The sequence below is a fragment of the Sorex araneus genome, chromosome 1 (assembly GCF_027595985.1).
Source record: "Sorex araneus isolate mSorAra2 chromosome 1, mSorAra2.pri, whole genome shotgun sequence".
Classification (NCBI taxonomy): domain Eukaryota; kingdom Metazoa; phylum Chordata; class Mammalia; order Eulipotyphla; family Soricidae; genus Sorex; species Sorex araneus.
Window position 1 is genome coordinate 364402148 of NC_073302.1, and position 137569 is coordinate 364539716.

Sequence of the window (137569 nt, forward strand, 5' to 3'; positions counted from 1 at the left end):
GTCTGCCAGGAGCCATCCTATAGTGCAGAGCCAGGAGTGAGCCCTGAGCATTGCTGGATGAGGCCCCAAACCAAAAATAAATAAATAAAGATTTAGATCTAAAGACTACGGGTACTACCTGCTGTCCAAAGTCTTCCTGAGGGAATTGAATGGAGGTTTAAGAGAGCCCTAAGAAGCATTCAGCATCCAGCTGGACAAAGAGAAAAATAAGGAGCTCCATCCTATTCCTCTGCCTCTCTAAAATCCTTCAAGAGCCATTTCAAGAAAAGCTCTCCACTTTTTCACCCCAGAAATGTCAGCTCTACAATGGGTGGCTCTCTCCTAGGAGCACTTATGACCCTTGCAAGGCAAGACAAGCCCCCTTTCCACCATACCATCACTCCGGCTCCTGGCTATATTTCTGAAGGTCACAGCTGGAGTAAAGGTTAGTGGCATCGAGTGAAGAGATTAGGAGAGGCCAGAACCATACCTGCTTGCAAGTCCCCAGGCAGCACCCACAGGGAAGAATTGTCAGACAGGAATATCAGTCACATCAAGGTGAGAGCTCTTGGCTAAGCCAAACGCTCCTTAGTTCAGAATCCATCCTTCAGAATATCCCCCACCCTCCACACACACCATCTTCCTAGACAGACAGGAAATTGGAGCACCAGGAGAGTGCATGAGAATCCATTCTCAGGCCCAAACTAGGAAAAGAAGGGGACCAACAGGGCTTTCTCCTCTGCTCCCTCCAAAAACTAAAGCCCCGGCTTCTGAAGAGATTAAATGAAACTCATGCTTCTAGCCCCTGGCTGCATAACCCTGCCCTCCTATCCAATTCCTCCCCCATCCCCTCCCCCCTACACACACACACACACACACACACACACACACACACTCTTAGAGCCCAGTTGAAACTTGAAATTGCAACCTTTACTGTCTAGCTCTCAAAAGCTCAATCCACTTCCTCTGCAACGGACAGTCTCCTCAGACGCCTGCCTCCTTTTGGGATAAACACCCAACCCTGCATCTTCCACCAACTGTAAGTCTGTTTCACCTCCCTTCACCCGCCTTCCCTTTCTAATTAACCACATCCAGGGTGTTGGGAGGCAAGAAGAAAGGGGATATTCCAAGGACTTCCGGGCTGCAGGTTCTGGGGACCTCCAGCCTTGTGATTTTGTGGGTCTTTTCGTTTTGTTTTGGATTTTTTCTTGGTTTTTCTTTTTCTTTTTTTTTTTTTTTTTTTTGTGAGGTGCCAACCATGCTGTGATCATTAAATCCCACAGTGGTGGGGGGATTTTCTTGTTGCTAGTAACCTGGGACCCAGCTATGTCTTGTTTATCAGACTTTGTCTTAATTCAGCTTGGGCAGGTTCCAAGTGCTGAGGTGGAGATTAAAGGCAACTGAAGAACCCAATTAGCCGCCCAGTCTTCCTTAAGCCCGAAACTCAGGTTGCAAAGTAGATCAAAGTGAAATTATTTCTCGACAGCTCTGTTCATTAAGGGGAGGGGAGGAACTCACACCGCAAAGCCAGGCTCATTACTGGGATTGGCATTTTAAATATAGTATCTCCCCCAAAAGCCTCTGTCCTTTCTCAGAGAGCCCAGCAAGCTACCGAGAATATCCCACCCGCAAGGCAGAGCCTAGCAAGCTACTCGTGGCGTACTCAATATGCCAAAAACAGTAACAACAATGGTCCTCGTTCCCCTGATCCTGAAAGAGCCCCTAATATGCCATCGGGCTACATTAGCACGCGACAGGGATGAATGGAGATGTTACTGGCGCCCGCTCAAGCAAATCGATGAACAATGGAATGACAGTGATACAGTGATACAGTGATCTCCCCAAATTACATGTTTCAGAAGTCGGAGGGAGAAACCGAGATTATCTTACAGGAAGTCTGTGTGGCTAATAGAAAACAGAAAGTCAGAGAACAAGCATGTAACTTCTAGGGGAAAAGGTTGAGACAAGGTCCTGTATTTTGGGTCAGAAACCCAAATCTGGAAACTGGAATTGGCAACTACCCCTCACAGTCATGGAATTCCTCCTCCAAGGAATCTGGAGAGTGGAGAAACTTTGGTTTTCCAGACAGCCCAGTTCATCCCTTTTCCTGAGTCCACTGTTTTCCCTGGCCTGGCTCTGCTTTCCCCTCTCGGAGAGCCCGGCAAGCTATCGAGAGTATCGCGACCACCACACAGCAGAGCCTGGCAAGCTACCCGTGGTGTATTGGATATGCCAAAAACAGTAACAATAAGTCTCTCAATGAGAGATGTTACTGGTGCCTGCTCGAACAAATCAATGAGCAACGGGATGACAGTGACAGTGATGACAGTGGCTCTGCTTCAGAGGCCCAATGGCAGCCCCACCCAGCCTGCGCCGGCCCCAGGACTCAGCCAGTCTTTAAGGAGAAGCTACTCCCCATTTCTACCCCCTAGGCCCCAAGCAGAGTCATTTCCAGTAGTGAGAGTCCCCCCCACCCCCGACCCCCATGTCTTTGTGTGTTCTGAGGCTTTTCTGAGGAGGCTCAAGCATGGAGAAAGAGGAGGAGGAGAAGGAGGAGGAGGAAGGCTTTGGTCTGGGGAAGATCAGCCATTCAGCCATTGGCTTGCTGCGAGGGCTGGAGTGAGCTTTAGTTCTCTGACAGAGAGAGAGACAGACACAGGAAAGTTATACTTGCGAGAGCAGGCTAGGACACAGAGCAGCCCTCCACGCTAAGCTCTGATTCTGAACTGAGCCAGAATACACTAGAAACCTGTCTTGTCCGCCCATATCCCTTGTTTGCCTGCAAAAATGCTTTGCTCTGCAAGCGAATAGGAACCTCTTGGTTAGCAGGAGCCACATGCTTTTAGAGCACTGAATGTGATTACAGTTTGGGTTTTGGTGGGTTTTTTTCTTTCAGGTTTTTAGGTTGAGGCCACTCACTACTTGAGTCTCTGGAATCTAGTAGGCCCCTTTCTGAGCTTTCCAGTCTCTCCATCCCATCAGAGCGGACCTGGGGTTGGGTGTGGGGGACAAGGTCTCTAAGAGGTGGAAGCCTGGTGCTTTCACTCTGGGTAAGGGAAAGATGGAGAGAAAAGGTCTCAAGGGAGAGCGCTTTGGCCTACTCTGGCTGGGACTGGCTGTACCCCAAATCCCAGAGACTGTAGTCTAAGTTGCCATTATCATGCTCCTGGTCTAGTCTGGGAACCCTGAAACCTTATGATGCCCAGAGGTGGTCAAGGCTGGCATTTGTACTGCAGCCACAGACACCCAGTACCACGACCCAGCTTTTCCTCTCTCTTTAGCCTTCTGTAGCCAGTCTGGCACCCCCAAAGGCGGGTGGGGTGATGAAAGTTCACATCTCAGGAAACTGCCCTGGTTATTGATAGCCTGAGTAGCTACACACACACACACACACACACACACACACACACACACACACACACACACCTCTAGTAGCTCAAATGAATTCTCCTTGGATAATGGACTTGGAGAAAGAACTAGAGGTTTCTAGTGGGTTTTGTTTTTCTTCCCTGTGAGAGTTCTCTCCCTAATCTGGAAGATCTTCCAGATCTTTCTCCACCAGCCTATTCCCTGTGCCTTGGAGCTGGCCTCAGAAAATGCTCTCTGACTGGGTCCATATTTTCTTCTGTGCACCCCATCTGAAGGGAGTACCCCACATTCGTGTTCTGTTTACAGCAGAGGCCTGAGTCTCTAGCCTGTGCCTTGCTAAGGACAGAATCAGAGGGAGTAGGGGGGATGCTGAGCTTACCTAGACTCACAGTTTCCTCAGGGGCTGCTTTTGGGGATCTCCAGCAAAGAATCCCTTGCCTGTGGGCAATACAGAAAGGAATAGAGGGGTTCAGTCCTCACCCACCACTGTTTGGTATGGGGGCCACACCCGGCAATGCTCAGGGCTTACTCCTGGCTCTGTACGCAGGGATCACTCCTAGCAGGCTTTGGGGAACCATATGAAGTGCTCAGTGGTAAAGTGCCTTGCTTGCAGGAGACCTAGGTTCTATATCTGGTCCTGCAAAATAAAAAAAAATGAAATGAAATAGGGTCTAGAGAGGTATTACAGAGGGTAGGTACCTTGCCTTGCATGTAGCATACCTGGAGTTGATCCCTGGCACCCAATTTGGCCCCACAAAACCACCAGGAGTGATCCCTGAGCACAAATCCAGGAGTAAGCCATGAACACTGCAAGGCATGGCCCCCAAAACAATGATGATGATGATGATGATGATGATGATGATAAATAGTGGCAGTCCTTGAGGAGATTCCCTGCAGGATGCCAGAGATGAACAGTCTAGATGCTGGGTGGTGGACTTCGCAGGACTTAGCGGGCCTACTTTCTCTCCACCCCACCCCCACCCCGCAAAGCCTGAGCTATACTGAAAAACTGGGGAGATGAAGGCTGAAGACTGCTGGTCAACATAGATCATAGGTGCCTTTGTGTCTCCAGGGGTCGCCTCCCACCGCGCCCCCTCGTTCTAGAATGTGGTCCCTGTTGCGGTAACTCTCCACAGGGGCCTGAGGCGGCTGTCGGGGGTCGCAGTGTGGAAGGGATACTTCCCAGAGCCGCTGACTGCCTCCCTGACCCGATGGGGCGCCGGACCTGCCCTGGGGCGCCGATGCGTCGCCTGGAGAGAGAGGTATCCCCCTCTCCAGCTGTTCCCCGCAGCACCCGGGCTCCGAAATAGCAAATTCACCGGGCTCAGCTCAGCAAGGGCCGACCCAGAGTCCCGCGCCAGCCAGAGCTCGGCCCGCGCACTTGGAGAACAGCTCGCGGGCCGGGGGCCTCGACGGAAGGCGCGCAGCAGCCCGGTGCTATCTGGGGGCTCCGGGCGCGCCCTCTGCTCGGGAAAAGGACGCATCAGAACTGGGTGTCAGAGCCCGAGTGCGCTACCCTGCAGGGGCGGGGGCGACCCTACGGCCCCGCAGCCGGCCCAACCAGCCGCACTCTGGGCCCCGGGCTCCGGAGACCCTCGGCTTCCCTTTTGCGCTGCTCCGCGGTGTCTGGTTACTGGAGCGTCCCCAGGTTTGGCTCCGAAGTCGCCCGACAGACACTTCGAACAATCCGGGAGTTGGGGGTGTTGCTGGGGGAGAAGGAACCAATTCGCCCGGTAAGCCTGAGTCCTTCCAGCGCTCCTGACTTCTTGTAAAGGTGGCCAGGCCAGTTTACAGTAAGAGCGGAATAATGTTTGCAACTGTACGACCTAATTATCTCCAGACCTGCGCTCCCCGGTTCCCAGGGAGGATTTGCGCCAGCGAAAGCAGCTCATGCCTTTGCAAACGTTTCACATCTTGAACGCATAATTACAGGCTGCAGACAGGCCGGACAATAAACTATTTCGGCTCGATATTTTTGGAAGGTATAGGCGACAGTGCCTGGAATAAATAACAACCACTTCTATGTCCTGGACACACCGTTATTTGCGAACACTCCCAACATCCCTACACACACACACACACACACACACTCCCCCCCCCCCTCCGCCTATGCCTTAGGGAGAGGGCAAGACCCTGGTGCATGGTTGAAGGTTGAAAGGGGGTGGGGGTTGGGGGTAGGCGGGCGGGGACAATCTCATCTCAGGGATGCAAACTCTGCTGCGGGGTACTCCCAGGTTGGGGATGTGAAATAAAGACGAGAAAATGTGTTTCACACTCTGAAGGCCTCCTTTTTCTTGAAGGAGATGAAAGTGAGACTCTGTCGGTCTCAGAGTGGGGACCCCAAACTACAGCTGTCCTTGTTAGTATAGTGGTGAGTGTCCCGCCTGTCACCTGGGAGACTGGGGTTCCCAATGGGGAGGTGATGTAAATTTCTTTCTTTCTTTTTTTTTGGGGGGGGCCACACTTTGTGATGCACAGGGGTTACTCCTGGCTCATGCACTCAGGAATCACCCCTGGCGGCTCTCAGGGGACCATATGGGATGTTGTGAATCAAACCTGGGTCAGCAACATGCAAGGCAAACGCCCTGCCCACTGTGCTATTGCTCCAGCCCCAGTGACAATGACGTGAATTTCTTGGTGGTGGAGGGATGGGTTCTTGAACATTGTATGAGAGAAACACAAGCACGAAAATGTGTAAATCTGTAATTGTACCCTCATGGTGATTCACTAATTAAAAAATTAATATTTTTTTAAAAATTAAAAAATAAAGATTCCGATCCCCAGGCTTCCCCAGGCTTCGCAGTGACTCAGAAGAGCCTCTCCAAGTCCAGTTGTTTCCTGCTAGAGCTGAGAATGTTCCTGGGAAGAACTAGTGACCAGTCCAAGCCTCAGACTGGGAGCCGGCAGCTGGGCAGGGCTCATTTCTTTTCTTAAGGCTGGGGTCACTCAGCTCCCCGTAAGTCTTAGTCCTTTTGTAAAATAGATATGATTATAATAACTTTGAGACATATTACACAGGTTGTTATGAGGTGGCATTTAAAAATCCTTTTAGGGGCTGGAGCGATAGTACAGCAGGTAAGATGTTCACCCTGCAGGGGCCGATCCATGTTAGATTGTAATATCCCATATGGTCCCCCCCCCCCCCAGCACCTCAAAGAATTATTCCTGAGTGCAAAACCAGGAGTAACCCCTGTGCATTCCTGGGTGACCCAAAAAGCAGGAAAAAAAATCTTTTTAGAGGTAACAGAGGGCCGAGAGATAGAACAGCAGGTCAGCAGGTAGTACTTGCATGCAGCTTATCTGGGTTTAATTCCTAGAACCCCATATGGTCTCTGGGCCCTGCCAGGAGTGACCCCCGGCTCAGAACCAGGAATAAACCTTGAGCATCACTGGGTGTGGTTAAAAATATGTGTGTGTGTTTATGAGAGAGAGAGAAAGAGAGAGAGAGGGAAAGAGAGGGAAAGAGAGATGGAGAGAAGTCAGAGAGATAGTACAGGGCCCTAGATTTGATTCTCAGCAATGTATACCTGAGCACCACCAGGATTTATCCCTGAGCAGAGTCAGGAGTAAGCCCTGAGCTGCATGAATGTGCCCCCCTCTATATTTATATATATATATACATATATATTAATTTCCATAGAAGTTACATGTAACAAAACATAAAAATCTTAAGAACCCAGAATGTTACACTTTTTTTTTTTTTTTTTTTTTTGCTTTTTGGGTCACACCCAGCAATGCTCAGGGGTTACTACCAGGCACCAGAAGGCTTCAGGAATAAAACACTTTAAAACTAACTTCAGGTACTGTCCCCAGCTCAAGAAGTCAAACCATCAGTCAAGTATGTGGAGCTTTTTGACAACTGAGGCAAAGAATTGACAAAGCAAGATACACATGAAGATATTTTTTGTTTCCAATATGACTGGGGACTGAGGAAATCTCTAGTTCTTCTTGTTTGTTTATTTGTTTTTGTTTGGGGGCTATACCTAGCAGTACTCAGGGCTTACTCCTGGCTCTATGCTCAGGGAACATTCTTGGCAGTGCTCAGAAGACTACATCTAGCGCCAGGGATAGAACCTGTATTGGTCATGTGCAAAGCAAGTACCCACTGTACTATTACTCCTCCCCTCCCCCCTTTTTTTCTTTTTTTGGCTTTTTGGGTCACACCCGGAGTGCACAGGGGTTACTTCTGGCTCATACACTCAGGAATTACTCCTGCCGGTGCTGGGGGACCATATGGGACGCTGGGAATCGAACCCTGGTTGGCTGCTTGCAAAGCAAATGCCCTACCCGATGTGCTATATAGCTCCATCCCCAACCCCCCCTTTTAAAATCTCTATTTCTAATGAAGTGTATGAGGCCTGCCTACAAACCCTCATGCACACAGTATTCTATCGGAGGAGTTTCAAATAGTGCTTTGATTCATTTTTAATTCTTGGAAGTTTTGTTTTGGGTTTTGTTTTGTTGCTGGCCCAAGTTGTGTTTGGTGGCTACCCTCAGGGGAAGCCTATGGTGCTGAGGATTAAACCTGGGACTCCTGCATGCAAAACTCTGGCCCTTTGAGCAGTTTGCCCAGCTCTGATCCATTTTTTTTTTTTAGACAATAAAAAGACTGTGAAAGACAAAAACTGTATTCTGAACTGGCAAGTTTACATCCAGTTATGGTGAAACTAACTGAGAAAGGCCTGAGGGCACTCTAGGGAGATGGAAACTGAATCGGGTGCTTTTGAGCCTGAGATCTAAGCTTTAGTGTGCCTCATCTCTCTGAATCCAGGTATAGTTTGCTACAAAGGAAATTCTCCAGAGGGATGTTTGCTCACGAGGTAAATAGGACTCCTATTTTCTAAGGACTGTAACCCAAAGGCTAATACATGAAACTGGGGCACAATTACAAATAACACAAAAGAATTTTACAGCAAAAAAAAAAAGTGAATTCTCCACCCTAACCCTCTAACTTCAAGTTCTGCCTGAGGAAAATATTGTTGTTGATCATTTATGTAGCTTTCCTTCCAACCATTATGTATATAGCCCCCTTTTAAATTTTCATTGCTTTTTAAAATTTCTATTGTGGGTACCATAAAGTGCCAGGGATCAAACCCTAGGGCTTTGCAAGGTTTGTATTCCATTTGGCAGTGTCCATGGTTTACTCCTAGCTCTGTGCTCAAGGATCACTCCAGGGTGGCCTGGCAGGGTCAGGGCAGTTATGGGCTGGTTTGGTTCCTCACCTACCCCAAATGGCCTGGGAGCCTTCCAAACCACCAGCCAACCTGACAACACCATCAGTACCAGCCATCCCCACCTGTCTTCGGGCACCCAAAATCCCACAGGCGGGAATAATCGCGCTGCTACTGACCATGGCTTTCGAGCGACAACCGTTCTGCGAGGCAGGGGAAACGGGAAGTGCTCCTCCGAATTTTTAACTGCTCTGTCTAGTAGCGATAAAAGCTGTGCTAGGGTCATTAGCCCACCCTGCGTGTCTGCCTCCTATCCTATTTCCTCTTTAGAGCTCCCGGGCCCGAGTTCTGGCCCCTGTCCTGGCTCCTACCCACGCCTGGGTAGAGGCGGCGGAGGGCACAGTGGGGGCCCAAAGCCCAGACCTTGGATCCCGCAGTGTCGGCCAGGAGACGTCAGAGGAAACGCATTTACCACCTGGGCGACCTTGACTGCAGCCGATTAAAGTTTAATCCGAGGTGTGTACTCAGCCTTGCCATGTTATTTAAACACATCAAAGGTCATAAAAGGATTCCAATGGCGTGAGCGTCAGACGCGGCCGGCGGGGAGCCGGTGTTTGATTCTCGTGGATTTCCAGGAGCAGGCTTTGGGGCTCAGGGCGGACTCCATGAGAAAGAAAGGAAGAAAGAGGTTTGCTTTCTCGGCCCAACGCCCAACTTCAAAAGGCGGCGAGGGAAACCGAGTCTCGGGCGCCGGGAGCCGCCCGAGCGCCTCGTTTGCGATTAACTGGGAAGACATCTAGTGGCGAGAAGCCGCCACTGCAGCGGCGCCGCGCGCGCATCCTCCACCCGACAGTGGCCGCCACCGGAACGGGTGGGGATGGGAGGGCCGAAAAGAGAAGCCCCCCGCCCCTTCCAGGGCTGCCGCTCCGCCGCACGCGACTCTCTCCAAGATTCCAGGGCTGAGGTTGGGATTCTACACCGGACCTAAGCGCCGCTTCCACCGAGGACAAAAGAGATTGCACTTCTCCTTGGCTTTTCTCTCTCCACTCGAGGTCGCGGCCAGCCAGCTGAGGACGTGCGGGACCCAGGACCCCCGGTTCTCCTCTGACTCTGCCTGGAGCTCCTGAACCTGGAGAGGGGTGGCGTCCTGCAGCGCCTTATGTGGGTTCTCCTCGAGGGTCCACAGTTACTCTGGGGGCCTACAGATCCCTGCAGATTCCAGGTGAGGCTGGAGGCCCTCAGGCCAGCCCGCCAGCCCCTCGGCCTCGACCACCTGCGGGCTGGAGTGGGGTGCGGGCAGTGCGGAGCTGGAGGAGCCCAGCCCGCGAGTCGCGCGGGGCCGTCGGACCTTGTCCTGCCGTTCTGTCCCCACACCGGCAGGACTCAGCGTCTCTCACCAGCCCGCGGAAATGAGCCGCGCCCTGGGGAATGGCCTGTTCTCTTACCTTGGTTCGACAGGCGCCGCGGTGCCTCTGCTTAGCAGGAACCCCCGGGGACCGGGGACTGAGGGGCGGGGCGGGGCGGATCCCTGAGCCTCCTGGCGGCCGCAAACGTGCCAATTTCCGTTTCTCTACTGGAGGCTTCACCTGGTTTAGAGTCGAAGGTGGGAGTGAGGGGGCCCTCCTCAGGGGTCCTAGCAGACCACTTTAGCAAATACGTCCCTTGTTATTGTGGCTTTGTTTCCATCTGGAATCAGGAGGATGAACTGCCCCAGGTCGTTTTGGAAATGACAAGGAAGACCAAGTGGGCACGTATCCTGCGGGTTTCCATGTGTGAACCCCAAGATTTTGCGCCGCCAACTGGGGGCCCACGCTCCACTGGCAGCCTTGCTAGGCTCTCTGGAGTGGGTGCCGCAGGGGCGGCGGATGACTGCAAGCAATTGCCTTTATAGACGGGCACCCTCACTCCACCCCTACATGCCCGCTGGGTCAGTCTGAGGGAATTGTCTCCTCTCTCCCTTCTTCTCACTCATCAAGTTTTCTTCCCACCCCTACCACAGACCTGGACTAGAGGGGATCCTCAAACAGGGGCAAACCCTTTGTGTTATCTACTTACCCCACTTCAAAAATATATATAACAAGCTGAAGTTAACTGAAAACAATGAATGAGGTTATTCTCTGCAAATAGCTTGGAGCCCTTCCATTAGCCAATCTTGTCACAGACAAAAGTGATCCCCAAAGAATACAAGGGCAACGGTTCCTCTCTCTTCGTTCTTATCACCTTTCAGCTAGATGGCTCATTCCAGCAGTCATCGAAAAAAACCTACGATTTTCCTGAGTTTGTCACAGACCATTGGAGTCTTAGTCAATGTGGATGGGGGAGGGATTGCAGCTGGCTTCACCAGCTTAACTCCAGGGAAGGAAAAATCCAGATTCTGTAAGAGCAAATCAGTCTGAGAACCCATGGTTTGGAGCAAGCTGGCAAACACTGTGCTCAGTAGACCGCTGTTGGGGCTTGGAACAGAACTCACTCCGGGGACACACACCACCTGGGCATGGGGTGTCTAGAGATGGAAAGCCCCTTCCCAGCCCACCTGGCCAAGCCCACCCTGAACCAGTGGCTAAAAGCCAGCTGGAACCAGAACCATAGCCTGGGCCAGCCCCCATCTGCTTGGTTCTGCTCCCAGCCCAGGCCATGGGGACGTTTATCCTTCCTGACAAATGAGTCGGCTTGCTCTCGGTGACATCGAATTACTTTGCACCAGCCAAGGGTCCCATGACCCAACATAACCCCACATTAGGTCCGAGAAATGTAAAGAAATATGGTCTTTGTAAAAGCGGCTGAGAGCAGAGTAATTGCTAGCAGGCTCCAGGGTTATCCCAAGCCTGGCTCCTGAGCTGTGCTGAGGTAGATAATAGCAGTCAGAATCCCTTGCCTTGACTTCTAATGAGTGGGTCTGTTCTCTCGCGGACAGTTAACTCTGGGATCCGAATTCGTGTCTCACTGCCAAATTATTTTCCATGCATTTGAAGGAACCACAGGGAGGCTTGAAGCCTAAGTTGTCCCCATTTAACCAGCCAGGGGCTCCCCACCAGCCAGGTTTCTGCAGGGACCGGGTTTTTTCAGAGCATTAAAATCACAGGCCTGTCCTATGCAGCTGTGACTGGACTTTGGGTTGGAAATTGTGCTTTCCTTGTAGCTTCTTTCAGCCCTCCCATCTCTCCCTTCCTCTTGTCTCTAGCTTTTCTGTGGCTTTTTTCTTCCCAACTCGCTCTTTCTCTGAATCTGCTGAGTATTCTGCAGTATACTAATGGCGGAGTATTTCGTGATCTCCACCAATCTCTAATGCCAGAGATCCCCATCTTGAAATGAGGTCCCCAGTGGCCTTGGCCAAGTAGCTGTGCCCAAGCCAAAATGTCCATAGAGATCCATGAAGTTCATGCAGCTCGGGCTGCCCAGCGAGACACTCAGGCTGGTGGCTCCAAGGGCTTTTCTGCTGGGTAGAGTTGGAGTTGTTAGAAAGTTATAGAAAATCTGTGCAATAATTTCTCCTTTTATTTAATTTACACATCCCACATGAGTTAAGCCAAATAGCTTTTTAAAAATGTAACCCGCAGTTATATACTTAGCATAAAAGCAACCGGATGTTTAACAGCTCCTCAAAAAAATAAAAATAATAATTCAGGAAGCATAAACAATCCAAATGCAAACTAACAAAACTGCCATCAAAAGGATGATTAATATTCACCCAAACGAACAGGGTTACAGCTTATTAAGTCTTTGGCTGGTATAGGGCTTGCTGGTCAAATTCAATGGTTTGCTATTTTCTATTTTTACCCTTTTGCCTTCTATAGTTGCCAAGGGTTTTATTTAAATCATTCTCTAGCATTTGCTGTTGGGCATTGTACTTATTTTCAATTTTCAATTGAACCAAACCAAACAAACCACAATGGCACCATTAATTCTTTTCAGTAGTTTGCTGCTGAGATTTTTTTGTGCTCAGAATTATATCTCTCCTTGAAAATTTCAGTTTCAGTAATAATATGTGAATCCAGCACAAGATTTCCCCTTTGGCTTAATCATTAGAAATCTTTTTGTTTTCTACCGGGGAGTATGTTGGGAGGGGAAATGATCATTTGCCCAATAATTAAGGAATCCATGTTAATTTAGAACATCAAAAGGACCAAGAATTGATTTTCATCACCTGGCCAAACCCTTATTCAGCAATTTAAAAAAAACAAACTCCAAATAAAGAATAACACTCAGGGGAATTTTTTTGTTTTTTTTCTTATACTTTTTGTAGTTTCAATAAAGAAGAAATGTAAAAATTCAGAGAAGCTGCTTACTCAAAATCTCTCATTTAAAATTCATATTTCTCTTGCAAGAACCCTCAAGCTCATTCTGGCTTTCAAACAGAGCAACCCAAGTTCAAACGCACTAACCCCTGACCCTCTGAAATAGGATTCCTTTGAGTAAGCGATTTTTCTCAACCCTGAAACTCATCCTCAAAATCGTACATTGGGAATTGCGATATCTGGAGTGAAATTTCTAATACTCCAGCAATAAAGAGTGGTTGTGGATAACAAAATGTGAAACAAAGTGGAATCAGTGGTTAAATGTACTGGGTATATAGGTTTTTGTTATATGTTGTGTTTGGAAAATTCTATAATAAAAAGGTTGTGTTGTTTTTTTTTAAGTGTTCTGTTAGGCAAAAGCGTCTGAGCGGGGTAGGGAGTAAATTCCTATTCAGGGCTCAGATAAAAATGTAGTGTGTTGGGTTACACCTGAACCGTTAGTCTTCATTTTTCTAGAACGGAAAAAACCTCCTTCTTCAATTCTCCGGAATGAGCCGGCCATTCCCATGCTTTCTGCTTTCTTTCCGGCAAGCTTCTTTCCCCAACTCATAAACTGAGCATCCAAACCCAAGGTTAGGGGCTGAGTAGTGGAGCTTCCATATTCAACTCTGCTGAATAGAGTGTAAATACTCATAAAAACTAATATCAAAAGTTTTTATTGAGCTGCTCCGTTTCCCCAGTGTTGGGCCGAGAGGGGCTGACGCAGCGGGACAAAGAGCGGCGCTGCACCGAGAGCCCCATCACGGCTCCCAGCCTACTCGGCCGGGTCTGGCCGGCCACTGCACCGGGGAAGACTCACACACCAGGTAAATCGCGGTGAGGACTCGCCTTCCACTGGGGCTCGAGTGTCTCCCAAGCCGACGGATGGGAATGAGGATCCGTTGCACAAATCAGCAGAAGATACCAACCGCCCAGAAGCATGCGGCTTGGCAGGCCAGACAGAGTGAATGAAAGCTCCTTCATTAGCACTTGTGATGGCTGCATGCCCTCCCTAAGAGGCGGGATGCCAGCACTTACGGTGCTTACTGCAGAGTTGATCTGTAGATCTATGTGCGCCACAGTCACCCACATCTTCCTCACTACAGTGTCTGAAGGGCCCCTAAAAGTCAATCACCTTCCGGGTCTTCTCTGGGACTGAGTCCCGACTTCCCTCGTGCCTGCACTGGAAGATTTTCCTGCCCCACTTGCTTTGGTCAGAAGGAAGGAGAAAAATTGTGTGTGTTTGGGACGCTGGTGTTTTGAGGGTTCTGGGGAGAGATGGGTCCCTGCTGGCCAGGCCGCGTGGCAGCCTAGCTGCATTTCGCTCCCTGGGACCAGATTGCCCTCCAAGCCTCGTTTCCTTCCCACGCCGTCTGCTGTGTTTTCCGTGTATTTGTGCAAATCAGGAATTCACAGAGCGGGGTTGGCTTCCTGTTTTTGTTGCGTGAGCATAGAACTAGGATGGGGTTGGTGGGTGGAGACGGTGGTTGGCGGCCCCTCAGCAGTGGCTGGGAGGGAGCATGGGGACAGGGAGACCTCAGGCCCCTTCAGTGTGGCAATGTCCGAGCTGCGCGGGCGTGGCGGCGCCCAGCCAGCGCCCAGGCAGAGGCCCCTGACGCTCACTCGCTCACTCGCGGGTGGCCCATCGCCCCGCCGCGCCCTGGGGTCGTGCTCCTCCTCCCTTCCGCGAGCACATCGGCATCCACATCGAATGCGGCGCCCGGCCCACAGACCTAGGCTGCCTCTCCAGGTCCAGACAACGGTGGCGGCCGCCGCCCACGCCGGGAGCCCCGACCTCAGGGCTGCCGCGACATCAGAGACCGCTGCGCCTCCCAGTTTGTGCCAACCAGAGGAAGTGTGTGCCGGAGTCAAGGTGTTCCTCAAGGGATCTTGGAACTGGGTCTGGTTGTTCTCAAAAAAGGGGAGATGAAGAAGGCGCTTCCTGTTCTCTGCTCAGGCACTTTGGGGCGGAAAATCCGCCGGAACTGGAACTGGGTTCCTCTTTGGGCTCCCATTATTATAATTTTTTTTGAGGTGCCATGCACCGGTTGCCTGAAGAATATGATACCAGAACCTCAGAATCCGCCAACAGCCAGGCACTGTTCCTGCAAAAAAGGGAAAAAAAAACCCGCTCTGTTCCAAACCTATAAAGAAGGGCTCTGACAGGCAAGGTGGACCCTTGCGCTTTTCCCCACCTTGCATTTGCTCGTTTTCGCTGTTAACATCAAATTAGTTGCCAAGTGACTTGCCATAGTCCCACACTGTCTCCACAGTCTCAGGCCCTTTTCTGCCTTGTTAAATGTTTCAAGTCCACTGGAATCTGGAAGGATAGCCACCAAAGAGATAGTACAGGGGTTAAGACACTTGCCCTGCATAAGGCTGACCAGAGTTGGATCCCTGGTACCTTTTCACATATTCCCCAGTATTGCAAGGAGTGATTTCTGAGCACAGAGCCAGGAATAAGCCTTGCACACCTCCAGGTGTGGCCCAAAGAACTAACCGAAAAAAAAAATCTGGAAGGAAAGCTTCAACAAGCGTTTTCACACACACATACACACAGGAGCCATGTTTCTTGGAAGCTCCCCTACCCCATCTGAGTATGGCTTCTACGCTGGAAAAGGTGGGAAAACTCACAAAATCTGCCCGGAACCTGAACAAAGCGACACCCAGTCCTCTCTCTTCCAAACAGTGGGGTGGAATATGGGGTACATTTGAAGGTGCTGTCTCTCCTCTTCTCAACCTCTTCTCAATAGGTGTCTCCCCTTTCCCTTTCTCTTTGCCTCTTAGCCAGCCTGAGCTCCTCAGCCCTATTTTCCTTCCCGAGGGGATCTTTCTGCCTTTGCTTTATCTCTGTGCCCCCACCCCTCCTGAGGCGGGACAGAGAGGGTTAAGATGTTCTGCAAATGCGGCTCTGCTTGTAAAGCTGCTTGGATACATTAGAAACACATGAATATCCTGAAATACAAAGTGTCTTTAAAACCCAGAGAGGAATGTTTATCCTAATGCTGGCTGCATGCAGAAATAGTGCCAGGGAAGTGCTGACAGCCTCCTCTGACTTAAAGTGAGAGCAGGTAAATTTCATTTGCTAGTGAAAATCAAACTCGATTAAAACATGGTTTCCCTTTGTCCTCTTAGCTGCCAGCACGCTGGGAGCCCAGGGCCCTGTGACCCACGTTGATAGCAAGTCCAGAAAAACACAGCAAGTTTCTCTTTCTTCTGGGGAAGAAGAGTCCAGGATACCCAAGCCCTGCAGGGCATGCTGGCCGGCTCTAGAAGCGGAGAAGCTATTCCTGCCAACCGTTTGGCAGGAGAAATGGTCTGGCAGCTCCCCGAACAAAGGCCAAGCCATAGGGGCTGCCTCCTCCCATCTTGCCCATGTTGCTCCAGTCAGGGTTCCTCCCGGGGGAAATCAGAGAGCACCAAGTAGAGCCCACTTCCACCCCAGCCTCTGCTGGCAGTTGCCATGGGGATGGGGTGTGCAGTGGCTCCCCCAGCCTTGTCCACAAAGAATCTGACAATAAAATTGTGCTGCCAAGATTCAAGTTGATGGTATGGTACTTCCTTTAACTCTATAGGTATTCCTGAATTCAGTGGACAGCAAAGTAGTGGGAAGGTGCAAAGGGGTATGCCCCAATAGCTGGCCAGGTAGGTGAGGTATGTTTTGTTTGGTTTGGTTTGGTGGGGGAGAGCATACCCAGTGACATTCTAGGGTTATTCCTGGCTCTGAGCTCAGCGATCATTCCTGGCGGGCTCAGGGGGACTACATGGATCTGCCCAGTGCAAGGCAAGAGCCCTAACCACTCTCTGGCCCAGGAAGAGGAGCTTTTGACCTTACTATTAAGGAGAAAGTGCAGCCCCTTGCCTCCCAGATTGTATTCCAGCTCCTTCCTGCCCTTCGACTTGCCTTTTTCCAAACTCAGTGGGTTTGGTGACTGCCTGGTGGAATAAGAGACTTGGAAATCGTTACTGGTAGTCATGGAGGAAGCTCTTCAGTCCTTCAGCAAAGGATAAACTGGAAAAAATGATGTTTCCAAAGATATCTAGAGACAGGAGTCTAAAAAATTATTCATGTATCCCATTCAAATTCTAGGACCATTGTCACTGGTTGGTGACTACAACTCAGTAACTGAAGCATTTTCAAAACATTGCAGGCATGTCGACGCAGACTGGCCTGCTAGAAAAATCCTTTCTGCTCTAGCGGAGATGCAGAGACATGATATAAGAAGGGATGAGCGAGCAGGAGGCAGCCTCTGAAACCTGTTTCTGGATGGCTTTTGAAATAGGGAGCTCTGGGAATCTGAGAAAATATTCAGATAATTTACACCATCAAGCTTAAGAAATAATCTTGCCACCATGTTTGGGGAGCAAAGCCTAATTTGAGATGCAATGCAAAGTCTCCCCTCACCCCCTCCCTGCCATCTCCCCCAGACAAACCTGCTTAGAGCTCCTCAGCAGACAAGATAATCTTGTTGTAGCATTATGGTGAGAAGAGACCCAGTTTACTTGGGCAGCCGGTCGAGTTGAACCCTTCCTCCATCTGCATGCAGGCTCCTGCCAGTCTCCGTGAAGCAGAGAGAGGGCGGGAAGAATGTGGAGTTAGCCTTGGCCCACTGCATGCACCAGCAGCTGTGCCATGGCCAGAGGTGAGCTGGCACAAGCGCTGGCTGTTGGGGGCTCCCTGAGCTGTATTTTCGTTTTTCCGGGTCTGGCTGGAAAACAGAGGAGGCTCAAATCTCGGGCCAAGAGCAGGGCGGAGGCAGAGAAGAAGAGTCTGTAAACACCGCCCCAAAACTCCACGAAGGCAGCATAAAAAAAAAAAAAAGAAAAGAAAAAAAGCCGAGGAACCAAATGGGAGCCAGAAAAAAAAAAAAAAAAGAACTCCAAAGGTAAAAGGCATAGAGCGAGGTGGGCCTTGTACAGCACAGGGGGTCCTGAGTCTCCGGGCTTGCAGTTCGCACACTGGCTAGACTGCAGCTTTCAACTTGACCTTGGCCTCTAGCCGTGTCTGACCCGTATGTAAAACAGCACTCAAGTCCTCAGGAACAGGGGCCTCAAACCCTACCCACTCTCTTTGTCACTGCGAGTTTTACAATGGCTCTTGGAGGATGAAAGGGGGGGGAGAAGGGGCTGGAAAGTAACACAAAAATCAAGTCTCTTTGGAGGCCAGTTCCTTAGTCTGCAAATGGCCAGAGGAAGGAGGCAAACTGGGGGTAAATCAATATTTACCTGGATCTACTAAAACGACTGAAGGGAACAGACACAGACACACTGGGAATGTGTACCGTGTATGATGGGGGGGGGGGGAGCGTCATAGGAGGTTTTATTGGTTTGCACATACATTGGTAAGAGCAGAGCCCAGAACAGGGAGGATAAAAGCCGGAACCCAGCAGAGTCGGTCAAACACGGCAGGAAGACCAAGGGTCTTACTGCAAAGACTGGGCCAAAGGGAGAAGGGCAGGGTATTTTTGTGCCCTGTGCCCTGGGCTTAGAACTGAGTGTGCCAGCTGGGACCAAAGGGAAGTTCCAACCCTGGAAACTCCCCGCAGGTCCACCTCGGGTGGAAGAGATCCAGCACTAGCCTCATCCCGCACTGTTCCCACGGAATACACCCACTTTCACTTTGAACCCCTTGCTGCCCTTCTGGGCATCTGACCAGTACACAGCCTGCAATATTGGAAGTGCAAGTATGCGCCCCCAGAGGAGCAGGACCCCAAGGACCTCTCATCAAGATCTGGGGACTGCTGGACTTGCAGCACGAGGAATATTTTGGGACTCTCGGGAAAGGGCCACACTTCCCGGACAGAGAGGCGCAGCTTCTCCAAACGCGAGCTCTTAGACAGAGGGCCCGGCACCCTTTTGCAGGCTGGAGACAACACTCCCCTAATTCTCCGTGTGAGAAAGGCATAAAGTGACCCCAAAGAACCCCTCTCCGCAGTCTCCAAAAGGCAGTAAAGTAGAGAGCGCCCAAGTGTCTGGAGAATCAACGCTGGCCCATTCTGTATGGGCCCCAAGAACGGGAAGTGAAGGACGTTCACGTCCCAAGCGGCGCCCAGTCGGGGCATGTTTTTCTAAAACTTCCAGAACAGGTCCCACTCCAAGCCCCCTGAAGCTGCGGGAATCCGGGGGCGACAGGCCGGTGGATGGAACGTCCCCATCCCAGACTCCTTCAGGCTCTTCCTGGGGTCGTGAAGAACAGTGCATGGGGTGTGAGTGTGTAATCAAGATCCGTCTGCGTCCGTGTGTGTCGGGGTGGGTGTGGTGGGTCTCTCAGAGTCTGGTAGCCTAAGAGAGAGCGCGTGTACGGAGCACAGGATAGGGGCTCTCCAGGACAGCCCCCAGTTTTCCGGGGCCCACGACCCGGGCGCATCCGCACGAAGAGACGGCAGCAAATGCCGCAGCAAATGTCTCCCTGGGTCGATCGCGACGCGGCGGACGCCGAAAGCGCCGGGGTCTGTGCTGGGGTCGCGCTGATGCGGAAAGCTGAGCGGCATTCTGGAACGCAAACCGGGCCAGAATCTCTCTCCACCCGGCGCCCACCTCCCGCCAGCAGCACCCCGCTGTCCCGAAAATAGCCCAGCTCCTCAGGCCACGGCCGAATTACCTGACCCGTCCCTACTGTCCTCAAGTCGCAGCCCCAACGCACGCCCGGCCCCCTCCCCTCCTCGCGAAGCCGCGGCGGCCCCGCGGGGGTCGTCCCGAAGGCAGCGCGGCTCGCGCGCGCCCCACCCGCTGGGCCGTGCGCCCCCACCCGCCCGGAACCCGCCTCTCCCGGGGTGCCGGGTGCGCGGCCTCGCGGCGGGCGCCGGCGCTGGGGACCGCGAGCCGCCGGCCCGGGAGCCGCCCGCTTTGCATACGCCGGGGGCGGAGCGGGGGCCGGGCCGGGCCAATGGGCGGCCGCCTGGCGCGACCCCGCGGGGCGCGATCCGCCCCCCTCGCTCGGGCCCCGGCCCCGCGCCGCGCGCTCTTCACTTCTTGGGGGCTTTTTAAAACAGCGCCACTGGGGTCTTCTCCATGCGGCTCGGGCTATGACAGCCTCCGTGCTCCTCCACCCCCGCTGGATCGAGCCCACCGTCATGTTCCTCTACGACAACGGCGGCGGCCTGGTGGCCGACGAGCTCAACAAGAACATGGAAGGGGCGGCGGCGGCCGCGGCGGCGGCGGCGGCGGCGGCGGCGGCCGGGGCCGGGGGCGGGGGCTTCCCCCACCCGGCGGCCGCGGCCGCGGGGGGCAACTTCTCGGTGGCGGCCGCCGCCGCCGCCGCCGCCGCCGCCGCGGCCAACCAGTGCCGGAACCTGATGGCGCACCCCGCGCCCCTGGCGCCCGGCGCCGCCGCCGCCTACAGCAGCGCGCCCGGGGAGGCGCCCCCGTCGGCCGCCGCCGCCGCCGCCGCCGCTGCCGCCGCCGCCGCCGCCGCCGCCGCCGCGTCGTCCTCGGCCGGGCCCGGGCCCGCGGGCCCGGCGGGCGCCGAGGCCGCCAAGCAGTGCAGCCCCTGCTCGGCGGCGGCGCAGAGCTCGTCGGGGCCCGCCGCGCTGCCCTACGGCTACTTCGGCAGCGGCTACTACCCGTGCGCCCGCATGGGCCCGCACCCCAACGCCATCAAGTCGTGCGCGCAGCCCGCCTCGGCCGCCGCCGCCGCCTTCGCGGACAAGTACATGGACACCGCCGGGCCCGCGGCTGAGGAGTTCAGCTCGCGCGCCAAGGAGTTCGCCTTCTACCACCAGGGCTACGCTCCCGGGCCTTACCACCACCACCAGCCGGTGCCCGGCTACCTGGATATGCCAGTGGTGCCGGGCCTCGCGGGTCCCGGCGAGTCGCGCCACGAGCCCCTGGGTCTGCCCATGGAAAGCTACCAGCCCTGGGCGCTGCCCAACGGTTGGAACGGCCAAATGTACTGCCCCAAAGAGCAGACGCAGCCTCCCCACCTCTGGAAGTCCACTCTGCCCGGTAAATGGCTCCCCCGTCTCAGCCCCGGGCCTTCGGATCTGCTCTTGCGTCTGCGCCCGTCCCCGACTCACTCCGGTAGACCCCAGGCTCGGGAGCGCGCGCGGGCCTTGCCCCGAGAGGCACCGCATCCCCAGGGGCCCGACCCTGGCTGGCAGGCGCTGCCCGCACGGTAGCCAGGCAAGGGATGGCTGGGACGCAGAGTTTCTGGGGACCCCGACGGGCTTCCTTCTGCGCCCCGCCCTTCCCCATCTTCTTGACGTCGACTTATGGATGGGAAATTGACCTGGACACGCTTTACCAAATTGCCCCGCATTCGTCCTCTCCAAAGTGGTGTAGAAGAGGGGTTCCCCCAGACGGTCTGGGCCGTTGGGCCGGCCAGCTGAGCGAATTTGTGCCTGCAGGATGACTCGGCTGGGGTGGCCCCCGGAACCCTGGGCGAATTCATTGCAGAGCAGAGCGAACCGCCCTCCTTCCCCCATGGACCCTCTAGGTTTGGGCGGAAGGGCCCCGGCCAAGGGCAGTGGGGCGCTGGTAGGCGGGTGGTTCAGACCCGAACCATCGCGTGTCCTGGCCTGGGTGTGATCGCTGTGTAACTTGCCTTCTTCCCTATCTTCCAGACGTGGTCTCTCATCCCTCAGACGCCAGCTCCTACAGACGGGGCAGAAAGAAGCGCGTCCCTTACACCAAGGTGCAATTAAAAGAACTCGAGCGGGAATACGCTACAAACAAATTCATTACCAAGGACAAACGGAGGCGGATATCAGCCACCACTAACCTTTCCGAGCGGCAGGTTACAATCTGGTTCCAGAACCGAAGGGTCAAAGAGAAAAAAGTCATCAACAAACTGAAGACTACTAGTTAATGGATTAAAATGGGAGCAAGAGTGCAACTTGAAGAACCCCTTCAGAACTCGTTTCTTGGCCCAGATATTGATTGTAAGGCTTAATAATAAATGAAGAATGGGAAGGAGAAAGAGAGAGACTGTCATTTCACCCTCCTGAGGGGATCTTTCTCCTTAGTGGAATCTACAACTCTTTTTCAGAACTCTAAGAAATGGCAAAGATTGCCAATTCTCCTCCAAGCCCTTCCAGACCGTTAACTGACAAACTCTAGAGTCAGACGTCAAACCCCAAAGACGCAATTTCAGATAAATTGCAAATATACTGAAATCTTGTAAGTATTTATGTGACCATTATATGGGAGGACACCATGCTATGATGGCAATAGTTCAAAAGTTGGTCACAAAACAAGAGGCTGTTGCTAAAGACCTGCCTGTCCTTTGGATGGCCACCGCTCACCCCTTTGCATGTTAAGTGACTGCTCAGGTAAATCTCTGAAATTCCTACCATTGTATGTTCTGGAAAAACGTGTCATGCATAGATTTAGATGGAGGAAGAGAAAGAGGCACTGAAATAATGATCTTGGACTGTTTACTTTGAAGGGGGGAAGGGAGCAAGCCTTTTCCAGGAGGGTCATTTGTCTTGGAAGTAAATACAGCCAGCTGAGTCTTTGAGGCTAAAAGGGACCCCCCCCCAGCTTGGAAATAGCCTTTTGATCATAATTTCTAGTTGCCTAAAACTGTATTGTGTGTGGCTGGACTCTCTTCTGCCCAGTATAATTTACTTCCAAAAGATTTGAGATCTTTTTTAAAAAATACAGTAAAAGTATCAAAATGATTCCCAGGATTCCCTTTATGTCAGATACCCTGAGAAACCCTGATCAGGGTGAACATCGGTTTGACACAATTAGTTTTCAATTTAAGTTGGTAGTTTTCAATATTTACCAAAATTGTTGCTGGAGAAATTATTCCTTCTTTTTTTTTTAAGATTAGAAAAATTCACAGCTGCAATCCATTGCCCTGGAACATTTAGATGTTTACATTCTCTATTTGGATCTACTAAGGTATTAGTATTTTCTCCTTGTTCATTGTACTCTGAGACTTCATTAGGAAGTTTAGGGCTCCCCTTCTCACAGCACACTTTTAATCAGCAGTTATTTCAGTCCGTACATTCATTTTGTTCATAGTCACTATAAAATGCTATCTTGTAAATAAAAACAACTCAGCACACTGTGAAAATGTATTTGTGCACCTGCTTTTCAAATATTTCTACTAAAAGTAATAATAAAAACGTTAGATCTATAGATAGTAATATAGTGTATTAATTATCTTAATAAAACAGTCACTGCAATTAAAATCTGAAGAAAATAATTATTATTTTCCTATACTAAACCCTATACCAAAAGAAAAGGAGCAGGTTTGTCCTATGCAAACCAAAGGGACATTACTTTCTATTATTATTCAGTGCTTATTAAATTTTTTTTGCTACAAATTTTTAAGCAAATGGAGAAATCTCTCATAACTAAAATCTTAAAAATTAAAATAAGGGCTTGAAGAAGGTTAAAATATCAGGTATTCTGAAAGAGAGACTGAAAAAGAAAGGAGAAAAAGAGAGTATAATTCCCAGGCTTCCTCTGGAAAATGAAAACCAGTTGTCTAGTATCAGGGATGCCGAGGCTGTCGTATTTTAAATTCTGCCTTTGGGTCTGCATGTGTCTGAAATGGGAGGTTTTGATATTTGCCGAAATGACAGGAGTAGAAAAGGCCTTAAACCTTGACCTTGACCAAAAAAAAAAAAAAAAAGACAATTTGTGACCTTGACTTTTGACAGCTCATGAATTGGCCTCAGCTGGATTAGTAGATCAAGGGCGCCACCTCGCGTTGACAAGATTCCTTGTAATTCTTCAGCTTCAAGGGAATCAGGTTTTACCTCCTTGACTCCCTTGACTCCCTGTTTTAGAGATTTAGTACTCATTTCTTTGACTCCACATGGAGCAAATTTGAATATATGTAAGTTATACAAGTGCCTGTATATATGTTGATATATATCATATGTGTATACATGTATGCATTTGCATATCAGTGCTTGTGTGTGCTTGTATATGTATCTGTAGAATCTGTACAGATAGAATATCATTAATTACTGATAACCCAAGATTTTGTTATTTAAAGTGATTTTTAGAGGTGAGGTACAAAATGTACTTCACATATGAAGTCTTGCTTCTTTTCTTGAATGGCGGAAGTTCGATTTATCTTCACAATGCCTTGCTCTCTCCATCCGAGTTGTATAAATTTGCTTTAAAGCTACACATAGTTTTGGGGACCGTCTAAGAGGTGTTCTTAAATAACCACTCTTTCCCTGCTCTTACCCTCCAAGGTGGTCTGCCATCCTAATTAGAGCTATTGGGTAGTGTATACGGCAAATAAAACGTTTCAGATGCCTCGCTAAGTCTAGAGTTCTAGAATTACATTTCAGAAATTCAAAGGAACCCACCTCTTCAAAGGTCAGAGCAGAGAGCTTAAATATCTTGTATCAACAAAATGACCATCATAGGATAAAGAAAGAGTATTATCCTCAAGGATGAGAGCCATTTCTGTGTGGGTAACATTTTATAATGATGGTAACATTTTATAATGATGCTGGCAAACCCACCATCTGATTTGCAGAAGAAGTTGTTAACCTTTAACATTAGCAACCACCATCAGAATGGCAATGATTGTTATATCTCCTTATTATTAACCCCCCCCCAGTAACACATGTTTAGAATATTTAGAGATACAGACTGCTGCATGTGTATGTTACCTATTACATGTTTGCACAGTTACATGCTTGTTCAGGCCACGCTGTGCATCTATGCACTGAGATGTGGATCCAGGTGCATAATGAAGTAGAATTTTGAAGAAGGGAAAAAAAGATAAATTTCATCTTTACACTAAACCATGTGGCTGGAGGAAAGCAATTGTCAGTCAAAAAACCCTATTCCTCATTTTATGGAAAATAATATTGGTTGATCACAAACCCAGCAGATGGAAATCTCTCCAACCCAAAGATGGAAATCTCTCCAACCCAAAGACTTAAAACTGAGGGGTGGGGTGGAAAAGTGTGTGTGTTTGTGTGGTGTGTGTGTGTGTGTGTTGGGGAGTTTCTAAGGCTTTCTCCAAACCAGCATGGCCTTCAAACACATGGATGGCATGATTCTGTGGCATGCAATTCAGTGTTGCTACCCTGAGGATTTTTGCTCTACTTGTGGAAACAAATGAAAATGATGCTTCATATCAGCTGCCCCGCATCTATGCTGTACGTGCTCTAGTTCTGCAGGGACCACCATCGAGTCACAGTAGTAGCTTTCCCCCCAAAGGTTTAAAGTGGTGGAATGGCCCCTTCCCACAAATTTGGATAAGACTGTATGTTTACAAAGTGCTCCAAAAGGACTCTTCTGTTGGCAGGAATATTTTTCTTGAGAATGTAAGGAATATGCCCAGGCCTAGGAAGGAGGCCTAGCAGCCGCAGGAATTCTGGGTAAAGTAGCAGCTTTCCATTTCTCTTTCTCTCTCCAGCTTTTGAAGTTAATGATAGAAGATATTTCAAAGTCCAGGGGGCTGGAGTGATAGCACAGGGGGTGGGGGGTTTGCCTTGCACTCGACTGACCCGGGTTCGATTCCCAGCATCCCATATGGTCCCCTGAGCACCACCAGGAGTTATTCCTGAGTGTAGAGCCAGGAGTGACCCCTGTGCATCGCCGGGTGTGACCCAAAAAGCAAAAAAAAAAAAAAAAGATATTTCAGAGTCCATTTTCCCCGTTTCAAAATGATTGTTGAGAAGGTTGATCTGCCCAAATCCCCTTTAGAGTTAAAATTCCTCTGTATCTGCCATATAGTCCAAAGTATGCATGGATTAGTATGACTCCCTAAAGGCCAAACAACAGTTATTCTAAACCTTTAGGGGAAGAAAGGTGTGCAGTAGCACCCGAACCTCCATCTAGAAATAATCGAGTCAGACACAGAATAGGATTGTTAAAGAGCTGATTTCTTTTTATTCTTTATTTTCTAAAAGTGAAGTTCTTAATAAGAGATAGTAAATATGGAAGTAACTAGACTGGGCTGTTTTCAAGTAGCAAGGACTTGAATCTCATCACCGCCTCACATTGACATTTTCTTTTTAAAAATATTGTGAATATGGGACTGAAAAATAAACACCTCACTTTTCCCATTTTCTGTTAACGCTGTCAGGTTTACAAAGGTGTTTTAAGTGGATAATTGTAAAAAGTCACTGCTAATTATGCCTGACGCTGAGTGGAAGCCATCTATTTTTCTAATTTACTGGAACACAAGTAATCTTGCAGAAAGAGAGAAAGAAATTTAGTTGTATTTGAACAATTCAACTTCGATGACATTTCTTAAAAATTCAGGAGGCAGAGAAATTCGACTGAGGGTAAAAGATAAAGCTTGCGGGTACTGAAGACTCATTTCCGCCGTCTATCCTAAGGCTCAGGTCGCACCCTGCTGCGGGTTTGGAGGGCCTCTTGCATCTGCCATTTAGCTGACGACTGCCGAGTGGGGCAGAGTTGGGGAGCCGAGGAGGAGGCCGCGGGCGGCTGCTAAGCCCCAACTCACCCGGCGGGTGGAGAGGCGCCCTTCCGGATTTGCGGGCCTCCACCTAGGAACCGCTAGCGGGTTGTTGATTTATGCACATTCCTTTTAAGTTGATCGAATGCGTGTCAGCAGCCCAAAGACCTGGAGAATCAGAGAAACGTGCATTAAGTAACGCACATCCCAGTTTTCATAAGCAAACGTGGAGCGTTACTCAAGCGACGTGGGCAGATTTAGGCCCCGGTTTAAGGATAGGTTCACTAATTGAGTTTTCATCTGCTAGGCGTCGGGCGAATAACCACCTAACCTCCAGTTCGTGCGATATGGAAATAACCATTATTCACTCTCCACTCGACTGCTTAGTTCCGAGCGCCTCGAGGGCCGCCGGATGTCTGAAAGGTGCTGGCTTTTTTTTTATTATTATTATTTTTATTTTTATAAAACAGAAGACGCTAACAAAATTCCTCGGTGGTAGCAGCCCAGGCCTTGCCACCGCGAATTTAATTTCTGCCCGCTGAGTCGCTCTGCGGGAGAGCTGTATGGACAGGGCAAAGAGCGTTGTTTCCGCGGGTCTGAGATGCTCAACGCTTCGCGAGCCGCGGTGCGGCGCCGCGCGGGGCAGTGCGGGGTCGGTGGACCGCGGGCGGGTGCGACGCCGCCGCCGAGGTCGCGCCCACGCAAAAACCGAGGCCAGGCTCGAAACTCTCAACGCACAGCGAGGCCCAAAGCCTGCGAGGGTGACCTCACTCGAGGCCTGGTGGGCAGAAGGCAGAGCGCGGCCCGACGCTGGGACCCCGAGACCCGCGCCGGCCGGTCACTCCCGCAGCTGCAGACTGACGTCACCGCCGGTCGAACGCGCCCCGCGGCCTCTGCTGGCGTTACTTGATGCGGACGAGCCGAGCGGAACGAATGTCTGGTGCGGGTGCCCTCTTCTTCGCCCCGCCCCTCCCTCCCCAAGAGAATAATCGGGGTATTTAATCTCTCCCGGTCTTAATTCTTGGCAGCGTGGAAGGTGGTTTGCAACGGGAAATAAAACTTGACAGGAGCCCTTTCTCTAAAAGGGGCTCTGAGACCGGCTGAAAGGCAACCGTGGTTTTCTCTCCCAAATACTTCCGCTTGCCGAGTCCGTGGCTGTGGGCTGGGGTGAGCCCCGAAGCACTGGAGCAACGACCTGGACACGCAGGGTCCCGCGCTGTGAGCCTGAGCTGCCACTGCGGGCGCCGGGGCTAGTCCCAGGCTCCCGCGGGCCCGAAAGCTGTCGAACCTCAGTGCGCCCTGCGCGGCTCGGCTGCACTCTCCTTCCCTGGCAGCTGGTGACTCGGACCCGTGGCAGGGGACGATGGCACGGGCAGGATTCAGGTGCCCACTCCGAGCAGTAATCAGAAAAGCTGGGGTCACGCAAAGAAGAGAGGGATAGGGGAGAGGCTCGTAGCGCTGGCTTTGGCGGTGATCCCTTTGGCCTAGGAAAACTGGGTGCCAGAGCGCGCAGACCGAGTGGGGAGAGCCAGCCAGGATGGGGGCTTTGTTCGGACAGCGGGTCTCCAGGCAGTACACAAAACGAAGGGGGAGGGGTGTGGGGGTGAGCGGCGCGGCTGGCCGGGCCTGCCCGGCCTGCGATTGGGTGCGAGACGACGCCCGAGACTGCAGAGTCCCCCCCCCCCGCACTCCCGCCCCCCCCTGCTCCAGCAGCTCGGCCAGCGCCCTCCTCGCGCGGCTCAAAGGTCAAGTCCTCGGCGCCATGGCCGCCTCCACGGTCAGGGCCATGCTCGGCGGCCGCCACCGGCGCCGGGAGCGCACTGGTTCCCCGGCCTCAAGCGTGTGCGTGCAGCCTGGGCTCGTAGACTGGAAGCACCGGTTCTTCTGTTTAGTTTCCAGCCCCCTCGTTCCCCTCCCTATTGAAAAGAAGCCGGGCTGTGACACCCTGCACCCCAGGAGCCCTGGAAGAATTGGGGCGGGGGTGCCTGGCGACCTTGGAGCCTGGAGACCTGCGCGCCCCTGCGAGAAGAGGCAACCTGCAGCCGTCGCAGCGGTGGTGGCTGGATCCGAGTTCTTGGCTCCGGTAGGAATAACGGGCCGGCAGAGCCTTCCAGGCCAGAACTAGGACAGAAAGCTGGGCCGAAGGAGGGGGCCTGTCTAGAAGTCCCGAGGTGCAGGCAATGTCCAACTCTGAGGGAAGGCCTTTGATATTCTCTCAAATGAAATCTGGGTCATGGAGCGCAAATGATAAAACTGAAATTCCTAATCCTCAGGAAACTCCTTCCTGAGATCAGGAGTAGAGGGGAGGAGGTGGGGGGTTGAGGGTTGGGAGCCCTCTGCAGGCGCAGGCGCCAGCCAATCCCTTAAGTCCCACTGTCCCTGAGTTTATTGCTCCAGGTAACTCCAGGAGGCCCTGCAAATGATTTCACCTTCTTTTCACAGAAGACAGCAGAGCTGGGCTTGGCCCCTCTGTGACAGTGTAATGAGGCGGGGTGGACAATGGAAGGTGGGGGTGCTCTGGAAGCTTTGGGCATGCAGGGGAACTCGTGGGCTTGGGTTGGGCAGGAAGGGTGCTTGCTCTTCTCAAGCCTGGAGAGTGTCTTGGATCACCGCTGCTCTGCTGTGATCCAAACAGAGGGAGCTGGGATCGGCCCTCGGAGGCTGATGTCATTTGGGGCCAGTGCAGTGAGGATCATCACCCCCAGCACCAGGGCTAGCCTGCCTGCCCGGGTGGGTCGCTGTTGTTTATCGTCTTTATTTAAAACACCTTCCACGGGGGGAGGGGGGGAACCCGTTTGGGCCGAAGTTTCCAAGGAGATTGGAAGGCAGAGGCTAAGATCCGGAACTTTGCGTTTCCAACTTCCCTCCACCCGGTTTGTTCCTGCTCTGCAGGGAAAGAAAAATCTTCCCTCATGAGTCAGCACCAATAAAAATATAAATAGCTTTTTTTTTCTCAAAGGAAGTAACCCTCCTCCTTCCCATCAGTTCAGGGCCCAGTCAACTCAATCAAATCCCAATCGCTAAGGTGCTTTGACCCTCATCTGCACCCCTTAACAGCTAGAGAAAGGGGCGACTGAAGGACCTGACCTGTAGTGAGACTGTCCCCAACCATAAGGCCATATCCTGGGCTGTAAAGAAGAGCAGTGGAGCTTTCTGGCCGCACACCCCACCCAGGAGATTCATTTGCCAATACCTCCACCTTGGAGTGATGGCAGGACCCAATCTTTTATCTCAGCTGCAGTGAGGCCTCTGGGCAGCACCTGGAGAGGTCACGGGTTGGCCAAGAGACAGGGTTTCTGTCTCTGGGAAGGTCACCCCAGTCTTCCGGAAAGCTCTTTCCTTTGGCTAACCATGGAGAGCAGCTGTACCTGCAGGGAAATGCCTGCTGGAAAGGAGACAGCGCCCCATAGGGGTCTTCTGTCCAACTCCAGGAAGAGCTCAGTGATGGTTTCTACCCAGGACTGAAAGTATCTTCTGCGTTGTCTTCTAGAATCCAGTGTGACATGTAGGCACAGAGGAAGGTAGACGCTCAGACGAGCAATAAGAGGCAAAAACAAAAAAACCCAAAGGGTATTGTAAGCCCTCCACAGGTAAAGGATGGTAGCTCCTTGAGAATATGTCTGCTCCAGCAAAAGAGTCTGGGAGCGCCCAGGATGGCTGCTGCACCCCACTGCCCGGCCCAGGAAGGCAGGAGCTGGCTCCCAGTATGAGGATGCCCTGTTGATGAAAGAGGGAGGGAGGGAAGAGTGGACTCATAGGGCCTTGGAATGGAGAATTCAGGAGATAAGAGATCCGGAGTGTGGGGGGAAGGGAGGGAAGAGGGCATTGAATTAGGAGACACACAGAGACCTAACAGCTCGCCCTTCTCTGTACCTGAGTACTGGGTGCCCTCCAGTGGCACCTCAGCTCATGCTCAGCCTAGGAGATGCGTCCAAGGAGGCAGGAGGGGAGAGTAGGCTGGAGAGGGACAGGGCCTCGGCAGGCCAGCGAGAGCCTCAGGGAGATGCCCTGGGGAAGCTGGGGAGGCAATGTGCTCCAGGACAGCCTGGTACTAGCTTCACACTGAGCACTCTACAGTGGGTAAAGGAAGCCCTGGGGCCTCCAGGTGCTCGGATTTCAGGAGCAAAAATGTGCTGTGGACGGACACTCAAGCTAGCATCAAAGAGAAACAAAGGTAACCTAGTAGAGCGGGGATGGTCACCCCTCCAGCTCTATCTGCCCTTGGAACCAGCAAGGGGTTAAGGTGACTATGGAAGGACAGTCCTTTCTGCTCGAGACCCTCAAATGACAGTGCTGGCAACATCTCCAACTCATCCTGGATGAAAAAGACCTCAACAAGCCCCGTGTACACTGACTGCACCAAGACCACCTGCGAGCACTTCCCCTTGCTGCTGCTGCCGGCCAGGGACTGCAAGAAGAAGCGGAGGCTGCAGTGCTGGGCAGGCAATAGGGCACACTTTATTCTGAGATCCCATCGGAGAAGGCGCATGGAAGAGCGAGCAGAGGGCGCGCAGGAATTGTCCCACCCGGGGAGCGCTCTGCCAGCCGAGGATCAAGGGGGCGCCGCCTACCGCCCCAGTTGCCCCCACCCTTCTCCCAGCCACCACCTTTGGGGCTAAATCAAAGGAAGCTTCGGAAAGACTCGCTTGGGTTTGCTGAGCAAATCTCCGTGAGAACAGCTTCGCACACTACGGGGGCTCCTCCAAATTCTGCGCGGGGAGCCACGGCCGCCCCACCAGGGCTGCATAGACCCTGAAATTTGGGGAAACAACTGGAAGAGATGAAAAAAAAAGGCCCCCTCCCTTCTCCGCAGACACACACGCACCGCCAGGCCGCCGCCACTTCCTGCCTTTGTTTTTCTTCCTCCAAAACATTTTTTGGCCTCTTGCATTAGCGGCCCGAGGCCGCGGGGATGACGATGAAAGGAAACGCGCTGAAGACTGTTTTCTGGAGATGGCCCTTAGCTGTGGAACTCCCGAGAAAGAACAGCTCATGGGAAAGCCGCCTTCAGGCCAATGGCACAGGCTCGCCTGCCCAGCACAGCGTCCTGGAGAAATTTGGCCTTCCGGAGCACCCGGCTCCTGGGAGTCCTCCCGGGAGACTCAGTTCCGCTGTTGGGTCTCCTGCAAGAAGAGTCAGTTAAGCTCGGAGCAAAGTAAAATAAAACCCAGAACTCAGTGCTTTGCTTACCCTTCACGCACAAGATCTGGTGTGATCATCAGAGTTGAGCCCACCCCCTCCACCCCAGCACTCCAGTGCCAGCATCTTTCGGGCCAGTTAAGCAGGAGGAACACTACCTTGGCCCTGGGGATCTGAGCACCCCCTTCAATCCCTGCTGGGAAACTTACAGCTTCAGTGGCTCCGAGGAGCTTTCCCTTCTGACCTGAAAAGCTTTCCCGTCACCCATCTTGCCAGAAGCGCCCCCTTCCCAACACACACACACACACACCACCACCACCACCACCACCATCACCACCACCACCACACTCTTCCAAGCTGCAAGTCCCTTCCGCACCCTGCTTCAGCAGTACCTTCCAAATTGCCTACCATGCCATGCCATGTCCGCGAATTTCTCCGCCTCAGCTTCTCCAGGGAATGTTTCTGTCTCCGACTGTCACCCAAGGGATCCGGATCAGCCGGCACCCTCAGCACTCTTGGTATGGCGTTCAAGGAGGTGGCCGGCACTAGGTATGCAGAATAGCTTCTTCCCCCATTTCCACCTTTCAGCAGGGATCCCCCCCACAACTTCCCTGGCACCAATGGGGAAACCGATCTAATTAGGAGGGGAGCTGTGTGTGTGTGTGTGTGTGTGTGTGTGTGCAGCTGGGGGAGGCGGTCTGGTGTCCCCCCTGCTGGTGGGCCACCACGGCCAGTCGGTTCAGGCACAAGCTGAAGTTGATTGCCAAAACTGCTATAAAACCCCAGGTCTGTCTAGAACTGTTTTCGGTTCTCCTAGACGCCCCGGGTTCAATTATAGTCTTAAAAGCCCTAATACAAGTGCAAGAATTTGTTTGCTTTCACCCAGGGGCGGGGCGAGTCCCCGCTACGGTGGCGCCTTTGTTAGGGCCCAGCCACTGAAACCCCTCATGCATTCCTTTTGTTTGAAGGTTGGGTGGCGGGGACTGGGTGGGCTGCTGGGGACAGTGGGGGAGAGTTGGGGATAGCCAAAAATCACATGAGGAAAGCTCAAAGACTGCTGTTCGAAAACCCTCTCCTTCTCCCTTTTATTTTGTGCCTTTGAGAAAGACGCTGTGGAGAAATAAATATTTTGCCTTGTTGGTCACGGCTGGAATTGAAGTTTTTTCACGGCAGGGCAATTTTGTGCCTGTGATTCCCAGCTTTAGGAGGTCTCAAGCGCCTCTTCCCCGACCACCTCTTTCCCACCAGCCGTCTTTTATACTGCTGCCCTCTGCACAGAGCTCCGTGGATGAAATCCACGAAACTGAAGAGGCACAAATGCTTTCAAGTTCAGCTCTTGGAGATTCACAGGGTTGGAAGTTCTTGCAGCAAATCCGGAATAAAGAGTTCATTAAACCAATGTGTCGGAGTAGTTTGATTTGTGATAAGCAGCCTTCGTAAAAGAGGGGGGTCAGAACCACATAAACAGTAATGCTAATAAATTAGTTTACTCCACTGCAGAGTAATTACTTGATATTATTGATATTTACAGTGGGTATTCAAATGCAATGGAAGGTCATCATTTGGAGAAAATACATAACGAGAATATTTCTTTGCCAGGGCAATACATGATTAGATTTGTTATTGAGTCAGTTACAGTCAGCTCAGCAATAAATAAATAAATCGATGCTGACACTTAAATACCAAAGATCTTAGAGTTTATACTCTAAATCTCCCCAAGATATATAAATACCTTCGGCTAGTTCCTGGACGGGGAAAGGGAAAAGGTTATCCCTTTTTCAGCTTTTGACTTCCCTTCAGCAACAGCCAACTCCTTCCAAGAGGAAAGATTGGGGGGAGCGGCAGGCGGGCCCCTCCCCACCGCCTGGCTGAGCGAAACACTCTTCTTTCACTTCTGCCAGACAGGGTTCATTCAGTTCGGCAGGCGAGCAAGCATTTTTGCCATCTCTTTTTGGGGTGGTCATTTTTGTTCCTCTTCCTAAGAAAGACTGCACTAAGCCACTCCGGCCACCTCTGACTCTTTCTGGAGCTCAGACCTGGTCTTTTCACGGTGAGTCCAGGGTCCAGTACGGGGAGTTGGGATGCTGCCTCAGTGCTTTGGCCTTATGTTCCTTTTGTAGGGTGCGCAGCAAGAAAGGACAGAGACACAATTTCTGGCCGGAACATCCCAGCTTTCTCCGGGTGCAGAGGAAGGGGAGGAAACGAGTTCCTCTGCCTGAGTAGCTCCTTAGCCCTCAGCCCCTCCTTGCAGCCCCCCACCCCATTTTCTCTACAGCACTGCAGCGCCACTAGAAACCTAATCCCCCCCCCCACCACCACCAAGGTGCAGCATACCCAGGAGAAGGCTCCTCAGATGGCAGCGCCTTCAAAGCAGCCCAGGGTTCGCCTTTGCTGCTGCATTTCCCGAGTCCTCAGCTCCAAAAGACCCAGCCGGCAGACAGACAGACGGTCGCGCAGCGGCTCGGCCCCGCATGCGCCTCTGGCTCTGTGGAGGGACTCCAGGGGAACCCCCCAGCTGACAGACAGGAGGAGAGGGATGCTCCAAAGGGTAGGGGATGGGGTGAAGAGACTGCAGAGAGGATGAAGGGGCGTTGGATCCCGGGTAAGACGAAGGCCCTTCAGGGACCTGCGGATCCCTGACAAACCGCGGGGGGAAGCCGCCCGGGTTGTTGGCGGTTTAGGGACGGAAGGCACTAAAGCGCTTCGGAAGTGCCCGTGAATGCGAGCGTGTAATCAAGTCACCGTGCAAATCGGGAGAGCCACGAGGCAGGCACATCCACGCTGTGAACCCTGGCCCCGGAGGGGGTCCTGCCAGGGCCGGAGGCAGAAGTGGTTCCCAGAGCAAACCTGTGGGAGGGGGACCACGAAGAAGGAGGTGCGCACGGGAGCCTCCAGAATAGATTCCACCAGGGCCAAGCTCCGGGCCACGCAGCGACCACTTCCCCGCCTGGCCACCCCCCCCCCTGCCGGGGGCACCCTTCGCTGGGGGGGCACGGGGGTGGCGGGAGCCGGGCTCTCACGCCGCCCCGGGCGCACTCGAGGGTCAGGAGTGTGCAGCTGAGCACTGGCGAGTGGCACTGGGGGCGCACCCCAGCCTCGCGGCGCACCGGGAGGCCCCTCAGCCAACATGAGTTACACCAGCGATTACGTGCTTTCGGTGAGAACACCGAGTGACGATCTGTTGCTTCCCCTGAGGTGGCTACAAAGAAAGGAAGCCGGGGAGGGAGGGAATGGGAGAGGGGGAAGGAAAAAAAAAAAAAGGAAAGGAAAAAAAAAAAGCCGGGGACTAGCTCGCAGCTTGTCAATTTCAACATCGGGTCACATGACCAGCACCTCCCTGCTAAGGATGGGGATAGATTTCCACGTCAGCTTACGTCTCCAAATTTCTACTTCACGGATCCGCTTCAAAGAGGCAGCTGCAGTGGAGAATCATGTTAAGCTCGGCTACTGCGGAGAGCCCAAGGTAGCCCAATGATGGATTTTGATGAGCGTGGTCCCTGCTCCTCTAACATGTATTTGCCAAGTTGTACTTACTACGTCTCGGGTCCAGATTTCTCCAGCCTCCCTTCTTTTCTGCCCCAGACCCCGTCTTCGCGCCCAATGACATACTCCTACTCTTCCAACCTGCCCCAAGTCCAACCCGTGCGCGAAGTGACCTTCAGGGAGTACGCCATTGAGCCCGCCACTAAATGGCACCCCCGCGGCAATCTGGCCCACTGCTACTCCGCGGACGAGCTCGTGCACAGAGACTGCCTGCAGGCGCCCAGCGCGCCCGGCGTGCCTGGCGACGTGCTGGCCAAGAGCTCGGCCAACGTCTACCACCACCCCACCCCCGCCGTCTCCTCCAATTTCTATAGCACGGTCGGCAGGAACGGCGTCCTGCCCCAGGCTTTCGACCAGTTTTTCGAGACGGCCTACGGCACCCCGGAAAACCTCGCTTCCTCCGACTACCCCGGGGACAAGAGCGCCGAGAAGGGGCCCCCGGCGGCCGCGGCGACCTCCGCAGCATCAGCAGCGGCGGCGGCGGCGGCGGCGGCGGCAGCGGCCACGGGCGCGCCGGCAACTTCAAGTTCGGACGGCGGCGGCGGCGGCGGCGGCGGCTGCCGGGAGGCGGCGGCGGCCGAGGACAAGGAGCGGCGGCGGCGGCCCGAGAGCAGCAGCAGCCCCGAGTCGTCTTCCGGCCACACTGAGGACAAGGCCGGCGGCTCCAGTACGTATAAAGGCAGCGCCCCGCGCTTTATGAAAGGGGAGTTGGAAATCTAGCGCAGCACCGCTGTTAAATTTTTATATGCTGTTTTATAAGCATATAAGGTTTATGAAGGGCCTTTAGGTTTCCCCCAACAAAACTTTGTTATAAAAGGCGGGATCACGTGGCGAGTGCTGAAATTGGCCGTGAAATACCCACCGGCCAAGGCATGCCTGCAAAAAAAAAAAAAAAGCTTAAAAAAAAATACCTCCCCTTTTCTCTGTTTTCCCTTCTCAGCTCCCAAGCCCGGCAGCTCAGCCCCGCTTGGGGCCAGCTCTGGGCTGGAGAGCCGCCGGAGGTGGGCGCCTGTGAATTCCCCCTGCAAGGGCTCCAGGAGCCTTTGATAGCGAGGTAATCCGGAGATTTTTATAAAAGCCATGTGTTGCTCCGGGGCTTCAGTCCCGGCCGGGATTCAAAGGCATCGCTGTTTAACGATGGCGCTAGGAGCGTGTTGCACAGATAAAATAGCCCGCTTAGCTCCAGCAATATATTAAAAGGAACAAATTAACCCAAACTTGGCCTTTTTGTCCAAAGGAAGCCATTTTCCTCTGGCGCGGGGGCAATTACGTGCAGCCTTCTGTCCATCTGCATGTTATTCACAATTGTTATTTAATCTGTCGAAAGCAAAAAAAAAAAATTTTTTTTAATGTCTGGTGGGGGTTCATTAAAAAAAAAAAAACAGGAGAGAGGAGCATGTTGGACCTGACTGTAGCTTTGGGAAAACCTTTTCCTGCATTCTTTCTAAAATGGCACCACTGGGAACCAGGGTGATATACAGGCCTCCGTGCCAGAGAGGGCCCAGGGTAGGGGGTTTCTGTCGCCCCCTCCCTGGAGCCAGAAGACTGACCAGGGAGCAGGCACTGGTGGCTAGCACTTGGCTGACCAGGAACCAGCAGCAGCCCCAGATGTTCAGGAGGACCAGGTCACCACCGCCGCCTGGAAGGCTGGGGCCGGCGCTGCCTTTACTGCCTGGGAACCGGCCGCCCAGGTGCTGGAAGGTGAAATGTCCCTGGGCGGCAGTTTGTTTAGTCTGGCCAGGCGGGAGGCAGCCGGCAACCCCCATTAGGCAGCTTTGAAAGCAGCTTCTGCTTGGCAAACTGGCGGTGGCAGGAAGGAGCCCTCCTTCTCTGCTCCAGAGCCACTTCCCTGGGGGCCTATGGAAGTTGTTGCCTTTTATCTGGGGCTCAGCCTCCCGCCTGCAGGCCGGCCCCAGTCGCCTGCAGGAGTCTTAAGGCCAGGGCCTGGGAGGGCTTGGGTGGAACTTCTTCCGTAGGCTAGTCCTGGGGGGTTGGGTGGGGGGCTCTGGGATCCACTGCAGCTCCCCCACATGGGCTCACTCCCTGCCTCTCTTGCCTGCCACAGGTGGCCAACGCACCCGAAAAAAGCGTTGCCCCTATACCAAGTACCAGATCCGGGAGCTGGAGCGGGAGTTCTTCTTCAGCGTGTATATCAACAAAGAGAAGCGTCTGCAGCTGTCTCGAATGCTCAACCTCACCGACCGGCAAGTCAAAATCTGGTTTCAGAATCGAAGGATGAAGGAAAAAAAGATTAATAGAGACCGTTTACAGTACTACTCGGCCAACCCACTCCTCTAAGGCCCCCCCATCCGCTGCAACGGGGGTGGGGGTGGGGGCTTCTGACAATGCAGGGGACTGTATGCAGATTTTGCCCTCAACAAGGTCAAGGCAAAAGTTGACTTTGGAAGAAAAGGAGGCGTGCATGAGAGGGGGGCCTGCTGCCCTGAGATTGCCCTGCAGGAGGAAGCCCAGGACTCTGGGGCACCCCAGGCTAAGATCCCGACTAACAGTTGCATTGGGGGTTAGGCCTCATTACCGTGAATGGGCTGGGGCCCCTGGAGGTCCCAGAGCTTGAGTCTGGGGCTGAGGCCCTTGCCAGGCTCTCTGGAGAGGACCCTGAACCCCAGACCCTCCACATGGCTCTGCCATCTCCAAACCCGGTTTGGTTGGGGCAAGAGGAAAGGGGAAAGCTCCCCCCATGATCGGAATAGGCTGATTCCCCAGAGCAGGCTGGACAAAGTGGCGGAGCAAAAATGCGCCAGGCCACTGGTCCTTATGGGGAGACTGCAACCCCCGACCCCGTCACTGTCCCTTCTTCCTCGCCACTGACCGAACTGTCCCAGGACTAAGATGTTAGCAGCTGCTTCCTGCGGCCCACCTACTTCTCCCTATGGAGGAGGGTCTGCCTCCTGGCCTGCAATTCCTGCCTGAAGCCTGGCTGGAGAGGAGCCCAGTCCCAGGTGGAGGTGGAAGGTATCAAAAAGCCAAAGACTTCAGCCCGGGCTGCTGCGGGCTGCAGGGCCCAGTTCTCTGCAGGAAATGCCTGTGGAGCGAGTCTGCTTCGCCAAGACTCCACACACTTCACTGACGCTTGGATTTTCTCCCTGCAGAGCAACAGGCCTGGACAGTGCTCTCCCTTCGAGGCCCCCAAAGGATCTCCCTCCCCCACCCAAACACCAGGTTCAGACCCCACACTCGGCTCTATTCCATCCCAGAACTGAGCTGGGAGGCTTTCCGCGATCTTCCCAGAGATCCAAATGGGGAGGCATTTGGAATTATTTTAAAAGATAAATATTATATATATTATATTATATATTTCCCTGCAAGAACCAAAGCAAAATTTCAAAGATGCAATGTAGAGGTGGTGGGGGCGGGCAGGGAGATGATGAAGAAAATATTTAAAGGCTCTATCTGGTTAGTGTTCCACAGTTCAACTCACTCACTGCTAAGAATTTTTGAATGTATGCTTCATACAGGGATGGTGTTGGAAAGACTTGTAAATAAAGGAACCATAACCTATTTTGTTTGAATACTTCCTCTCTCCCTTCCCACTAACTGATTTCCTTTGAGGGCATTGTTGGGGGGGGGCAGGAAAATTGAAGGAGGGTCTTTTGAATTCCATACAATGTTCCAAAAGTGTTATGGTAAGGGTTATGTTCCTCCCTCCGTACTCTGAGGACTTGAGCAGAGAAAAACAGCACCTCCAGTAGAGTTGTCCCTTGTCAAGAATTGTGTGGGGTGGGAGGCTGTTTGTCATGGGAGCCTTTTTCTGGTCCTCTCCTCTCTCCCACCATGGACATTCCTGCATGGATACAAGGCAACAAGGCACAAGGAAAATAAAGATGATGGAACGTTGAGTTTTGGGTCCTGGTGTGACATTCCTCTCCTTACTAGTCTTTTACTGCCAAATGTCTGCCCCCCACCTCCAGGAAAAACAAATTTCCAGGCCCCTGCAGGGTTGGGGAGGTGACTGAATCAGAACTTCACTCTAGTAGAATCCAAGTTTAGAGGACCAAGGGCGATGGCCAGCTCCTTTCGGGGAAGTGGGGTCCCAGGAAGGGGACATCTCAGAGCTGGGAATGTGGAGGCTTCATCACACATTGAATCCAGCCCTGGAAGAAGGCCCTGGAGAGATAGTCCATGGCGCTCAGGCCAGGCTGGGGTGGTAGAGCGGTAGAACCACCCTAGAACCATCCTAGGCTAGGATCCCTGCAGCATGGGGAAGACCGATGATGTGGGTGCCTGGCATAGCTGCTTCTCAGGAGAGTCTCAGGGCCATTTCTCTGCAGCTCCCAGCTCCAGGCTGCCTTTTCCCTTTGGGGACAGAAAGATGCCGGTTCCCTCTTTGTATCCTGCCTTTGAACTTCTGCCTTAAATTTGGACATCACCCATAACCTTGAGGGGTAGGGCTGAAAGGCTAGAGCCTTTTGTTGGCCACCCCACCCCCATGCCACCCTCTCCTCAGCCACCCAGGCTGGGCCAGAAGGGCTGAGGGGATCACATCTGAGAGAGGCCCCATTCCCTCCCCCCAATACCGCTTTGTTTGTTTGCGTGTTTGTCTAACTGGCGCGACAGGGGGAAGCGGAGCTGAAAGAGGAATGGGACAGACAGTGGGATGAATGTCTAGGCTGATAGACACGCAGAGGTGAACAAGGACCGTCCTGGGGGGCGGGGTGGGGGTGCGCAGGGAAGTGGAGGGCAGGGGAGCCCAGGGTTTAGGGGAAGACTTCCTTTGGGACGGTTAATGATTAACCCAAGTCTAGCAAGTTGCTGGAGAGAGTCTAGCCAGAACTGCTCAGCGGCGGGCGGCGGGCGGTCCCGGGTTTGATTTCTGAGCCCTATAAAAGCCCATCCTCCGATGACTGTGACAATGTGGTCGTAAACCCGTCCGGAGCCGGCCAATTTGCATATTTGGAATGCGCCGCTATAAACCCGGCCGGGGTTTTGCAGCAATTTCTTAGATGTAAAAATGAGATCTCTGTAGCAGCGGGCTGGGCACATTCTCTTCCTGCGTCTGTGCCTGGAGCCGGCTTCGCCTCCTCTCTGGGTTTCGCGCTGGCGCTCGAGCTGCGCCGAGGCGCGCAGCCGCCACAAGATGGCGCACTTCCGATCAATGTCAAAGCCGCCGCCGGGGAGCCCGGAACCCCAGCGCGTTTCTTGGCCTTTGTTCGTTTCTGATACTACGAGCAGCACGTTATATTATTTGACTTGTCTCGCTCCCCCTCGTATCAAAAATAAATGGTGGGGGTTCATCTTCAAGGAGTGGATGGTGGTGGGACTTAAAGCCACGCGCCTTCTTAGGCCTCGCAGGACTCCGAGACGCAGAGAAGCAGCTGCCCCTTGGCCGTGATTTGGGAAATGTGTCAAGGTAAGAGGCCCCAAGTTGAGCAATTTCAGTTTGACTGGGGCGGGAGCCGGGAGGTAACCGGTGGCTCAGGAGGACTTGACGTGCCTGCATTTGTGAGGTCCAGGCTGAAACTATGGAGCTCAATTCCTAGTCCCCGCACACGACTACTTTCTCTTTAAGATTGGAACGCCAGCGAGGCCCGTAAGTGGGAAAGTAGATTTCTGCTCTCTGCCAAGGTTTCACCAAAGTGGTCTTTTGATTGTGTAGAAATAGTCAAATTGGGATGAGACAGGGATAGTGGGGCATCCCGAAGACAGGATTCCAGCTGTGCCGAAAATGGGGTGTTGGGATTGTAATTGTGTGTTGTGGGGGCACAGAAAGTTCCTATTGAAAACAATGAAGGGGTCAGTGGCTGCGGTGGCCGCTGGGGAGAGGGATGCAGGGTCAGGGTACTAACTAGGTGCCATGTCTAGATGGATTTTGGTGGGCCCAGCAACCAGGGGAAACCTTTGTTCCCCAAAAAGCCAAATCAGGAAAGTCGCCTTTGATTCTTGAAACCGTCTGAGAACTGTGTATTGCTCATCTGAAGCATCCAACTAAAAACCCGGCAGAGATTTCTTCACATCCTTCCTGGATGAGGGAGATTAGGGTGGGCGCAAGGATTGTGTGAATATGTAAAAATGACATCAGTAAATATGGAGATGTTTTCACATACTGACATTGAGATGCACTGACAATCCCTCCATCAGGGTTGTTGTGAAACTAATTTTAAATGGGCCAGATGTAAAGTCCTCTTTTTTCATATTTATATTTTAAAAAATCTGCTTTTATTAATTTCTGGAAATGGCCATTTGCTTCGCACCAGGATATTGGAGGGGGTGGGTCTTGGGGAGCAGATGCTGCTGTGTCCGTGCTCATCTACAGGGGACCTAGCAGGATTATTAGTCTTGGTTAGCACGGGCTCCCAAAATCTGCCCTGCTGAGACCAGCACAGGCAGCCCCCTCGGCCCTCAGCGTCCTTTCTACAGTAGGATCCTTCCTGAAACCTTCAGATCGAATCCTGTTAGATGAAAGGAGGCCAGAGGTTGCTTATTAAAGACAAAATTAAGAATATTGTAATTCTCCGGGCAAAGTAAAATACCCAAATACAGGCCACATCTGGAGAGAAAGGCCAGTTTAGGAGCTGGATTTAAAAATTTTTTTTTTCCACTGAGTTGCTGAAGGCTCCAGGCTTGATCACACCTGATTGATTCAAAGCAGACTCCTTAAGTAGCCCTGGAAATGTTAATCTTCTTCAGGATGAGCAGGGAGGAGAACAGTGCTTACAAGAGGCCTTTTTGGATTCTGCAGTAAATGTATGCATTAGAGACACCTATAATTTTTGTTAAAACCAGATACATAGAGGTTTTACACGGGCTTCCTTTCCCTCTGTGGGGCTGCAGCCTCTCGCCGCTGCTGAGCCGAAAGTCTTGGGCCCACCAGAGCATTGAGACAGACCACTACAAGGTACAAACTTGAGTGGCAATCTCAATTTTAGTACCTATTTTTTTAAAAAAAGAATTCATTTTTGGTGTTATTTCTCATTTGTCAGGGCCTGCTCAGGAGGAAAAATACAGTGTTAGTGACTTTCACCCCATAATTCTCACGAACGGGTTTATCCCCCAGCCTGGTTCTAAAATGAGCAGATACCATGGGGCAAAGGGGAATGTTATTACCCTACCCTACAAGAAGGAGTGATATTTACTCCCAAATAAAAGGTCGGTCCTGGGGGCTGTCACATATCTCTGGCAAAACCTGATTGAAGCAAACAGGCACTGAGGATTTTAGGTCAAAGGCATTTTCGATAGTGAGGAGGAAATGCCAAAGCCGGGACTAAAGGGGAAAGAGAGAAGAAAGAAGGCAAATGAGCAAAAAGAGAGCATGGCCAGACTGATCCTTGTAGCAATGGAATCGCTTTTCTTAATCTCTCCTAGTGAGAAACCTCAGGAAATCTGAAAAGGTGGATAGATGGCACATTCAATGAAGGACACTAACACCTCGGTGTGTTAAAATTTAAGAACTTAGGGTTTGGGGTGGATGGTCAGAGATGCTGAGAGGTCTGAGGTGGGCATTGGCTTTGAAGTGGAGCCTTTGTGGAGGGACTGGGTAGCCAGCAAAGGACCCGAGACGAGTGGACACACTTTTTATTTTTAAAGTACGAAAGAGCACAAACCCAACACCCAAGTTGGCATAATGTTAGGGTGAACAAGACGCTGAAGAAAAATATCTGTAGGTAAATCCCCAAGTGTCAATGCCATGTCTGCACGACCTAGGCGGGCCTCCTCGGAGTGCAGCTGGCTGGCGTAGGCTTCCTGTGGCAGCAAAGTCCGAGCTGGCTTCTGGGGGAGCTTTTCTGGTGCGTGCCCGGCCTTAGTTCCCATCCGGCAACCAAAGCCCATTTGGCTACTTTACAGGGACTGAGGTGCCTGCGGAGAGCACTGGGCAAGTTGGAGCCATCTGACTGAAGCTTCAGAGTCTCGAAACTCTCTGGAGGACCCCAAGAGGTTTGGTGACTGTTCACCTCCTTGGAAAAGATGGGAGCACACAGAGGTGCATTGCCACTGGACTGGGGTCAGAATGTGACTGTACAGTTTCCCAAAGAGACCCCCAGATAGGGTTCCAAAGGAAGTCCGAGGCTTTTCTCTTTATTTGATTGTCTCCACCACCACCGCCTTCTCTCCTTGTGAGAGAAGCCAGGGCAGGAGGCGCTCTCACTGGCCCTTTCCTTCCCGGAGCCTGCGAAGTTATTTTTTGCGTTGACTGCAGAGACAAAGAGTTTTGACTCCTGGCCTGCGGGATTCTTGCCTCTCAAGGAGCTACCTTCAGAGGGTTCTCTCTAGGCCTACTCTCCAACCCCGCAGACTTTGTCCAGGGCTATGGACAGTGTTGAGGGGCAAAGAACCTTTTTCTCCGGAGCAGGCACCGGCTTTCACCCTGTCCCCCCAGCACACAGTCCAGGCACACCCACCCTCCTTGAAAGCAGGGTATGGACCTGGCCGGTGCTGATTCTGGGGACAGGCGTCCTCCCTGCCTTCCTCGGAAGCTTTACTTCTGCAGGTTCTTTGACCTCTAGAGACTCGGGGCTTCAAATTTGCCTTGGCCTTGCGCGCGGGACATGGAGAGCGAAGGCCAGTTAATGATCTCTCGGCACAGACGACATTCATCTGTGCTGCTCCTTTAGCCTCAAGGTTGCTGTGGGCTGCAGAGCTGGGCCCAAGGCTCTCTCACGCCTTTGTCCGTCTCTCCTTTCTGTCCCTCTGTCCTCCCCTAGTGTCCCCCTCACTTTTTCTCTCTCCGTTCTTCTCCTCTCCACCCTGACGCCCAGTATGCAGAGCTCGTGGCCTCCGGGAGCAGAGGTGGACGTGGCCAGAGTGCCGTGCAGGCCTCCCGGCGCGCTGAGCTGAGCAAGCCGGGGCGGCAGACAGCGCTAGCGTTTGCATCTCCGATGTCCAGGCCGGGGCTCCGTGGCCTGCCCTCGTGGGCACTCTGCCTCCAGGCTCCTCTTCCTCCCCAACTGGGAACACAGTGCCAGGAGCAAGGCCAAGTGCTGGCAAATCTCCGGGGTGCCAGGCCCTTTCCTCTCGGTGCACACAGACCGGCGCGCGCTGTGTTTTCCGGTGGGACCGCGGCTCTCTGGGCGCGGGTCAGGGCGATTGCTCAGGTCGGTCAGGGCCGGCAGGGTGGGACAGTCAGGGAGAGCAGTCGCCTGAAGACCAGGGGCAGGCAGCGACCTCCTGGGCTCGGCTAGATCCGGCCGGAAAGGGTCGCATTTCCTAAGACCTGACTAAGGGCTATCCTTGGAGGCGGGCGCTGGGGCTGGCTAATTCCATTTGACCGAGAGCCTTCCCTACTTGTAGCCAGCTGAGCAGTCGATGCGGGCGGCTGCTCTGCGAAGGGCCTGGCCTCTGAACGCTCCTCTAACTGGGCCACAAGCCCAGGTCAGCCTCGCAGGGAACGGATTTCCTCACCGCGGGCCTCGTTAAAATGTGCGCAGCGGAATGAGGGCTGCCCCAAGTCCCGACTCCGCAGGGGAGGGGGAAAGGGGAGGGGAAGGAGAGGCAGAAGTGCAGTGACACTGGTTCTTGTCATAGCCTCTGCAAGCATGTGAATGCCAAGGGTAAAGGGACAGCGTCTTAAAAGTGCAGCAGCGGTGCGCTGAGCCACCTCCAAAGCTCCCTGGGTGCCACTTCAGGTAAGCCAAAAAAGCGATCTCTGGAGATCAAGGCTTCTTTAGCTCCAGGGTGCCGAGGATGTGGGGTGCATGGAGCTGGCTCTGGCCTGTGAGTAGGGGTGTCTTGCAGTCAAGGTTGCTTGTGTTCCCCACCTCCCCTGGAGGCCTGCTAGGCGTGTGGGAGCTGTGCAGAGGCGTGCCAGGTGAGGGCCAGGAGGCCAGGACTCCCAGAGCCTAATGGACGGAGTAGACCTATTGAGGGAAGAGTTGAGGGAACTGAATTTTGGAAGCAATTCTCTGCTGCGTGCAGTGGGGGAAACCAGGGGGCAGGGTGGGCAATATCGAGCTTCGAAACCGATCTGGATTTCTCGAGGGGCCCATTTGCCCTGAGTGCCAAGGCCACCCCTTTGGTGGGTTCAGTCTTCAGGTGCAGCTGAGTGGGCAGCGTCGATGACCCCCGACGTGGCTCTCTCCCGGCTAGGAGTGCAGCAGGGGCCACTGCCGGGGCTGATGCCCAAGTCGGGGCGAGGAGCACCCAGGAGGGCGGGGGTGCGCACCATAAACACCCCACTTGTTAATTGCGCGGGGCCCAAGGGCCCTCCAAACCGCCCTCGGGTGAGGACTCTAGCTCGGGGATCTGGGCGGGGCGAGCCCTGGGGCCCGGCCCCCCGCCGGCTCCGCTGAGGCCGCCCCCGCAGCTCCCGGCCTTTGAGCCGAGGTGCGGGTGTGCGTCTCTCTGCCCATCAATACAGATTACATATTTATATCAATCGCGGGCTCGGAGGGCGCCCTCGGCGAGCGGCCCCGCGCCTACGAAACCAAACTGGGAGTGGTCGCGCGGAATCCCGAGCTCGGGATTGGCTGCGGGCGCCCGCCGCGGTGCGGGGGGATTGCTAATCGTATTCAGCATGTTTTGCACAAGAAATGTCAGCCAGAAAGGGCTATCTGCTCCCTTCGCCAAATTATCCCACAACAATGTCATGCTCGGAGAGCCCCGCCGCGAACTCTTTTTTGGTCGACGCGCTCATCAGCTCCGGCAGAGGCGAGGCCGGCGGTGGCGGCGGCGGCGGCGGCGGCGGCGGTGGCGGCGCGGGGGGCGGCGGCGGCGGCTACTACGGGCACGGCGGGGTCTACCTGCCTCCGGCCGCCGACCTGCCCTACGGGCTGCAGAGCTGCGGGCTCTTCCCGGCGCTGGGCGGCAAGCGCAATGAGGCGGCGTCGCCGGGGGGCGCGGGCGGCGGCGGGGGCCTGGGCCCCGGGGCTCACGGCTACGCGCCCGCGCCCGTAGACCTGTGGCTGGACGCGCCCCGCTCGTGCCGCATGGAGCCGCCCGAAGGGCCGCCGCCGCCGCCGCCCCCGCCGCCGCAGCCCCCGCCGCCGGCCACCGCGTGCTCCTTCGCGCAGAACATCAAAGAGGAGAGCTCCTACTGCCTGTACGACTCGGCGGACAAATGCCCCAAAGCCTCGGCCGCCGCCGCCGCCGCCGAGCTGGCCCCCTTCCCGCGGGGCCCGCCGCCCGACGGCTGTGCCCTGGGCAGCTCCGGCGGGGTGCCCGTGCCCGGCTACTTCCGCCTCTCGCAGGCCTACGGCACGGCCAAGGGCTACGGCGGCGGCGGCGGTGGCGGTGGCAGCGGCGGCGGCGGTGGCGGCGCGCAGCAGCTCGGCGCCGGCCAGTTCCCCGCGCAGCCCCCGGGCCGCGGCTTCGACCCGCCGCCCGCGCTCGCCACCGGTTCGGCCGACGCCGCCCGCAAGGAGCGAGCCCTCGATTCGCCGCCGCCCCCCACGCTGCCGTGCGCCGGGGGCAGCGGCGGTTCCCAGGGCGACGAGGAGGCGCACGCGTCGTCCTCGGCGGCCGAGGAGCTGTCCCCGGCCCCTTCCGAGAGCAGCAAAGCCTCGCCCGAGAAGGACTCCCTGGGTAAGCCGGGCGCGCTCCAGGGCCGCAGGCGGGCAGCGGCCCCCCGAAGGGGCAAGCGTGCCGAACGGGCAGTGGCCACAGCCGCCCGCCGGCCTTGGCCCCGGCCGCAGGCAGCCTGACCTTGTGAACTTGCTTTATAATATTTGGGCGTGGGGGCGCAGTGAAAAAAAAATTCATGTCCGGCTTAGCGCCCTGCACACCACCAAGTCCTCACGATGGTCCCCGCTCACCCCGACTGGGGGGCGAGGACGCGCAAGGGGAGCCCCCCTTCTTGGACGCACCCCGCTCTGTACCCCCCGAACACCCCCAGCCGTGGCCTGGGCCCAGCCCGCGAGGCGCGGCGCGGCCCACGCGGGGGGAGGAGGAGGAGGAGGAGGGAGAGAAAGTGGCTCACCCCGCAGATAGCGCGGATGTTTGTAAGGCATCCAAAATAAGCAGCCGCCAGCACCAATAAATAAGCCCATTAACTGGCGAAGTTCGAGTTTACGATCCCCCTGCTTTTTCAAAGTTGCTGGAGGGGCGGGAATTCTCCCTGCGGGGAGAAATGGAAGGCAAAATCGGCCCTAATGCTCGGTGTCCCGGGCTGAGAGCGGGAGAGGGGCTTGTTCCCATCCCTGGAACTTGGAGTCCCCCTGAACGCTTGTCCCACAGCTCTTGTAGAGCCAGGATGACTGGTCCTTGACCCCCGAATCCATTTTCTTATGCCGCCTTCTGACGGGTCCCAAAGACTCCTTCTCCCCCTCTTCACCAAGGCCCTGCACAGCCAGAGGGCTGCAGTAAGAGTCAGCCATGCCCCCTTCCCCACTCCACCTCAAGTAAGCACCCCTTGCCCCCTGCAGGAAATGCTTGTCCTCCTTGGGGTGAGAAGCAAGGAGAGGCGTTAAGTTCAAGATATACAACCGGCCTTGCCAGGCCCTGCCTTCTGGCAGCGCCTGGAAGCTTTGTGCTAAAACAGGTGTCTGGGGGAAATGTGGAGAAAGGTGCTGGGTGGGTTTGGAGCAAACAAGATTGTTGAGCTCAGGCCCACTCCTTCATGCACCTACCAAAAGGGGGGCAAAAAGTGCTCCTTTTTGGCCAGGGAAAGGAGAACCTGAGTCTGCATATGTGACTGAGGGCTGACCCCTCTTATGGCAGAGACCTCCCTGGTCTCCCTGCACGTGCAGCCTGAAAGGCTTCACTTTAACCTTCCCCCTCTTTTTTTCTCTTCTATGCCAGGCAATTCCAAAGGCGAAAATGCAGCCAACTGGCTCACGGCAAAGAGTGGCCGGAAGAAGCGCTGCCCCTACACCAAGCACCAGACGCTAGAGCTGGAGAAGGAGTTTCTGTTCAACATGTACCTTACTCGCGAGCGGCGCCTAGAGATCAGCCGCAGCGTCCACCTCACGGACAGACAAGTGAAAATCTGGTTTCAGAATCGGAGGATGAAACTGAAGAAAATGAACCGAGAGAATCGGATCCGGGAGCTTACAGCCAACTTTAATTTTTCCTGATGAAGCTCCAGGCAATGCTGGGTGGTTCTGTTTGGTTGTGTTTTGGTTTTGTTTTTTATTTTCCTTCCCCATTTCCAGAGAGCCAGTTCCCCTCTCTCTGTCTCCCAGCGGCCTCTGCCCAGGAACTCCACCTGTGCCGGAGCCCGTCCCTCCTCCTATACCCACCATCTCGCTGGCCATTACATCTGTGCAGGGCTGGTTTGTTCTGACTTTTTTGTTTCTTTGTCTGTTTGCTCGGTGTTGGTTTATATGTTGTCTTCTGGGGGAAAAAGCCATATCATGCTGAAATTCTATAAAGATAGAGATTGTTCTAAGTGTCAATTGGTGGTTGAGATGGTGTACTGTCTCGGGGTTCCACGGCTGGAAATGGTCCCTGTCCTCCCCAGTGGAGCTGGTTTCCTGCAAGGGGGGGTGGGCTTGGGGGTGGGCCTGAGCAAACCTAGCCGGAAGGCTGAGGTTCCTTTGTAGGCGCTGAGGTGTCTGGCCTGAGGTCAATGGTGCAGGGAGCCGTGAGCAGGCTAGCTGCCTGGAGTGCTGGGCTGTGTTTAATCAGGGGATCCAGGCCCCTGGCTTTCTTTTTCCTTTCTTCCTTGGCAAAGAGAAGGGCTTATAGGCATGGTCATCCAGGTTGGCATAAGGGTTTGACTTGGCAGATTGAAAAATCAAGTGAGTCAGATTATTCTTCCCTTTCTCTAAAAGCTATCCCAGCTTTAAAAGAAAAAGAAAGAGAGAGAAAACGACCAGGAGAAGGAAGCTTCTCTTCCAGTTTGTGTAAGGTCTTGCATTTCGGAACTAAATTATTTCACTTACCTCTGAGTTTCCCTATCTTCCAACTATAAATAACCTAATGTCCTTTGGTTTGTACATGCGGATTGAGTGGAATTTTTTTTAATCATTAAATAATCGTTACCAGTGGTAACAGGCGACAAGCACACCACAGTTCTCCCAATCTTGTGGAGGTTTTATTTTCTTAACTTTATTCCTTTTTCTTTTCTTTTCCAATTTTTTTCCTTTCCAAAATTCATGGAAGCCTAGGAGGGCTGGGCAAGAGGAATAGACTAGAGAAGGAGGGAGACATTGTTTGGGTTTCCTTTATACTGTGAAGTTACATGCATAAAAGGGTGAAACCTGTAGGTGCAGAAAAAGAAAAAAAACTATAAATACAAATCTGTATAAATGTCTATTATTATGAAAAATTGCCAATCTTGTTTTATGCAAATGCATTCTATCGTTATTATAAATGTTAGTTCTAGTTCTATTTACTTCTAATCTTAAATCAGAATAAATTAATATTGTAATGCTGCTGTGCGTGGAAAAAAAGACGATGTTTATGTTCTTATAGAAGAATAAAAGCTGTGGAATGAAGCTTTTAAATTTTACCTCATTTTTTTGACTTCTTATCTTTACCTTCCACTTTATCCCGTCCACCACTTTTACAACAGGAGGACTACCCGCGCCCCCTGCAATTACTTTAGGCATCTATTTAAATATTACCTAGACGGTCGTAATTTGTCTGGGCCCTATAGCCCTGGTGCCTTAAGGTTTGTCGGCTTTTGTTCAGTTTTATGACTTGCTAGTATATCTGGATTGTGGCTGTCTTGGACCGGTGGTTTCAGTTGAGAGGGGAGCTGCATAGACAGAGGAAGCTAAACAGGATTTCTTTCGGGAGCCCCAAGAGGCTTGCAGAGGCCGATCATTTTGTGGGTCCCCTGGTCCTAGATCACCCCCCAGCCGAGGATCCCGGGGAGCAGGCTGGGCGCACAGCGAGCCCCTAGCGTCCGCAAGCGGCGGTTCGGTATAGACCTCGGCCTGGCTGCATGCACCCCACCCCCCACCCCCACCCCGTCTTCCCGGCACGGCCTCCCCCACCTGGTCGCCCTCCGCGGGGCCACGCGTTTCCTGCTCGCGGGGGGGAGGGGGCGCCGCCAGGGGGAGGGGGCGCTGGTGCGCGCGCCCCGGCTGGCTGGCGGGCGGGGAGGGAGAGAGGGGGAGAGCGAGCGGCGCGGCGCGAGCGCGGGAGGCCGCGGCCAGACTGGGAACCGGGCTGCGGACGCGGCGAGATTGGGGGCAGCCGCGTGCGCCGCGCTCGCCCGCGCTTCCAGCTTCTTCGTTCTCCTCCCCCTTCCCTCCCTCCTTCTCCCCGGTTTACCTTGCCGGGGCGGTGGCTGCGCCCGCCCGGTGGCCCGTGTGGCGGCGCGGGGCGCGCGGTGGCAGCGGCGGGCGCAGGTTGGCGAGGGGCCGGGCCGGGCGCGATCTGCGGGGTTCTCGCTCGGCGACGGCAGCGGTGGCGGCGCAGTGGCGGCGGCGGCGGGCGAGGCAACCCCGCGCGGGCAGCACCAGAACTGGTCGGTGATTTAGGTAGTTTCCTGTTGTTGGGATCCACCTTTCTCTCGACAGCACGACACTGCCTTCATTACTTCAGTTGAAATCGTCTGCAGGTACCCGTGCGCGCGAGGGAGCCGACCGGGAGGGACGTTCAGGCCCGAGGAATGCCAGGCCCGCGGTGGCAATCACGGCTTCCCCCCTACCCCCCAACCCAGGCGCAGGGGCCTGGGCGTTTCCCCTTTCTCAGCGCTTTGCCAGGCTGCTGGCCTCACCGTCCCACTCGCACCTGGCCCCTGAGCAGGTACGGTCAGGTTAGCTGCGCCTTAGCGGACCACGGGGGCGTGGTAGGAATTCTGGGCCCCAGGCCATTCAAGGTCAGGGGCGAGCTCGCTTGCGTCTTGGGCCTCCTCTGCTCCAGGCCTGCGCCCGGCTGGCTGGGACTCTGCCTTTCTCCTGCAGGACTGCAAGACCCACCAGCCCCCCATCCAGGAGTGGAAGGAGGTCAGAAAGGACCCTTTTACGGGTGGACATGCAAGCTAAACTAGGTGGACAGGGCAGACAGGGGCTGGGGTCCAGGCCCTGTCACTCACCTTTCTCCCTGGAAGTGCCTCTGCTGCCAGACATCGTCTGCCTCTGGCTCGTTTCTTCCTTCCTACTGGCCTTCCCTCCTTCCTTCCTTTTCCCAAAGCCCTTCTTTTCGGGATGCCTTTCTTCCCTTTTATTTATTTTCCTTCCATCTTCAGAGTCTCTGTGTGTCTTGTTTTCGTTTTATCACCACTGCCTTCTCTTCTCCCCAGCCTTCCCCTCCACTTCATTGGTCCCAGAGTTTCCTGGGAAGCGTTTTTTTTTTGGGGGGGGTCTCATTTGCCTTTGCCCACTGGATGAAGGGTTTTGCGAGGCCACTGTCAGGGTTTGTGGGCCCCCGGCCTGGTGCGCGACTGTGCAGACAAGGCCTCGGTTATGATCACGACCGGGTGGCGGCGGCCTTGCATTCTGGGCTTACCCGCTGGTCAGTAACAACCAAATGGAGCCAGTGAGAGGGCATGGGGGAGTGTCTGTGTGTGCCCTCTGGGAGGGCTGGGAACCCTTCTTCAGCCTCATTGGGGGCCTGAGGCTGGGGTCCAGGCTGAGGTCCAGCCTGGCTAGTGAGCCTGGTCGAGCAGGTAACTCAGTCAGGAACTTCCCTCTGCTCCACGGCTCGTGGGGCCCACCTAGGCTTTGACTGCGATAAGGGAGCCCCTATTAGGGCCCGGATTAGTGGCTGGAGGGCCAGTTGCTTCTGTGGGGGTTTACACAGAAATTCTTGTCTGGCTGAGTGCAGGGACAGAGGCCCGCTTCCCAGGGCTCAAGAGTTTCCCATAGTAGGGGACAGGAAATTCAGATGCCAGCACCACTGAAATACAAACTTGAGTCTTTGTTTCAAGTTAGGACTGTCTCCTTCCCAGGCATGAAAACAACCTCCAGCTCCCCGCTACCCACAACACACACTATCTAGGCTTTCAGCTCTGGCCCAGCCGGGCTGCGTTTCCTGGCTCCTGGGGTCTGCGGCCTGCGAGGTGGGAGCTGCTTCCATTGCTCAGACCGCTCAGACCGGCACAGGCACCTCTGCCATTTTCAGGACCCAGACCTGAATCTTGGATTTTTAGAACCTGAAGTGAGAAGGGAGGAGGGGCAGTTTGTAGTTCCACTGATTCATGATTTCTTGATTCACACGCAATCCCTTTTACTTCTGAAATAAAAGCAGATGCCAAAGCCTGAATATTCCCACCCCAGACCTGTGTACTGGAGCGAGATACTGTCCCAGTTTTGTGATCCCCCCCTTTTTTTCTATAAGGTTCTTGGTAATAACTGTTTAGCACTCAACGCCTGCTAATTGAATAGGAACCTTCTTATTTGGGATATGGGTTGGGGAATTTGAAATGAACTCTATTTGAAAGCAACAGACTTTTTTATTTAAAAATATACTACTAATAATTAGTGTCTTCTCTGGGTACACAAAGTGGGAAGGGAAGCCAGGCGTGTCCAGCCCATTTGTAGACAATCACAATTAGGAGCCAACGTCTACTCGGGCTTTATTTTTCTTAATGAAAATTTCAGAAGCTTCTGGAACTGCCCAGTATTTGGGACACCTTAGGCTGCAGTGGGGGTGGGGTTGAGGCGGAGGAATTTACCGGGAAAGGAAAAGATGGGAGGGGGGTAGAGCGGGGGGAGGGGGGAAGGCACCAGGGACTGGCCACGTCGGAGTTCATTGTGTCGGCCACTTTCCTCTTCCGCCTGCCCCGCCGGGCGAGCGAAGAGGCTCCTGGCTGGGCGCCTCGCCTCGCTCTGCAGCCTGGCTCTCAGGGAGTGACATTGGAGGGTCCTTACCCCGGGTGGGGGCATGAGGATGGGGGGAGGGGTGCTGGCACTGTTGGTAAAGATGAAGGCCAAAATGGCAATGGAAGCCCCCAGGCTGTCCGCCCGCGCCGCCAGGGTAGTGGGCTAATGAGAAACACTCTTGAAGGCACAGTGTCCCCACGTGAATTTAATTACCCCGTTTTTAGGACCAGCGCCTTTCTGGTGGGACAGGGAGTGGGGTTTTCCTTCCAATTAACAGACCTGCCGCAGCTTTTAATTTACTCTTGAAAGACGCTGAGGCGTGAGAAATAGCCTCTTCAATCCGGCCAAGCTAAGGGACGCGAGTCTAGTCAAAGCCCCGTGCCCCTCCCCGTGTTAATGTGTAGCCCTGGCCTTGAGCCGCGGTCTCGGCGCTCCGGCCCGGCACGCCTCGGCAGAGCACTCGGGCCGACTGGGCGACCGAGGCGGGGCCCAGGGTCCGGGACGGGCAGGGAGGTTGGCGCCCCGAAGGACTCGCCAACTGGGTGGCGACGGGCTGTCCGGCTGGTGCGGGCCTCTCTCTCTCCTCTAGCGGGGTCTCAGGCGGGGTAGCCGTTATCCACACGCCGACTTTCCTTTGCATCGGTGCGGCCTGGCGCTTCAAACGCAGCTCGCGGGGCCCGGGAGCGTGAGGGGGCTGCGTGCCGGCGGCGCCCACCGTGGTTGGGCCTCTGGGCCGCGAGCGCGCGCGTGAGCTTGGGGTCCGACCGGGCCGCAGGCGCGGGACCCACCAGGCCCTGCAACCGTCCTCCAGGACGCCTGTCCGCTGGGTCCCTGGCCGTTCCCTCGTGGGACCCTCTGTGGAGGCTCGTCGGCGAGTTGGGGAGCTCCCCGGGCGCCCCGCAGCTCCAGGCGGGCAGGTTTCAGGGACCCAAGACAGGCGGTGCCCGCTCGGCGGCCAGTGCGCCTGGCCAGGGGCGGCGGCGGCGGCTCCGTTTGGGACGGACGCTGCGTTGAATTTGACTTTTCGCGGCCGGCCGGGGTAAACTCGCATCTCCCGGGACTGCAGGGATTATTTACAGGGGTGCCGCCAACCAAACACAACAGTCTAATTTAACCTTTCCAAGTCCTCATAAATTTTTACAGCTGGGAGCCACGGCCAGGCAAACGAATCTGTTGGTCGTTCCCAACTTCCCACCAGCCCGTGTAGGCTTCTGAAACAATAACTCCTTATGAAATATCATAAATATAGATTTAAATACAGTAGAGCGAGCATGCGATTGGGCTGCCTTTCTTTCTTTCTTTTTTTATGGCTTCAATTATTGTCTAATTTTATGTGAGGGGGGCTCCGCTGGCCGCACTCGCGCGCGGGCCCCGCGCCTCGCTGATGGCGTGATTAATTGTGATATAAAATAGTCCGCTTAAGAAGTGTGTGTCTGGTGGTGGCGGTGGGAGGGGAGGGAGCACGGAGGCAAGGCCAGATTTGATCTTTTAATCTTCGTTGGCCACAATTAAAACAAACCCGATCGCGGAGTGCCGCGATCCCTTTGCATAAAAACATATGGCTTTTGCTATAAAAATTATGACTGCAAAACACCGGGCCATTAATAGCGTGCGGAGTGATTTACGCGTTATTGTTCTGCCGGGCGGGCACGTGACGCGCGCGGCCAATGGGGGCGCGGGCGCCGGCAACTTATTAGGTGACTGTACTTCCCCCCTGGTGCCACCAAGTTGCTACATGAAATCTGCAGTTTCATAATTTCCGCGGGTCGGGCCGGCCGGCGCGGGGCACAGCCATGGCCACCACCGGGGCCCTGGGCAACTACTACGTGGACTCGTTCTTGCTGGGCGCCGACGCCGCGGACGAGCTGGGCGCCGGCCGCTATGCGCCGGGGGCCCTGGGCCAGCCCCCCCGGCAGGCCGCAGCGCTGGCCGAGCACCCCGACTTCAGCCCGTGCAGCTTCCAGTCCAAGGCGGCGGTGTTCGGCGCCTCGTGGAACCCGGTGCACGCGGCGGGTGCCAACGCGGTGCCCGCGGCCGTGTACCACCACCACCACCATCACCCCTACGTGCACCCCCAGGCGCCCGTGGCGGCGGCCGCGCCGGACGGCAGGTACATGCGCTCCTGGCTGGAGCCCACGCCCGGCGCGCTCTCCTTCGCGGGCTTGCCCTCCAGCCGGCCTTACGGCATTAAACCTGAACCGCTGCCGGCCAGAAGGGGTGACTGTCCCACGCTTGACACTCACACTCTGTCCCTGACTGACTATGCTTGTGGTTCTCCTCCAGTTGATAGAGAAAAACAGCCCAGCGAAGGCGCCTTCTCCGAAAACAATGCTGAGAGTGAGAGCGGCGGAGACAAGCCCCCCATCGATCCCAGTAAGTGTCTCCTCCCTCCACCACGGCCGCCTCCTCCACGCCGGCCGCCCGGATCTGCCGGCCCGTCAGCTTTCTCTCTGAAGCCTGCAGTCGTCCGCGCTGGGCGCCTCCTGCGCAGAGGCCGGGAACCCGAAGTGGATGTTTGGGACTCCACCGAGAGGGCCCCCAAGTCCAGAGAGCCGTGACAAGCGGGCCCGCTGGGCTCGGAGGGGGAGGGGAGGCGAGGCGGCTGCTGCGGAGAGAGGGGGCGGGGCGGGCGCTTCGGGCCGAGCCAAGACCAGCCGCCCCTCGCCTTGGCTGCCTGCGACCAGGACACAGACACTTTGGGCCGTTCTTCGAAAGCAGCGCCGGCAGACAGAGCCTTTTGTGTGGCTACCAGGTCCAGGAGCGGCGGCGGCAACTCCAGCCGGCAGCCGGACTCGGAAAGCGGGGCGAAAGCCCCTCCACTTCTTGCCTTCAGCCAGTGGCGGCGTAAATCCTGCCCAAGAGGAGGCTGCGGGCGACCGGGCCACAGGCCACGAGGGTCCCCATGCCAGATTATTCCAATAAACTGGAAGAGTCATGAACGGGCTGGCCTGGCACCCAGGGCCACCCGCTCGGGCCTTCTCAGCTGCCCTGGTCTTCCAGGGAGGTCAAATAAGGAGTGTGGGGCGGGGGTGGGGGGAATGGAAGGAAAATTAGGGAAGAGGAACGGGCAGGCAGAGGCAGCTAGGGCCAGAGGCAGGGCAGTGCTGAGCCAGGGTGGCAGCGGCGCTCTGGGCATCCAGGAGGAGCCGTTTTCAAGTTTCACTCTTTACACTGTGCAGAGTGGGAGGAAGAAGAGGTGGGGACAGAGGGACAGAGGAGGAGAAAGGAGGGCCTTGCAGGGGAGGGGACAGCAAGATTTTACTGCGTGCAATTGTAAGTGACCGACACTGCATCGGGTCTGCCAGGATTCCATTGTGTCCGAGGCTCTACCGCCTTCCTAACCCATTCAGCAGCGTCCAGCACTTTGGCCGAAGACCCAAGAAGGCTCCTTGGCCCCCCAGGATATGAGGGGGGACCTTTTGCAGCTAAATCCCTGTCTCTCTCCTCCCCTCCGCAGGTAACCCAGCTGCCAACTGGCTTCATGCTCGCTCCACACGCAAGAAACGGTGCCCCTACACCAAACACCAAACGCTGGAACTGGAGAAGGAGTTTCTGTTCAACATGTACCTCACCAGGGACCGCAGGTACGAGGTGGCCCGGCTGCTCAACCTCACGGAGAGGCAGGTCAAGATCTGGTTCCAGAACCGCAGGATGAAAATGAAGAAAATCAACAAGGACCGGGCCAAGGACGAGTGATGTGCCACGGCCCCATAGAGGAGGGGAGAGTTCATTTAGAAAAGCTAGAGCAAGCGCGAGCTCCGGAGGGAGAAAGGACGCCTTCTCCCCTTCTCCTCTCTCCCATCCCCACCCCAGCCTCCACCCCCAACACAAAGCGGCTCTAACCTCAGGCCTCATCTCCCCTGGCAAGCCACTGGGCTAATTTCCTTGGCCTGCTGCTTTGATGGAGGAGGTATTGTACGCTTTCCATTTTCTCTAAGATGAAAACACACACACAAAAACAAAAAGGGCATTGGCACTGATGGTTGTGTGTGCTAGCTTGTATATATTGTGGGGGGGGAAATCTACCTGTTCTGGCTTCAAACAAGCAAGCAAGCAAGCAAACAAAAAAACTACCTTTTTATAATGCACAACTGTTGACGAGGCGGGCTGTATAGTTTTTAGTCTGTGTAGTTAATTTAATTTTCTCTTTGTGAGGCAGAGTCTGCCCAGATACTTGAACACTGTTTTATTGTGGTAATTATGTTTTGTGACTCAAACTTCTGTGCCGGGTGATGCACCCGTTGTGATTGTGAAAGCTAGAATTCAATTTGAACTCAGGTTGTTTATGAGGGAGAAACAGTTACATAGAGTATAGCTCTGTAGTGGGATATGTCTTCTGTATAACTAGGCTGTTAACCTTTGATTGTAAACTAGCTGTAAGAATTTCCCAGTGAAACAAACAAACAAAAAATTTAAAAGGTTATTTGGGCCACATTAATTCATGGTTTTCTCCACTTTTAAAACGCAGGCATTTTTGTGTTTACATGCTTCTATACTTGTCCGTTGTATATAGAATTTTCTTTCCGCACATTAAAGAAAAAGTAATCAGACGAGCTTGAATACTGTGTGTTGCACCAAATAGCAAGAAAATGTGGAGCTATACAGATGTGCAGAAGGTTACTACCTATGGTTTACGTTTACTTTTAATTGCAGGGGGGAAATGAATGCTTCTTGTAATGGAATTAATTTTATTGATAATAAATTATACACTCTGAAAACGCCATCGGGCTACTGTAGATTTGTCCCCTTGATGAGTCTGGGGTTCCCCCGGGCTGAACATACACTGTATATTCTGCAATAGTTACCTCAAGGCCTACTGACCAAATTGTTGTGTTGAGATGATATTTGACTTTTTGCAAAATAAAATATATTGATTCTTTTCTATTTTTTTTTGCGGATCAGCTCTTTGCACCTTCTTCTGGGGGCAGGGAAACCTGGGTACACTCTCAGGGTGGGGGTCCCCACAGGGGTGGAGGTAGATGCACCTCGATTTTGCTCCTGGAGGGCTTCAGGACCGGCAGCCGCCGACCAGCGCGGGCTGGCGGGGGTGCTCCAACCCTGCGGCTCAGCTCACAGACCCACGAACCGCCCAGCAGGGCTGGGATACGCGGCGGGGGCCGGGGCCGAGGCCTGACTCCCGCTTTGTGGCCGCTTTCGGGACCGTGGAAAGGCCTGGGGAATTGGACTGGGGTGCTGGCTACCACCGACCAGAAGCAATACAAGTCCGCCTTTTCATTTGGTGGCCCCCAAAATGTCGAGAAAAACGGGTGCAAGTAGATTCCAGAGAAAATTCCAGGGCCTTCCCAGACAAAAAAAGATAAGAGGAGGCAGGGGGGCTCCAGACCCTCCCCAACGAAGGACCCCCCCCAACGAAGTGGTGAGCGTGCTTCCTCCGGAGGTTGAGGAGGGAAGCAAGAGCGAGGCCTTCAGCACAGACATTTGGGGAGCGTGCGGGGGTGGATGAAGCCCTGCGTCCCAGCACCCCGAGGCACCTGGAGTCAAGTCAGTGTGCCCAGGAGATTCTGGGGCCTGCATCGCGCGCCCCCAGCAGAGCCCATGCAACCGAGGAACCCCAAGCGCCATAAAAGAATATGAGGGCTGTTACGTTTATGGGGTGTAAAGGGCTCCGGGGGAAGGCCGCTGCTTCGGAGGCGCAAGCGCCTTCTGCGTGGCGCGTTCAACCTCAGCTCCCCGCTTTTCTTTCTTAGCCCGTCGCCCAGTCACCCCCACCCGCCGTCTCCCGCAAAGTTCTCAAAATTCTCACGCGTAAAAGGGGGAACGGGGCGCAGGGGGGGTGGGATGGGGTGGATGGCGCGTCCCCCGCCCCCCGCCCCCACCCCGCCGCCAGGTTGGGACGCCCTCTGTTGTTGCAGACAGAAGGAACTTCAAAGACTGGGCAGCAAGGGTGTGCCATAAAGGCCGGGTCTGCGAACTGTCTGGAATTCGGCCCTAATGAGTTTACAACTGTCCAGCCCCAATTAAGATTTTCCACCAAAGCCCTTTCATTTGTTTGCTCTGTCTGCTGCCCATACAGCGGCTGCGGAAACAGCTCTCTTTTATGGGCACTGCGCTCTCGGCAGCGTCGATTCCGGGCTCCACGTATCCCCCCATCCCCCACCCCCACCCCGGACCCGGGGGCCTCCGCCGGCTTTTGGAGTTGGGTGCCGGTGGTCGGCTGCGAACGAACTTCAGGCGGGCGGGCGGGTCGCAGTGCGGCGCGGCGGCCAGCAGATGGCAGTGTGGCTCCACGAAAGACGCGTCCGTGCCGCCATCTCCCGCCGCCCGGCCCCTGCAAACTTCCTAAGATGTCGACTTGACTCGAGAAAAAAATCCCTTTCTGGAATGGGAGCCGCAGCTCTGAATGAACAACTGTTGTCTATTTTCGGTGCTACTCACGCCGGGCCGGACGCCCGGGCTGGGAAGGACGCGGCCAGCGCTCCCGGACCCGGCGCGCTCCCGCCCGCGCCCGCGCCCAGGGCAGAGCGATGCGGGCCCGCGGCCGAGCGCCCGCCGCCGCCGGGCTGTGGCCCCCGCCGCGGGGCCGCCCGGGGATCCGCGAGCCCGGCCCGGCCCGGTCCGGCCCGGGGGCAGCGGGAGGCACGAGAGCCCAGCTGACCCGCGCACGGATCCCACCGCTAAGGCCTCCAGCCCCCCCGAACTTGGTGACGCCCCCATCCCCGAGGGGTGCCGAGGGCACACGCCGGGCTTGGGGGCCTGCCCTGGCCCCAGACGCCCCCGGAGGATGGTCGGGCGGGCCCGCACCCCTTCAGGCGAGTCGGGATCCCGCGGCCTCGAATATATGATAATAAAATCCAGCGAATGAAAACGGGGCGTAAAGATAGTTCTTGGCGACTGTCTAGTGTGGCTCTAAACACGGAGAGGCCACGGCGTGGGGCAACCCCCCCGGGGACGGACCTGGGGGCTTAAACGAGATGTGATAGGGAAGAGAATCCGAGTAACAGCCTGGGTCGGGGAGGGAAACTGGGCTTTCTGCTTTGGCCGCTGGCTCTCCGGGTCAGCGGCGGTTCTGAGGAGGCGCTGACCAAAGGAGCAAGGGTACCCTCGTCCAGGCCCGGACTGTCCCCAGCCTGGGCCGACATCACTCCCTGGAGCTTTCCACCACCCCGAGGTCCCCTGAGCTTGGAGCGGGGCATCAGCCCAGGGTGCGGGTTGGTTTCCCAGGGAAAATGCACCAGAAGCCACGCAGAGCGGGTTTGGGAAGCGCCGGTAGCCGCCTGCGTGTTTATTTGGGCTGCGGCGGGGGGGCCCTGCCAAGCCCACAAAATGTTTACAACCGACATCTCGGTTCTGTCCACGCTGTAAACCCAGGCCATGGAGCGAGGGCTGACACCTCAGCGAGTCGTTTCTGTCCTCCACCTCACTCCCCTGCCTTTTCCTCTGAGCCCACGCACGGCTAGGCGATCACAGACACACGCCTTCTTAATTATTTTCTTCTATCCTATACACTATTTTCACCGTCTCTACTGGAAGAGGGTCTTAGAGCTTGTCCCCAAGAGCCGCTACTGGCTGCTTTTTCCTGGCCAGATAGTAAACTCGATTTGTGAAGGTACTAAGCCACGAAGCACCCAGGAGGCTGCTTCTCACTGAGAGCAAGACCGCAAGTAGGTGCAGGCCACTGGGTCCTCGGTGCCTCCAGGGCTGCGGGGCAGGGGGCCTGGCGTGCCCTTGGCCGGGGCTAGCGCCCTGAGAACCGCTACTCTGCAAACCGCTCAGACCAAGCCCGGCTCCGGCTCCGTGAGGCTCCATGGTCCGGTTGGGATGGTTCTGCCCGCACCGCCTGGCCAGGGATGGTTCCTGGATGGATGTTGATGGAGTGCAGGGCGTGCAGGACACTGGTGCAAACCCTCCTTCGTTCGCTGCCCTGACCTGGGTCTATTTCTCAGCTGATTTTCAGTATTGAGCATTTCTTTAATAAGAGAGATGCGGGAAAACGCATTCCTCCTGGAGCTGTGCCACAGGGGAACGGTGGGAATGTCTTTATCTGAGGACAGTGGGGCTGGCGAGAAACCCACATAACTGCACCCACACTGGACAGAGTGTCAGCTAATATTATTTATTTTATAAATGATAATCCTCTTTAATCCAGAGCAATTATGTTCTCAACACCGAAGAATTTGGAAACCAGTGGCTGGAAAGCATAGAATTCAAAAGGCCTGGGTAATTGCCTGACTTTGGCCTTTTTTTGGTTTGTTTTAAATAAAACCCGGCCACCAAAGGCAAAAGGGGAGAGAGCAGCGCAGAAAAATAAGAGGGAAGTTCGGGTCGCGGACCCCGCCGCCAGCCAGTCTGCCTCGGCCAGCAGCCGAGGCTGGGCAAGCGGGTCAGGATCGCCTTGGCCGAGCCGCCAGACCGCTTGGCCCCGCGCCTGGCGCTCCGCACCCGCCAGTACCAGCGAGCGCGGCGGGATCCGGGCCCTGCAGGCAGATGCGCCGCTTCTTTCCGTGACTGTTCCCCACTCGACCATGGAGTGGTCGCACTCCCCGGCAGGTTCTGCTTTTTTAAAAGCGGTCGCCGGTGGCAGCTCCAGCCGCCGGAGTCTAGACAGAGGCGGCCGAGGCTTTTTCTTTGCGTCTTGCTCTGTGTCACCCCAGCAACAATTTATTGGTCTAAAGCTGTCTAATTCCGCCTCTTTGATCTCCTCGCCTTTTTCTTGTTTGCTTCGTCTTCCTTTAACTTTCTTAGGTTTTTTATTTCTTGCCAGAGAGTAAAGCAATTGGGAATATTTGGGGGTTCTTTCTTCCCTTCCTAGCTGACCCCCTACAGTCCCATCAGGACAGACAGACTATATCCTCCTGATCCCCCATAAAGCACATCCCAGATCTTGCCCCCTTTCCTTTATGGTGTGTGGGGAGGGCATCATGCACCCACCTGCCAGAGACTGTCCCTTCCATGCTCACCCCTTGTTTCTCCCCTAGGAAGGAGCTGGGGCGCTGCTGCATCCGGGTCTGAATCAGCGCCTTTTGTGCTCCTAAGACCCCCTGAGCGGGTGCGCTGAACAGGGGGCGGCCTGGACCCTCTGAACGTGATGGGAAGTGCTTTGTACACAAGGAACCAAACTCTATAATTTAGGGGAGAATTTCCGGGGCAATTCCATTGTGAGGTCCGGTTTATGGTGTGCAATCGAGCTGAGCAGTAAAAAGACGGACTGACCTGGCCTCTGCAAGCCAGCGGGCCTGGGCAGTTTATGAGGCATTTAGGGGTAAAGTGAACCCCATCACCTTCCACCCAGCGGTGGGGTGGGCGGCAAGGGCTTGACTGGTCCAACCCTGCTCAAGGCTGATGCTTGAGAAGGTAAGCTGCTCAAGCTGGGGGCCTGGTGGGGAGGAAAGAAGTAAACTGAACACCCCGTTTTCCGTTAGCTTAGAAAAGAGAAGCTGCTGGAGAGGGCTGTCAGTTAGGAAGAGTCCCCCACCCCACCCAGTTCTCTAGGGGGATCTACAAAAGAATTGGAAATCTATAGTGCCCACAATCTCCGGGCGCCCTAACCCCCAACTCCTGCTCCCCTCCAAACTGGCCCTACGGCATGGACTGCTGCAGGCAATAGACACGGGCAGAGTTGGTGATGGCCCTGGCAGAACCATGGTAAGGGCTACCAGAAACCGCACAGAGTCTGGGGTTATCTGGAAAGGTGTAGGGCCCGAGGTTCTTGCAAGCTGGGGGACAGAAACTCAATCTCCCCTGTTCCACAGGGTGCAGAAAACACAAGTGCCCAGCCGTCTCTAGGGATCAGGCCAGCTAAGGTGCCCTAGCGCAAAATCTACAGAGAGCCTGCGGGGCCCTGCGGAGTCAGGAGGAGGGAGGGGAAATGCACGTTAATAAATCTGTTGGCAAATGAGGCTCATTAATAGATAAATATTTCACTGCTTCCTTTAGGGCGGATAAACAGTGTGCCGCTGATTAAGGAAAGGAAGCCGGGAGACTTGGACTTTATTCGAACCACATGGTTCAGGTTTGCGGTGGCGCTCCCGCTGCAGCTGGAGGCGACCCCGGGCCCGCCCCATCTGGTTTGGGGTCCGAGCGGGCCGATCATTGCCTCCCCCAACCCTCCCTCCGCACCTCCAGCGAATGTGAACGCGGGAAGACGCGGGCACGGGCGACGCGCCCCGAGCCCGAGACTCGCCCACTAGGACCGCGGGGGTCGGGCAGGAGCTGGGGGCGCGGATATCCTCCGCGGCCTGAATCGGGGAGCAGGAAGAGGTCCCAGCTGGCGGGGTCCAGGGTTCCGATGGCCAGAGGGAGCGGTGCGGAACCGGCGGCCAGACGCGCGGCGGGTCGAGCGCTCCCGCGGAGTCCCGGGGCCCAGCTCGCGGGTCCCGCAGGACGCGGCGGGCCGGCGCGGCGCGGCCAGATTCCTTGGCTACATATTTGAGCCTCTTCCCCTTCCATTCTAGGCGGCCGCGGGCCCCGCCGAGCGAGACCACCTGTGAGGGCGGCCGAGATTGGCGGAGGCGGTCATGTGGGCGGTCACGTGCTGCGGCGAGCTCCGTCCAAAAGAAAATGGGGTTTGGTGTAAATCTGGGGGTGTAATGTTATCATATATCACGCTACCTCGTAAAACCGACACTGAAAGCTGCCGGACAACAAATCACAGGTCAAAATTATGAGTTCTTCGTATTATGTGAACGCGCTTTTTAGCAAATATACGGCGGGGGCTTCTCTGTTCCAAAATGCCGAGCCGACTTCTTGCTCCTTTGCGCCCAACTCGCAGAGAAGCGGCTACGGGCCGGGCGCCGGCGCCTTCGCTTCGACCGTGCCGGGCTTGTACAATGTCAACAGCCCCCTTTATCAGAGCCCCTTCGCGTCCGGCTACGGCCTGGGGGCCGACGCCTACGGCAACCTGCCCTGCGCGTCCTACGACCAAAACATCCCGGGGCTCTGCAGTGACCTCGCCAAAGGCGCCTGCGACAAGGCGGATGAGGGCGCGCTGCACGGCCCGGCCGAGGCCAATTTCCGCATCTACCCCTGGATGCGGTCTTCAGGTAGGCGCCGGGCCGGGCCGGACGCGGGGCGGGCGGGCTGGCCGGGCGCGGGGCGCGGGGCGCGGGGCGCGGGGCGCGCGGCGCGCGGGGGCCGGAACGCGCCGAGCGCCAGCGCCGAGCGAGCGGGCCGTCTGGGCGCCCGCGGCCCCGTGACTCCCGGCATCGCTCGCTGCCTTTCTGGTTTTAATTAGAGCCGAGGCGCCATAGCGTGGAGCGCCCACAGCATTGTATGTAAATGAGGCTCATAAAACTTTTTATGGCCCAATTAATGGGTTCGATCCTCGTAAATTTATTTAACTCCATTTGTCTTGGAAATGTAACATTAAGTTTGTTCGCGACGCTCTCTTCCCCTCTCTCTCCCCCTCTCCCCTTTCTTTCCTCTCCCTTCTTCCTCCTTTTCCTTTCGCTCTGGCTTTTCTTTCTACAAAGCGGGGACCGCCTAGCCCATTAGGGCTCCTCCAAAGCCCCAGTGCCAGGGGCCCCTGGAAAACGGGGAACTGGGGGGGTCGCGGGGGGTCAGGATTGGGGTCCTAAAGGAAGGGCCGAAGATGGGGGCGCGAGCTTCTGGGGTGGGAAGGCACCCTTGAATTGTGGGCGTCGGAGGATGGGTCGCCCCCCAACCACCCACCCCAGGCCTGGGAAGAGAGCTGGGGATCGGCTGGCTAGTCCAGCGCCTGGAGCCCACTCGCCCACACTCGATATTTACAATTTCCCTTTGTCAGGGGGAAGCAGACATTGTGGGAGCCTAGCCGGCTGGAAAGGGCGGTTGTAAAGTTGGGGTCGGGAGCTTCCCTCCGCCCAGAGCTGTCTGAGGAGCTGGCACGCAATTGGGATCTGCCCTGGCGGTCGCTCGGCTCTTTCCAGCTCAGTTCCCCGGGCCCGCGCTGCGGTGGGAGATGCCGGGGGTCTGGGTGGCGGGAGTGGGCTGGGGGTCCGCCTCCTGGCTAATGCACTGTCCTGTCTGTCTGTGTCTCCCGTCGCTGGGTCCCCTTGTGTGCACGCAGGGCCCGACAGGAAGCGAGGCCGCCAGACCTACACGCGCTACCAGACGCTGGAGCTGGAGAAGGAGTTCCACTTCAATCGCTACCTGACGCGGCGGCGCCGCATCGAGATCGCCCACGCGCTCTGCCTCACCGAGCGCCAGATCAAGATCTGGTTCCAGAACCGCCGCATGAAGTGGAAGAAGGAGCATAAAGACGAAGGGCCCGCCACCGCCGCATCCCCCGAGGGCTCCGTGGTGCCCCCAGCCGCCGCCGCAGCCACCCCTGCCACCGACAAGGCCGACGAGGAAGATGAAGATGAAGAGGAAGACGACGAGGAAGAGGAAGAATGAGGCACCCAGTTGGAGCCTTCTGGGCTGCACTAGACAGTCAGCAAAAGCGTCTTGAGAGACTGATTTTATTTGAAAAAAAAAAAGGAAAAAATAAAATGTAAAAAAAAAATTTACCCCAGTCCCCACCCATACCCCATCTCCCCTAGTACCCACTCCAGATTCCAACTTTTATGTACCGAGCAGCCACCTAGACTGGGTCCCCCTGGAGATCCCCTCTGTTTCCTTCCGAAGACCCCCAACAGACACCCTAAGCCCCAGGCCAACCGGCTCTGCACTGGTGCGGCTAAAATACTACCTAGCACAGGCCTCCATGAGAGGCACCCCCCAAACTACCTATGGGTCCAGGCCAATGGGCCTCCACTCGCAGGGAGCCCAGAGTGTCCCAACACTGGCACCCAGCAACCCCCCCAAACCCACAAGGACCTGACTCACTACTACCTATTCACCCCAAACTACCTATTTTGTGCTTGCTGGCTGCTTTCTACCTAATGTCAGCCCCTCCCCAGCCAAGGCCCTATTACCTTCCAGCCAGCTTTTGGGGTCTCTGAGACTGTGCTGGGAAGGTGCTGGGTTTCTGGGGACCAGGGCATTGGCTTATATTTAAATTGAATAATAATATATTTATTCCAAAGCATTCTAAGTGCTGCAACCTAGAATTCCCCTCCTCCCCTGGCATGGGCACCCCAAATATAGGCCCATCACACCCCACCTCTGGAGGGGAGCATTCCTAAGCTAGCTGCAGGCCTTTGGGTTCCCTTCCCCCTTCCTGGGACTGCAGAGGTGCTCCCAGCCTCCTTGCACCCTCTCCGGCCATGTTCAATATGTATACCCTGAGGTTTCCTACAATAGCAAATGCTGTATATTTGAACAACTTCTTTGTGTCATTTATAGTCTCAGAACTCATTTGTAAGACTGTCTTGACTTGGGAAGGATGTGTTAATGGGGTTACTTTGGAGCATGGTGTGTTGTCTTGAGCTAATTGTAGCGGGTGGGGCAGGCAGTGCCCTCCCCAGAGCCCCTCATCCCCGTGTTGTCCCGCGTCCCCCCCATCCGCCTCGCCTCTAGCCTGGGTTTCCCGGATCGGGAAGTTCCCGTTTGACCCAGCTAACCATGTTTTATGTAACAGAAAAATAAAGATGCTTGATGACAAAGAAACATGGACTCCTTTATCTCGGGGCAGAAAAGAGAGGGTGGGCTTGGAGGGTGGGGAACCCTGGCCAGAGGTTTGGGGAGCAGACATGGAGGGCTGAGCACGTCCTGAGGTAGGCTATCTCTGTATCAGTCTATGCGCTGCTGGAATTACTTTTTGTGCCATTTTTTGAATGTGTGGATTTGTGTATTGGTATGTGTACCAATGCACAAATTTTGTGTGAGAGGGTGTGTGTTTTTCCTTGGGTTCATAATTACACTTTGAGATCCACAATGGAGGTTATGTTTTGGGGAGAGTGTGTCTGCATATTTGCATATGTGTGCGGAAGAGAATTTTATCCAATATTTGTTTCCGTGTACAAACATCTCCCAGATCCCAGAACCTTCTGCTTAGTGGATATTTTATAGTGAATGCACCTCCTTGCAAAATTCAGTGAATTCCATGAACACACCAAATCCCCCCTTTCTCTAAGGGTTTGGGGTGAGCTGGGAAAAGGTGATTTCCCCACAACTGAGCTCTGTGCAGTCTCTGTGCCCTGAACCTGTCTCCAGGCAAGGAGGTGGGACTTAGGGTTCCCATCCCCCACTGCAGAGTCTAGCACTGCTACTGAGGGGTACAAAAAGGAGGGGTACCTTACAGGGTAAGGGGCACCAGACTCAAGGCTGGAAGCCTTGAAGTGGTATGTGTCTACGGGAAAATAAGGGGTAGACAGCTTGGACCAGCACGGGTTGGGTGGGCGAAGGCCAGGACGCTAGTCTCCTGCCAGGGCTGGGCTGGCTTCTAGCACTTTTATTATAAACCTGGCCCAGCGGGTCTGTGAAACCTGCGGCCCCCAAGTCAGGCGGTCTCCGTGGGTAAGATGGCGCCGGTGTAAGAGCTGCCTCCTCTTAGTGATGGGGAAAGGGTCATAAATCCGTTGTTGTTTATGAAAATTTACAACTTTGCAATACAACTTTATGAGTTGTTCGGCCCTTCCATTGGCCGCTGTCGGTCATGTGGATGGGAACCGTGAACATGAACTTTTTTATAATTTCCCTTGCGAGAATAGAGCCGCATTCTTTTGCTCCACTCGGTCCTGCCTGCTTCGGAGCTCTCTGCCTTCCAGCCCAGCTCGGCTGTGCTTTGTCCCGGCGATGGAGAGCGAGGCGAGGCCCCGGCCCAGGCCAACCGGGCCGCTCCCGCTGAAGGTGGAGCGCGCTGGGCTCCGGGCGCTGCCGCGCGCCTCACAACCTGGCTAATTTCCTGCGTCCTCTGGCACCGGGACTGAGGACGGTTCGTCTCCGCAGGCAGCTCAAGCGACAGCTGTCAGAGGGGCAGGAGCTTCTGGAGCCGCCATCTGAAGGTGAGACATGTGGGGAGACAGGAGCAAAGGTGGTGAGCTGGCAGCAGGCGCCGCGGTACTGGCAGAGGGCACCTGGGGAGGCTTTGAAGAGGGCACCTGGTCACCCTCACCCACATTTACCCGTTTAACACCCCCCTCACCTTACACCTCTCTCCCTCCCTTCCTCTTGTCCCTGGCTTACCCAAGGTAGCAAATACCCCTCTTTCTTCAGTGGCACAGTGCCCTGGCACGGATGCAGGCTCTGAGTTCTCCCTCCCCTTCCCAACACCCTCCCTGAGCCCCAAAGGAAGTGTCCCTGCACCCCCGCGACCCTCTTGGGTCTGCATTTCTTCCACCCAGCCACCCTTATTTATGATATAATTGTTCAGATGAAATTATCCAACAACTGGAGACAGTTCCCTACCGAGAACGTGGGAAGAGGTGAGGGCAAGGGATTGCTAGACTCTACGGGTCACTCCAGATCTGTGGGATTGTGTCGGGAGAGGAAGGTGCGCGGTGAAACAAACAGGCAACTTACTAATCGCGACGGAGCCCTTTGCTGAGGGCCTGCCCCTTCGCTGGCTCCGATGGGTGCGAGCGGAATCTGTGCGCCGGGGGGAGAGAGCCAAGCGTTGCGTGGGTGGGACTCTGCGGTGGATGGAGGAGAGGATGGGGTTAAATCACTGAGTGTGCTTGGCGGGAAGTTTCGGTGTCCAAGACCTAGTCTTGTTTGTTGCAAGTGTCAGGGGCAAGAGCTAAGGCTCAAGAAAGGACGCCCACCGAGTGTGGGCGATAGGGGGACCCTCGGCCCACAGCCCAGATCTGGGCGCAGGGGCTGGCGACCGCTCGCCCCTCCTCGGAGAGGCGCGGTGACCGTTTCGCTGCCCGGCAGGAGGCGCGGAGCGCGCCACGGGGGCGTCGGCGGGAAATCTCCGCGCGGTGGCACAAACTGTGGCTTGGACGTGGTGCTTCTTGGCCAGATTGGTCCCGGGAGCTTGCCCGGACAGCGATGAGAAACCTTCCTGTGGTCGGGGGATTGGAGTTCTTTTATTTATTTTTTTATTTGCGTTTTGCTTTGAGCAGTTGTTTTCCCGTTTTAGGAGAATGCTTGGGCGCGCACGGTGGGGTGGAGGAACGGCCGTGGGTGTTGGCGACGTGCACCCGCGCGGTGGATGCGCTGGGGCCGGATAAAGCGACGGATTTGCATCCCCGGGCCTCGGGCGGCCTGACTGCGGCTGCCGCGGGCCGATTATTTATTGCTACCGCGCCGGGCGCTCGCTGCTGCCACGCTGTGGCCGTCGCCGGGACCAGCGCCAGTCACAGCCCCGCGTCGTGCAGCCTGGCGCGACTGCTGAGCGAGCGGCCCAGAGCTTCCCCAGCAGGCCGTGGAGAGGGGGGCGAGGGAGCACCCGAGGGGCGGCCTCCCAGGGTCCGACGGGCCAGGAAGCTCGGCCGCCTTGCCCACCCGCCCTGACGGCACTGGACGCCGGACTAGACTCGGGCCTGCCCCCGCGCCCCAGCACCATGGAGACTGGTTGCACAGGCCGCCTGGCACGTCATGGCTGCCTCTGTCCAAACTGCGCGTCCCAAGGCGCCCCGGGGGGCGCAGGCTGGTGCGGGGGACGCGTCCTCCCTGGGATTTGGAAATCGGAGAGAGCATTTGTAGACCCGAGGCCTGCAGGGCCGGCTCTGGCGAGGAAGGCAGGCGCGGGCGCCAGGCAGGGCCCGCACACGCAGAGGCCGCACCTGTGTGCTCTGGGCGCTGGCCTGGGCCAGGGGGCCTGGCGGGCTCCAAAGGGTGGCCTTCCAGGGGCCCCCCGCAGACACCAGCCGCTCGCCCTCCAGGCTGGCAGAGCTCAGTGGGCAGCCCAGGGACAGAGCGGACGGGGAGGTCTTGCTCTCCTCCTGTCCCCGCCTTGAAGAGTAACTGAAAGGTAAGTGGACTTTTTGTGTGGCTTTGACCTAGAAAACAGAGTCGTGGCGGCCATTCTCACGTCCCAAGAGGGGCTCCCTCCAGCGTCTGGGGCGCTGCTCTTGCCCGAGTCTCTCTCTAGATATATATCTATATATCTATCTGTATATAGATATAAATACATATACATATGTATGTATACGATTAGAGAAATAAATTGGGCAGCTGCCAACATGATATGACCCAGCCTTGGCGAACACATAGAGATTTCCATTTAATAGATTATTTTCCATCATAGTGCCTATAGAAGCCAGAAATTATATTTATAAATATATATGGAAATTAGGGAAAGTAGCTGAGAAATCAAATTCTTTCATTGGCTGGGACAAATATTAGACCGAGGGCCCAGGTCAAATCATAACAAATAATAATAGGTGGAGTAAGCAGCTACTAGCCGGTAACAGTGTGTGGGACCTGGAGGAACGAAGCAGAAATTATAAATATCGACATTTATCAACATGTCCAAATGGTTATATTTATTCTTTGTAATAACTTGCTTGAAATCACTGTCAGCTGATGATCTTGTTGGAGAAACAATAACTCAAACATGATTTTCTGTCAGCGTGGTTTAAAAACAAAACAATTTCCTTCTTAATTTTTTGACTCTTTGAGTTTTCTTTTTTTCCCCCCAACAGCTTGTCTCCCTTCCCTAACAAGTGAGGGCGAAATGTTAAATTCTAGCCTCTCCCACCAGGCCCTTCTTTAAATACGCAAAGGAGGAACTTTCTGGCTTGGCTTGATCTGGGTGCGGGCTTCTGAGCAAGCCCCATCCCTGGACAGCCATGATTTCAAGGGTACAGGCTACTACTCTAAGGAGATTGAGCTTGGGCAATTCCTCTCGCATTTTTTTCCCTTAGGAGGAAGTGAGGACAAGGCAAGGGAGGGATTAAAAAGCAAAGAAGAGACTAAAAAAGTCTTTGGCAAATTCCTCAAGGGGCATGGCCAGCTCCCCAGCCCTGAACCCACTCCCTGTTCTCATCAGTTACACAGACCTTATAAACACCCTCCGGAAATTCAACCCAATCGTATAAATAGTCTTTCTTCAAACTCCACAGAATGGAGGATTGTAAAGCTAATTCAAGGGGTTTTACAAGCCCCACCAATACAGTCATAAAAATGCCACTGGAAAGATATAACATTTTACAAAATGAGATTGATCCGGGCGCTGTAAAAGTCAGCTCTCACCAAGGCACCCTTCTCCGACAAGAGAAAAGCCCAGGACAGGCTTTTCATGTTCTAGTTGGAGAAGGCTGGGCCTGGGACGGTGGTAGCAGGAAGAAAGAAAGGCAATTGGGCCCGGTTTTGGAGCTGGTGAGCTGAAACTGCAGGTTCTGGAGCAAGTGCTGGCAGTATCCCCGACAGCAACCTCCCCAAACAGTCCCAGAAGGGCACGAAAGAGGGCACACCCAGAACAGTGCTGGCTGGAGAACCAGCGCCCTAGAAACCCAGTGCATCAATTACCCCCCACGGCCTTGCTAGCTGACCTCTGTACGGGGCTGGACCTTGGTCACCTGTGCCTTTGGGACATGAGGACAATGTCCACATCTGCATCCCCCTCTGCTCTGAGAGGTCCGGTGGATGAGGGCGAGTCTCCGGGGCTCTGGGCAAGGGGAGAGGACCCAGGGAGGCAGGGCTTCGGAGATCAGCTCCCAGCGACGCCTCTGGAGCGCCTGTCTTAGGCAAACCACTGGTTTCTGGCCCTGGGTTCTTGGGTTCAGGAAGCACAGGGAGGACTCAGAGCTGCTGGAGATGCTTGGAGGGCAGGAGGGCTCTGGCCATTGGATGGGAGCCCATTGGAACTCCCGCAGATGATGAGTTGGTGGTGATGGGAGCGGGGTGGGCAGGAAGAGGTGGTGGTTGGACTGCGTCCTGCTCAGCTCCAGGTGAGCTCTGTGCGCTGAACTGCGAGGCCCAGGCTCCCCATTGCACCCCACCCCCCGGTGCGAGTGGGGAAGGGGAGAAGGAAAGGGAAGATTTCCCCCCTCCATGCCTAAGGCGCTGGGGTGAGGCGCAGGGCGTGAAGGCCGCGCCTCACGCAGCCCCTTCTCTAGTTCGCGCGCCCGCACCCACGGGCAGGGGCGCGCAGGGGGAGGGGCGGACTCAGGGCCAAGCCGGGAGGGCCGGGAGGGCCGGCGGGCGGGGAGCAAAGCAGCGGGGTCACCGCCCCTCTGGGCGCAGGGCTGTCAGGTTTCCTGTTTGGAGAGGAAACCCTGCAAAATCCAACGAGGCAAAAAAAAAAAAAAAGGTGGGGGGAAGAAAGGTGGGGAGGAGGGGAAGCGCAGGCCTGCCTGGGCCTTGGCGGCGTCCGGGCCGCCGGTGCCCCGAGCCGGGCCTGATCTGCAGGCCCCTGTCCGGGCCGTGCCCGCCGCGGGCGCTCGGGGAGGAGAGCCGGGCCTGCAGGCTGTGCGCGCCCATTAATCTGCGGGGCGGGCGGGCGGCGGGCGGGCTGGGGGCTGTTTGTAACTTTGCTGCCTCGGTCGCCGCGGTCCCCGGGGAGCGGGCTCCGGCGCTCGCTCCCATTGGCCGCCGCCGCGTCAGCTGGTGCGATTTGCTGCTGTCGCTTTTGGCGTTCGGCCATCCAGAAACAAACCAGTTCGATGACTACTAATAGTTATAGCCAGATGTACTAATACACAACAAATCACAGTCCTGCAGAGGGGCGCGCAAATGAGTTCCTATTTTGTGAATCCCACTTTCCCCGGGAGCCTGCCCAGCGGCCAGGACTCCTTCCTGGGCCAGCTGCCCCTCTACCCGGCCGGCTATGACGCGCTGAGGCCCTTCCCGGCCTCGTACGGGGCGTCGAGCCTCCCGGACAAGACGTACACCTCACCTTGTTTCTACCAACAGTCCAACTCGGTCCTGGCCTGCAACCGGGCGTCCTACGAGTACGGGACCTCGTGTTTCTATTCTGATAAGGACCTCAGTGGCGCCTCGCCCTCGGGCAGTGGCAAGCAGAGGGGCCCCGGGGACTACCTGCACTTTTCTCCCGAGCATCAGCAGTACAAACCCGACAGCAGCAGCGTGCCAGGCAAAGCCCTCCATGATGAAGGCTCCGACCGGAAGTACACGAGCCCGGTGTACCCCTGGATGCAGCGGATGAACTCCTGTGCGGGTAAGGCATCCCCCGGTAGCCCCCCCAGGAGAGTGGAGGGAGAAAGGGGTGGAGGCAGGGCGAGAAGGAAGGAGGGGAACGACGAGAGGGCAGAAAGAGGCTCTGGAGAGTAAAAGAGAGGAGGAAAGAATGCAAAGTTTCTTTGCCTAAGGAAAAAAAAAAGCAAGCCACCATCACAAAATCAACCCATTCCCAATGGGGCAATCAGGCTGCGGCAGAGAGAAGGCAGGCCCCTATGCCAGCCGTAAGGTGACACCTTAGGAGAGGTGGGGGTCAGGGCAGGTTGGGAGACCTGTGTGATAGGGGCAACCTGAGTCTGGAGGGAAGCAGGGCTGGTGGGCCTGCCCCTACATAGCAGGGTGCTCAGTGCCCACGAGAGGGCCTCTGCCTGGCTCTAAGCTCCCTCCCCACCCCCCCTCTTGCCTTTCACCCCCTCGGGTAGCCAGAGGCCCTCATCTGGCCTCTCTTAGGGTCTCCCCAAAGCCATGAAGGGCTACATCCCCAGCCTCAGGATTTTTCCTCTCCCTCCTCCCTCCTCTCCTCCCCCTTCCACTCCTCTGCTCACTCACAGCCAACTTCTGCATCCTTGAGGCCTTCCTGACTACACACACCCCCAACTCCAGCACAGCCCCCACCCACGGGCCCCTTTGGCAGCAGAGAGATACCCCACATAGTCCTATATTTTCCAGAATCCCAGATGGCCCCTGGATCCATCACTCTGCCCCCTGGCTCCCCAAAACTCCACAGGGAATCTTTAGACCAGGACAGAGCCGCATGCAGACTTTGGAACAACACTGAGTGTTTTTGCTTAAACCCTCCTTATTTTTTTTGCCAAGGGAAGTCTACAGTTTTTTCAGAAGGTCCATACATCTAATGGGGCAGTTGTAAAAATTAGAGCAGGCTGACACTGGAAAAAATTTTCAAAAGCATGCAGGAGCTCAGACATGGCTGGCCCCAACCCCTCTTCAGAGAGACCCGTGTGTGAATTTAGGGTATCTGCCTCGCAGAGCCCCACACCCACCCACTCTCAGACAAACAGCACCCCCACAAACACAGGGCTTGGGTCTCCTGAATTGACACGGACCCTTTGGGACTTCAGCTTTTCTTACCGAACAGATTTTTCAAAAACAAAAATTTGCCATCCAAGTCACTTTAGAGGCAAACGTCTCCCTTGGCAGGGAAGCAGCCTTCCAGCTCGCGTTGGGCCCCAGATTTAGGTGGGAGACGCAGGCAGTTTCCAGCGCAGAGGCCCGGGCGTGAGACTGGGGGGCTGGGGGTGTGGGCTGCAGGGAGCTTGGCTTACCCGGCGCCCACTTTTTCTGCCCGCAGGTGCGGTGTACGGAAGTCACGGGCGCCGAGGCCGCCAGACCTACACGCGCTACCAGACGCTGGAGCTGGAGAAGGAGTTCCACTTCAACCGCTACCTGACGCGGCGGCGCCGCATCGAGATCGCCAACGCGCTCTGCCTCACCGAGCGCCAGATCAAGATCTGGTTCCAGAACCGCCGCATGAAGTGGAAAAAGGAAAATAAACTCATCAATTCCACCCAACCCAGCGGGGAGGACGCGGAGGCAAAGGCGGGCGAGTAAACGCCGTGGGCAGCCACCAGGCCATCGCCGCAGCTACCTCCCTCGGCTTTGCCCCCTTGCCTTTGCCTGCTCCCCAACTTTTCTCCCTGTCGGCTCCCACCATCTGGGGGCTTCCGCAGTTTCAGGGGAGCCCGGAGCTTTGCCAACGTTTGAGCATTTATTTCTTACAAAAACCAAACAAAACAAGACCCCCACACCCAGCCAGTCCCAGCGGTGGAGCGGGGCGCACAGCGCACACAGTCTTCCTCTCCAAGGCTGCCCAAGGGCGCCCCAATTCATTCCAGGTTCTCATGCTCAGCGCCTCTGCTCGCCCCTGAGCTGGCGACTTCGGGGTTACTGGAGAGGAAAGACCCCCAGGCCAAGCTTCTTTTGGTGTTTGGGTATTTCGGCCTCGATCCCTCTCCACCAAGCCCCGGAGGACACCACCAAATCCACTCTCAATCTTGGAGAGAGGAGGCCTGCGGCTGCCCCCCAACCTTGCTCTGGCCTCCCAAGTCAGGAAGAAGCTCAAGGAACAAAGAGGTTCCCCACGAGTGCCTGGGTTTTCTGCTGGCGGGCAACGGTTTGTGGAAGTGCAGCTCGGCACAGCACAGCCATCCTGGGCGCGGGTGGAACTTTCCAGCCCTGGTTGTTCCTGGGCTCCCGAAGGCTCCAGGCTTTGGATGGCCGTTCCCGCCCCCGATCTTTACGGCTCTACCACCACGAATGCTTTCAGAACCCAAGGAGGAGGCCCAGGGGCATGGGAGATGCAAGAATCTGGGCTTCCCAACGTGGCAGGGGCGCCTACTATGCCTGGCTTGCAGCAGGGAGGCGCCCCCCTGGCCTTTCGGCTCCATTTGCGATTTACTTTCGTCTTGCACAACCCCGGGAAATAACTACGGAGCTGTACTAAGCGCTGTCCTGAAATGCTTTCATTAACACCCTCATTCTACTCCTGGTGGTTTAAACAGGACCCAGGGTAACTCGGCCCACGGATCCTTGGTCCTCCAGCAGCTTCTGGGGCTTTGGGGAGCCTGCGCCCACTGGCTGGGTTTGCCGAGAACCCTCCGACTTGGGGCCGGGCCGGCTGCAAGAAAGCGACCGGGTGGTGAAGAATCTCTGGCTGGATACTTAAAGCAAATCAAATAGCCAACTAATGACACGAAAACCATATTTACAGGAGAGAAAAATCGACTCCGGTTATAAACGTGTATGGAATTTGACCTCGCCTCGGAGAAACACTACACAAAAGCTATCTTTAATAGACGCCTGTCATTTAAGAGCGGCAGGGACACTGTCCCTCATGCGCTCGCAAAAACAGAGCCGTAATTGTAGCTGCTGCTGCGGGCAGGATTTATTTCTCCAATTGGCTAAATGGCCTCCCCACTTCCCCGAAGGTGATATCTGTATTTTCAAATTTCAGAGCTGCCGGCAGGACGGGCAAAACCGACCCCAATCTCGACACAAAAAATAAGAGGGGCTGCACAGCAGGGGAAATAAAGTTGTTGTAAATAAAATCCAAGTCACCATCTCCCCCTAATCCTCTGCATCCTCGCCGGGCGCGCGATCGGCAGCTGACGGCCTCACAATTGGTACATCCTAATGGAACTGCGAGGGAAATGCAATAATTTTGCCATAATGGGCTGTAACCTCAATTCGACCCCGGCCCTTGCAGCCCCGGGTCGGAAGCGGAGCGATGCGCTCTACGTCCAGCGGGTGGCGCTCGAGTCCGACTGAACGGCGGCGGCGGGCGGCGGGCACGCGCCTGGGGCGCGCGCGCCACCCCTCTCGCCTCCACCCAACTCCCCCATTAGTGCACGAGTTTACCTCTAGAGGTCATCAGGCAGGATTTACGACTGGACAACAAAAGCACGTGATTCGAAGTCGTACCCCATATTTGGGTGCCTACGTAGGAGGGAACCAAGTACATGTCCCAGTCATTTCCATAATTCATCATAAATTGTGCAAGGGTGCTATAGACGCACAAACGACCGCGAGCCACAAATCAAGCACACATATCAAAAAACAAATGAGCTCTTATTTTGTAAACTCATTTTGCGGTCGCTATCCAAATGGCCCGGACTACCAGTTGCATAATTATGGAGATCATAGTTCCGTGAGCGAGCAATTCAGGGACTCGGCGAGCATGCACTCCGGCAGGTACGGCTACGGCTACAATGGCATGGATCTCAGCGTCGGCCGCTCGGGTTCCGGCCACTTTGGCTCCGGGGAGCGCGCCCGCAGCTACGCGGCCGGCGCCAGCACGGCGCCCGCCGAGCCCAGGTACAGCCAGCCGGCCACGTCCACGCACTCGCCTCCGCCCGATCCGCTGCCCTGCTCCGCCGTGGCCCCCTCGCCCGGCAGCGACAGCCACCACGGCGGGAAAAACTCCCTGGGCAACTCCAGCGGCGCCTCGGCCAACGCCAGCAGCACCCACATCAGCAGCAGAGAGGGGGTTGGCACGGCGTCGGGAGCCGAGGAGGACGCCCCCGCCAGCAGCGAGCCGGCGAGCGCGCAGAGCGAGCCGAGCCCGGCGCCGCCCGCCCAGCCCCAGATCTACCCCTGGATGCGCAAGCTGCACATAAGTCATGGTAAAGCCAGCCTTTTTCTAAATCCACGCGGCCGCGGGGGCGCGGCTCTCGGTCTCCTCTCTCCCTGTCTCTCCTCTGCCCTCGCCTCTCCCAGCCCCGTGCAACCTCTCCCCGCCGCTCTCCTCCCCCTGCCTCCGTCTTCCTCCTCGGTTCTCTGCAGCGCCCAGCGCTCGCAAAGCCAGGCGGAAAGCGTCCGCCGGCCACGCAAGTTTAGACGTTCCAAGGAGTGGGGGAAGGAGAGATCCCATCTCGAACCCCAGCGCCTTGGAAGCTCCCGGGTCAGGCCAGCCGAGCAGGGCGCAGAGAGGTAGAGGATGGCAGTAGGGGCCGTGAATTGGGCTTGTCAAGGCGGATAATTTATGAGGAGCGCTACACTGGGGAAACAGCGTTACTAATTAGAGTCCCCGAAAAATAAAGGGGACTGGGGGAAATAATCCTGGCGAGAGCGGCGAGATTCTGAAGTTTGGGGGCATGAGGGGTGAGCAGGGAAAGGGTAGGGAAGGAAAAAGAAAGCGGGAACCCCGGGTGTGCATGCAGGAACAGGAGGCAGCTCTCGGGGCTGGAACTTTAAAGGGAGGAGGACGTGGAGGCCACTCGGGCGCCCAGAAAAAAGGGGCTCGCTTTGCTGGGACTCTGAGCTGCAGACGGCCTGCGAAGGCTGCACCCCTGCCTCAGGGCGCATAGGGCAGGACCCGAGGCGAGGAGGGGGCTGAGCGAGAGCCAGTCAGTCAGGGGATCCTGCTGGACGGGGGACACGCGGCTCCAGCCGCAGCTGGGCTGATTGTTCCCAGAGTCCAAAACGTATTGTTTTCAGCCTAGAAAGGAAGAGGGAAGGAAATTCGGGAGGGGTGGGCAGGCGAAGTAGGGAGGACTTGTTGAGCTTCCCGCCCCCCCTCCCTCCCCTGGGCTCCTGGCTTGGGACGCTGGCCCTTGCCGCTGGCCAGCTTTGGGAACCAGGGGCTGCGGAGTTGGTGGCTAAACCGCTGCCTTTTTCTGTTGCAGACAACATAGGCGGCCCGGAAGGCAAACGGGCCCGGACGGCCTACACCCGCTACCAGACGCTGGAGCTGGAGAAGGAGTTCCACTTCAACCGCTACCTGACTCGCCGGCGGAGGATTGAAATAGCACACGCTCTTTGCCTCTCTGAGAGACAAATTAAAATCTGGTTCCAAAACCGGAGAATGAAGTGGAAAAAAGATAATAAGCTGAAAAGCATGAGTATGGCCGCAGCGGGAGGGGCCTTCCGCCCCTGAGTCTCTGAGCTCTGAGCGTTCAAAGTACTGAGCAGTATTAGCGGGAGCTGCGTAGTGTCAGTACTAAGGTGACTTTCTGAAACTCCCTTGTGTTCCTTCTGTGAAGAAGCCCTGTTCTCGTTGCCCCAATTCATCTTTTAATCATGAGCCTGTTTATTGCCATTATAGCGCCTGTATAAGTAGATCTGCTTTTCTGTTCATCTCTTTGTCCTGAATGGCTTTGTCTTGAAAAAAAATAGATGTTTTAACTTATTTATATGAAGCAAGCTGTGTTACTTGAAGTAACTATAACAAAAAAAAAAAGAAAAGAGAAAAAACACAAAAAGTCCCCCTTCAACCTCGTTTAGTGCCAATGTTGTGTGTTGCACTCCAGTTGTTTAACTGTGCATGTGAGTGGACGTGTTCCTGTCTCCAATAGCTCCAAGCTGTTAAAGATATTTTTATTCAAACTACCTATATTCCTTGTGTAATTAATGCTGTTGTAGAGGTGACTTGATGAGACACAAATTAACTTGTTCGACGTGTAGTGGCTAGTGACTCTGTGACGAAAACTGTGACTCCGAGCGGTGTGTCCCTGCGTGCCTTTGTAGGACCCTTTGCACGAACTCTGGAAGTGGCTCTTATAAGCGCAGCTTCAGTGATGTATGTTTTTGTGAACAAAGTTACAAATATTGTCCAAGTCTGGCTGTTTAAGCAAACTGTGATCAGCTTTTTTTTTTTTGTATTTGTTTTTAAGGAAAAAATACTGACTGGAAACAAACAAAAAAATAAACTTTCTATTGTAAATTCTCTGGGTCTGGTTTGTGTTAAATAGCAAGAGAGCGCCTCTTATTTCTCGTCTGTCGGGTTCTGGAAGGTGCGTCTGAGGCTACCTGAGAGGCTGGCCTGTGTGTGGACACCTCAGATGAACACCCTGACCCGCGGCCTCCCTAACTCTCACCAGAAAGTTCAAGGCAAAGGTAGAGAAGCTAGAGTTTGGATTCCAAAGCTGGAATCCAATCTGCTTCCTCTCTGAGGAAACCAACTTAACTTGCTGGGTACAAAAAAACAGGGGAGCGAGAGAAAGGAGAGACCAAGGGCTTTGTTAGCGGCCCTCAGGCTCACACAGATGCTGCCTTTCCTAAGGCCCTTCTAGGCCTCCACTTGCTAAGAAGGCTTCTATGCCCAATCGTGGCCCCCAAGCCTCTGCCCTTTCCCCACCCCAGCATTCCTTCCCACTCCTCACACCCTGAACCAACTTGGCTTCTTTTGCTACAATTAATTTGCTACAAATGGAAGGTACTTACCCCATCCCAGTTGGATTGGGAAACTCCTCAGAGCAGCTAAAGCGCAACTAGAGATTTGCACATTTACCGACTGCTTACACTGATGCCGTCTTTCCTTTTAAAAGTTATAAAACAGTAAACTTTATAAGCCCCAGTTCCGGCTATATGACATTTGGGTGCCAAATGAATAGGGTTTTGTCTATGAATTAGATCGTAAAATCATCCATAGCACAGACAGATCGGCTCACTGGCTATAAAACGTCACGTGGGGCCATTAAAGTAAGTTTTATGGTTTTGGGGAGTTGACATCCAACATTATATACCACATAACATATAATCTCACTGACGCTGGACTCCATTTGACTCTTTTGCAGGCTACGTGTGCCTCCTGGTCATCCAAATTGTCAGTTTTAGGTCCAGAAGTGTCCAAACCACAAGTTCTCAAAAGTCTGAAAAATGGCTCCCTCTGAGTTAAGGTAAGCTGGCCTCCTGCGTGCGCGCTTTTGAGTTTATTTGTACTCTGAAAACTTTTTCTCTCTCTCTCTCTATCTCTCTCAATAACTCTAAGGTTGTCTCTGAATTCAAAGGGGGAGAGCAAAGTTTTCCTGGGCCCCAATTTGCAGCACCCAGGAGTTGAACACTGCGGAGGCCGCAGAGTGACGGGGCGCGGGGGTAGCGCTGCACCCCCAGGCCCAACTTTAATTGTTGCCCAAACGCGGATGTTAATGACTTCCGCTGCTCTCCGGCCCGGGTGCAAAAAAGATGATTTTTCTTTTGCTTACGAATGGGCCTGTGAGTGGAGATTTGGCAGGGCCGCACCCCCAAGTCGGGGCAGGCGGGCTGGGGATCTGGGGGATCCTGGAACCCTAACATTGGGGGCTGGGAGCGTGTGGGGCGCCGGGTGCGCGGGCGGGCGCCGAGGGTCGCGCTGCTCTGGCTGCCGAGTGCCTGGGAGTTTGAAAGAAAGGCCTGGGCAGGGCCGAGGCGGACCGGGCGGGATTCCTCCCAGGGCTGTGGCAATACGTCTTGGCGGGCCGGGGTCATTTGGCAGCCCTGCATTGAGCCGGCTGCCTTGGGGCCGCTCGCAGGCCGGCTGGGGAGCGCCCGAGGGTGGCAGGGGCCGGCCAGGCGCGGGCCGCACCTCCAGCCTGGGCCCCTGGGTTGCAAGGCCCAGCCGGGCTGGTAGCGCCCACGGGACCTTGCGGGAGTGCGGGTCTCTTTCTGGGACCCGGGCCCAGCACCCCTCCCCCTGCCCTCCGGGACCAGGCCCTGAACCTTGTTCGACAGCGCTATTTCTTTTTATTTCGGTGGGACCGTTCTCACCCGGCTGTGAGTCTGAAGCAATAAAGTTTATGGCCGGATTTAACTTTAGTCTTTGAATCCCTAGGCTCAATGAAAGGAGTTAAACCGCTTTCTTTTCTTCCGCCTTTGCCTTTCTTCTCTCTCTCTCTCTCCTTTCCCCTTTCCTCTCCTCCTTTTGTAAAATTGAAACATCCACGCACAGAACCCTCAAAAGGGGACTCTGGCAACCCCCAGATGACTCTAAAGATGAGAGGAAGGAACTGCCCCTTAAACCTACAGACAAATACTCTCTCTCAAACTGTGTCCTAAAGTTTGGGGGGAAATTGAGGTGTCTTCAATGCCCAACTTGAAAGTCCCCTGAACCATTAGGTTGTTTTTCCTGACACGTCATAAAGGGTAGTTTAGGGAAGAAATGGCTCGTTTGTCAGTAGGAGATTTCCGCCTTTCTTTTGTTAGCTGCGCTTTCTGTTTGATCCCAGGAAATTTACATAATCTATGATTTCCAAAATAGTCCCACATATTGCACCAACGGGTGAAATAAATATTTTTTTTCTGGGTACAGTTTCAGCTTGGCCTCAGCCTTCCCTTTACCCCCTCTATTCTTTAGTGACAAAACCTTGGATGGGGACACTGTGGCCTGGTCTGGGGTCTTTCTCTGGATGTATTCCCATCAGAGTCCTAGCAGATTCCCCCCCCCCTCATTAAGCCATACCCCCAAACCAGGAATGAAATAGAAAAGCAGGAGTTTCAATCTCCAGGTACTTTTGTTTACCTTAAATATTGAGGCAAAAACCCATTTGTAAAAAAATTTACTGAGTTCTTCAGTAAAATGTAAAGCACTTTCAAACATTGCTTTAGAATTTCAACCAACTTGAATGTGCAGAGGCCTCTTACCTACCACCTAAGTCCAACAGATGGTCTCAAGGCGAACCTGGAAAGTGTTTTTGAATAATGGAGTCCATTTTTGAGCAGGGGCCAGGTGGGGGTGTGAAATTATCCTGTACAACCTCTTCCAGAGAACTCTGAGGGCATTCAGGGGGACGTGTTGGCATCCAGAAGGGAGCCAGGGTGGGAATGTGTAGGCCTGTAGGATTGCCTGTGGAATCCTTGACAGTTTCGGAGTCTTTGTTTTGACTATTCTCAGTTTTGGGTTCTTGACTGGAAAATATTGGACCAAGGTTCTATTTTAGTGACTTATTTGGTGACCTTGTTGGAGAAATTTCTTGGTAACTAAAAGTAGCAGTAGAGAAAAGAGTGACTGGGGTACTGGCCCCTTTCTTGCTTGGAGGAAGCCTTCCCATCACCTGTGTAGCCAAGGCCCACCCCATAGTGCTGGAAGGCCAGCAAGACAGTTGGTCTGGTTGCTAATATCATAACAATCTTTGCTGCATGGAGCAAATAACTCTAAGTTCGGAATATTGCCATCTTGTATGTTTTAGTCTGGTTTCTTCGTTGTCACCCAACTTTAGAATGGAAGAGGGCAGCCTAGCTCACATGAAGTTAGATGACTTTTTTGAAAAACGTAGTCTCTGGTCAGATTTCTGTGAGCATGATCTGAGGAATATTTTTTTCCTTATTATTATTGTCAGAGGAAGCATTGTGTAAATAGAGTGACTGGTTATCTACTCATTTCATAGATAAGTTATGTTTTCTTGTACATTCTTTGGTTTCTTTCCCTCCTAGCCCCCCCAACTTACTTAGGAAAAACATCTCTGTTTTTGAGGGCTTTATGAAGACATCCAGCCTCAGAAGAGTGTGTGTGTGTGAGAGAGTGAGTGAGTGAGTGCGCTCATACTCCCATATACACATCCTTGCTCCCTCCTCTTCTAGTAAAAGGAGAAGGCGTCTGAGATGTGCAGGGCATAGTTTGTTTCTACAAGCTTAAGAGACAATATTTCCTGAACTATAAATATAATAGAAAGCTTCTGGTCACACTTATTTAGGGATTTGTTAGGGTTTCCATAGCCTAATTTCACAACATTCTGCCAAGATTACTTTTCTCTTACTCCTTCCTCCCTTGCTTCGTTGTTGGGGGCTCTGAAAAAATGAGTCAGAATATTCTACCAGAACTTGAGGCACGTTTATTTGTTGGCATGTGAAGAGTATTCTACCCAAACAGGTAGTGTGGAGAGAGCAAATAATATCCTGAAAGATGACTATTAAAGATGAAAACAGTTCTTTTAGCTTAAAAATTGCCTTTGGAGGGCCTCCCACCCCTTTGCTCTAAAGCTCTCTCTGAGTGTGTCAGGGTTTGCATACCACGGAGAGTGCAGAATCCTGGGGCTCCATCCCTTTTGCTTCTAAGGTAGACTGTCTTTCTTGCCCATCAAGAACTACAAATGAGGATCCGAAGCTGGCCTGGGGAGGGGCTCAATCCAGCTCTCACCCACATAGGAAAGGGGAGATCCAGCCTTCTTCATCTTAACTCCCTGGAAAAGCCGCCCAGGTCTATTTATATTTTATTTTAATTTTTTGGGGGGATGATTATTACAAAAAAAGCTCTACTGGTCTCCTCCCCATAAAGCGGTCTTTTCAATAATAATATTTGTTATGAAGGTTATTGGGTAATTATTGCAATTTTGTGAAGCTGCCTTGGCTAGAGGTGAAGTCTGTCATCGCCTAACAAATGACGCCCGCGCAGTTCACTGCCGGGTTAAGTAAATGCAGAGAAGATAAATCTGCACACCCTAGGAATCGCCAGCAGAGCACGCTTTAGTACAAGTTCACAGTCAACTCGCCTGCCTGGGCCACATCTCCCAACAATTAGGGCTTCGTCTTTATTTTTAAATAAAGAGGGGGGGGGGAAGTCTCCAAGTCCTATTGCCTGCTTCCCCCTTCCCCTCTTTCCTTTCACTTTTTGTGAGACCTCACCCCCCCCATTTAAAAATTTCTCTCCTCATATATTATGGTGATTTCACAATAATCTCATTCCTATCTAAAGGATGACAAAAAGGAGTAGGAGGGCGATTTGACAGGAAATACTGCCACAAACACAAAAAAATATAGTCAGTTCTCTCCCTCTCCTTCCAAAAGGCAGTGGCAGAAACAGGGCACCCCTGAGATCCTGGGTGGGGGAGAGACCTTCTGCCTGAAAGAAGAGGTTCAGCTTTGTGTATCTTTGTGGTTAGTGCGTTGCAACTGCAGGTCAAAAAGTTGAGGGTCAAAAGTTTACGTGTGCAGCACTCTTAGTCATCTGCCCAGACAGAGTTTGATGTCAATGTTAGAGCTGCGATCTTGACTCTCAGCACAAAAGATAAAATGGCTCCGAGTGATGCGTGTATCACCGTATGGACTCCAGGTGAACCCTAGTGGTTGAATGACCTCAATTACGGAGGAAAGGATAGAAAATTCCTCTTTTCAAGAGTAATACATGCTGTATTTCATCTTGAATTATCGCTCCCATTCTGAGGGAATAGCAGCAGGTAAATAGGCATAGATTACTGCAACACCAAACACCTTAGTATGCTGGAGAACCAGGAATCTGTTGGTGGGTTGGCGACAAAAGAACAAAGCTCCAAACTCATCAGTGGACCTTTCAGAAATAAAGTAGCAGGTTTCCACAATATTTCCAAAGGCAAGAGAACTGAGCTGCAAACTTCTTTTATTTGAAAATGGCAATTATAATAGACCAGCTCCTACCCCCTTATAAGTATATATATAGGAGACCTCTAAAGTGTGTAGGAACAGGACAAACACGTGCACTTTTTTTTTGCAAACTGTTTTTTAAAAATATTTTTTGCAGTTTGCAAACAATGAATACGTTTTCTGAAAGGGCAGCCAGCTAACTTACAATAAGGGGTAAGTTGGGAAACTGGGGAGACGGAAGTTGCATCTGCCACCTCCTTACCCCCACTTGTCAGAAGATGCTTCTTGGTACCACATAATGTATCTGTTGTTGGGAATATTTCATGAGATTCCTAGTGAAATGCAATGTGGGTGACAGGGTGCAGTCTATAAGCAAATAACTAAACTTTAAAGAATATGTCATTTGAGCAGGATGTGGCAGTCATAAATGGCAGACCACCAGAACAGACTTCTGTTCTTCAGAAATATTCCTTAAAAATACATTTGGAATAAAAGTGAAGGAGAGGGGAAGTAAGTTCAGGAGGAAGGGTGGGAAAGGGGTGGGAAAGCTGAAAAGAAAGGAATAGTGTATTAAGGAAGCAGACTGGAACCATGGCTCCTGTGTGAGTTATAGCAGAAGAGCTGAACAATATTTTTGCTTTTCATGCATTCATATTAACTGCAAGTGTTGTTACCATTAGAATCTATTTTCCAGCACAACATAATTTCCTTTTCTAGGTATTGATTTTCAAATATTCAGTGTAGGAAGAGGAGAAAGATAAAAATTTTTTTGTTCTAGTTTTTTTCCTTTTTTTTTTAATCTTCAAAGATAAGCTCATTCAATGACTCCAAATGCAGACTTTTGCAGGGATGTTTAAGACCATCCCCATCTGGCTGATTAGATTTACTGGTGCCAGGTACATTCAGTGGTAAAGTAAATATTTCCCAAACACTGCCTTCATGGAAGTAATCAGATCACTTCCACTGCGCAATGTGTAAAGTTTTCACTCTGGCCAAGAGCTTGAAGCCAAATGGGGGTGTGCCAGATGAAAATAGAAGAAAGAGAACAACTGTGGTGACGGCTGTTACAGCAATGAACACTTCACCACATCTGGGCTAGTGAAATGAAGAAAACTGAAATCCCCTCCATCACTTACCAAGGCGATTGCGTGTCTCTCAGAGAAAACTCTGTTGTTGTATTCCTTAAAGGATGTGCCACAGTCTTAGAGATCTGTCAGCCTCAATAACCATAGAGATCACTTCGCTAGTGTTGAAAGTAAAAGATCAAGGTACCCGCAGAAGTCCTTATTTTTCGAGTACTTATTTACTCCTTGGAGAATCTCTATCTTTAGGCTTCTCACACAATCCTAGTTTAATTGCATGTATAATCCAAATATGAATTTCAATCCTTTATGCCTGGCTCATGCTTGTTTTGTTTCAAATTGCTACAAAGGAAATTACCCCCATCGCCATCAATGGACAGGTCAAACAACAGAGTTTGGGGTGTCTAAAAATCATCAGCCTGGGGGTGGGGGATGGTAAGTGGGGTGAGGCCCTCAGATGCCCCCATCAAGGCATTCTGAAATTCAGCCATTCCGAGTGTGCTCCAGAGACGTGCTTCAGATAGAGAACAGTCTAGTGACTCTCGCTCCTAAGAACAAAGGACAAATACAGTCAATACATTCCATAACGTTTACATTTCCTTTGCTTCCCCCCCTCCCTGGTTTTCCCTGAGAAGGAGTGACCTGGGCAGAGCACCCTGCTCTCTAAAAGACACTGTATAGACCTTTTAGAAGCGTAAAGTCCAAGGCCGAGGTGAACTTCAGGTCAGCGCGTCTAACAAATATGAAAATGTCGGCTGGTGAAGGGCGAGCCTTGTGATTTAACAAAGACTGTCAATGTGTAAGATTAATAAGAAACAAAATGCACACGGTGTCACCATTCGGTCACTTTGAAACTTGGGACAGGGTTGCATTCAAGAGGGAAGGCTGTTCCAAATATATTCAAAATGATTCTAATCAGATTCAAACCAGGCTGCAAACGCTGCCTGCCTTTAACCCGCCCTCCCTTCGGTCTCCTTCTCCATCTGGGATTCGAGGACATGATGAAAAGTTATCTCACTTAATGGGATTTAAAGAAAGCTTTTGTTGGGAATATGTTATCCTTCCTCGTGGAAATGAGCAAATGTGCTTACTAGTTTCCCAAGAAAAGGATAACTCTTTCACCCTGCTTGGGACTGGAGCCAGTTGGTGTAAGAAGATTAGCACACTCCCTCTGCTCTGTTTCAGAGCACCCCATCTTTTCTCGGATGAGATGTTGCTGGTAAACTTCGATTTATTTATTTATTCATTGAATTAGTTTCTTCCTGGCTTTACTTTGGTGTCTTGGATCTTATGGAAGGGCAAGAGTGTTTTGTTTGTTTTTGTTTTCCAAAAAATATTCTTCAAAAGATTGATTCAATGGAATGATGCTATGACTTGCAAAGAGAGACTGTGGAAGGATCAGAAAAGGTACTGAGATTGTTTATTACAGCCATAAATCTTGCAGTAAAATGTCAAAATGTCGGTGTGTGAGATAACACTTGGTGGTCCTGGCTCCACTTGTGTTTATGATACGAACCACAAAGACAAGTTACAGGCCTTAGGGGATTCTGTCTAAGCCCATCTTCCTAAAGTAATAGGACCACATGAAACACAGGCACAGTTAACGCGTTTAGGTTAACCATATACAAAACAGTGCCCATGTCTCCTTAATACTTTAAAATAGAAACTCAGTAGAAGGTTCTGAGGCTAAACAACATGAATTCTGAGTTTCAGTGCCTGTAAATAATATTAAACAGACATGGTTAAGACCCCTGTACTTAAGACTTGAGGACACAGGAAGAGGACAAAATCTTTTGTTTCATATGTGTGTGTTTCTTCTATGGCATCTTAGAGTCCTATTTGGTAAATGTTATTATGCATGCATATATTTTTCCTCGTTTATAACATAATATGTGCATCTATTTTTTCTTACTGTAGAAAAATATTAGTTTAGGCAGCTGTATAACAGGCTGTTTCCTCCCACCCTCTGAGTCTGGAGAGGATGTCTGAAGATTACACTTGGTGTTCATTTCTGTCTGACTCAGATTTCATTAAAAATTTCAGGATGCCTCGTTTCGCTGGACAGCACACTTCACAGACATACATACAATGTGGAAAACCTCTTTGTACCACTTCAGGACAATTCCAGTTAGAAAGCTAACATGATCCCTTTTTTAACCTCTTTTCCTAAATTAAAGATTAGTCCCATATAATAGGCTTTATGTGGCTAAGCATTAAATGACTATCCATCAAATGGATATATTCCAGCATTTAGTAACTCATATGAGTAACCGATATAAATGAAGATAGAATTGACATTCCTTTTGAAGTGTCTCCAGGCTTACTTAGGCTATAACTTTCCTTGTCTGCGTTCCAAACTCCGTTGTGAGAAGGCTGTTTATACTGCTCTTTGAAAAATCAACTAAGGTGCACCAGCTGAAAAATCCTTGCGGTTGCATGCCAATAGGAAAGTATTTTTAGAATGGTGATTACTATTTGTACTGCTTTAATGTAGGCTGAAAACTAGAGGACCTGGGTATGTCTCTTAGAAGATGAAAAGGAAAGCAAGCACACACTAGGAGTAAGACATCAGTATTTACTTCAAAGATCAACATTAGGTGGAATTAATAAGTAATTTATTTGTTAATAATGGCATAATTAGTTTACCCATCAAATTTCAATTACCAAATGGCAGGCAACAGTCTCTTCTCTTCCTTTTCCAGAGCTACTGATATCGTTAATATGCTAATGTTCAGCAATTCAAAAATCATAGACTTTTTTGTAAATAGGACTTTAGCTTCAGATCTCGCCTGAGAAAGTGGCATCCAAAATACAAAACATAAAATTCTTAGCGGGAAAAGGCCCGGCGGCGATCAGACTGGGCACAGCGCCTATTCTATCCTTAGCTTGTTTGTGTTTGGGAATTGTTCTGAAATAGGAAGTTGTCGGTTTCAGGGCTAGGGTTTTGTGGAGGCGGTTGCGTCCATCCATTTCTATCTTGGGCCACCATCTTTTGTAAATCCCACCTAGCTAACGCGAGTATGTTTAGCTTTTCACATGGACACCTCCAACAAATTGGATGCTTTGGGGAAGGGGCAAATTTTTCTTGTAAAGGAACATCCCGATAGATATATCCCTAAAAAGACACACACACACGAAAGCGCCCATTCGGTTATGACTTCGTTTCACGTTCTTGGGTCCAACTTCACTCGGCTGCTCCCCGCGAGCCCGATCCGGCTCTCGCTGTGGACGCGGAGAGGAAAAAACGGGATCATCAGCTGGTGAGAAAACCGGTCTGATCTCTCCCGTTTTATTCCAGGGCCAGGATGAAATATAAAGATACCCCCTCGGTCTGGAGGCCAGTGCCTCCCCCAGGAGAGTTTCGAACCTTGGAGGACGCCAGGCCTGGCGAGACAGGGCCCGGGGTCAGCGCCGGGTCGCGGATACTCGGCGGCCCCGAGGCCTAGGCAGGAGCAGGACACGCCAAGGTCCGGGCCCGAGCGCTCGATCGGACCGGAGCCTGGCGGATCCAAAATTCCCACCGTGATTCAAAGTTGGGGAGTGAGTGGGGGAAGTGTTCGAGGGACCAAAGCTCCGTCTCCCTCCCTTCGCCGGGGGCCCGGCCACAGCATCCATCAAGCCACCCGCGCGCTTCCTGATCCGGGTCCGCGCGCGCGCGCGGCGTGCCCATTGGCCACGGCGGGTCACGTGGGGTCCGGGGCGGGGCGCGCGCGGGACCGCGACGGAGCGCGCGCGCGCACGCGCGACAGGCGGGGGAGGAGCGGCGCGAACTTTGGTGGCGTTGGCGACGGCGCGAGGGGGAGGGGTGGGCGCTTGACAGCGGGGGGAGGGGAAGGGAGCCCAGGAACGGGGGGGTGGGGGGGATGGGGAGCGAGGCAGGAGGGGGAGGGGCCTCGGCGAGCCCAGAAAAACGACAACGCGAGAAAAATTAGTATTTTTGCACTTCACAAATTAATGACCATGAGCTCGTTTTTGATAAACTCCAACTACATCGAACCCAAGTTCCCTCCCTTCGAGGAGTACGCGCAGCACAGCGGCCCGGGCGGCGGAGACGGCGGCCCCGGCGGGGGCCCCGGCTACCAGCCGCCCCCAGCGCCCGCCGCCCAGCACCTGCCGCCGCCCCAGCTCCCCCACGCGGGGGGCAGCCGCGAGCCCCCCGCCTCCTACTACCCGCCGCGGGCCGCGCTCTACCCCGCGCCCCGGGCCGCCGAGGCCGCCTACCCCTACGCCTACCGCGGCGGCTCCAGCCCCGGGCGGCCGCCGCAGCCCGAGCAGCCCCCGGCGCACGCCAAGGGCCCCGCGCACGGCCTGCACGCGAGCCAGGTCCTGCCGCCGCCGCGCCCGGCGCCCCCCGCGCCCCCGCGGCGCTGCGAGGCGGCCCCCGCCACCCCGGGCGTCCCGGCAGGGGGCAGCGCCCCCGCGTGCCCGCTGCTCCTGGCCGACAAGAGCGCGGCGGGCCCGAAGGGCAAGGAGCCCGTGGTGTATCCCTGGATGAAGAAGATCCATGTCAGCGCCGGTACGTGGCGCCGCTGGGGAGGCGCGCGAGGGTGACCCGGGGCCGGGCCCGGGTTCGAGGGTCGGGGCGGGGGGTCAGGAGGGGAAGGGAGCCTCGGGAGGGAAGCCCCCATCTGGCCCTAGCGACCAGGGATGCGAGTGTGTACGCGCCAGCCAGCCGCTTCATCCCAACGTGAGAACCCTTTTGTACCCGGGGTCCCTTTATCGGGAGATTTACGAGACGCCAAACTGTTAGGGCAGTAATTATAGCCCCCATAAATTTAATTGCCCTGGCAGAGGCTTCAGGCCATGTGTCTTTGAAGCTTTTCTTCAGCCCCAATGCCCAGCACCGTTCTTTATGGCTCTCGGGTGTTTCCCGTTGTCAATAGCCTGTGAAACATTTTCTTTGCCGTTTTATGTCTCTTGCGTGAACTTGGTGTCAGGTTATTATATAATGATGATGTCCAATTGCTCTTCCCCACCCCACCTTCTCTCTCCTCCTCCTTTCCCTCTCTCTTGCACTCCCATCCTGCTGGACTTTCTCCTTCGGGGGTTCTGGGCCAGTCAACCCCAGTTATAACGGAGGGGAGCCCAAGCGCTCTCGCACCGCCTACACGCGGCAGCAGGTATTGGAGCTGGAGAAGGAGTTTCACTTCAACCGCTACCTCACGCGGCGCCGCCGCATCGAGATCGCCCACGCGCTCTGCCTGTCCGAGCGCCAGGTCAAGATCTGGTTCCAGAACCGCCGCATGAAGTGGAAGAAAGATCACAAACTGCCCAACACTAAGATGCGCAGCTCCAACTCGTCCTCAGCCCCTGCCGGCCCACCGGGCAAAGCACAAACTCAGAGCCCCCACCCACACCCGGGCCCCCCCACACCCATTCCCTCCTCCATCTAATTGTGTAGAGGTCTAGCCCAGTTTCTTATCCCGCCCCGCCTCCCCCATGACTTTTCTCCTCTCTTCTCTTGCCCCTTTCCCCTTCTTCACCCACCCTAGTGGCTCCCTCAACAAAACCCAACTTGGTGCAAAGGCTTATTAAAAAGAAGACATGATCATGATCGTGGTAAGACTGTGTTTGGGTTGCCACCCACAAGTGGACCTGAGCCAGGATGCCTCCTGGTGGAGCATCCTGCTGTCCTGTATAAGACATCCAGGTTGGGGTACCTGAGAAGGACCTCCTGGCCTCAAACTCTTTTTGAGAGGGGCCAGTCCATCAGATAGCCTATGCAGCTGGGGACATGTACATGTCATAAAAGCAAGCAGAAGAAAACTGACCCTACCCTCATTCCTTACCCTCTTCCCTATAAGGCAGCTCATACAAGTTTGTATCGAACCGAATAAATGAGTAGACATTGTGAACCTCACAAGATTATTTAATTCTCAAAATGTATAGACCTTGAATAGTAGATGTTCCACATTCATTTCCTTCCCTTACATTTATTTAAAATGTTGTAGAGCTACTGTTGTCTAATTCTGAGGCACAATCTCTGGAGAGAGGGCGTGCATTGAGATACTTGTACAACTGTACGCATTGTGGTGTGGCTATAGAGAAAGCCGTGTGCTACAAATAAACTCTGTTTTAAAAAGCATTAAAGTTCTAAGACACATTTGTGTGTTTCCTACTTTTAATTAAAAACAACAACAACAACAATAACAAGTTCTCTGGGTTGAGATGCTTGACCTCCTGTTAAAAAAAAAAAACAACCCCTGTAGATGGCTTGAGTTGTCTCATTGAGTTGATTTGGGGTTCTGACTGCTCACATAATTTGTGTGTGTTCAACTTGAACTGAACCCTTGTCAAGTTTGACCTACTGTGGGAAAAGTTCCAAAGAGCAGGGAGACTCTTGAGCTGTGAGAGCTCCTCTTCTTCCCAAACTTGGCCAGGCTCTCAGGCTTCAAGTCTCTGTAAGGCAGAAAAACGTGTCCTTCTCTGCAGTGAAAGGTGAAACCATGCACTGCTATGGGCACAGAAGTTCCTGCAGCTGTTCTGAATGCTGAACTCTGAGCATACTTGGAGAGAAGTGGTCCCTTTGGTATTTATTGCACCTTCATACTTAATTTGCCTGTTTCCCTGGGGATAAAAAATAGTTTGTGCAAAGGGTTGAGATTGCTTTTTGTTTCTTGGCCATTTGAAAGGCTCTCTTCACTAAACACAGCTTGGGAAGTCTTGTTAATTGACCTATGTCCTCCTTCCCTATTGCCTTCCTTTCTTCTTCTTTTCTTTACAGTAAAAGTTTTCAAAATAAACGGATTCTCTCCCCCCCAAGCCTCTATCCTTTCTTCTGAGGGAAGACAAACTGCCATGACACCCAAAAATGCACCTTAAGTCAGGTAGAGCTGGGAATATTTGCTTCTGGGGGAGAGCCAAACTCTGATGAGTGTCAGTTTCCTCAAATGCCCCCTGATCTTTCTACCCTGCCTAGAGATTTGGATTCAAAAGGTTGAAAGTCAAAACTCATTTCTCAATCTCTATCACCCTAGTATGTGTTTACTGGTTAACAAATCAGCAAAGAGCAGTTAGACTTAGGTGTTGCTGCAGGGAGAACTTGGCCACAGGAGGCAGAAAAACACCCAGTGGCCCGGGATATTAGCACTGTCTTGAATTAGTGCAGGTTTTTGGTTCCTGGAATAATTTTAGCAGCCATGGTGTGGGCACTCACTTCTGTCATTTCAGAAGTTTAGCCACATTTTCTCAGTTGGCGGCCAACCCTATAATGGTCATTGCCAGAACTCTTTTTGCCTCTGTCACACCTCTTGGGATGACACAGGTAGCAGTGGGCAATTGGTTCTCTACCTGTGAACAAACCAAATCTGAGAGAAAAGTGGTGAGCACCAGTCACTGAAGGATCTCCATCTCTCCCCAAGAAAATCCAGGGCAAGCAAACAGAGACCTTCCCCAGTCAGGCCTAACTTGGCAGAAAGTGTGTTTTATAAGGTGTGGACAGGTGCCAGGGATTTCTGGAGGCATTGCAACTGCTGCTGAGACTTATTAACCCTCCCCCTACTACACGCACTTGTAAAACGAAATTAAATCATGCTGAAAATAGCAATTTTCCCAGGAATCATTAATCACCTCATACAATAAATACTTCTTTGTAATTCAACAGCAATTCTGAAAGGCATTCTCTGGGAAAAGTCTGTGGAGAAGCAGGGATCTTCTTGCAAATAATGTGGTCTTGGGCAAAGATGCAGCTTCTTGGCTGTCTGCTCAAAAAATGCCTAGACTCTTGGTGGAAATGGAATGTCAAGCTGCAAAACCTCATATGGCAGATAATCATCACTTAAGGTAAATTTTTGTATTTCTCTTTTGTAGGGAAGGAGGGGGAGGGTACAGTTGCATTAGGGGCGAAGTGGGGGTGACTTCTTTTTACTTACTCTTCTAGTCTAGGAAAGGATGAGAGAAGCTTGAGGCAGTTTTTCTAAGATTTCAGGATAAAATGACCTTTTTTGCCCAAACTGTCATGATTACAAAGCCGTTGGTAAGTTTTATAAGATCAGAATGATCAAAAATGATCCAAAAGATTGTATCATCTGTTCAGTGTGTTTTGCCTGTTCCAGATTTGGTCTTTAAGGTAGCTTGTTATAACAGCTTAGAAAATCTCACTTTGTGCTTCAAAATCACGCATTGTCTGCCCTTTGCTAGGGCAACCATAAGAGTTCATCCAGAGGACAAATTTTCTATCTCATTAATTGTTTTTTTTTTAAGCGAACCCTACTGGCCCCTCAAACCCTTGACCTTTAAAGACAGTATTTTGTGTAAGCTCTATAATTCTCCTATCAAGTTGACCCTTACACATGCTCTCTTCTTTCTCTCTTTCTTCCTCCTCCCTACTAACACTCAGCTGCTTTAGTCACAGAGCCAAGCTGTGCGAGCCTCTGGAGAGAAAAGTTTTGTCAACATCTGAAATCAAACTAAATCGAATAGGAGACACTTTAATGGTCACAGTTTGAATTAAGTACTTAACATTCTCCCCCCTGAAGAAAAATGGCACTTTGTAACCTCTTTTTCCTCCTTTTGCTGAAATCTACGATATACCCGGTGTTTTATTACAGCAGAAATTCAACTGAGACAGGCGTAGTGGAGTACTTAATACCCAAGATGGAGCTCCTGGGAAGATCACCTAGATATATGGGGAGGGGCCCTCTGTGCAGAATCCCTGACTTTATACCCAGCTGTCTCAGGGTGCCCAGACCTTCCTCTCCAAGGCTAGGTGTCACCCTCTTTTTACTATGTGCTTGTTACCCTAAGCTTTGAGGTCCTGTGGTTTTGCTCACCGCTGCCTTTCCCCTAGCAGTTTAAACATAGAAACAGATGAATGATTCTCCAATGGAGCCCCCGGGCCCCTCCCCCCAATCAATGTAGCAACCGGAAACCTGCCTGGGGTTTCCCCATGGAATGGCTATGTTCTGTCCAGGCAATAGGCTGGGTTTTTTCTTTTCTTCTTCGCACTCACTTGCTCTCTGCATACCCATCCATAGTCATATATTGAACCATGCATTCTCCTTAAGTCAACTGTGGGTTCCATTGCCTCACTCTGACTCAGAGACTGGCATCAAGACAAGGGCTTCCCCCTTTCTAAAGATTATGGCCTGGAAAAAATAGGTGGAGGATGGGAAGTGTGTTTGGTCTCCTTAATAGCATCAGGGTAGCTGCTGGGGCTGTTAGGAAACACTCTCATCTGACCCTTCCTTTGTAGAATTCTGGCATTTCTTGTCCCAAGGCCCCACACTTTCAGTTCAGCCCCCGTCTGCCTGGGATTGATTCCTCAGACTAAAAGGGAGTCCCAGATGGAAACACTGCCAAGGCCAGAGATCTGGAGACCATTTTAGTGTAGTATTTATATTAAGGATGACTGACAAACGCCCCCCTCCTTGCCCAAACAGACACACACACCTTGCTCTTTTTGTTAAGTCCTTGGACAGGATCCTTTGTATTCTGCCTCTGGGGAGGCATATTCTGCCTGGAATGGACCCATTCCTTGGACATACTCCTGATATGGACAGCTACAGGTGTGCAGAGGCCTCAGAAGGCGGGGTTCTTGCCTGAGGTGCAGGTAAAGCCCGCCCTAGGAATACAGACTAAACACACCACGGTAGGGAGGTGCTGAGACAGGCGGACTGACCTCTGGGTGCAGAAGGAGCTGGACGTTGAGGGGGTACCTGGGAGAGGGGTGGGCACCTCCGTGTCCACAATTCTCATAGTTCCAGAATGACTCCTTCTACTCCACTGGCTCTGGGGTTGTGCTTGGCAGCCGCGTGCCTAGGACCACGCACAGACATCTGCATTGGGGAGCCCCGGGAGGTAGAAAAAAAGCCCAGTAAGGACCCTGGTTGCAGCAGATAAAGGTGTAGCGCCTGTTCGAGGGAGATATTGAAATTGTAATCTTTGGGGGTCACGTGACTCATTAAATAATTAATGCGGGTTCGTCAGGAATGGATCGGAGTGGTCGGGGCCTCACTAGGAATGACTGTCTCCGAAGTGAGACCCCAACTTCCTACTTGCTTTTGAGACCCACCCCAGCTCTCCGCAGGCGGCTCAGTGCTTCGGTGGGGAGGAGCGGAGCTGGCTGGCCCACCCCGGGCGCTGGGGCGGTTGCGGCGGCCGGCGCGGCGGGGAGCGGCCCGCGGCCGGGTAGACGTGAGTTGGGACGCGGGCTGTCCGCGGTCACCTCCTGGCTTTGGTGATGGAGTGGGACGGAGGCGCAGACAGTGGGTAATGTTCTGCTGCACGCTGGGGGAGGCGGCCGAGAGACCGCAGGATGGGCGCGTGGCTTTGTTCAATTTTCCCGGTGTTCATAAATCACCCCGCGCCGGCGAGCGAGGGAGCGAGCGAGCGCCAAACGCGCCGAAAGCGGCGGGCGGGCGGGCGGAGAGGCGGCATGGCGCAGCGGCACGGGCAGCGGTTCTTTGTGACTCATTAGTCTGCGCGATTTATGGGCAGCAGCAGCCCTGGATATTTGACTTGGGAATAAGAAAATAGCAACAATAATAATAACCATAATAATTACAATACTCCTAAGCATTGGGGAGGAGGGTTGCAGGGCGCGGAGAGGGGCCTAGTGGATCTTCTTGGGGCGAAGTTGAGAGCAACATGCCAAGGACCTAAGCCCCACCTGCTGGGGTCACACCAGGCGCCCCAGGGTGGGTGTGGGGGACACTCCCTTGGGGACACAGAAGTAGAGTTTGTACTAGAGGAAGGAACCCGACCTTGATTCAGAGTCCCAAAAGGCTGATGGAGGGAGCGCCCTGCCATCCCTGGCCCTCGTCCTCCTCCCCTGACACTTGGATGGTGGCAGAGTGCAGCTGCTGGTTTGTGGACACTTGTTTAGTTGCTGGGGTGTGGGGTGGGGTCTCAGGACCAGGGGACTCATCAGAATTTGGTTGCCTCTCCTGGTTTTCAGCAGGATTGCAGGGAAAGCCAGACAGTCCCCCAAGGCCTCAGGGGCAGACTGGAGGTTGGGGGTTGGGGAAGTTAGCCAAGCGTGGGGATGGGGTGGGGGGAGGGATAAGGCCAGGGGAAGGGACCCACCTGGCAGCAGCCCAGCCCAACAGAGAACTTATGCAAGCTGGTGCCTCATGCATCGGAGACTCCTTTGCCCCTCCCCAGCGTGATTCCCCCATTCCCCAAGTTGGCTGACTGCCGATGACCATTCACTAGTTAGGGCAAGGGAGGGTTGCAAAGATGAAGAGGGATGAGTGGCAGCAGAATTAGGGCATTCAGCCACTTTTCCACCAGTGTGCTAGGTTGGAGACGGGCCCCCAGTCAGGTATTGTTTGCTGCCTGTGGCCTCCGCAGTATCCCCAGATTCCCAGCAGCCGGCGTTGGCTTGCTCAGAGAAGCTGGGCGCTGCTGTACTTTCTTCAGCCCACTGGGACGGAGTGTTGACTGGTCCAGGGCTCGCCCAGAACTCAGAAGACAAAACCTCTCAAGACTGCCTACGGCTCACTGATTGAGCCGGGCTCTGATTTCGCGCCAACAGAAATGAACACTATTAGTGAGGTTTCAGGAGAGTCGGTGATTGAATGCTCCCAGACAAGGCTTCCCTTTGTTAGGGAAAGAAAATAAAGCGTGCATTCACACTCCCCAAGTTGAGGTGTGTGAGGAGCCCTGGAGCAGAGCAGACACCATCAGCAAAGCCTCTTCCTCCTCCCCGACTTCGTTCTCCTCCTCCTCCTCCTCCTCCACCTCCTCCTCCTCCTCCTCCTCCGTTTTTCTCACCCCTTTCCCCTTCTTCCCACCCTGTAAGAGAGAAAGCAAAAGGAGAGTGTGGGTGCGGAAATGGAGTATGTATATATTTTACAAAAATAAATCACCATCTTCAGGCCATTTGCAGACTGAAACCTTTGGAGCAATGAGTGCGACGCACGGACGAGTGCTCTGGCGACTCCTCCGTGTCCGCGTCACCCCCGGGGCCACGCTGGCGCCCGTGCAGGTCGCGCTTCCCACTCGGTTTCTCCAGCTCCCTTCCTTCTCAGCCACCGTTCACCCTCTGCTATTTATTTGTCCGCAGAGCGCCTGGACACCGGGAAAGGCGAGTCCCTGAGAGCCCCGAGTTGGAGACAGTCCCTGATTCAGTGTTAAGCATCTTGCAAGGTAAGCACCGCGCCCACACTGGCCCTGAAAGCTGGGCTTTGGAGGAGCGGGCCTTTGAGAGAGTTTGCTGTCTAGGGCAGCTGCCGCTGCCCATGGCGAAGTTCCGGTCAATATTTAACTTGAGAGGGAGTTCTGGAACTGGAGGTCCTGCAGCTGTGCGCCCCGAAAACGCGGGTCTTTCAGGCGGACAAAGAGATTGAGTGCCGGACTTGGTGCTTTGGTGCCCACAAGCGCTTGGCAGAAATCAAAGATGCACTTGCTTGCGGGATGTGGGGGGTGGATACCTAGGGGGGTGTGTTGGTTTCCAAGGACAATCCCCCAAACAAGCGTCTGCCCACTGCTCGCCGCTGGGAGCAGGGCCACAAGCTCCGAGGCCGCTCGTGTTCTCCTTGTCGACTGTTGGGCGGGCTGGTGGCGACTGTGATTTCCACCAGGACTTTGTATCCCAGGTTGAGTGGCCGGAAACTTGCCCACCTCCGCGCAGTCTCTCCACTCGTTTGCCAGTTGTGTGAGGGAAATCGCTGTTTCGAATGTGTAGGCCGTGGCAGGCAATGCGCAGTCTCATTTCTCTGGTCGGGCTCCTCCGTTGTTCGTCCTGCGGGAAAAGCCCAGGTTTTCTGTTTCCACGTTTTCTTTTCCTACGAGGAGCAAGGGAAAACTCTTTAAAATTCTTTTCAAGTTCTGGCTTAATTTGTTCTCTTAGTTTGGGATGCAGAGAGGTAATTACTGTGGTTTATTACCTTGTAAAAGATCCATAAATTTCGTGCCTATTTGGGGGAGGGGCTGTGGGAATCTCTCTCAGAAGCTGGGCCTGAAAGGAACGGGGCTTTTGTTTTGTTCTTTCAGGAATTATTTCTCTTAAAAAGTTTTCTGAGATTTTGTTCTCTGCTCCTGTAGCCTCACTCTCTTCAAAATTGTGCTCCCTAGGATAGTTATCAGGGCATTAATTAATTGCAGCAATCTATTCTTTGATGTTCTAATGCTGATCTGGCTTTCTGTATGTACGCATTATTTTATCAGAAAGTAAACACTCCTAGTAAAGCTGGGTTAATTTCTCAGCTACTGTAGGTCTAAACCAGGTAAGAAAAGAACATCTCTTGGAATCCACAATTCTCTGTGTAAATATTATTTACATCTGCACACCAAGAATCACTGAATGTATAAATAGTTGCAGGGGTTTGAGACAATGTGTATAAAATGAGATACACATCCATGGTGTTTGGAGAGCTGGAAGTCCAATTGTATTGAAGTTGTTCCCATAGGAATATCTTGTATGTTAAATAATGATATATTTTCTCTACAGCCGACCCCCTAAGCTCCCCTCCCCCCACAAAATAGTGAGTTTGGAGAGTCTTAACTGACACTGAGAAAAACCACTAGACTTAAAGGAAAAAAAATTGTTAAGTGTATTTTTGACAGAAAAATCAGATTGCAGTGTTTGAATACAGATATGTCTAATCAGCCAACAACCGTGCAAATATTGACTAAATCTCTATACTTGGTCACCTGCTCCTTGCAAGATGACCTTCTGCCTATCTTAGCTCTAGTGGCAGGGACCTAGGGTCTGTGTCCTCAGCCTTACTCAGGTTGGAGGCTGGAAGAGCCAGTGGCGAGGGCCGGGCTGCTGGATTTCCCAGCCTGGGCCTGGATACCTGAGCATCTCTCTCCTTGTTCTGGAACTGAATCTTCAATGGCTCCGTGAAAGTGGATTTCAGTGAACTCAAATGTTGGTTCTCTAGGGGACTTAGACAAACCTAGATCTTTCCTGGAGAAGCTATTTTTACCTCAAAAGTTAAATTTCCTTAGACTTCCTTAGCATTCCCCTCTTGCATCCCTTCAAAGCATCCCATTCCACCCCAAGTCCTCATGTTAATTGTTAAACAGCAGTTGGAGCATTAACTGGTCTGTTAATAGCAGTATGGAGGCTTCTCAGCTGGAGCTGAGGTGCTGCTGGCCTCACTGGCATTAAGGCATTTTTCTCAAGCAGTACCAAAGACTTCTCCCATTGATTTATGGCCTCAGGGTTTCAATTTGCTCCAAACTCTTCTGAGTGTTCTGAAGGGGGTCCTTCTTATTTCTGAGTTTCTGCCTAGGCAGAAACTGTTGGGTGTATGTGTGTGTATGTGCATGCAGAGGGAGATTTGTTAGAAATCCAACAATGTTTTCAGGCCCTTCCTAGTTGATACAGAAAGTGCAGTAGGACACATTGTGGCAGTGGTCGTGGGATACAGAAGACAGTATTATTAGTGGTCTGAGTCCTGGGAGAGGGGAATTAAAGAGTCCTTATTGGAAGGCAGCTTTGGATCTGGTTCCCAAAGCCCCAGCTGGAGAGCAGGAGGTTTTCCACTGGACTTACTTCTTCAGCTTGTGGCTTAGGTCTGAACTGGAAAGGTTCACTTAAAGTCTCTCTGCCAGCTGTTCCACAGATAGAGCATTACTGGAATACTGCCACCAGTTTCGGCTGGGGCTCACTTCCCAGGGATTAGATCTCCTCCTCTTTCATTGCCCTCTGATTTGGACACCCCCATAACCAGGCCCCCTTACAGAGGGCCTTGCATTCTCACCAGGCTCTTTCTGTTCCTCTGCAGGGAGGCAGGGCAGAGAGGAATCATGCACAGCCTCCTGCAGCTGCTACAAGTGAGCCTTGCCCCTTAGAAAGCCCCAGATAGCAGAAGACCCGCTCTAAAAGAAGATGGGACGGTGACCCAGGGCTCTGGACAGCTCAGCACATTCCCTGAGTTCAGAAACTAAAGACCTGAAAAGGGTAAACTTTCCTGACAATGGGTTCAAGGGCATTGAAATGAGTGGGCAGTGGCACCAGGCAGGAGACAGAAGAAGGGAGAGTGGTGCTTATTTGTTTCAGGCAGGTTTCTCCTAAACAGGTGGTCCAGTGGACATGGGGCTGTCTTGGGGAAAGGCAGGCTGCAGAGAGGACACCAAGGTGTCTTGTAGGTTAAATTCAAAGAAAGTCAGCAGTGGTTGTTCTCTCTGTGTGTATGTTTCTCTGTGTATGTATCTGTCTCTTTCTCTCTCTAGCTCTCTCTCTGTCACACACAGCCCTCCCCTTCCCACTACATTTTTCATCATCAGGAACCTATAACTTCATAAATCACTCAGCTGTTGTTCTGAGGAAATGCACAAGTTCAGGATTGGCCAGGATACTTTGTCCTCCAGATTTTGCAAAGCCCTGAGGACCCACCACTCTAGAGCCAAGTGCCTTTCTTCTGGGGTGGGGGACACCCATGGAACAAAACCAGCTAGATTTGGAGGAGGAGGTGTAGAAGCCTTTTGTTAGATAATTATGGGCCTTTTGGGTTTCTCCAGTGACTTTGGTGTATAGTGTGGGTGTTAGCAAACCCCACACAATGGTAGGCTGCCCTGGAGAGTCCACCCAGCAAGCTGGTCATCGCTGGGTTTTCTTTTGGAAACAGGTCCTGGGCCTCACTTCTTGATGCACTGACCTGCAAGCCAGAGAAGACTGGAGTGCTTAGGGCTGCTTGGGTTCAGTTTGTCTGTAAGCCCAGGGAAAGTTACATGAATTCTAAGAATAGAGACAGCATTGCTGTCCCCTTGTGTTTGCAGCCAGAGTAAAGAAATAGAAGCTGAGCTAAGTCGCCTTGTGGGACATGTGTTGGGGGCGGGTGGGGAGAAACCCCCCAGTATCCTACTGCCCTAGTTAAAACTCTTCTCCAGGGCTCCACTGCTGGTCAAGGTCCCCTCCTGCCCCTCCCCCAAAGCACAATGTTCTGCTTGAAAACCCAATTCTTTCAGTGATTCCCTATTTCAAATAAAAGGGTTTAAGTTGACGTATGACCACGTGAGTACATAATACAGCGCATTATTGTGGCATTTGGAGCGGAGACCCAGGCGGGCTTCGCCTGTGATTACGTTTACTAGATTCTCTACAGAGCGAGAGCTCCCCCCCACCCACCCACCTCCTCCTTCTCCTTCCCCTTCTCCGGAGAGCGCGCTCCTAGCGGGTTGCAGTTTTCAGCGTTCATGGAGTGGTTCTGGGCAAGCTAGCCGGCTGGGACCGAGGCTACACCAGGAGGATGGAATTTATTTTAAGGTATTTCCGCTGATTGTTCATATTGAGAGTGAGTTATGGCTGTGAGAGACAAAGGTCAGGCCAGGAGACCCCGCTTCACCGACAGGACCCTCAACCCCTCTCTTCCTTTGTTTCTCCCTTAGAATTGAAACCGGGTAGAAAGCTCCCCAGTAACACCTCACACCCAGTTTAATTTCCTGGAAAGTGTTGAGAGTGTGTAAAGGAAGGGGCACCTAGGGGCTCTTAGGTGGGCCTGGGGCTTTGTTCAGGGCAGCAGGCAGGGTTAGCGTCCTGGCAGCCAAGCCCTGGCGGAGCCGGGATCCTGAAGGGGCAGCCGGCAAGGTGGCCGGGGCGGGTAGGCTAGCTCCGGGCCAAGGCTGCCCAGAGGGGTGGGGGTAGGGTGACAGAGCTGGGCCATCGCCCCCCGGGTGGCGGTGTTGGCTGCGGGATGGACTCTAGGGCTGACCTGGGCAGCCAGAGCAGCTGGGAGAGGAGATCAATGAGTGTGCAGAGGCGCTGCCATTTTATTGATGATGCTTTGGGCCACTTTGTTTAGTGCCGGTTGCAGGGGGTGCTTTCCTATACACCCCAGAGCGAAGGAGCCGGGACATGGTGGGGCTGAGCCATTGTTTCCCAGCACCCTCTTCCGCATGGGGGTGGAGGACTGTGCAGATCTGGGGGAGGCCCGTTTGGGCCAGCACGGCGGGTGCTGGAAGCTAATTTAGTCTAAAATATCCGGGAGATTTTAGAAAGAGGAAGGAGGCCATCTGGGCTGGGTTTGGGCTTCGTTGAGCGACAACCGACCTGCGCACCCTTCGGCGGGTTCAGAGTTAAGGGATGGCGGGGAAGGAAGCGCTAGCCGAACGGCAAATGGCAGGAAGCAGCGGCTGATTTGGCCCAGCCCGGCCGAGGAGCAGGCGGCCGCTGCAGCCAGCAGCCAGGCAGACCGAGCCCAGCCGTGCGCTTCCAAATGACCGGGGAAAGCCCAGCTAATTGGGCTTTGGGGACCCAGCACGAGTGGGAAGGATGGAAACTCCCTGGAAAGGTGCTGGAAACTTCGCTTTGCTCTGCTCAGGGAGCTTTCCAAGCAGAGCAAAGGGGTGTCCAGGAAGAGTCAGATTGGCCCCCAAATTTTAAGGGGAGGTTAAATTTCTGTTCCTCTCATCCGTACTTGGGGTTAAAATCAAATCTGGCTTCTCCTCATTGAATGAAATTTACTTTCCCACAAGGCAAGGGTGGCCACTGCCTCCCCCCACCCCCCACCGTGGGCCTGGGCCTCTCACTGTGCCTCACTGAGGCCATTTCAAGTGCCCTAAAACACCCCTTGGAAATAAAATGTAAGCTTTAATTGCTGTTCAATTACTTGTCAGCATTTCATATGATTTATGACCCAGTTCTGGCGCATTTTTGACCCAGTTAAAGACTCATAAATAATATAGTTTCACTAGAAAGAATGAGAGGGAATAGAGGTTTGTTTAAGGCATCTTTTTATTGTCGCTTCAGTGCCAGCACGTGGAATAAATGCCTAAGGATGTGCTCTGGAGCCGGTGGGGTATAAAAGTGTGCACAGCCAGAAGTCTGCAGTTGCATTTATAGAGCACCACTTGGTATTCCTTCTAAACAGACCGCTAAGGCTACTCACCTTTCCACCTTAACTAAAGAGGCAGCTTCCCCACACCGGCAGACCTGCTTCCTCGTTGGTTTCCATTCTTTTCTGGGGCTTCCCTGCCTCTTCTTGCCAACAATTGTTCCTCACCTTCCTCTTGGGCTGCACAGGGTCCCCGGAGACCAGCTCCCTGGGAGCCGCTGTGAAGGGTGGAAAGGCTGCAGGGTCTTTGGGCTCTTCTTAGCCGCCAGCGCTAGGGAAATGTTTTCCTCCGATCCACCCTACCCGGGCAGGAGGGGAGAATGGGATTTGGGGAAAAAATTTCAGGGGCCCAGGGCAATCTCTCTCTCCCTAAAGAAAATCTCAGAATTTGGGGGGTAAATCTGCAGGCTTTTGCCTAGAAAGGGCAGGGTGGAGTGTCATTTCTAGTGGTGCAAATGGAAAGGCGGTAATTTCCACTCCAAAGCACTAATAAACAAACAAACGAGCTAACCTTAAGCTACAGTAGAGGATCACGTCTCAGTCACCTCCCAGCCTATCTCCAAAAGCCAGGCCGCTGGTTTGGGGCAGAGCGACCCAAACGCTGGCAGCCAGGGTGTCAGGACCCCCACTTCTGTCGCAGCAGCAGCCACCTCCACCTCGATGGGCCCCATCTCCCGCCCCAGCTTCTCCTAGGCTCCCAGGTCCTGGGTGGCGGGTCCAGTCCCCCGCGTTTGCCCCCCCCCCCCCCCCCCCCCCCGCACAATGACCCTCCGGTGTGAGCCCCGGATGCCCCAGCTCTCACCCCCTCACCCCGCCCTCGGCCCTGGCTACCCGGGCAGGTTCTCACGGAGAGCTGGCCTTCCCTGCAGCTGGCTGAGCGAGCAGGCGGTGAGTCGCGTCAGCAGTTTGGAGGAGAAAGTGCGGGTTGATTATTGACCCACGCCTTCTTTCTTTAAATGCCACATGCGACCCGGCCGGTTTGAAGAGAAAATGCCGCGGAGAGGATTTTTGCGGTTGGCTCTTGCCTCCTACGCCGCCCGGCTTCCCCTTTCAAGTTGTGCGGCCGCAATCTGCCATAAGGAGCAAGTGTTTGCTGTTTTGTGCTCTGTTTACAGCTTTGGGGCGGCGAGTCATAAATCTTGCCCAGCCATAAATGACAAAAACCATTGGTATGCATGAGGCCACCCTGGCCCGGAGTGCTTTTTGATTTCTCCCTTTTCCCCTGGCTTTGTTTTTGCTCTAAGGTGACACTTTGGCTCCCTGACAGTTTAAACACACTACTTATATTTTTAACACCTTTCTTTGAGAAGGACCGGCCGTTGACACCTTGGAATTGCATGAAAGCCTCTCCTCTCTCTCTCTTCTCTCTCTCTCTCTCTCTCTCTCTCTCCTTCCCTCTCTCTCTGCCACACATCCCTTGCAGAGTTGGAAGTAAAATGTGGGTAGTTGTGGGTGGCTTCAGGAGGGAGCAAGCCCGGTGCCCCCGGAAAGTTGTGGCGAGATGGAGACAGGAGGTTGCGCCGCTGCCGCAGCAGGCCGGGCCTGGGCCCTGCAGCCCGCATAACTCGGTGCGGAGGAGCCTGTGTTCCAGGTGTGCGCCTGGGGCTCCGGGCATCTGTCTGCCTGTCTGTCGCGGAAGTGAGCTCCACGCCTGTGCTGTGAAATGGGCACAAAACGGCCTGCGAGTTTCTGGACCCCCTTGTTGGTGATCCGAGTGAGCCCTGTTCGTCCTTTCCTGGCGGGACAAACGCCCCACTTCCCCGCCTGCCCTCCTGCCCAGATGCCAGAATTTCAAGGGGTTCGGTCTCAAAGCACAACCCCAGACAATCCTTCTTTAGACGGGGGTCCTATGCCAGCCCCCAACCCCTAGACTGGCTGAGAGGTTCTTGGAGCGGGCCAGCGAGTGAGGTCAACTGGCCAAAGTCCGTGCAATTCTCATCTCCCGCGTATCTCGCTCCCCAACTGCAAATGTCCAGGCTGGACAGTTGCGTGGTTTCAGAAATCCATTCCTAAGAAATAGAGGCCGGTCCAGAGCCCCTTTGTGAGAGCCGATTGTCCTCATTAGCATAATTTTCCTGGACTTCAGAGACGCCTCGGAGCGAGCAGAGGGAGGGCGGGCTGATCTGGGGGGTGCCCTCCTCCCGCCCCGCCGTCGAGCTCCCCCTCTCGCTCGGGTCCCTCCCCTCCCCTCGGCCCCATCCCCCGCGGCCGGCCCGCGCTTCCCCGGCCGCCTCGGCCTCCCGCCCCCAGCAACCCCCCCAGCCCCCCGTCACCGCACCCCCGACCAGACGCGGCTCCGCGTGTAATATTCATAAGAAACATACCCAAGTCGGTGCCACTAGCCCAGGCAGCGCCCCGCGCCGCGCCAGCGCTTATCTCCGGGCCGCGGCTGCTGCCCCCGGGAAGGGCAGGGGGCGGGGGTGTGGGGGAGGGGAGGGTGGGTGGGGTGGGTGGGAGGGGGGGTCCCAGCCGCCCCAGTCCGCCCTGGGCGAGCCGCGCCGGAGCAGCGAGGCGGCCACGCTCCGCGCCGCGGCGTCCGGGCCTCGGGCTGTCCCTCCCGCCCGCCGTGGCGGCCGATGCTGAGGGTCGGTGGCCAGCCCGCGCCGAGGGGACCCGGCCGGGCGGCCGAGCCGGGCCGGGGGCCGCAGGCCGAGGCCGAGCCCGCGGCAGCGCTCGCGGCGCCCCGGAGAAGTTAAGGTAAGCGGGGCCGCCGGCGGCCGCGCGGGCGCTGAATGGCGGAGTGAACGTCTGGGTGATTTATGGCCGCAGACTTAAATCTCGGTTCAAGAAGAGTTCACAAGCCGGAGCTTCCTCCCGGCAGTGACTGATACCCTTACACTTCGAGTTCAGGCCGCGCTCCATCCCCGCCCCCACCCGCCCGCGCCCCCGGCCCCGCCGCAACTTTTCGGGGGGTTGGGGAGGGAGGGAGGGAGGCGGCGGGCCGCCGGGGGCTCCGGCCGAAGTTCCCGCAGAAACTCGGGGTGCGGGCAGGCCGAGGAAGGGGCGGGAGTGGGAAGAGGGAGCGGCTTCTGAAGGCAGGAGGTTCAGTTTGGGCTGATCTTCCAGAGAGACAATGGGGCTTGCTTCCTGCTCTCAGTTTAGCCTTCCAAGCCCTCAGCCCAATAACCTGGGGGGTATTGTCCAGAGACAGTTCTTTCCCGGGGACTCCCGTGTCCTCAGCCCTGGGCTTGGGTTGGGGCTGGGGGTAGGGTTGTTGCAAAGCAAAGTTTCCTGGCTGGCAAACCTCCAACTTCTTTACTGGATCGCAAACTTTGGGGGCTGAGTTTGGGGGTGTGGGTGTGAGGGGGAACCAGGTGTTTGTCTCTTGACCTCAAACAATAGGAAAGACATTGGTGTAATTTCGGAGGTGAATTCTGATTGTAAATTTATGGTGGTGGTTGCATGCACTGTGATTTGAAAAGATAATTTTTGTTATTTTACAAGACAAATGCGCAACTTGATGAAAAGACTTAAGTAAGCAGGCCTTGTAGCTTGTGATAATGGATTAGCTAGTCACTTGAAATATTGCACGCTCAGAATCAACTTAATTTTGTTTTATCTAATATCTTGCTGTTCAAGTGTCTGGAGTAATTTTCTTAACCTGATGTTTTATTTTACACAACCTTAGTATCTTAAAATTTTATAATAGCAGACATTAACACTGCCAAATGTAATAGGAACAGTTTTCAGTGAAAGAACAGGAAACAAACATTATTGGGATACAGTTTTAAATTGGTATTCAGTTTGTTTAATCTTTATTTACTTTTGAACATGGTATCTGTGGTTTCCTATCTATTTCCAAAGGAGAAACAATACTCCAGGGCTCGAGATCACACACAATAACTCCGGATAAGGGACGCTGTAATTTTTAATTGAGGTTCTGGAAAATTAATTGTGCCTGTTTTCCAGATGTTGGTCTGATTGTTGGTTTAATGAAATCCAAAGGATCCTGTTATTAACAACAAAATTATGATCACCCACTGGTAGATGTTTATTTCATTATTTTTTCTTAATTAACAAAGTATCTGTTATTTGTGGAATATGTCAATAACTCTAGGACTCAAATACACAGAATTGGGTCTTTAGTGTAAATTATTTTCTTCATGAATTTGTCATTATGCATTTTAAATGGTCAGAGAGACTAGCATCTGTGTGTGTATGTGTGTGTTTGTGTGTGTTCAATAGACTCACATGGAACTTTTCAGGACAGAATCTCAGGCTGACTATACCAAAGTTGAAAACAAACAAAATTTACAAGTTTCACTTCCACAAACTACAGTGTGAATAAAGAGTTGAGAAGGATTTCAATTGCTTTTTAGATTTCTAGGGTTGCCCTTTTGATGTTTCTGAAGCAGGTAAATAGACCAAGTAACAAATATCGACAATAGCAACAGCACACAAAGATCAGGGAACTCGGGCAGGATTTTATGGTTTGTGCTTCCATCCCTCGTCCGGAGCCAAATGACCCCCATACATCAAATTACATAGCAGTTTCTAAGACAGAACCTATTATCGTTAAGTTGGAAGGAGAGTTCAAGCCGTGGTCATGGAGATGAACGCTGGTTTTTCAGGTTCCTGGTGGGTTGTTTTTTTTCTCTAATCCATCATGTTTTAACAGGTAGAATTTGATAGTTGCCCTGAATAACAGCACCTCAGAAAGTCCAAAGCAGGAGGGTCTGGGGACCTTCTATAACTAGGGAAAAGAGGTGGGAGTGGCTTGCTGGGACATGCCTGAGAAATAGGGAGAGGAAAGCAGGAAAGAGTTGTCCAAGGCTGGAGTTGTGACTTGCTGGAGGTGGTGGTGTTGTTGGTTCTGCGCAAAGTTTTCTTCCACAAGAGGCTTCTTTGGAGGTGGTGGCTCATATTCTTGCACGAGGCTGGACTAACTGCTTGCCCAGCTCAGCCACTGAAATTCAGCAGAGCCAGTGGGCCAATTGCCCAGAACGTCCCTTGCCCACCTTTTGCGAATGCTGGTAGATCCAAGAAGGCTGGCTGGGAAGCCCCCACCTGTCAGGCTCTTTTGGCAAATGTGAGCCCTAAAACGAAGGTTGGATGAATAGAAATGGGCGACCCAAACTCCTCATTGCCTCCTCTCCGCTTGCCCAAGTCCGAGGGGTGGGGTGGGGATGAGTCGCGACGTTCTCTTGGACCAAGGAGTGGAGATGCAGGGTCACCCCAAGTACCTTTATCCTTGGAAAAGAGGGATCCTAACCCTGTTCCTTTCTAGCCCATCAGGCTTTTCTCCTTTTGGACCCCAGCTCCTGGGACCCGGATTTCGCGTCTTCCCTCCCTCTTCTCCTCTCTCCCCGGAAAACCCCCCAACTCCAGACGCAAGTTAAGCAAATATTTGTAGCTGCCAGTAAATTCCAGCAGCTTTTTATAGCGCGGCTCTCTGCGCCCGGGGCCAAGTCGTGCTGCTAAATATTGCTGACCACTTTTTCTTTTATGGCTTTCATGTCACTTAGCTATTGAGAGTAAGATGGATTTGCGCGGAGCCCTCACGGCGCTGCGATTCTCGCCCCCCCAGGTCTGCGCGGGGCGGCCATTGGCGGCGGAGCGTCACGTGACCGCGGGGGCGTGCCAATGTGCGCCCTCACGGGTGTCAAGCCCCTGTCAGAGTGTGCGATCAAGATCTCGAAACTACGCGATGCAAAAAGCGACCTACTACGACAGCTCGGCGATCTACGGTGGCTACCCTTACCAGGCAGCCAACGGGTTCGCTTATAATGCCAACCAGCAGCCGTACCCCGCGTCCGCGGCCCTGGGCGCCGACGGCGAGTACCACCGACCGGCCTGCTCGCTTCAGTCCCCCAGCGCGGGGGGCCATCCCAAGGCGCACGAGCTGAGCGAAGCGTGTCTTCGTACCCTGAGCGGCCCGCCCAGCCAGCCCCCGGGTCTGGGCGAGCCTCCCCTGGCCCCTCCGCCGCCCCAAGCCGCTCCCCCTGCCCCGCAGCAGCCTCAGCCCCCGCCACAGCCCCCAGCGCCCGCCGCAGCTGTGCCCCCGACTCCCTCTTCCGTGTCCCCACCTCAGAATGCCAGCAACAATCCCGCCCCGGCCAGCGCCGCCAAGAGCCCGCTGCTCAACTCGCCCACCGTGGCCAAACAAATCTTCCCTTGGATGAAAGAGTCCCGGCAAAACACAAAGCAGAAAACCAGCGGCTCCAGCTCAGGTAAAGGGGTGCCTTCTGGAGGAGGGTCCCCTGACTGGGCGCCTGCCACCCCACCCCCCTTCCAAGCCACCACAGTCCGGTCTGCAAGAGCTGGGATGTGCTCAAGAATCAGCTGTGTGCCTACACCCTTCTTCCCATAAAGCTCTCCAGACCTTTGCAGCTAGGGAAGTAGCAGTCTCTGTGTGCCCAGGAGCTCCTAGAGGGAGCTCTGAGGGGCAGGGGTCTCACTGGACCCCTCCCAGAGCAAGTGGGGCCTAGCACATCTGGAACCTCTTATGTGGCACCCTGGAAGTTGGGGTCTTTGAACAGAGCAAACTTGGACTCCACTCTTTTCCCACATAGCTTCTCACTTCTAAGCAAATAGTAGGCCCCAACAACTCCCCTAAAATATGGCAGCATAAAAACAGGCCTCATTACCCTTGAACTCATAATCAGTGCTTTGCCTATCACCAGAGCCCACTTTGAATCTCTGCTCCAGCAGATGAAGGGACCCACCCACCTTGACTCTGGGAAGGCCCTACTCAGACTTAGCGCCAGGAAGACCGCCTGGGGCTTCCTGGGGGAAGGGATGTGAACTTGTCATCCTAATAGGAACCACATGGGCCTCCTGGAACTGGGCTCCTGGGGAGAAGCACCAGGTTCTCAGCAGTTCCACATCCTGCTACCTTGGCCCTGGCCTTCTTCAAGTGTTCCAGTGCTCTGCTCTGAGTCTGGGTTACTGGGCACTCCCAGGAGCCAGGATTTGGGGGGCCAGAGTGACCATAAGGGTATAAGATTGGTGACTAAAGCTGGGGCAGGCTGCAACATGACCTGGAAAACTTCGCCCTGGCTTCAAGCATCATTGGCCTGATCCCCCATCCCACCCCATGGCTACTTTCAAGGGGTTCTGTTCCTTTGGGCAGAAAAGGCCTTGGAGACTGGAGCTTCTGTCCCCCATCTCTCCAGGGCAGAATAAATAAATAACCAATGAGGGCAATTGCCCAGTTATCCAGTGATGAGCAAAGGACTTTTTGAAAGCTTCTGGAAAGGGAGTGAGTTGTCCACCAGGAGCTGGTAGACTGGGATGCCTCAAAGTGCAAAAGGACAGGAAATATAAAGCAGGAAGGCCAGCTGGCTGAGGACGCTTCTCTTCTGCTGGGTCCCCAACAGAGAAGCCTGGGCCTTGCCCCCTGACTGAATTTCAGGGACTGGTAAGAGCTCTCTCCCCACCACTACAGCAGGCAGGCTCACCGCCTTCCACCTCCTCCACTGGGCCAGCCCAGTTCTCTGGGGCCTGCAGGAAGGAGGGGCCTGGCGGGGGTCGGGGCTGGGCGGGGCTGGGGCGCTCCTTGACGCCTCTCTTCCTCTCTCTGTGCCTGTAGGGGAGAGCTGCGCGGGCGACAAGAGCCCGCCGGGGCAGGCGTCGTCGAAGCGGGCGCGCACGGCCTACACGAGCGCGCAGCTGGTGGAGCTGGAGAAGGAGTTCCACTTCAACCGCTACCTGTGCCGGCCGCGCCGTGTGGAGATGGCCAACCTGCTGAACCTGACCGAGCGCCAGATCAAGATCTGGTTCCAGAACCGCCGCATGAAGTACAAGAAGGATCAGAAGGGCAAGGGCGTGCTGACGTCGTCGGGGGGCCAGTCCCCGAGTCGCAGCCCCGTGCCCCCCGGCGCTGGCGGTTATCTGAACTCCATGCATTCTCTGGTCAACAGCGTCCCCTATGAGCCCCAGTCGCCCCCACCTTTCTCCAAGCCCCCCCAGGGCGCCTACGGGCTGCCCCCAGCCTCTTATCCAGCACCCCTGCCCAGCTGCGCGCCCCCGCCGCCCCCGCAGAAGCGCTACACGGCTGCAGGCGCGGGCGCCGGGGGCACACCCGACTACGACCCGCACGCGCATGGCCTGCAGGGCAACGGCAGCTATGGGACCCCACACTTACAGGGAAGCCCCGTCTTCGTGGGGGGCAGCTATGTGGAGCCCATGAGCAACTCTGGGCCGGCCCTCTTTGGCCTAACGCATCTCCCGCACGCCGCCTCGGCCGCCATGGACTACGGGGGTGCAGGCCCGCTGGGCAGCGGCCACCATCACGGGCCTGGGCCAGGGGAGCCGCACCCCACCTACACGGACCTTACCGCCCACCATCCTTCTCAGGGAAGAATTCAGGAAGCCCCCAAACTCACCCACCTGTGATGGTGGGCTGGGGCTGCGCGCCAGGAGAGTACCCCCCACCTCCACCCCTTTCTCCTTCTATGCTTGTTTTTGTTTTGTTTTGTTTAAGGTTGCTCCAGCCCCTCCCTTTTCTCTCTCCTCCAGACCCCCTTAAGCACCCCCCTCCCGTTTTGTTTTATTTGGTAACGCTTTTTTTTTTTAATAGTTTATGTGACGTAGCAATCTTGGTTGCTGGAATGGCTGTCAGTATCTGTAGCGATATTTATCTCCTTCCGCCCCTCGCTCGGCCCCGCTGGCCCTGCACCCTTTTACCTTTCTACTCTTTGATCAGAAACAGGGTATATGAACAAATTTTCTAGCCGAGTTCTTCAATGTGAATTTGTTCGTACGTTATGGCTCCCGAGGGGAAGCGATTTTTTTTTTAAACTTTTAGTTTTTTTTTAATTGCACTTCTTGTAAAGAGCGAGAAAAAAATCAAAGGCGCTTTGAAACAGGGGTTCCCTGTGCAAGGATGACTAAGTGTACGTCTTTCCGTGTGTGTATGCTGGTGAACAGTCAGATTTATTTATATTTTTTTGCAAGCATTGAGTAATCTAAGTTTTAAATATTATTTATCCCCATCCGTTCGTATTTATATTAAAGAAATTCTGTACCCTGATATTGTTCAGAAGGTTTCTTGGGCCTTTTGTTCAATGGTGTATTGGCGTACATAGAAAAAAATTTATTTGAAAGGGAAGTATAATTCCTTTATAAAAAACGGTAATGATGCAATAATATCAGAGAGGATCCCGCTTTTGATTTAGGTTTGTGACATCCGGCGAAACCGAAAAAAAAATCTGTAAAGGCGAAAAAAAAATGCTAGATTTGTTTTGAGAGTTCTACATTCCTTGCTGCTCACATTCTGAGAAACAAAACAAAAAAAAATAAAGTTTTTATTCTGAATAATATCCGCGTGTAGAAGGGGTTCTTTGGCCGAAGATGGGGCGCGCAGATCCTGCGGTGGCGAGCGGGCCGAGCAGGCCGCAGCGGCGCTCCGGCTCTGCGGCAGGGCCTGGCCGGGCACCGGGAGAGCGAGCGCGGCGAGGTCTGGGCAAGCGGCCGAGCCCGGGGCGGCAACGGCTCTGCAAACACCGAGCTGCCAGCCCGCGGCGCGGCCTGGCTCCCAGCTGCCACGGAAGCCAGCCACTAGCGCCGGGCTGCGTGGCGCCCAGGCCTGGGAAACAAAGGCCGCGGTGCCCCGGCGCGGCGGGGGGCGCCCAGGTGCTCCGGCGGGCCCCCCCCTATAGATCGGGCCAATCGGCCGCCTCCTCCACCATCTTCCTCCGGTCAAAGCCGCGCTGGGGACCTGGCAGCCGGGCAGACGACAGTGGACACTTCCCAGCAGCAACTGGACTCCGCCGAGGCTTCGTTGGCCCTCTAAAGAATCACTTCTCAAATCGCCCCCGCCGAGCGCGACCGCGCGAAGCACACTGAGGCCCGACCAGGTCTGCAGCCGCGGAAGAGCTGCGCTCCGAGGGCTTTCCGGAGCCCTTTCCGGACTGCAGGAGCCTCAGCGCCGGATTCGTCCCGGACCTGAGGATCTGGCATTTGCAGGATTTATTTCCTCGCCTTCTTCCCTCCCCGCTTTCCTTTTATGGCCGGGGTGGGGGGGGAGGGAAAAGAGATTGGTATCTTTCTAATAAAACCCGCACTTTTATAAGTACTTCTTTCACTTGATAACTACAGAAGCTGAGCATTTCTGTGCTCCTCCTGGATTTAGAAGATAGGGCTGCCTGCTGACTGGCTGGCAGAGGCAAAGGCAGGCACAGGAAGGGGAAATATTTTCCTCTTCACATTCAAGAATTGCTCAGAGAAGGAGCCAAAACCCAAAAGTGGCAAACCTCAGAACGGTCTCCCCAAGAGCATCCCCCACAAGAGCTGGAAGTGAGGAACCACCTGCATCTGAGGATCTGGAGAAGCATCTGATGTGAGAGAAATAAATCCCCCTTTTCCCTGGCCTGGATCTCTGGAGGCAGAGGTGAAAAATGTCGCCATTTTGTCTGCAATCCAAAATATACATCATCATGGCCTCTCTCTTCCCCCCTGAGAAGCTTCTCAGGTGATCTTTAGAAATGGCACTGCAGCCATGGCTGGGTACCTGCTGGTTGCACTGGAACTGCTTTTAGGAAACCTGCTCATGGTTTAAGAAAAAGAAAAAGCTTTGAAAGATGCAAAAATCCCAGACTGCTATAGAGACCTGGGTGTTTCTCTCACCCAGAATTAGAGGTGCTTCCCCCCATCTACCCGCAGAGCCTGAAGTCTAATATATCTCCTTTGAAGGAGTCTGGCTGTGGAAGAAGTAGCGGTGCACCCCCATCCCACCCCAATCTCCTTGCCTAGATATGGCACATGTCAGACATGCAAAGACCCAGATCCCCAGTCTTTGTCAGAACTGGTGCTTCCGCCCTTGGGGCTGTTCATCTCTGAAACTGATCAAGCTGAGCAGACAGAGAAGTCTTCTGTTCTGCAGTCATCTGAAAGAAGTCTGTAAAGTTACCTGGGAAAATAAGGACCAGAGAAGAGAATCGAGAGGGAGGCAGAAAGAAGCGAGATCCAGCCCATGAGCTACATCTCTCAGGGACGCCCCACCTCACACCATCCCTGAAATCTGTTCTTCAGCTGAAGGCTACCTCCTTCCCCCACCGCAGAGATTTGAAAATGAGATGCCAATAGGATCCCCCACATCTCGTCAGCCCAAACATTTCATTTGGATGTCAAAGGAAAATACTATTCTTACCCCCCAGCCCCAGCTTTCGAAATATTAAAAGGAAATTCTCTTATTAAAATATCTCCTGAGTTAAACGAATCGATCTGGGGGAAGAGTTCAGCATTGAATGGTCCAAGAAAAAGGGTTTCTTCCAGATGGTATTTGAATTAAGGCCACTGAGGCGGGCAGAAATCTCTCACCCACGCAACCCCTGACAAAGCCTCCAGGATATGGGGCCACCTCTTCTCTCTTCCAGCACCCCCCTCCTTTTAACCCCTCCATATTTTCTGTTTAAAGCAAATGCCCAAACCCCCATCCCAGACTCAAAAAAGCACCTTTCCCCAAAGCAACCTTCAAACTCTTTTCACTGCCCCCCCCCAAAAAATAGCTTTAAAAAAAGACTAGTTTTCCTTGTTTACTTGCGTTTCCTGCTCTCCTCTTTGCTCAGCCACATTTGATCTCGGAAAGAGCTCGAAGCTGAAATGTGTTCTTAAGGGCCAGAAGCTGTCAAGGCTTTTGGTGAGCAAGATTGATCGCACCCAGACTTCCTTCAGAGCTTTGTTTGGAATAAAAGCAAGAAAACTGAAAAACCTCACATTTTCCAAAATAGCATCTCTATCTTTAAGGAGATGCTCTGGGTGAGTTCTCAACCGAGGTCACTTTCTATCTAATTTCTAACCCAAGCCCCTTTGGATGCTGGCCTCAGAGATGCAGTCCTACCATTGCTTCTTGCTTAGCCTTTCTTGTTTTCTACAGAGATTTTTTTCCTCACCCCTCAACCTCTTCTCTCTCTCTCTCTGGCCATCAGAATGATTTATTTTCCTGTCCCCCCCTGATGCCTGCCGGCCTGGGAGAATCTGAGCACTGTCCATTTCAAAGGGAGCAAAAGGCAAAACACCATACTCAGGTTTGAGGGGGAAAGAGGTATCTTAAGATTTCCCCCTCAGCTTCCTTCCCTTCATTCTGGTTTTTTTGTGGATCTTTCCAAAGTTACTGTTTGATGCCTAAAGATGTTATATTTTGAGTCCTCCAGCACAGAACAAAATGTCCAGAGACTCCAGTTTCCAAATTGGAAAAGAGGGCGAGGGAGAGAGTGTGATCAGAGAAAAAGAACCTTTATCATTCCTCCTGGAGTTGTCCTCTCTCACCTGCCCTGCGGTTGCCCACAACAAAACCCAGTGAGAGCATCCCTGCTGGCCCAGGAGTGGAAGAGGTGCAAGGAGGCAGGTGGGGCCACCTCTCATCCAGCCATCCCCTCCCCTCTGCCAGAGCAACGAGGAAGACGCAAAGAAGGAGAGGAAAAATAAAGAGAAAGAAAACGGAAAGAAAAGGAAAAAAAAGAGGAGGAACCAGCATCGTTTCCCTCCCTGCTGCTCACTTCCAACCGACTTCCTGGAAATCCGAAATACTCACCGCACCCAAGCCTCCGGGTATGAAACCCAGAATGCCAGGAGCCGCAGGCGCCTGCTCGGGGCGGCATTTCTCTGGCTGGCCGCCGCCCTGGCTACAGGGGTTTGGACACAGGGACCGGGGGCGGTTGTCTCTTTTGGCACACGCATCAATCTTTCGCGAGCCACTCCTGAAAAGTTGATGGAGCAGGAAGGTCGGGAAGCTTCGAGAGCCGCCTCCCGTTTTCCGCTTCCCGCCGGAGCCACATCCCTAAACGGCCGTGGAAAAGCTGGCTAACAATGGGCCGGGGCTGGGGCGCCGGCTCTGGGCTAGGCTTTGGGAGGGGGGCCCGGGGGCTGCTGGAAGGTGGGGGGGGTAGGAGAAGCGGATAGAGGAGGCAGAGGGAGGGGTGAGAGGAGAAGAGAAGAAAAGGAGGAAAAAAGGGCAAGACTGGCAGGCCGGGATGTAAAAAAGAGACTGAGAGATCAGTTCTGAGATTCAGAAAGTGGCTTTAGAAAAGACGAGGAGGAGGAAAAAGGAAATAAAAGAAGGGACCCCCATCCTCTCTCTTCTCTCTCTTTCTCTCTCTCTCCCTCTCCCTCTCTCTCTCCCTCTCTCTCTCTCCCTCTCTCTCTCTTTCCTCCCCTCTCCCTCTGCTCCTTCTTCCAGCCTTAGCAGAACTTATGTGGCTGCGATGCGGGGGCCCCTCGGGTGTCAAAACTTTGAAGATTAATGGATTACTTTGTTAATGACTGCAGGCGTCAGACTGAGGTGCTTAAATGATTTGTGAGGTGCGAGGCGTCTTCCCGACAGTCCCAAACAATGCGCGGAGTGTGCGGGGGAGGCCGAGGGCAGGGGCGGCGGGGCGGCGGCGGGGCGCACACACGCACACACGCACACACTCGCCGCGCACACCCCACCTCGGCGGGCGGCCGGGCGCCCTCGCCCCCACGCACGCCCGGGCTTCCCCCTCCACACCCACAGATATGTATTTTTGCCCTGAAAAAAGTGTAAATAAAGCCTCGCTGGCCCCCAATGAGGCGTTCCTTCCCGACTTTTTTGGATCAATCAAACAGACAGTGGCTTCTTTTGATTAAAGCCCAAATTGTCATTGGGCAGAAGCAATCATGTGACAGCCAATTCGGTCCAATTTCAACCTTGTCTCCATGAATTCAATAGTTTAATAGTAGCGCGGTCCCCATACGGCTGTAATCAGTGAATTAGAAAAAAAACACCCCAGCAGCGATCTTCTATGATAGATTTTTTTTTCCTCCGCGCTCGCCTTTTTCCCGGGCCTTGCCCCCCCAAAGCCCCTCCAGAAGAGGGAACTTTTTCTCCGAGGGGGCTCCAAGGAGAAGGCCATGAATTACGAATTTGAGCGAGAGATTGGTTTTATCAATAGCCAGCCGTCGCTCGCCGAGTGTCTGACATCTTTTCCCCCTGTCGCTGATACATTTCAAAGTTCATCAATCAAGACCTCGACGCTTTCACACTCGACACTGATTCCTCCTCCTTTTGAGCAGACCATTCCCAGCCTGAACCCGGCCAGTCACGCTCGCCACGGCGCTGGCGGCCGCCCCAAGCCGAGCCCCGCGGGCAGCCGCGGCAGCCCCGTGCCCGCCGGCGCCCTGCAGCCGCCCGAGTACCCCTGGATGAAGGAGAAGAAGGCGGCCAAGAAAACCGCGCTGCCTCCCGCCTCGGCCGCCGCCTCCGCCGCCGCCACCGGCCCTGCCTGCCTCAGCCACAAAGGTCAGTGCAGACACTTGGCCCCAGGTCCCCGAGACCCTCTTCCCGCTCGGGGCTGCCCCGGGAGCGGCTCTGGGGCGGGGGGAGGGGAGCGTGGGCCGGGAGCGAAGGGGGAGAGGAGCGATGCTTGGCTGCCTTCCCTTCCCTTGTGGCTCGAGTGGGTTTGGTGGAGAGAAAAGGGATGTTGCACTCCACAAGGACACATCCAGATCCACACCGAGAGATTTTTTAAGAAGGGGTGGGCCGGGGGGGAACTTTCCCTAACTTGTGTAATGTGGGATGATTTATTTGAGTTGGAACTGACCTCTTCTTGTCTAGTTGTCCTAGAGTTTGGCTTTTTGACAGTAATGAAGAGTGATAGATCGCTCTTGCTCAGCTAAGCAGCTGATGCATTAATTATAAATTGTGCTGTGGCTAATATAAAGTTTGCTCCCGGATGAAGAGGTTGGGGGGGAGTGAGAGGCAAGAACTGGCTGGAGGTGGAAGAGATGGGGTGTCCCCAGGCTGGGCTCCGAGCACAGGCAGCACAATAGCTCTGCTGCATCCAGGGGCGGCCATTTTGTTGCAGTTGATCTTCTGCTGCTGTATTTATTCTCCAGTGGAACTGCCCCGCGCGGACCCCCTCCACCTCCAACTGTGCGTGTCTCTTGTTGGTCTCCCTTTCTGCAGAATCCCTGGACATCGCGGACGGCAGCGGCGGGGGTTCCCGGCGCCTGCGAACTGCTTACACCAACACGCAGCTCTTAGAGCTGGAAAAGGAATTTCATTTCAACAAGTACCTCTGCAGGCCCCGGAGGGTGGAAATCGCCGCGCTGCTGGATTTGACGGAGAGACAAGTGAAAGTGTGGTTTCAGAACCGGAGGATGAAGCACAAGAGGCAGACCCAGTGCAAGGAGAACCAAAACGGCGAGGGGAAACTGAAAGGCCTGGAGGACTCAGAGAAAGTGGAGGAGGACGAGGAGGAGAAGTCGCTCTTCGAGCAAGCCCTCAGCGTCTCTGGGGCCCTTCTGGAGAGGGAAGGGTACACTTTTCAGCAAAACGCCCTCTCGCAGCAGCAGGCTCCCAACGGACACAATGGCGACTCCCAAAGTTTCCCTGTTTCGCCTTTAACCAGCAATGAGAAAAATCTGAAACATTTTCAGCACCAGTCACCCACTGTTCCTAACTGCTTGTCAACAATGGGCCAGAACTGTGGCTCGGGCCTAAACAATGACAGTCCCGAGGCCCTCGAGGTCCCCTCTTTGCAGGACTTCAACGTCTTTTCCACAGATTCCTGCCTGCAGCTTTCAGATGCAGTCTCGCCCAGTTTACCAGGGTCCCTCGACAGTCCTGTAGATATTTCAGCTGACAGCTTTGACTTTTTTACAGACACACTCACCACAATCGACTTGCAGCATCTGAACTACTAAAAATATTAAAGCAAAAAAAAAAAAAAAGCATCACAAAACAAAACCCCCTCTGACCAGGCAGCTTTGCCTTCCTTGATTCTGAGAGTTGATTTTTTAAATTTTATTTGTCTTGAACTCCTCTCTCCCTCTTTCAAGTGTTGAGGATTTTCTGTTCAGTGGTTCCCCTCCCATCCCCCCCTGCCCCAGATCCAGAGCCATCTTTTTACAGATTCTTTTGGAGTTTTTGTTGTTTTAAATGAAATCCAATAAACCCTTTCTGTGATTTCCTGAAAGCAATATACGAGGCCTGCAAGAAAGTGATCTTAAAATTGTACCTTCACTTTCTTTTTATTTTTGTATTACATTAGGATGCATTGTCATGCGTATTTTTGGTAGAATAAATTCTCCTTTGCTAAAAGTAACTTTCTTATTTTTTTCCCTCACTCCCGTCCTTTCTCAAAGTTCATAATGGTTTCTTTTTCCTCTTTTAGTCTAACTTGATGAATAAAATTTTGGTCACAATTTATCTTCTTTTTCCATTTTAATATATTTATGAAGTGGGCATGTTCAACATCTTCAATAGACTGCAACAAAAAGCAAGCCCTGGGCTTCTGAGAAGTACTTTTTGTTTTGTTTTTTTTTTTAGGGGAATGAATTTGGTTTTTCAGTGCAGAGGCTCGAGCCATAAATTGGTAATAGACACAGGATTGGGCAGCCTCAGCACTGGGCCAAGCCCCAGCCTTTGAAAGTGGAGAAATAAAGTGACTGCAGAAACCTCCAACTCCAGGAAGGAGGAATATGGAGTTTCTTTAACAAGCCACCAGTGTCCAGGTCAATAACTAAGTTATCAACAATTCATTTATTTATACACATTTGTTCGAAACATCTACATTTCAACCCCCTCCCCCACACATGCCCTGCCTCCACCCCCGCACATTTCCACCGTGGTCCATTAGTCTCCCAGCTGCTGATGGGTCCAGGCAAACAGACCTAAAAAGATAGAGAAAAACAGAAATAAGACAAAAGAATGGTCACTGGCTGAAAAAGGCACTGCAGAAAGGATTCATTCCGATCCTCTGGTTCAGTTATTCTAGGATTCTTTTTTTTTTTCAGAGCCAGGTGGTGGGGGGGGGATCGATATTTCATTCTTAAATCTGTTTACATGGCAAATAATGGCCCTTTAAAGCTTTGAAGTTAGGTTAGCTAGTGGAGATTTTACATGGAGTGTTTCTGCACCTTCGGTTATAAATTAACCCAGGTTCTAGAGAGAGCAAGAAAAAGCACTTTAAATGAAATATCAATAAAATGTGATTCAGGGAGCATTACTGGGTTGTTCTGTTTACGTCCTCCCCCCACCCCCTTTATATCTCCCTGTGTTTATTTGTCCCTTACTGAGCTCGTTCTGATGGCTCCCCACTTACCGTGAGAAAACGCAGCATGTAAGCAACATGTGTGGGGGGCGGATGATTTCAGAACCCCGCTCGTAATAGCAAAGGCTTGGAAATTATCGCGAAATCCCGCGCTTTCTCCAGGGGTTTGCTCCCTACCTCCCCCGACCCCCTCGCCCCCGAATCCCCGGCAGCGGTGGAGGACGCGGACCCGGGGCGGGTCTCCAGTCCCAAGACAGCGCGAGGCAGGGCGGCTCTCGGCAGCAGTCAGAGCTGCCGCTGCCGCCGCCGCCGCCGCCGCCGCTGTTTGCGATTCGTCCTACGCTCATAAATCAAACGCTTTCTATGAATGAGAATGTCATCAAAGAGATCAATTGCAGGAACACATGCACAAATAAAAATCCTCTTACGTATTTGCCGGGGATCCCCGTCCGAAAGCATTAAGTTAGAAGGCGTTTAGTCATAATTCATTTTTATTGCTCTTTTAAAACAACAGCTTGGCGGAGCCGCGGATGCCGGGAGCAGCTCAGGCCGCGGCGGCGTTTTGTTGTTTTGCTCTTTCCCTTTCTAGTAGAAGGGCCTTGAAGAGGCGCTTTGAACCCAGCCAGTAGCGATCACTTACATCGCGACTAGGCTCGCCTTTCACCCACTCTCCCCGGGCGTTTAAAGAGGTTTTAAGCTCGAGTGATGGGACGCTCTTCGACTGCCCCCAAAGAACCAGGGTCTCCTACACGGCGGGATGAGCCCCAGGATTTGGTGGTGGTGATGGTGGTGGTGGTGGGGGGGAGCGCGTGAAGGGAGGGTAGGACCCGAGCTACGGAAGCCCGAGGGCTCGAGTGCCGGGGCAGCTGCCTTTGTGAGCGGCGCGGGAGAAGAGCACTCTAGGTGGCCGGGGCCAGCCCGAGCCGGCTCACCGGCGGGAGCTCCGCGGCCCGCCGGGGAGCCGGGAGCCGGGAGCCGCCTGCAGAGCAAAGGCCGCTCGCTCGCCACCGGTGTACCTGCGGCCTGTGCTCCAGTGCGCTCTAGGACTCCTCCTCCCCCCAACTATGCTGGCCCCGAAACGGAGCCAGGAGGGGTGGGAAGTGGAGGGAATGGAGCAGAGGCCGCCTAGAGCCTAGGGAAAGAGAGCCGCGGCACCGAGACTTGGGGCCCAGTGGGTCCCCCTAAACCCGGGCAAAGGCGGCCAAGAAAGGGACCGCACTGAGGCCAGGCCAGGGGGGGGGGGAAGGATGTACCAATGAGCTTGGGCTGGGAGAAAAAGATCGATGCGGTACCAGTACGGCCCCTCCCCACTTGAAGCTCCTTCCCCAGCCGCTTGAGGCCTGGTATTCTGCTGGAGGCCGCCTCCAGGAGGGCTTCCTGGCCTTTCCCTTCTCCAGGATAAGCTGTTGCCCCAACGCTGGAACTGGGTCAGGAGTGACCTGCTCTGTCCTTACTCTCTCTAAAACCAGGCTTGCGGATAGGTCAAAGATCACAGAGCATTACTATTTCGATAGGAAATATGTGTGTGTGGGGGATATTTCTTTGCTCCTGAAGGATTCTGTGCTTGAAATCTGCATGAGCTTCCCTTTTTGTGTGGGGGTAGGTAGCTGCTAGAATGTAGAATCTGAGAACTTGAGTCACACGTTTGAAATGTGTTCGTCTTCAGCATAAAGGCCTTCTACCTCAGAAGGCTAGAGGGCATGATCCACATCCATAAACGATCCACAGATAAATGTCATCTGTGGCCTGCAGGGACATAGGGACCTCTGGTCAGTGACATCTCTATGCCAATGGCCACACAACTTTGGACTTCTGGATTTCTTTTACCTAAGAAGGCATCAATGCTCTGCCTGTTTGCCCTTTCTCAGTCTATAAGGCAAGGGTTGACGTGCAACCTAATAGTAAGCAGCAATTAATGAGCCCGTCACAGCAGCAGTGGTGGAGGTGGATGATGGAGAACAGGACCCCGTGGCCTGGGAGAACACTCAGATTTGCACATGTCTCTAGGGAAAGAGCTGAAGGTTCTTACAAGGAGCTCCACAGTCAGTTACAAAGGGAGGGGGTGGTGTGGGGAAAGAGCAAACTGTGCTGTCCACCATCAGCCAGCTGTCCGCTGTACCTCCCACCTGCCAGCCCCCACCCCATTTTAGTCGAGTTGGGGGGCAGGTGGGGAGGGGCAAAGGAAACCACATCTTAAGACCCCAGCTCCGGAAAACCAACCATGTCTGCGTACTTTGCTGGCACTTTGCGGGCGCCCGGTCTGGCCCTTTGAGAGCTCAGGCTCCCAGCCTCCCCCCGACCCCACGTCTCCCAAGCCGGCAGATGGCCTGCAGCGCACGGCCCGGCCCCCCACGCTGCCCACGTCCGCCAGCGTCATCTCTCCCCTCCCCTCCCCCTCCCCCTCTCCAAACCCTCCAAACCCAGCAGCCGGAATCCCGTAGGCTTGTCGGAGCAAAGCCGAGTGGGGAGGAGAGAGGGGCGGAGAGGGAGAGAGGGAGGGCGCAGAGCCAGGTCACTCGGCCTTCCGCGCAAACCCAGCTCAGGGGGCTACCCGGCTCTCCGGCGTCGAATTACCCAGTTCCTTATTGCGTGCTAATACGTGTGCTGTGCACTCGCGCAGGGGGCGATGGATTCGCAGCCCCTCCGTGGGGAAAGAAGGGAAGTTTCTGGACTCGCTCTCGGCCTCTCCACGCCCCTCCACCACCCCGGGTTCCTCCCAGACGGCGCCCCGCGCATTCCCTCTGCAGCCGGAGTCCGGGGAGCTGCGGACTCAGCTCGTACCCGGCCTGCTCCGGCCCCACCCGGAAAGCTCGGGGAGGAGGGAGGGGGGCTGGAAGGGGACTGGTGGGGATGTTCTACGCGCTCTGCACTGGACTGGGGCGCGAGGACCGGACCACGGATTCCCACCCGAGAGAGCGGGCGAGCCGCTTCCTTTCTCACCTCTCGCCAGTTCATCTTTCTGGGCCTGCCGGGGAGGGACGCGGAGGCGGGGGGGGGTTGCCCCTCGGTCCCCACCTCCCGGGGTTGGGGGGTGGAGAGCGGAGTCGGCGCGCGCACCAGGCCGCCCCTGCTCCCCGGCGCCCCAGAGCTCCGAGTCTGCCCCGGCAGCCGCCGCAGCTGCCGCTGCCGCCGCCCGGGCCGCCTGGGGGGGCGACTGCGCGTCACCTAGCCCGAGGAGCGCCGGGGATTTAAATGCCACTGAAACGGTGATCCATCACCGCCCGGGCCTGCAAACTTTCGCAGGCGCAGCGGCCATTGGCTGGCGCGGTCACGTGCCCCGCCCCCCGCGCCCGCCGCCCTCGGCCCCCCCTCGCGCGCACTGTACATTCATATCATTTTTCTTCTCCGGCCCCATGGAGGAAGTGAGAAAGTTGGCACGGTCACCCAGGGCTTCGCCAGAGCCGGTCGCGCAGTGACAGATGGACAATGCAAGAATGAGCTCCTTCCTGGAATACCCCATCCTCAGCGGGGGCGACTCGGGGACCTGCTCCGCGCGAGCCTACCCCTCCGAGCACGGAATTACAACTTTTCAGTCGTGCGCGGTCAGTGCCAACAGCTGCGCCAGCGACGATCGCTTCCTAGTGGGCAGGGGAGTGCAGATCAGCCCGCCCCACCCCCACCCCCACCACCACCATCACCACCACCACCACCCCCAGCCGGCCACCTACCAGACTCCCGGGAACCTGGGGGTGTCCTACGCCCACGCGAGTTGTGGGCCGAGCTACGGCGCGCAAAACTTCGGTGCGCCCTACAGCCCCTACGCGGTAAATCAGGAAGCAGAAGTAAGTGGTGGGTACCCCTCCTGCGCTCCCGCAGTTTACTCTGGAAATCTTTCATCTCCCATGGTCCAGCATAACCACCACCACCACCACCACCACCAGGGGTATGCCGGGGGCGCGGTGGGCTCGCCTCAGTACATTCACCACTCATATGGACAAGAGCACCAGAACCTGACTCTGGCCACGTATAATAACTCCTTGTCCCCTCTTCACGCCAGCCAAGAAGCCTGTCGCTCCCCTGCATCAGAGACGTCTTCTCCAGCGCAGACCTTTGACTGGATGAAAGTCAAAAGAAACCCTCCCAAAACAGGTTAGTCTTGCTAACCTTGGATGCTGCTTGATGGTTCTAAAAGGAGCTAGTAGATTGAGTTTCCAAGGAAAATTAAAAAAAAATTAAGATCTTGCCCCCCCCCCCGCGGAGTGGGTATTGGGGTTTCGTGGGAAGATTACCCAGGTGTGCGGAGGCAAAGAAGCTTGTGGGGCTGTTGTGTGTTGTGTTTTCAAAGAAACTAGATTTGAGAGGATCTGAGGAGTAGGACAGTGTGTGTGCGTGTGTGTGTGTCTGTATATGTGTGTGTGTGTTAGGGGCAGTTTTCTTAATATCTCCCAAGCTCCATTCATCAGTGGTGTGCCCTGCGCTACTGGTTGGCTTTGGGTTTATTCTTTACACCTCATCGCTCACCCTGCTCAGCAAGGTCTGCGCAGAGAGAAGTTCTTGACTTCTCCTTTAGCCCGAATGTTTTCTGAGATGCGGGTAGAGGGGAATCTTCTATTCATCTGCCCCAAATCTGACCTTTTTCTCTGCTGCTTGCTCCTCTGCCCCCAGGAAAAATTGGAGAGTATGGCTACGTGGGTCAGCCCAATTCCGTGCGCACCAACTTCACCACGAAGCAGCTCACTGAGCTGGAGAAGGAGTTCCACTTCAACAAGTACTTGACCCGCGCCCGCAGGGTGGAGATCGCCGCGTCCCTGCAGCTCAATGAGACCCAGGTGAAGATCTGGTTCCAGAACCGCCGAATGAAGCAGAAGAAACGCGAAAAGGAGGGCCTCTTGCCCATCTCTCCGGCCACCCCTCCAGGAAACGATGAAAAGGCCGAGGAATCCTCAGAGAAATCCAGCTCGTCGCCTTGTGTTCCTTCCCCTGGGTCTTCTACCTCAGACACTCTCACTACCTCCCACTGAGGCCGACCGGTCCCAGACCAACACTCTGCCCAGTCCTTCACTGGGACTTCTTACCCCAAAGCACATTCTTAGCTTATCTTCCTTTCCCTTTACAGCCTCTCTTCCTTTCAGATCCTATCTTGGAAGCTCCTGGCCAAGATAATGTGTTTCCAGAAAATTCTGAACCTCTGCTTACTGGGAGGAGAGTGGGGTAAAGGACCTAGTACAGATTGTGTGCCAGCATCAATTTTCTGATGGTCCTTAACTAGCCTCCCTGATTTCTTGAGATTTCCAAAAAAGTCACTTTTCCTTTCAAATACCCTTTAGGAAATAGTCTTCTTTGCCAGTAGGAATAAGTCTGAGGGAGATCCCCCACTCTCTCTCTTTTTCTCTCTTTCTCACTCTCTCCTTTTATAGTTTGTCTCACCTTTCTACCTTTAAAGTGGGCTAGAGACTGAGGAGACAGTTCAGAAACTCATGAAGAGATGCACTCCGAGCGTGTTTACACAAATAATTCATCCCTTAATTTAATTCATTTTCCATCTGTGTGCATTTGCTGGTTGTAAATACTTTGTCCTGAGAGATTTATCTTTATACAGATTTTTTCTAGAAATGTTTAGATTGAGTGAAACAGGGTGGGCAAACTCTCAATGCTAGTACAATTTTCTATGTGATTATAAGTGATTAAAGGTGAAACATCTCCAAAGAGGGTAGCCCCAATTTGTTCTTCCAGTGAGTTAAGAAGATCTAAAGAAAATGAGGTCCAGAAACCTGGTTTCTTGTTCTAAGTCTTTCTCCATCCCTTACTCTTTCTTGTTTCCCTGGTTACAGTCCCATTTAAAATTTGTGCTGGGTGATTTGGTATAACAAAAGGTATTTTTAAAAACCAACTTCTCCCTTCCACAGTTATCTTAGCTGGACATGTTGTATTTTCAGCTCAGTTGTTTATGTGATGGATGGCACAATGAATGTATATTTTGTGTGATTCGTGAATTGTCTTTTGCATGTCGCACAATGTTTTGATGTCTCTGAAGTACCACACTGAGTTCTATCAGTTAACCTTTGTGAGTCCATGATATTCCCCATTTCCTGTACAATCATGAATTGCTCTGAGATCCTGGAGGGATGAGATCCAGAGCAGAGTTTACGGGTCTTAAGATGTCTGTAATAAATATATTCAAGTTTCAGATAGGCTTAAGCTTGGCTTAATTTGTGCTTGGATTGGCTTCAATGTGTGGTTCCTGCAAAATTGGCTCATTTTCTGTGGGGAGAGGGATAAGGGTGGTGTGCATTTTTAGAGGCAGGCTGTCTCTTAAAAAAAAAAAGCAACTGCTTTCCATGATGTATGTAGCTGAAGTTTCGTCTATTAATCGTATCCACCTAATAATGGGTAGATTTTCTTTAACAGTTGCTTCTTTATTAAAATCAAAGGGTTCATCATGGGAAAAGTATGGTGAAGAAATTTATGAAGCAGATCTATTTTTGAAAAAACATGGATACTTCCTGGGTCAAGTACTAACCTTTTCACCTCCAACTGAATGTTGACATATATATAAACAGAACCCCCTTCAAAAGCTGAAAGTCTTCCGTCAGTCTTTCCTCACATCAGTGAACCAAGAGCTAAGAGATTCACATTTAATTAGCTCCAGTATAAAGCTATTTAAAGAGAGGGCCCCTACCCCATCACACCCCACCCTCTTCCTTATTTTTGCGTTGTCATTGTTTCAATATAGCCCATCCTTCTCACCTAGTGTGGTCTGTTTTTAGCAAACTTTTGTAACCCTTCTCCCATTCCCCCACTACTATGCTCTTTAATCCTCTCCTCCACCCCTAATTTGGGGCTACACCTTCCCTTCCCATCCTACTCAGCATTCCACAGCCATCGAATTCCACAGTGGAGGTAATGGACCCCACAGTTTTCATCCCAAGCTTTCAAAAGGTGATTTTCTTCTCTGCACACAACAGGCCTCTCCGGGTGATTCTCCAAATCTTTCAACAGGCAAGTGTCTTCTGGGCCTGCTCCGGGAAGAAGCTAGCAAATCAGAGTTTTCAAAGTGACTCTCCTTTTACACCTCTTACCATTTTCCCTTTATTTTCACACAGTTTTGGAGGTTTTCAGTTTGCTCCAAGAGTAGAGCAGAAATTTTATAGCATTACCAACAAATACAAAACATCTGACTTCCTTTCCCTCCAAGGGGAAGGGAAAGTTTTCCAAAGGAGAGTCTGAGGTGGGGTGAGAGAAATTCTACAAAAACTTGGAATTTGCAGGCCTCCTAGTGTACCAGTGAGATTTTCTGTACTTGCCTGTCAAAGGGAGCCCCTGGGTCTACACTTTGCAGGAATTGTGGCTGCGGCCATATCAAGGGTACCGGTTGCCCTCCCCTCCCCTCGACTCCAGGATCCTGGGCTTGCCTCTGAAAGACTGAAGTGGATGGAACACTTCAAAGTTGACCAAGTCTTTCTTTCATTTCCCCGCCTGGCCTTATACAGTATCTTTTGTTTATTAGTATAAGGCCACACAGCAAAAACAGATGGCAGCTTCCCAAATACTTTAATGTGTTAAAGTGTCATTTGCATACCACTGCCGCGATTTCAATATCTAACAGCCAGGACCAACCTGATGGAAACCTGGAGATTCAAATCTTCAAGGGGGCCGGTTTTACTATAGCTGAGAGAGGAAGGATATGACAAAATATCCCATGCCTTATCCAGCTTGAAGAATAAATCAGTTCACAAGCAATGCATTTGAGAAACATTAATATATCTCTCAGCAAAGAAAGCATTTTGTATCTTTCCAGTTCTCCCAATCGATTAAATCAAAGCTGCTTAACACATCTTATTTCAAGGTCTCCCTTTAAAAATTTTTTATCTGAGGAGCAGAGTTGGGTCCCTGAAAAATGACAGCAATGGTAACTAAAATGACAGAAGAAGGGAAACAAAAAATAATTGATGGGATGAATTTGAAAAGGATAAGAGTCTGCATTAGGGACTTGAAATAATTGCAATATAAAATTACAGTTTCCAAAGAATGATCTTTTCTTGCTTCTTCACAAACGTTTATTCAAATGAAACACAGGGTTTCCCCAAACCCCAAATCGCTGAGGCTCTGCAGACTGTTCTGGGCTTCACCTTTGAAAGTTTACTTTTGGAGGCTATTCAGATCCTGTGGTGTTTTCCTCTGGGGCAATCAGATTCAAACCGATCAATATTTACTCAGTCTGAAAGGGTTGTTGAAAAGGCTGCTAACAACAAACTGCTTAGCTGCTCACCCCTGTTTAATCTCAGGTTCACCGAAAGTTCAAGAAGAGATGAACGCAGTGATGGGTCACTTTAGAATGAGTCCCAGCGGTTTATCTGAGCTCTTGGGTAAAAGCAACCATTACAGTTTCATTCCTCTTTGGGAAAGGGGCAACTTTCCTATTATTCTTTTGCTAAACAGTGTTTACTAGAAACTTGAAACACTTTCCTCTCCCTTCCAGGTTTTTTCCCCCCTAGGGGTGGGGGGGATGTTGGGGTCGAGTTGAGGTGGGAAGGAATGTCCAGCTGCATTGCCTCTGCCGCCACAAACTTTCTGCCAATTTGCTAGATTTAGTTTGAGTTCAAATAAATTACATTGAATATTTAAAAAGCATTAAATAAGCCTGACCGAAGGCATCCGATTTGTTTCAGATGCCACGGGCTATGAAATGAAACTCCTTGGGCCATTAGAGTTTATCTTCTTTTCGAAGGACAGGGCAAGATTGAATTTAGATCCATTTGTGTTTGAGTAATATCGACAATCAGAGCCCCAATATCCATCTGTGATGGCTATTTAGAAAAGATGGAGGGTGCAGGAAGGGGGGACTTTATTGTGCTGCAGCAAATAGCTCAGGTGGAAAGTCAACTTTAAAATTTCACGCCTTCCTAGTACATGAACTACTGAGAGATGAAAAGGGAGGACCCAGGGAAGTCAGTGGGGAATGGCAGAAGACAGAGCTGGACACTGAAGCTAATTGCTACAGCTCGTCAGAGGTCAAAGTTCACATAATCACTGCATAAATGCATACTAAATAGGGATTTATTAAGCTTTTCTGATGGCTGGGCACGTCTGTGGAAGAAAAAAAACAAAAACGGTCACTGCTGTTTGTGTTCCTTGAAGAATAATCATTCTCACAGAAGCTCTCAGATTTGAGCCTTTCTTTTATTAATTTGAAAGACAGATAATCCTCCTTAATTTTTTTTTGTAACCGATTCATGGACAGCATCTTTGCTAATATTGGATGGAACTTAAAATACCCTCTCAGAAATATTATAACTTGTTCAATACAATCAAAATACATCACATTAGCTACTTGGTACAAGGCTCAATTTGGAGACTCGGTTATCCTGATAAGCCTATTTTGCACCAGTATTTCTGAGAACAACCAACATTTCTCCCCTAAGACTTGTGTCTGTTTGAACTGAATTACAAGGGACTCATCTACTTAACCTCTCATTTTATAACTTGGGAAGACAAGAGACCTAAAGGGAGATTGATTTGATTTAGAGCAGATAGTATCAGTACTTACCCTGAATACTTTAGATCCCAGAGCACTTCTTAATTCTGGATTTCTGATTTGATTTCACCCCTCCTTCCCGGTTATTCTATGACTTCATTAGCATATATGTCATTATATTTTTTCTACTTCTGGGTTATTAGACTTCAGCTCCAGCAAGTCCTTGATGTGGAGACCATCAGGATCACTGAATCTCCCACACAACTTCCCAACTGATTCTTTTGCACAGGGGTTGCTCCTGGCTCTGCACTCAGGAATTACTCCCTGGCAGTGCTCAGGGGACCATATGGGATGCGGGGAATCAAACTCGTGTCGGCCGCGTGCAAGGCAAATGACCTACCCGTTGTACTATTGCTCCAGCCCAGTTATTGTTTTTGAATTCAGACTGCAGAATAATAAATGAAAGGAATTCCCTGTACCCAAGTTCAACATTTATTAAATTGCCCAGAGGTAACAGCTAGAAAGGGCTAAAGATCAAGGAACATTCAAGGAGGCATCTTAGTACTAAATCTGTTGTTTCTGTCTGGTTTGTGGCACAGCATAGCCTCCTGAATTATTTTGGTCAACATTTCTTTTTTTTCTTTTTGGGCCACACCCGGCAATGCACAGGGGTTATTCCTGGCTCTGCACTCAGGAATTACTCCTGGTGGTGCTCAGGGGACCATATGGGATGCTGGGAATTGAACCCAGGTTGGCTGCGTGCAAGGCGAATGCCCTACCCGCTGTGCTATTGCTCCAGCCCCATTTTGGTCAACATTTCTTAACTTCCTTATGACTCACAATTAACACCTTCCCCCCCACACCAAACTGCAAAGTTTCATTGCAATACAATTTTCCACATTTTCCTATTTTCCTTCATTTTATTTTGGCAGGCTTCTTCAGATCTCAGAAAGACCTGCTTCTCAAATAGACATCTGTGGTTGTCAGTTTTTAAGAACTTGAGATGAAATCCACAGTTTTATAGAATTATTTTTGATCATACCAGTTCTCATACATAGCAGAAAGAAATTCTTTACTGCTTTTTTTTGGGGGGGGGTGGAATGTCAATTATGTGCATCTTGCAAAATATTCTGGAAAGACTGCCTTTGGGGTTTCTGGGACACAACGAAAAGATCAATGCTTCTCTTTCAACAATTTCAGACTGAAATCCGTGTCTCTCCATTAATTTTTTCTCATTAACAATATATTCATAAAAATCTCTGATCACAAGGCTACTATGTAGAAACCAGATTTTATTTTAGGCTTGGGTGATTGATAGGTTAAGAAAATGCAACTGTTTGAAGGGAAAGAAAAAGGGGGGGACAATTATTGAATGAAAAAAATGAAATGTTTTTCATTTTAAACAAAGATACTTTTTAGTCTTGATGGACATTTTGGAATTATGACCTGCTTTCTTTTGAAAGAAAAATTGTTATAGATACTTAAGTAGAATGCTGAAAGCAAGGATTTTAAAGGGCAGAAAACCTTCCCCGCTACTCCCCAACACACACCCCTCAAACAATAAGATTCTGGAAAGCATGAAGGGAAAATTTTATTCTGAGAAACAAATGGGTCTGTCTCTCGTTTCGGAGGCGCCGGAGCCGCGGCAGCAGGGAAGAGGCGGCTGCGCCCACTGCGCTCCGACAGCGCATCGTGGGGTGCGGGAACCCGCGCGGGTCGGAGGGGCGCCCGGCAGCACATTTCAGCGTCGCTGCCGAGCCTGGGGTCCCCAGAGAAACTCTCGGATCCATCAGGTCCCGCACACCTCGGCTTCTCCACGCTCCCCCCCCCCCCCCCCAGCCCAGCACGGCGGGGACCCTGCCTGCTTCCAGCGCGGCTCCGGGGACCCGCGACCGGGGCGGAGCCACGGAGAACCTCATTTGGTCTCCAGGGACCTCTAGGCCTTCCGTTTCCTTGTGGTGTCTCCGCCAGCATCTGTTTGCATCTGGGTGCCCGGGGGAGGTGCGGAACTGAGAGGTGGCGGCCGGGTTTGCCAGTCTCAGGAGGGCCCCGCCAGGCGACCATCTCTGATTCCCTCCCCACCGGGCCTCACGATTCTTCCCAGAGAGGTTCAAACTCATTGAGAGGTGTATTGATTCCCGGTTTAACTGAAAATTTTTTTGAAAACAAAACAAAACAACTTTATTTTAGGTACCGTGGTTGACAATATGGCTAATGGTTGAATTTCTTGCATAAATTAACCTAGTAACTCACCCTCCACCACTGTGATACTGTCTCAGTGTTCCCCTCCACACCCCTACCCCCCATTGGTAAACTTCCTACTAAACCAGTTCTCATTTTCTGAGATGGCTTTGGGCATTTATTAGTCCCCAACTAATGTTTCTTTATATCCCATATCAGAGAGAGATCATTCTGTGTCTGTTCCTCCACTGACTTCACTCAGCAGATAGTCTCCAGATCCATCCTTACAGCATATTGCATGATTTCATCTTTTCTTACAGTTGAGTAGTATTGCATTGTGTATATGTACCATAATTTATTTATCTGGAATCTTGGCTACTCAAACAGATTTTGGCTACTGTGAATAGTGCTGCAGTGAGTATGTAAGCGCAAATGTCTTTTCTGAATAGAGTTTTTTGGCCCTTGGGGTAGATGTCAAAAGTGAAATTGCTAGGTCATATGAAAGTCCAATTTTCAGTTTTTTTTTCAAGTGTCCATATTGTTTTCCAAAAAGGCGGGATTAGTTAACATTCCCACCAGCAGTGAATGAGGACCCTTTCTTCCCCACATACATGCCAATACTTTTTGTGACGTGTTCTAGTATTACTGGTGTGAGGCGATAACTCATTTTCTATTTGTTTAGGAGGCTATACCTGGTGGTGTTAAGGCTTACTCCTGGCTGTGCACTCAGAGACCACCCCTAGTGGTTCTATTTTTTAAAATTTATTCTTTTATTGAATCACCATGTGGAAAGTTACAAAGCTTTCAGGTTTAAGTCTCAGTTATACAATGCTTGAACACCCATCCCTTTACCAGTTCTATTTTTTTCAGGTTTAAGTCTCAGTCATATAATGATTAAACTCCCATCCCTTCACCAGTGCACATGTTCCACCACCAAGAACCCCAATATACCCCCCTCCCACCCGCCCCCCACCTAAGTAGCTAATGATCTTCACTTTATTCTCTCTATACTTTGAATACATTCAATATTTCAATAGAGAACTCACTATTATTGTTTGGAATTTCCCCCCAACAATCAGGTCTGCTGAAAAGGCATCATTTAATAATTTCTTTTCATTGCTGTGAATGAAGACTCTATGAGATCAGTTTTGGATTTCTGATACTTTAGCTCAGTTCACAGTCTAGATGCATTTCTGTAAGAAGCCGCTCTGGGTGCCAAAATGGGTTAGAAGACCTCTCGGATCATAGTCTTTAGGGGCAGAGGTCTGTTTCGTGCACGGCAGCTCTGGATCTTATCTGGGCGGAGGGTGTGCAGTTATGCACCCCCTCCCATGATCGCCTACGAGCCATGTCACTGCAAACTCATAACTCTGGGTTGGGAGTCTTAGGAGGTGGCTCTCGCCACATGAATGTTGCTGCTGCTGCCATTTTTTTGTGCAGAAAAGCAGGGTAGAGAGGGAAAATCCCTCCCCGGGCGGCACGGGGTTGTAGCACAGCTCACAGTCTAGATGCATTTCTGTAAGAAGCCGCTCTGGGTGCCAAAATGGGTTAGAAGACCTCTCGGATCATAGCCCTTAGGGGCAGAGGGTCTGTTTCATGCGAGGAAGCTCCAGATCTTCCCTACTGGTTCTTGGAGGATCATATTTGATGGCAGGGACCCAACTAGACTCAGTGTATGCAAGGCAATGCAGCTGAACCCTGTACTATCTCTCTGGCCCCCCTTGCTTTTTAATCCTTCTTTTAACCCTCCTCTCACTTCTTTCTAGAGAGTTCTCTATGCTACTTCTCAGCTACTTTCCACTCTTTCAGCTGAGCCCTTCCTCAGAATTCTACCTTTTATGCAAGATTGGTTGTTACAAAACATCCAACTGAGACTGAACTAGAGTTTCCATGGATTAGTTTTGGCTTCTCCAAATGCATGACTATGTATTTGCATATGCATGTTTATGTGCCTATATGTGCATGTATATGTATAATCTATCTGGATGTAGGATTATACCAGCAGGCAGTATTTGGGAAAGGGCTGGCCCATGCAGAGCACAGAGCCAGGATTAGCCCCTGAGCACTGCTGGGGATGGCCAAAAAAAAAAAAAAAACAGTGTGGGGAATCCATTCAGGGTCTGGCTAGTGATAGATATGTGCTCTACCACTTGAGTCACAGGTCTACCCCCAGTGGATCTTAAGCTTCTTGAGTGTAGGCCTTGCCTTCCTGTAATATAAAGAGACAATCCCTATGGTATGAGTGTTGAACTGGGAGTGAGGACCCTGGTGCTTAGTTTTGTCTCATTTATAGTATGAGTCTCGGTAGGATACTTAACCTTTCTATACTTTCAGATTTTTAATTACAGAACACAAGGCTGGTATTGATTTTCCAGTTCTTTGCTATCATCCACATGGTTTCTAGTATTCTGAAATTCTGGTTATTTATTCAGGGGTAACTTAATCTATGCTTTATGCAACATATTTTAGAACTCATCTAATAGTCCCAAGAAGGCATTATTTTTTATTGTTTTGATTTTACAGTTGAAGAATGGAGGTGCCCAAGATACTAAGTAAATACTATATATATTAAAACTGCAACTAGGGATTGGAGCGATAGTACAACAGGTAGGGCATTTGCCTTGAATGTGGCCAACCCGGGTTTGATTCCCAGCATCCCATATGGTCCCCTGAGCACCGCCAGGGGTGATTCCTGAGTGCAGAGCCTGGAGTAACCCAAAAAGCAAAACAAAACAAAACAAAACAAAAAAAACAAAAACCCCCCTGCATCTAGACACTCTTAGGAAATAGGACCAGAGATAATATAGTGGGTAGGGCAGTTGCCTTGCATGTGGTTAACTCAACTTCAATCTTCAGTGTCCTATATAGTCCCCAAAAACCATTATGAGTGATCACTGAATGCAGAACCAGGAATGACCCCTGAGCATTTCTCGGTGTGGCAAAAAAAATTAGAGTAGAATTTAATTTGGGGTGGCCAAAGCGATAGTACAGTGGTCAGGTGTTTGCCTTGCATGTGACTGACCAGGGTTAAGTCAATGGTCCCTTGAGCCTATCAACAGTAACCCCTAATCACAAGCCAGGAGTTACCTCTGGTGTGACGTCCCCCCGCCAAAAAAAAAAACAACAGCCCCACAAAACAAATCTAGAACCCAGGAGATAGATCAAAGGACTAAGTGCATAATTCACATACAGGAGGTCAGCGGTGCATCTCAGATGCTAGTTTGAGCAGCATCCTCGCACCAAGCTGACAGTAGCCCCTGAGTGCCCAGAGAGTAGCCCTCAAACCTAACAACCACAGGGGAGCTTAGACAAATCAAATTCAACACCACAGTCAAAGAGGAATTCATTTGATATTCTTTTATATTTATTTTTAAAATTTGTGACGATATATATATATATATATTTTTGCTTTTTGGGTCACACCTGGCAATGCACAGGGGTTACTCCTGGCTCTGCACTCAGGAATCACCCCTGGCCGTGCTCAGGGGACCATATGGGATGCTGGGATTTGAACCTGGGTTGGCCGCATGCAAGGCAAATGCCCTACCCGCTGTGCTATCTCTCCAGCCCCAAAATTTGTGACAACAATTAAAGAAATTGCAGGAATATTCACAAGTTCTGCCTATGGCATGCCAAATTAGTGGACTCAAAATGGAACTATTTATTTATTTATTTATTTATTTATGCTTTTTGGGTCACACCTGATGATGCATCGGGTTACTCCTGAGTCTGCACTCAGGAATCATTCTTGGCGGTGCTCAGGGGACCATATGAGATGCCGGGAATCAAACCTGGGTCTACCGCATGTAAGGCAAATGCCCTACCCGCAGTGCTATCGCTACAGCCCCCCCCCAAGTCAAGATTTTAATGTGAAAATTTTTATATCTAATCACAGGGTTGTTAAGTCCTTGCCTAAGAATTTATTAAACTGTTGTGAGCTGAGTCTTCTATTAGTCTTCTCAGAATAGTCTTCTATTCTGAGCCTTTTCTTACTGTGTTAGTGAGCCTTCTGTGTTACTGTGTTGAGTTTAGTTGGCTTCTATGTTAGTTTCCCATCAAACTTTGTGTGTTCCTACTAGAATTTCAGTATTGAGGAATTAGGAAATGTCCAGAGACTTCAGGATTGATAGTCTGGGCCAATGGGTTGACATGGTAGCAGCTGTGGGAGGTGGGCATGGCTGCCAGGGCTTCTGGAAATGGGGGCTGGGGGGGAGACTACCACCCTGACACTGAGAAGACCCCAGAGTTGTAGCCTGAACATCAGGTACCTGAAACTATTTGCAGTTTGGCATCTCTGCGGAGATTATTAGTGAAGTGGTAGATTGAGTCCTTGGTGTGGCTGCAGCTATGAAGTGTGGGTGTGGCAATCAGTCTGGTGGTGGCTGGGTCATCATGGCTGTGTGAGGTCTCCTCATACTTTTCTTTTTTTTATTTTTTACTTTTGGGTCACACTCAGTGATGCACAGGGGTTACTCCTGGCTCATGCACTCAGGAATTTCCCCTGGCGGTGCTCAGGGGACCATATGGGATGCTGGGAATCAAACCCAGGTTGGCCAAGTGCAAGGCAAATGCCCTACTCACTGTGATATCATTCCAGCCCTCATATTTTTCTTAATTTTTTTCTTTTCTTAATTTTGTATGTGAACAAGGATTTAGCATAACGGCACACATTACAATAGTACTGATAATATTTAGTTACAGAAACACAGACTAAAGCAAAAAGAGACATTAGAAATAATCTAATCTAGTTTCTCCAACTTACAGCTGAAAATATTGAGGCCCAGATAAGTATTAGCAGCAGTAATTGTAAGAAAAAAAATTTACTGATATCTTTAACATATATTAAATGGATATTAAAATTGGCAGGCAAATTAATCTAAGACTAGATGTATTATTGCTTAATAATTTTTACCATACTAGGTATAGTAATTATAGTAATTAATTAAAGTGATAATTAAATAGTAAAGATGTAGAAGTGATGAAGGATGAGCAGGGTTGAATAACTGGATATTTGACTGGAGGGTTTCCGCCTTCCGACTTACATCTATGAATACTATGGAAAGATTGTCAGATCCATTCCATCCTGCTAAGAAAGAGAAGCTGGCTGTTCTATTTTATTTCCTTTTTTTTGCTTTTTGGGTCAAACCCGGTGATACACAGGGGTCATTCCTGGCTCTGCACTCAGGAATTACCCCTGGCAGTGCTCAAGGGACCATATGGGATGCTGGGAATCGAACCTGGTTCGGCTGCATGCAAGGCAAACAACCTACCAGCTGTGCTAATTCTTTAGCCCCCTCTTTTATTTCTTTATTTCAGAAATTCTTTATAGGGTTGACATGAATCAGAGATAAAATCATGGAAAATAAATGCCTTTGTTTTGGGCCACACCTGGCAATGATCAGGGCTTACTCTTGGCTCTGTACTCAGAAATGACTCCTGGTGGTGCATGTGGGACCATATGAAATCCAATTGGCTGTGTGCAAGGCAAATGCCCTCCCTGCTACACTATCATTCTGGCCCAAAATATATGCCTTTTAAAATAATTTTATTTTATTACATCTATTTTATTTACTTATTTACTTATCTATTTATCTATTTATTTTTCTTTTTGGGTCACACCCGGCAATGCACAGGTGTTATTCCTGGCTCTGCCCTCAGGAATTACTCTTGGCGATGCTCAGAGGACCATATGGGATGCTGGGAATCAAACCCAGGTTGGCCTTACCCTCTGTGATATCGCTCCAGTCCCTACATTTATTTATTTTTAATTGAACCACTGTGAGATACATTTATAGAGCATTCATGTTTGAGATTCAGCCATACAATGATGGAACACTCATCCCTCCACCAGTGCAAACTTTCCACCACTGATGTCCCCATTATTGGTCCCCCCCAACCCCATCCCAGTTCTCACCCTGCCTCTATGGAAGACAATTTATCAGGCACTCTCTCTCTACTTTTTTGGCATTATATTTTGCTCAAAATTTCCCACCACCATTCAAGCCTGCCTTCCAGGGGCAGACGCTAGATCATTTATTTTCCATTGTTCACTTTGCATATCATGAGAGATCTCACAGCCACGTAAGTGGCCACACCCTTCTGAAATTCTAAGATTGCAAATGGTTGGTTCCAGAGACATCTCTGTAGGGAGCTAATCCATTTTGGGATTCAATCGGGAATTTCTGGGCCCTGGCTATTGGTGCGCCAAGATGGCACCTGGAGGTGGGTTGTGGGCTGGGAAGGAACTGCCCGAAATTAGTTCTGGAATCCACATACTCAGGCCTTGCTTGTGTAAGCTCATGGCTGCTAGGATTCAATCTGGAGAAGGC

At 52.8% G+C, this 137569-nt stretch overlaps 11 protein-coding genes across 11 annotated transcripts; all 11 read left to right on the plus strand.

Moving 5' to 3' along the window:
* The first annotated feature begins 19818 nt into the window (after positions 1-19818).
* Positions 19819-21599, plus strand: HOXA13 (homeobox A13). The gene is made up of 2 exons (XM_004604255.3): positions 19819-20737; positions 21355-21599. Exons 1-2 carry the CDS (start codon positions 19819-19821, stop codon positions 21597-21599), a joined length of 1164 nt encoding a protein of 387 aa, XP_004604312.3.
* Positions 21600-34736: 13137 nt separating this feature from the next.
* HOXA11 (homeobox A11) lies at positions 34737-37121 on the plus strand. Its single transcript, XM_055123694.1, has 2 exons — positions 34737-35490; positions 36889-37121. Exons 1-2 carry the CDS (start codon positions 34752-34754, stop codon positions 37119-37121), a joined length of 972 nt encoding a protein of 323 aa, XP_054979669.1. The 5' UTR covers positions 34737-34751.
* An 8183-nt stretch (positions 37122-45304) lies between these two features.
* HOXA10 (homeobox A10) lies at positions 45305-47785 on the plus strand. Its single transcript, XM_004604257.2, has 2 exons — positions 45305-46295; positions 47511-47785. Exons 1-2 carry the CDS (start codon positions 45305-45307, stop codon positions 47783-47785), a joined length of 1266 nt encoding a protein of 421 aa, XP_004604314.2.
* Positions 47786-54222: 6437 nt separating this feature from the next.
* HOXA9 (homeobox A9) lies at positions 54223-56125 on the plus strand. Its single transcript, XM_004604058.2, has 2 exons — positions 54223-54802; positions 55887-56125. The coding sequence occupies exons 1-2, from the start codon at positions 54223-54225 to the stop codon at positions 56123-56125; spliced, it is 819 nt and encodes a 272-aa protein (XP_004604115.1).
* Positions 56126-63050: 6925 nt separating this feature from the next.
* HOXA7 (homeobox A7) lies at positions 63051-64762 on the plus strand. Its single transcript, XM_004604059.3, has 2 exons — positions 63051-63429; positions 64434-64762. The coding sequence occupies exons 1-2, from the start codon at positions 63051-63053 to the stop codon at positions 64760-64762; spliced, it is 708 nt and encodes a 235-aa protein (XP_004604116.2).
* Positions 64763-71872: 7110 nt separating this feature from the next.
* Positions 71873-73906, plus strand: HOXA6 (homeobox A6). The gene is made up of 2 exons (XM_004604063.2): positions 71873-72317; positions 73647-73906. Exons 1-2 carry the CDS (start codon positions 71873-71875, stop codon positions 73904-73906), a joined length of 705 nt encoding a protein of 234 aa, XP_004604120.1.
* Positions 73907-75914: 2008 nt separating this feature from the next.
* HOXA5 (homeobox A5) lies at positions 75915-77729 on the plus strand. The gene is made up of 2 exons (XM_004604062.2): positions 75915-76476; positions 77479-77729. The coding sequence occupies exons 1-2, from the start codon at positions 75915-75917 to the stop codon at positions 77727-77729; spliced, it is 813 nt and encodes a 270-aa protein (XP_004604119.1).
* An 11188-nt stretch (positions 77730-88917) lies between these two features.
* Positions 88918-90929, plus strand: HOXA4 (homeobox A4). The gene is made up of 2 exons (XM_055141429.1): positions 88918-89479; positions 90022-90929. Exons 1-2 carry the CDS (start codon positions 88918-88920, stop codon positions 90354-90356), a joined length of 897 nt encoding a protein of 298 aa, XP_054997404.1. The 3' UTR covers positions 90357-90929.
* Positions 90930-105374: 14445 nt separating this feature from the next.
* Positions 105375-111133, plus strand: HOXA3 (homeobox A3). The gene is made up of 3 exons (XM_055142348.1): positions 105375-105386; positions 108217-108859; positions 110221-111133. The coding sequence occupies exons 2-3, from the start codon at positions 108337-108339 to the stop codon at positions 111024-111026; spliced, it is 1329 nt and encodes a 442-aa protein (XP_054998323.1). The 5' UTR covers positions 105375-105386; positions 108217-108336; the 3' UTR covers positions 111027-111133.
* A 5368-nt stretch (positions 111134-116501) lies between these two features.
* On the plus strand, positions 116502-118295 carry HOXA2 (homeobox A2). The gene is made up of 2 exons (XM_004604064.2): positions 116502-116889; positions 117556-118295. The coding sequence occupies exons 1-2, from the start codon at positions 116502-116504 to the stop codon at positions 118293-118295; spliced, it is 1128 nt and encodes a 375-aa protein (XP_004604121.1).
* Positions 118296-123063: 4768 nt separating this feature from the next.
* Positions 123064-124605, plus strand: HOXA1 (homeobox A1). The gene is made up of 2 exons (XM_055144550.1): positions 123064-123733; positions 124250-124605. Exons 1-2 carry the CDS (start codon positions 123064-123066, stop codon positions 124603-124605), a joined length of 1026 nt encoding a protein of 341 aa, XP_055000525.1.
* Positions 124606-137569: the final 12964 nt, after the last annotated feature.

Bases quoted from the DNA above. Each gene is read 5' to 3' on its own strand.
- HOXA13 (XM_004604255.3), top strand. From the start codon at position 19,819: ATGACAGCCTCCGTGCTCCTCCACCCCCGCTGGATCGAGCCCACCGTC. The intron at 20,738-21,354 runs GTAAATGGCTCC...CCTATCTTCCAG, and splicing joins CTGGAAGTCCACTCTGCCCG to ACGTGGTCTCTCATCCCTCA.
- HOXA11 (XM_055123694.1), top strand. From the start codon at position 34,752: ATGATGGATTTTGATGAGCGTGGTCCCTGCTCCTCTAACATGTATTTG. The intron at 35,491-36,888 runs GTACGTATAAAG...TGCCTGCCACAG, and splicing joins GGACAAGGCCGGCGGCTCCA to GTGGCCAACGCACCCGAAAA.
- HOXA10 (XM_004604257.2), top strand. From the start codon at position 45,305: ATGTCAGCCAGAAAGGGCTATCTGCTCCCTTCGCCAAATTATCCCACA. The intron at 46,296-47,510 runs GTAAGCCGGGCG...CTTCTATGCCAG, and splicing joins GCCCGAGAAGGACTCCCTGG to GCAATTCCAAAGGCGAAAAT.
- HOXA9 (XM_004604058.2), top strand. From the start codon at position 54,223: ATGGCCACCACCGGGGCCCTGGGCAACTACTACGTGGACTCGTTCTTG. The intron at 54,803-55,886 runs GTAAGTGTCTCC...TCCCCTCCGCAG, and splicing joins CAAGCCCCCCATCGATCCCA to GTAACCCAGCTGCCAACTGG.
- HOXA7 (XM_004604059.3), top strand. From the start codon at position 63,051: ATGAGTTCTTCGTATTATGTGAACGCGCTTTTTAGCAAATATACGGCG. The intron at 63,430-64,433 runs GTAGGCGCCGGG...GTGTGCACGCAG, and splicing joins CCCCTGGATGCGGTCTTCAG to GGCCCGACAGGAAGCGAGGC.
- HOXA6 (XM_004604063.2), top strand. From the start codon at position 71,873: ATGAGTTCCTATTTTGTGAATCCCACTTTCCCCGGGAGCCTGCCCAGC. The intron at 72,318-73,646 runs GTAAGGCATCCC...TTCTGCCCGCAG, and splicing joins GCGGATGAACTCCTGTGCGG to GTGCGGTGTACGGAAGTCAC.
- HOXA5 (XM_004604062.2), top strand. From the start codon at position 75,915: ATGAGCTCTTATTTTGTAAACTCATTTTGCGGTCGCTATCCAAATGGC. The intron at 76,477-77,478 runs GTAAAGCCAGCC...TTTCTGTTGCAG, and splicing joins CAAGCTGCACATAAGTCATG to ACAACATAGGCGGCCCGGAA.
- HOXA4 (XM_055141429.1), top strand. From the start codon at position 88,918: ATGACCATGAGCTCGTTTTTGATAAACTCCAACTACATCGAACCCAAG. The intron at 89,480-90,021 runs GTACGTGGCGCC...GTTCTGGGCCAG, and splicing joins GAAGATCCATGTCAGCGCCG to TCAACCCCAGTTATAACGGA.
- HOXA3 (XM_055142348.1), top strand. From the start codon at position 108,337: ATGCAAAAAGCGACCTACTACGACAGCTCGGCGATCTACGGTGGCTAC. The intron at 108,860-110,220 runs GTAAAGGGGTGC...CTGTGCCTGTAG, and splicing joins AACCAGCGGCTCCAGCTCAG to GGGAGAGCTGCGCGGGCGAC.
- HOXA2 (XM_004604064.2), top strand. From the start codon at position 116,502: ATGAATTACGAATTTGAGCGAGAGATTGGTTTTATCAATAGCCAGCCG. The intron at 116,890-117,555 runs GTCAGTGCAGAC...CCCTTTCTGCAG, and splicing joins TGCCTGCCTCAGCCACAAAG to AATCCCTGGACATCGCGGAC.
- HOXA1 (XM_055144550.1), top strand. From the start codon at position 123,064: ATGGACAATGCAAGAATGAGCTCCTTCCTGGAATACCCCATCCTCAGC. The intron at 123,734-124,249 runs GTTAGTCTTGCT...CTCTGCCCCCAG, and splicing joins AAGAAACCCTCCCAAAACAG to GAAAAATTGGAGAGTATGGC.